Consider the following 144,179-nt stretch of genomic DNA (forward strand, 5'->3'; position numbering starts at 1 on the left):
ATTATGGAATCAACTTTAGAGATGTTTTGCTTATAGTTGTTTTGTTTATGCTTTAATTACTTTACCATTGTTTAAAAAGGATATATGAAATCTCATTTTACACACACAAAAATAACACAACACAACAACACGCACCATAACACAACACACCACACACACACTTATATTATACAAACATATACACACACAAGCATACACACATATACACAAGCACACTCATATCATACATACACACACTCATATCATACACACATATACACACACAAGCACACATTCATATCATACACACATATACACACACACACACTCATTTCATACACACATATATACACACATATCATACACAAATAAACATACACAAACACACACTCATATCACAAACACATAAACACACACTCATATCATACACAACACTCATATCATACACACATATACACACAACACGACACTTACATCATACACACATATACATACACACACAAGCACACAAACACACATATACATAAATACATACTTACACACACACTCATTTCATACACACACCCTTTTACTTGAATTAGCTGGTATAAAATAATGATTAGTTTTGTCAGCAAAATTATAAATTTATTTATTCATTGGGAAGTATGTGCAGTTGCTCTGTAGTTTGTTGCTGTGTTTTACTTGTGTTGACTGTTAGGCAGATATTGCATTTTTCATTATAGGAATGTTTTCTTGATGTACAGTAAAATACAGCAGCATTGTTAATATTGTTGATCATGATATTCATTTTCACTGCTTGGCTTATTAGAAAAAGTGAAAAACAAAATATATTAGTAACTAATTATGTGTGTGTTTATGTGTGTTTGAGTCTGTGTGTGTGCTGTCTTGTGTGTGCTGTCTGTGTGTTTCTGTGTGTGTGTGCTGTCTGTGTGTTTCTGTGTGTGTGGGCTATCTGTGTGTGTGTGGGCTATCCTGTGTGTGGGCTGTATGTGTGGGGGGGGGGGCTGTTTGTGTGGGGGGTTGTCTGTGTGTGTGGGCTATCTGTGTGTGTGTGTTGGGGCTGTCTGTGTGTGTAGGCTATCTGTGTGTGGGGGGGGGGGCTATCTGTGTGTGTGGGCTATCTGTGATTGTGTGTGTGGGCTATCTGTGTATGTGTGTGTGGGGGGCTAACTGTGCGTGTGTGGGTTATCTGTGTGTGTGGGGCTATCTGTGTGTGTGGGGGGGCTGTGTGTGTGTGTGGGGGGGAGGGGGGGTCTATCTGTGTGTGTGTGGGGGGGGCTATTTGTGTGTGGGGGGGCTGTGTGTGTGTGGGGGGGGGCTATCTGTGTGTGTGGGGGCTATCTGTGTGTGTTTGGGGGCTGCTTGTGTGGGCTATCTGTGTGGTGTGTGGGGGGGCTATCTGTGTGTGTGTGGGGGGGATATCTGTGTGTGTGTGGGCTATCTATGTGTGTGTGGGCTATCTGTGTGTGTGCTATCTGTGTATGTGTGTGTGGGCTGTCTGTGTGTATGTGGGCAATCTGTGTGTGTGGGCTATCTGCGTGTGTGTGTGGGGGGCTATCTGTGTGTGTGTGCGGGGGGGGTGGTTTTTTGTGCGGTGGGGCTGTGTGTGTGTGGGGGGGGGCTATCTGTGTGGGGGGGACGACTATCTGTGTGTGTGGGCTATCTTTGTGTGTGTGGGGGGGCTATCTGTGTGTGTGGGGGGGAGGGCTAACTGTGTGTGTGTGTGGGGGGCTATCTGTGTGTGTGGGGGGGGCTATCTGTGTGTGTGTGGGGGGGGGCTATTTGTGTGTGGGGGGGGCTGTGTGTGTGTGGGGGGGCTATCTGTGTGTGTGTGTGGGCTATCTGTGTGTGGGGGGGGGGTATCTGTGTATGTGTGTGTGGGCTGACTGTGTGTATGTGGGCTATCTGTATGTGTGTGTCCTATTTGCATGTGTTTGGGGGGGCTATCTCTGTGTGTGTGGGTGGGGGGCAATCTGTGTGTGTGTGGGGGGCTATCTGTGTTTGTGTGTGTGGGCTATGTGTGTGTGGGGGTGGTGGTTTTTGTGTGGGGGGGCTGTGTGTGGGGGGGGGCTATCTGTGTGTGTGGGACTATCTGTGTGTGTGGGCTATCTTTGTGTGTGTGGGGGGCTATCTGTGTGTGTGTGTGGTGGGGGGCTGTGTGTGTGTGGGCTATCTGTGTGTGTGTGTGGGGGGGGCTATCTGTGTGTGTGTGGGGGCTATCTGTGTGTGTGTGGGGGGCTATCTGTGTTTGTGTGTGTGGGCTATTGGTGTGTGGGGGGGTATCTGTGTGTATGTGTGGGCTATCTGTGTTTGTGTGTGTATGTGGGGGCTGTGTGTGTGTACACCTGTGTATGTATATATCTGTGTACCTGTGTATGTGGCTGAGTGTGTGGATGTATGTGTATATAAGTATCTCTGTGTGTGTGTATTATATCTGTGTGTTTGTGTGGTTCAGTGCATTGCCTCATTTCTTTTAAGTATTTTTTGTTCTGGGTAGAGGCCCCGCGCTGTCAATCTGCCTAGGGACCTGCACTTGCTAGGGCCGACCCCTGGTGTCTCTGTAATGTTTCTAGTGCTCCACATTAGTGGATTTATGTTTATATATATATATATATATATATTATATAATATAAAATGTTGTGCATTACCTTAAATGATTTTTCTTCTATTTTTTTTTTTTCATTTTAAAAGCTGTGGGAGTTGGGGGCGGAGATTGGGCGGGGTTGGGTGCGGAGATTGGGCGTGGTTGGGGGCGGAGATTGGGGACGGGTGAAAGGGACCCCATTTTGTCATCCTGCCCTTGGGTCCCGCAATGGCTAGAGCCGGCCCTGATGCTGATCGTCACCAACCGAAGAGTTTCATGTCTGGCCCTCCCAGTAGTTCTTATGATGAACAGCCTATTGAATGCTGATAGTCACCATCCGCAGAGTTTGATGTCTGGCATCCCAGTAGTTCTTATGATTAAAAATATACTGATCTAGTGAGTCAGAATTTGAATTACAGGCAAAAGAAATAGCACAAAGATTTTTGGGAAAGGGGGGTTCTCTAAAGGAAAATAAGAAGGGCTTGGGTGAGGGCCAGACAAAGCCCTAGGAGAGATTTACTATATAAACAGAGGCAGGAGTCTATGGAGAGTGGGAGGAGCCGCCTAATCACTAAATACAATTCACAAGGAAATTCTGAGAAATACCGGCATATCAGATGAGGTGCTTAGTGAGAGTGTGGGAGATTAAAATTGTTTTTATATTAATTTATTTTATACCAGCTGCAGAGTATAACATGTACGCAAAATTGCATTTTCAGGTTTATTTGCCTATATGAAATAGCTGGTTTTGTGCTTTTAAACCCCAGCCTATACAATGGGTTGAGTTTCTGGTAATATCAGTTCTCATTATGTTATCACTTTGTGTAAACACACTTGCTTCCTTATCTTATATTTTTCTGTAAACCAAAGCTCAATACTTAGAGAGAACAATGTAAAATGATCATTTCTTAACTATCCTACACCCCATCGAGAGTGTAATTTCTTCTGCTGGCTGTGTTTACTTAGAGTCATTCAATAGATTAGACTCCAGTATACAAACTTTCAATATAGGTGGGGATACCACAGGCTAAATCTGCAATGTCAAATGCTTGAAATAAAGGTAAAGGAGCTTTTAAACAATTTAATACACTCCAGCAAGGTAAAATGGATCATTGGGAACAATTTAAAAGGGAAAAAAAGTTTGGGTGAACTGTCCCTTTAACAGCACAATGTGCACCCAGTTTAAGACATAATTGGTGTGAAGTGAGTTTGTTAGAACAAAAAAACAAACATACTCCATGGCTAGGATTCCAGTGGGCAAGTGGTTAGGGAGTAACCCGTGTGGAAATTGTGTTTATTCAGAAGGACTAACAAATTTGGCACTAGCCCTGATAGAGAATATGATATTAGACAGTGGATTACATGCAAAAACAACTGGATTTATTATTTACTACACTATTCATATCTGTAGGAAAACGAAAAGGGATCTCAACGACAGGGTAAAAGAACATAAGGACATAAAAAATAAAAGACAGTCGCGAGGCATTTTGAAACACATCACAATTCAGATTATTCAATTCTCAATATAACTGGGATAGAGCACATGGAAAAAAAACACCACTGTGGTGGAGATGTGAATACATTGTTGTCACAACATGAGTCACGATGGATATACAAGTGGAATACAAAGGAACTAAGGAGTCTGAAGAAAAGGACAGATGTTTTGATTTTTTTCTGTGTAAACGATTGTGCATGTAATTTATAAAGCCTAACAACAGTTCATTTTTAAGTTTTTGTCATAATAATGGGAAAGTGTTTGTAAAGTTGAGGGTAGGAATATGGACCTCGATTTTGTATAGAAGTATTGAATTGCCTATTAGCACTGGTAGTTTTAATGTCAGAGGTTCAATCAGGGGACAAGTCCTACAAAAAAAAAGTGTGGGAACTCACCAAGACTTCCACCCCCTCACAATTAAAGGGACATAATACTCATATGCTAAATCACTTTGAAACTGATGCAGTATAACTGTAAAAAGCTGACAGGAAAATATCACCTGATCATCTCTATGTAAAAATGAAGATATTTTTACCTCACAATCTCCTCAGCTCAGCAGAGTAAGTTCTGTGTAAAATGTATACTCACCTGCTCCCTGCTGCAGGTAAAAAAAATAATAATGAAGAAATGAACAGCAGCCAATCAGCATCAGCAGTGCTGAGGTCATGAACTCTTTTTCTGTGATCTCATGAGATTTGACTTAACTCTCATGAGATTTCATAGTAAGCTGAATAGGGAAATAATATGAGAGTGCACAAGGCTCATCCCCTAAGCTGTCCTAGGACAGACATACTAATATGCTGCTTAGAAATCCTTTACAATGGGATGTGGCTACTGAGGAACTTTTGAGGTAAAATATCCTTTCTTTTTTACATAGAGATGTTCAGGAGATATTTTCTAGTCAGCTTTTTACAGCTATGCGGCATCACTTCAAGTGTTTAAACATTTGGGTATTATGGCCCTTTAATTTTTGTCTAGATAACGAGTTTTGCGCTATAGAGGGTGCGAAACAAATGTAACAAAAGTTGTGTTATTTCACCCTTCATAGCGCTGCCATTACGAGTTACTGAAAAGCCTCCTTGTGCGTGCGATATGGTAGCGTTAAGTTCCATAGCGCACAAAATGCAAGGGCTGCTTTGACGTGCTTGTGCATGCTTTCCCCCATTGACATCAATGGGAAAAGAGTGTTAGAAAAAAACAACAACACCTGAAGTGCGGAATGAAAAGCTCCATAACGCAGCCCCATTGATGTCTATGGGGAAAAAAGTTACGTTTAAACCTATCACACTACATTAACCCCAAGTCTAAACACCCCTAATCTGCCGTCCCCGACATTGCCGACACAGAAATAAAGTTATTAAACCCCTAATCTGCGGCCCCTACATCGCCACCACCTAAATAACGTTATTAACCCATAATCTTGCCGCTCCCGACATTGCCCCCACTAAATAAATCTATTAACCCCTAAACCACCAGCCCCCCACATCGCCAAAAACTAAATTAAACTATTAACCCCTAAACCTAACAACCCTCTTACTTTATATAAGAATTACAATATCCCTAACTTAAAATAAATAAAATCTTACCTGTGAAATTAAAAAAAACTTAAATTGACATGACACCCACATTTTTTTCTTTTATGATTTAGAAAGAGAATGCATTTTTAAACATCTTTCTAATTTTACTTCTATTATCTAATTTGTGTTATTCTCTTGATATTCTTTGCTGAAAAAGCATATCTAGATATGCTCAGTAGCTGCTGATCGGTTGCTGCACATAGAAGCCTCATGTGGGGCGCGATCCGATATAGATCGTAGTTTTGCGGCGCAATGCGAGGGAACCCGCGTCGCCCGCAGTTTCAGCTCGCAACTCGAGCTATCCCATATACGGCGCCGGTCAGATGCTAAAAGTGCCGTAAGTTCTGACAAACCAGCGATGTCCAGAAAATCTGCGCAAGTACAAATTTCTGGCGTCGCCAGTGACTTACGGGCACGTTAGAAACTGCCGGCGCCTACAAAACCTAACTAGTGACTAAAGTCTAAATCACCCGCACTGTCTAAACACGCCTCACTAATATAGCCGCGACACGTCTACCCTCTATCCGCTATCCCCCCTCACTATCCTAACAATAAAATATGTATTAACCCCTAAACCGCCGCTCCCAAACCCCGCCGCAACCTAATAAAGTTATTAACCCCTAAACCGCCGCCAGGCTATATTAAATCTATAACCCCTAAAGTGAGCCCCTACCCCGCCGCTAATCTATTTTAAATTATTAACCCTAATCTAATCCCCCTACACCTTAGGGTTAATATAGTTTAATATAATTATTATATTATATATATTAACTATATTAACCCTAATTATAATTAGGGTTAATATAGTTTAATATCGTTATTATAATATATCATTATATTATATAGAAAAATCTTATTGGCTGATTGAATCAGCCAATCAGATTCAAGTTCAATCCGATTGGCTGATTGGTTCAATCAGCCAATCAAATTTTTCTAGCTTAATTCCGATTGGCTGATAGAATCCTATCAGCCAATCAGAATTCGACTTCGACGGACGCCATCTTGGATGACATCATTTAAAGGAACCTCATTCGTCGGGAAGTCGTCGTGCCGGATGGATGCTCCGCGGCGGAGGAGCGAAGAAAGAAGATTGAAGATGCCGATTTGCTTGAAGACATCGCCGATGGAAGAAGACTCTCTGCCGCTTGCTTGAAGACATCCCGCGGATGGGAAGAAGACTTCACTGCCGCTTGCTGGAAGACATCGCCCGGATCGGATGAGGAGTTCGGCCCGGCTGGGTGAATACAAGGTAGGGAGATCTTCAGGGGGGTAGTGTTAGGTTTATTTAAGGGGGGTTTGGGTTAGATAGGGGTATGTGGGTGGTGGGTTGTAATGTTGGGGGGTGGTATTGTGTTTTTTTTTTTCAGGCAAAAGAGCAGTTTTCTTTGGGGCATGCCCCCACAAAGGCCCTTTTAAGGGCTGGGTAAGGTAAAAGAGCTTTGAACTTTTTTTAATTTAGAATAGGGTAGGGAATTTTTTTATTTTGGGGGGCTTTATTATTTATTAGGGGGCTTAGAATAGGTGTAATTAGCTTAAAAATCTTGTAATCTTTTTTTTATTTTTTGGTAATTTAGTGGGTTTTTTTTTTTAATTTAGTTTAGTTTATTTAATTGTATTATTAGATAGATATTTGTAGTTTATTTAATTTATTGATAGTGTAGGTGTATTTGTAACTTAGGTTAGGATTTATTTTACAGGTAATTGGGTAATTATTTTAACTAGGTAGCTATTAAATAGTTAATAACTATTTAATAGCTTATTATACCTAGTTAAAATAATTAACAATTTACCTGTAAAATAAATATAAACCCTAACATAGCTACAATGTAATTATTAATTACATTGTAGCTATCTTAGAGTTATTTTATAGGTAAGTATTTAGATTTAAATAGGAATATTTTAGTTTATAATATGAATTAGATTTATTTAATAAGAATTTAGTTAGGGGTGTTAGGGTTAGATAGAGTTAATATAGTTTATATAAATACTATAGGTAACTATATTAACCCTAATATAATTAGGGTTTAATATAGTTTAATATATATAATGTAATAACTATATTAACTATAATATACTTAGGGTTAATATAGATATATAGCTGGGCGGCAGGGTAGGTAGATTAAATAGGGGGTTAATAATTTTAATATAGATGGCGGGCGGTGTGTAAGGGGTTCACATTAGGGGATAGATCAGTTAGATGGTGGCGGTTTTAGGGGTTCACATTAGGGGATAGATTAGTTAGATGGTGGCGGTTTTAGGAGGCTCACAGTAGGGGGTTAGTTTATGTAGATGGCGGGCGGTTTAGGGGTTAAATACTTTATTAGGGATTGCGGCGGGGGATCGTGGTTGACAGGGAGATAGACATTGCGCATGTGTTAGGTGTTAGGTTTTATTTAGCAGATCGCGGTTGACAGGGAGATAGACATTGCGCATGCGTTAGGTGTTAGGTTTATTTAGCAGCCAGTTTAGGGAGTTAAGGGGGTCCAATAGTCAGCGTAAGGCTTCTTACGGCTGCTTTTTGTGGCGAGGTGAAAATGGAATTAGAACAAAAAAAGGAAAAACTGGCACTACACCATAGACTAGGTGAGACTGGAATATAGAATAAATTCCGGTGCTACCCCTTGTAATATAACTAATAGGACTAAAAAGAATTAGGCAGCTAAGGGGTTACTATAGCACTCACTCTCACTCATATCGGTCAAAAGAATAACTAAAAATACATACTTTATTATTTGTGTTTAAAAATCTGGGATAAAAATCCTAGGAACCTTTAAATTTACCCACAACCATGTATTAAACTAAAACTAAAATATGGCCGCCAAACACTCCTCTGTTTCCTGGCCGAGAGCTGGATACATCGGCTTCAGGTGGCTGGAGGTGAGTGGTCGACCTATAATCAGAAGTGCGGAACAAACGCGTTTCGGCTCTAATATCGCCTTTCTCAATGTTACACTTTCTTTAGAAAAATGAGTAAGCAGAGGCTTCGGAGTGCAGGACTTAAATATTCATAGAACAATTTCTCTCTACCAATCCAGTACACTTCCGGGACCTCCACCTCCGCAACAACCAATCAGCTCGTTTTTCGGCACACGCCTATCAAAAGTAGTGATGTGATTGGAGGAATATCGAGTGGTATTGAGCTTATCCATGAAATGCCTGCACTTTGAATTGAATAATATAATGTAAGCTTGTTAGAAACATAAAGGATTCTACACTGATGTGATAACATATATTTATGCTCAAATACTGTAAACGTAGTGGATACAAGTATCGTATGGAAAATATTCTTAGAAGACTTACACACGCCTATAGTAAATATACAATTAGATTATTATGGAGCGCAAAATAACTATAAGATGCCTTTTATGGTACTATAAGGTGCTGGTTTAGTGGTAAATAGTTATGTCCTCATTATGTTTGTGTATGTAGTAATAATTCCAAATCCAAACTTGTACATATTTTCAATTTACAGACCAGGAATTTCCACCACTTTTTTGCCATTAAATACAACATCAGGGAATAATCATCTACCTTTTTACCTAAGGCAGTGATCAATCTCCCTGATGTCAAATCACGGGTACCACGGTGGACTCTATATGTTTAATTCAGTTCATGGATTATGTTTCAATGCTCACAAATTATTTAGATATACACCCAGTAATTGTTAAATTCATTCATACCATTGGGTATAACCGAGTTCAGATTGAAAATCCATTTGGTTTCCATTTTTAACAATCTTTGCTCGGTGTCCCCACCTCTTATCCCAGGTTTAAGTTTTTCAAGCCCCCAACATTTCATTGCATTGGTGTTCCCCTTATGAGACATTAAGGAAATGTTTGGCTACACTAGTGATTTGTTTCTTCTTTTCTATATCTTTCTGGGCTGTCCTGATATTGCTAAGATGTTCAGTCATACGTGTGCCCAGGCATCGTGTGGTCTTGCCAACATAGAGTAAATCACAGCTGCAGGATATGCAATAAATCACATTAGTGCTTTGACAATTAATATGTTCTTTTATTGCCCATTTTTTACCAAACCTATCCATTGTATATTCTTTTTTAACCATATGTTGGCACACTTTGCAGTGTCCACATGCGACTGAGCCTTTGTGAATAGGATCCCTTTTAGCATTCCTATCGTAATGACTAGTTACTAATTTGTCATTAAGGTTGCTAGCTCTCCTATAAGTCACCAGTGGTCTATCTGTTAACAATGGTTTCAATAATGTATCCTGGGTCAGAACATGCCCAGTGTGTTTTCAGAATGTTGGTGATCTTATCACTCTGGGGTGAGTATGTCGTTATAAACCTGATAGGGTTATTACTTTCTCTTGATCTTGGAGTGAGTAACTCCTTTCTAGTCTTTCAGCAATGCATTATTGTATGCCTTAGCTAGTATCTTTCTTGAATAGCCTCGTCTAGTAATCTTATGTCTCAAAATCCCTAGCTGATTCTTTATACTTCTCATAGTGCTGCAGTTTCGTCTTAGGCGAATGTATTCCCCCATTGGTAACCCTTTAATTAGTATTGGGGTGGTGGTAGCTGCTTGCATGTAGGATATTGTTGTAGATGTAGGTTTTCCTATATGCATTTGTTGCAATGGATTATCGACCTTCTGCAATATAGAGGTCTAAAAATTCAACCTTAGACTTTTCTACAGTGGATGTGAGATATAATCCAAAGGGATTATTGTTGAGACTGCTGATGAATTCAGACAAAAGGTGTTCAGGTCCATCCCATACAAAGAATATATCATCTAATATACCTGGACCAGTGGGGATTACATGTTGGGTTAAGGATGTTTAAGATCCTCGTGGAAAACCACAGTTTCCTCCCACCAGCCCAGGTATATATTCGCGTATGTAGGGGCACACGACGTGCCCATGGCCGTACCACATACTTGCAAGAAGAACTTGTCGTCAAAAACAAAAAAGTATGTGTCAAAACAAATTCCAACAAATTGAGCAGAAACTCTTTCCACCTCTTGACTTATATGGTGTTTTTTGGATAAGTAATAAGTAATCGCTCTACACCCCCACTGGGTCTTAATGCTTGTGTAGAGCGATTCTACATCACAAGTAACCAATAACAACGAATTCATATCAAGCTTCAGATCATTCACTTTATTTAATAGGTGCATGGTGTCCCCTGGTATAAGATGGAAGAGATTCCACAATATATCTCAGCCTTGCATCTATATATTTACTTGCCTTCTCGGTCAAAGATCCAATCCCAGAGACTATAGGTCTCCCGGGTGGTTTTGACATGTTTTTATGGACCTTAGGCATAAATAAAGTGTGGCTATTTTGGGTGATTTTACTTCAAGAAAGTTTATACTCCTTTTGGTCAATTATGCCATTAGTGAAAGCTGATTTAATTAGTTTGTTGTAACTGTTCAAAAACTATCCATAGGGTTACATAATAGTGGTTTGTAATTTGTTGGATTGTTTAATTGGCGAAATGCCTCTTCACGATACATGTCGTCAGGCCAGATAACTATGTTCCCACCCTTATCACTACATTTAATCTGAATATTCTTCATTTCAGATAATTGTTTCAACGCTACATTCTCTTCCTTACTCAGATTATAGTTAGATGTTCCAATATGACCTTGGATATCGAGGACATCCTGGCACACTAAGTTTAGGAAAGTTAATGCATTGAATGATGTGTTGTTAGGGGGAACAAATTTTGATTTTTACTTTTAGATCTGGCGCCAACTATTGTTATCTTCAGTTTCAACATTACTAATAGATTCCTCTAGTAGAGAAATTAGATCACTGATGGCCCGCCTGGATCAGAGGCATTATGCTGGTCCTGATCAGGATTGCTGAAATATTTTTTCAAAAGGATTTTACGAATGAATAAATGTATATCTTTATCGCCTCAAACTTATTGAATTGTGGTGTGGGTATGAATGATAGGCCTTTTTTCAGGACAGATATTTGGTCAGGTGTCAGAATTATATTGGAGAGATTAATAATGTTTAACTCAGTGGTGTTTACTTCTTGTGGATGTAGGGATTTCTGTGTGAATCTCACTTGTCGCCTGGTTCTGGGTTTTGCTTTTGCGCCCCCTTCTGGTTCTCCGCCTAAAGGGATGTTAGCGTTATTGGACTTTATGAGGCTGAATTCTATTTTAATTTTAAGTATGGTTTTTTGGTATAGACTCCCCATCAGATGCATCCGCATCAGTGCTGTCTCCTTCTCTGTCTGAGGTGTCTATATCTGAATTTGCACTCATATTTTTTCCCCATGCGTATATGGTATCAGAGGAATAATCTTTAAGGTCTCTGTCGATTTTACGTTCTTTTTTCTCAGATATGAAACGTGCAAACTTCTCGACTTCTCCCTTAATCCTTTTTGTATGATTTCTGAAATTCCTCATTAATCTCATATTGTTTAAGTTCATCACAGATTATAGCAATATCTGCATTAATTTCTGTAAGTTTGTCTAGTTCATACTCAGTTAAATATCCCATTAATTTTATTGAGCACTCAGTTAGTGCACTTTCCCACTTTAATTTGAATTCAGGTTTAAAATCTTTGAAGGAAGGAAACAATTTCAAACGCAAGCCTCTGGGAATGACATTATTTTCTTTATAGAAATTGTACATGCCAATGTTCCATGCTTTTTAATTTGTTTCCTTCTTATCTTTTTAGTTGTTTCAGAGATTCAAAACCATTCCAAAGTATTATTAATTTCCACAGTGTTTTTGTTTTTTAATTCTGCTGTTAGACTAGTTATATCATTAGTCCACTGGAGCATTTCTGCTCCTAATCAAAAACGGCCATTATATAAAACAAACCAGGTTATATAGAGTGTGTGCTCAAGTTTAAGGGAAAAATGCGAGTACAATTCTCACATTAAATGTAACAGTATTAGAACAAAAAAAGGAAAAACTGGCACTACACCTTAGACTAGGTGAGACTGGAATATAGAAATAAATTCCGGTGCTACCCCTTGTAATATAACTATAGGACTAAAAAGAATTAGGCAGCTAAGGGGTTACTATAGCACTCACTCTCACTCATATCGGTCAAAAGAATATACTAAAATACATACTTTATTATTTGTGTTTAAAATCTGGGATAAAATCCCTAGGAACCTTTAAATTACCCACAACCATGTATTAAACTAAAACTAAAATATGGCCGCCAACACTCCTCTGTTTCCTGGCCGAGAGCTGGATACATCGGCTTCAGGTGGCTGGAGTGAGTGGTCGACCTATAATCAGAAGTGCGGAACAAACGCGTTTCGGCTCTAATATCGCTCTTTCTCAATGTTACACTTCTTTAGAAAAATGAGTAAGCAGAGGCTTCGGAGTGCAGGACTTAAATATTCATAGAACAATTTCTCTCTACCATCCAGTACACTTCCGGGACCTCCACCTCCGCAACAACCAATCAGCTCGTTTTTCGGCACACGCCTATCAAAAGTATGATGTGATTGGAGGAATATCGAGTGGTATTGAGCTTATCCATGAAATGCCTGCACTTTGAATTGAATAATATAATGTAAGCTTGTTAGAAACATAAAGGATTCTACACTGATGTGATAACATATATTTATGCTCAAATACTGTAAACGTAGTGAGTACAAGTATCGTATGGAAAATATTCTTAGAAGACTTACACACGCTATAGTAAATATACAATTAGATTATTTATGGAGCGCAAAATAAACTATAAGATGCCTTTTATGGTACTATAAGGTGCTGGTTTAGTGGATATAGTTATGTCTCATTATGTTTGTGTATGTAGTAATAATTCCAAATCCAAACTTGTACATATTTTCAATTTACAGACCAGGACTTTCCACCACTTTTTGCCATTAAATACAAACATCAGGGAATTATCATCTACCTTTTTACCTAAGGCAGTGATCAATCTCCCTGATGTCAAATCACGGGTACACGGTGGACTCTATATGTTAATTCAGTTCATGGATTATGTTTCAATGCTCACAAATTATTTAGATATACACCCAGTAATTGTTAAATTCATTCATACCATTGGGTATAACCGAGTTCAGATTGAAAATCCATTTGGTTTCCATTTTTAACAATCTTTGCTCGGTGTCCCCCACCTCTTATCCAGGTTTAAGTTTTTCAAGCCCCCAACATTTCATTGCATTGGTGTTCCCCTTATGAGACATTAGGAAATGTTTGGCTACACTAGTGATTTGTTTCTTATTTTCTATATCTTTCTGGGCTGTCCTGATATTGCTAAGATGTTCAGTCATACGTGTGCCCAGGCATCGTGTGGTCATGCCAACATAGAGTAAATCACAGCTGCAGGATATGCAATAAATCACATTAGTGCTTTGACAATTAATATTGTTCTTTTATTGCCCATTTTTTACCAAACCTATCCATTGTATATCTTTTTTTAACCATATGTTGGCACACTTTGCAGTGTCCACATGCGACTGAGCCGTTGTGTATAGGATCCCTTTTAGCATTCCTATCGTATTGACTAGTTACTAATTTGTCATTAAGGTTGCTAGCTCTCCTATAAGTCACCAGTGGTCTATCTGTTAACAATGGTTTCAATAATGTATCCTGGGTCAGAACATGCCAGTGTGTTTTCAGAATGTTGGTGATCTTATCACTCTGGGGTGAGTATGTCGTTATAAACCTGATAGGGTTATTACTTTCTCTTGATCTTGGAGTGAGTAACTCCTTTCTATCTTTCAGCAATGCATTATTGTTATGCCTTAGCTAGTATCTTCTTGAATAGCCTCGTTCTAGTAATCTTTGTCTCAAATCCCTAGCTGATTCTTATACTTCTCAATAGTGCTGCAGTTTCGTCTTAGGCGAATGTATTCCCCCATTGGTAACCCTTTAATAGTATTGGGGTGGTGGTAGCTGCTTGCATGTAGGATATTGTTGGTAGATGTAGGTTTCCTATATGCATTTGTTGCAATGGAGTTATCGACCTTCTCAATATAGAGGTCTAAAAATTCAACCTTAGACTTTTCTACAGTGGATGTGAGATATAATCCAAAGGGATTATTGTTGAGACTGCTGATGAATTCAGACAAAAGGTGTTCAGGTCCATCCCATACAAAGAATATATCATCTATATACCTGGACCAGTGGGATACATGTTGGGTAAGATGTTTAAGAATCCTCGTGGAAAACCACAGTTTCCTCCCACCAGCCCAGGTATATATTCGCGTATGTAGGGGCACACGACGTGCCCATGGCCGTACCACATACTTGCAAGAAGAACTTGTCGTCAAAAACAAAAAAGTTATGTGTCAAAACAAATTCCAACAAATTGAGCAGAAACTCTTTCACCTCTTGACTTATATTGGTGTTTTTGGATAAGTAATAAGTAATCGCTCTACACCCCCACTGGGTCTTAATGCTTGTGTAGAGCGATTCTACATCACAAGTAACCAATAACGACGAATTCATATCAAGCTTCAGATCATTCACTTTATTTAATAGGTGCATGGTGTCCCTGGTATATGATGGAAGAGATTCCACAATATATCTCAGTCCTTGCATCTATATATTTACTTGCCTTCTCGGTCAAAGATCCAATCCCAGAGACTATAGGTCTCCCGGGTGGTTTTGACATGTTTTTATGGACCTTAGGCAATAAATAAAGTGTGGCTATTTTGGGTGATTTTACTTCAAGAAAGTTATACTCCTTTTGGTCCAATTATGCCATTAGTGGAAAGCTGATTTAATTAGTTTGTTGTAACTGTTCAAAAACATATCCATAGGGTTACATAATAGTGGTTTGTAATTTGTTGGATTGTTTAATTGGCGAAATGCCTCTTCACGATACATGTCGTCAGGCCAGATAACTATGTTCCCAACCCTTATCACTACATTTAATCTGAATATTCTTCATTTCAGATAATTGTTTCAACGCTACATTCTCTTCCTTACTCAGATTATAGTTAGATGTTCCAATATGACCTTGGATATCGAGGACATCCTGGCACACTAAGTTTAGGAAAGTTAATGCATTGAATGATGTGTTGTTAGGGGGAACAAATTTTGATTTTACTTTTAAGATCTGGCGCCAACTATTGTTATCTTCAGTTTCAACATTACTAATAGATTCCTCTAGTAGAGAAATTAGATCACTGATGGCCGCCTGATCAGAGGCATTTAGCTGGTCCTGATCAGGATTGCTGAAATATTTTTTCAAAAGGATTTTACGAATGAATAAATGTATATCTTTAATCGCCTCAAACTTATTGAATTGTGGTGTGGGTATGAATGATAGGCCTTTTTTCAGGACAGATATTTGGTCAGGTGTCAGAATTATATTGGAGAGATTAATAATGTTTAACTCAGTGGTGTTTACTTCTTGTGATGTAGGGATTTTCTGTGTGAATCTCACTTGTCGCCTGGTTCTGGGTTTTGCTTTTGCGCCCCCTTCTGGGTCTCCGCCTAAAGGGATGTTAGCGTTATTGACTTTATGAGGCTGAATTCTATTTTTATTTTTAAGTATGGTTTTTGGTATAGACTCCCCATCAGATGCATCCGCATCAGTGCTGTCTCCTTCTCTGTCTGAGGTGTCTATATCTGAATTTGCACTCATATTTTTTCCCCATGCGTATATGGTATCAGAGGAATAATCTTTAAGGTCTCTGTCGATTTTACGTTCTTTTTTCTCAGATATGAAACGTGCAAACTTCTCGACTTCTCCCTTAATCTTTTTGTATGATTTCTGAAATTCCTCATTAATCTCATATTGTTTAAGTTCATCACAGATTATAGCAATATCTGCATTAATTCTGTAAGTTTGTCTAGTTCATACTCAGTTAAATATCCCATTAATTTTATTGAGCACTCAGTTAGTGCACTTTCCCACTTTAATTTGAATTCAGGTTTAAAATCTTTGAAGGAAGGAAACAATTTCAAACGCAAGCCTCTGGAATGACATTATTTTCTTTATAGAAATTGTACATGCCAATGTTCCATTGCTTTTTAATTTGTTTCCTTCTTATCTTTTTTAGTTGTTTCAGAGATTCAAACCATTCCAAAGTATTATTAATTTCCACAGTGTTTTTGTTTTTTAATTCTGCTGTTAGACCTAGTTATATCATTAGTCCACTGGAGCATTTCTGCTCCTAAATCAAAAACGGCCATTATATAAACAAAACCAGGTTATATAGAGTGTGTGCTCAAGGTTTAAGGGAAAAATGCGAGTACAATTCTCACATTAAATGTAACAGTATTAGAACAAAAAAAGGAAAAACTGGCACTACACCATAGACTAGGTGAGACTGGAATATAGAATAAATTCCGGTGCTACCCCTTGTAATATAACTATAGGACTAAAAGAATTAGGCAGCTAAGGGGTTACTATAGCACTCACTCTCACTCATATCGGTCAAAAGAATATACTAAAATACATACTTTATTATTTGTGTTTAAAATCTGGGATAAAAATCCCTAGGAACCTTTAAATTACCCACAACCATGTATTAAACTAAAACTAAAATATGGCCGCCAAACACTCCTCTGTTTCCTGGCCGAGAGCTGGATACATCGGCTTCAGGTGTGCTGGAGTGAGTGGTCGACCTATAATCAGAAGTGCGGAACAAACGCGTTTCGGCTCTAATATCGCCTTTCTCAATGTTCACACTTTCTTTAGAAAATGAGTAAGCAGAGGCTTCGGAGTGCAGGACTTAAATATTCATAGAACAATTTCTCTCTACCAATCCAGTACACTCCGGGACCTCCACCTCCGCAACAACCAATCAGCTCGTTTTTTCGGCACACGCCTATCAAAAGTAGTGATGTGATTGGAGGAATATCGAGTGGTATTGAGCTTATCCATGAAATGCCTGCACTTTGAATTGAATAATATAATGTAAGCTTGTTAGAAACATAAAGGATTCTACACTGATGTGATAACATATATTTATGCTCAAATACTGTAAACGTAGTGAGTACAAGTATCGTATGGAAAATATTCTTAGAAGACTTACACACGCTATAGTAAATATACAATTAGATTATTATGGAGCGCAAAATAACTATAAGATGCCTTTTATGGTACTATAAGGTGCTGGTTTAGTGGTATATAGTTATGTCCTCATTATGTTTGTGTATGTAGTAATAATTCCAAATCCAAACTTGTACATATTTTCAATTTACAGACCAGGACTTTCCACCGTTTGAAATTGTTTCCTTCCTTCAAAGATTTTAAACCTGAATTCAAATTAAAGTGGGAAAGTGCACTAACTGAGGTGCTCAATAAAATTAATGGGATATTTAACTGAGTATGAACTAGACAAACTTACAGAAATTAATGCAGATATTGCTATAATCTGTGATGAACTTAAACAATATGAGATTAATGAGGAATTTCAGAAATCATACAAAAAGATTAAGGGAGAAGTCGAGAAGTTTGCACGTTTCATATCTGAGAAAAAAGAACGTAAAATCGACAGAGACCTTAAAGATTATTCCTCTGATACCATATACGCATGGGGAAAAAATATGAGTGCAAATTCAGATATAGACACCTCAGACAGAGAAGGAGACAGCACTGATGCGGATGCATCTGATGGGGAGTCTATACCAAAAACCATACTTAAAAATAAAAATAGAATTCAGCCTCATAAAGTCAATAACGCTAACATCCCTTTAGGCGGAGAACCAGAAGGGGGCGCAAAAGCAAAACCCAGAACCAGGCGACAAGTGAGATTCACACAGAAATCCCTACATCACAAGAAGTAAACACCACTGAGTTAAACATTATTAATCTCTCCAATATAATTCTGACACCTGACCAAATATCTGTCCTGAAAAAAGGCCTATCATTCATACCCACACCACAAATTCAATAAGTTTGAGGCGATTAAAGATATACATTTATTCATTCGTAAAATCCTTTTGAAAAAATATTTCAGCAATCCTGATCAGGACCAGCTAAATGCCTCTGATCAGGCGGCCATCAGTGATCTAATTTCTCTACTAGAGGAATCTATTAGTAATGTTGAAACTGAAGATAACAATAGTTGGCGCCAGATCTTAAAAGTAAAATCAAAATTTGTTCCCCCTAACAACACATCATTCAATGCATTAACTTTCCTAAACTTAGTGTGCCAGGATGTCCTCGATATCCAAGGTCATATTGGAACATCTAACTATAATCTGAGTAAGGAAGAGAATGTAGCGTTGAAAACAATTATCTGAAATGAAGAATATTCAGATTAAATGTAGTGATAAGGGTGGGAACATAGTTATCTGGCCTGACGACATGTATCGTGAAGAGGCATTTCGCCAATTAAACAATCCAACAAATTACAAACCACTATTATGTAACCCTATGGATATGTTTTGAACAGTTACAACAAACTAATTAAATCAGCTTTCACTAATGGCATAATTGACCAAAAGGAGTATAACTTTCTTGAAGTAAAATCACCCAAAATAGCCACACTTTATTTATTGCCTAAGGTCCATAAAAACATGTCAAAACCACCCGGGAGACCTATAGTCTCTGGGATTGGATCTTTGACCGAGAAGGCAAGTAAATATATAGATGCAAGGCTGAGATATATTGTGGAATCTCTTCCATCTTATACCAGGGACACCATGCACCTATTAAATAAAGTGAATGATCTGAAGCTTGATATGAATTCGTTGTTATTGGTTACTTGTGATGTAGAATCGCTCTACACAAGCATTAAGACCCAGTGGGGGTGTAGAGCGATTACTTATTACTTATCCAAAAACACCAATATAAGTCAAGAGGTGAAAGAGTTTCTGCTCAATTTGTTGGAATTTTGTTTTGACACATAACTTTTTTGTTTTTGACGACAAGTTCTTCTTGCAAGTATGTGGTAGCGGCCATGGGCACGTCGTGTGCCCCTACATACGCGAATATATACCTGGGCTGGTGGGAGGAAACTGTGGTTTTCCACGAGGATCTTAAACATCTTACCCAACATGTATCCCACTGGTCCAGGTATATAGATGATATATTCTTTGTATGGGATGGACCTGAACACCTTTTGTCTGAATTCATCAGCAGTCTCAACAATAATCCCTTTGGATTATATCTCACATCCACTGTAGAAAAGTCTAAGGTTGAATTTTTAGACCTCTATATTGAGAAGGTCGATAACTCCATTGCAACAAATGCATATAGGAAACCTACATCTACCAACAATATCCTACATGCAAGCAGCTACCACCACCCCAATACTATTAAAGGGTTACCAATGGGGGAATACATTCGCCTAAGACGAAACTGCAGCACTATTGAGAAGTATAAAGAATCAGCTAGGGATTTGAGACAAAGATTACTAGAACGAGGCTATTCAAGAAAGATACTAGCTAAGGCATACAATAATGCATTGCTGAAAGATAGAAAGGAGTTACTCACTCCAAGATCAAGAGAAAGTAATAACCCTATCAGGTTTATAACGACATACTCACCCCAGAGTGATAAGATCACCAACATTCTGAAAACACACTGGCATGTTTCTGACCCAGGATACATTATTGAAACCATTGTTAACAGATAGACCACTGGTGACTTATAGGAGAGCTAGCAACCTTATGACAAATTAGTAACTAGTCATTACGATAGGAATGCTAAAAGGGATCCTATACACAAAGGCTCAGTCGCATGTGGACACTGCAAAGTGTGCAACATATGGTTAAAAAGAATATACAATGGATAGGTTTGGTAAAAAATGGGCAATAAAAGAACATATTAATTGTCAAAGCACTAATGTGATTTATTGCATATCCTGCAGCTGTGATTTACTCTATGTTGGCATGACCACACGATGCCTGGGCACACGTATGACTGAACATCTTAGCAATATCAGGACAGCCCAGAAAGATATAGAAAAGAAGAAACAAATCACTAGTGTAGCCAAACATTTCCTAATGTCTCATAAGGGGAAACACCAATGCAATGAAATGTTGGGGGCTTGAAAAACTTAAACCTGGGATAAGAGGTGGGGACACCGAGCAAAGATTGTTAAAAATGGAAACCAAATGGATTTTCAATCTGAACTCGGTTATACCCAATGGTATGAATGAATTTAACAATTACTGGGTGTATATCTAAATAATTTGTGAGCATTGAAACATAATCCATGAACTGAATTAACATATAGAGTCCACCGTGTACCCGTGATTTGACATCAGGGAGATTGATCACTGCCTTAGGTAAAAAGGTAGATGATTATTCCCTGATGTTGTATTTAATGGCAAAAAGTGGTGGAAAGTCCTGGTCTGTAAATTGAAAATATGTACAAGTTTGGATTTGAATTATTACTACATACACAAACATAATGAGGACATAACTATATACCACTAAACCAGCACCTTATAGTACCATAAAAGGCATCTTATAGTTATTTTGCGCTCCATAATAATCTAATTGTATATTTACTATAGCGTGTGTAAGTCTTCTAAGAATATTTTCCATACGATACTTGTACTCACTACGTTTAACAGTATTTGAGCATAAATATATGTTATCACATCAGTGTAGAATCCTTTATGTTTCTAACAAGCTTACATTATATTATTCAATTTCAAAGTGCAGGCATTTCATGGATAAGCTCAATACCACTCGATATTCCTCCAATCACATCACTACTTTTGATAGGCGTGTGCCGAAAAACGAGCTGATTGGTTGTTGCGGAGGTGGAGGTCCCGGAAGTGTACTGGATTGGTAGAGAGAAATTGTTCTATGAATATTTAAGTCCTGCACTCCGAAGCCTCTGCTTACTCATTTTTCTAAGAAAGTGTAACATTGAGAAAGGCGATATTAGAGCCCGAAACGCGTTTGTTCCGCACTTCTGATTATAGGTCGACCACTCACTCCAGCCACCTGAAGCCGATGTATCCAGCTCTCGGCCAGGAAACAGAGGAGTGTTTGGCGGCCATATTTTAGTTTTAGTTTAATACATGGTTGTGGGTAATTTAAAGGTTCCTAGGGATTTTTATCCCAGATTTTAAACACAAATAATAAAGTATGTATTTTAGTATATTCTTTTGACCGATATGAGTGAGAGTGGAGTGCTATAGTAACCCCTTAGCTGCCTAATTCTTTTTAGTCCTATAGTTATATTACAAGGGGTAGCACCGGAATTTATTCTATATTCCAGTCTCACCTAGTCTATGGTGTAGTGCCAGTTTTTCCTTTTTTTGTTCTAATACTGTTACATTTAATGTGAGAATTGTACTCGCATTTTTCCCTTAAACTTGAGCACACACTCTATATAACCTGGTTTGTTTATATAATGGCCGTTTTTGATTTAGGAGCAGAAATGCTCCAGTGGACTAATGATATAACTAGTCTAACAGCAGAATTAAAAAACAAAAACACTGTGGAAATTAATAATACTTTGGAATGGTTTGAATCTCTGAAACAACTAAAAAAGATAAGAAGGAAACAAATTAAAAAGCAATGGAACATTGGCATGTACAATTTCTATAAAGAAAATAATGTCATTCCCAGAGGCTTGCGTTTGAAATTGTTTCCTTCCTTCAAAGATTTTAAACCTGAATTCAAATTAAAGTGGGAAAGTGCACTAACTGAGTGCTCAATAAAATTAATGGGATATTTAACTGAGTATGAACTAGACAAACTTACAGAAATTAATGCAGATATTGCTATAATCTGTGATGAACTTAAACAATATGAGATTAATGAGGAATTTCAGAAATCATACAAAAAGATTAAGGGAGAAGTCGAGAAGTTTGCACGTTTCATATCTGAGAAAAAAGAACGTAAAATCGACAGAGACCTTAAAGATTATTCCTCTGATACCATATACGCATGGGGAAAAAATATGAGTGCAAATTCAGATATAGACACCTCAGACAGAGAAGGAGACAGCACTGATGCGGGATGCATCTGATGGGGAGTCTATACCAAAAACCATACTTAAAAATAAAAATAGAATTCAGCCTCATAAAGTCAATAACGCTAACATCCCTTTAGGCGGAGAACCAGAAGGGGGGCGCAAAAGCAAAACCCAGAACCAGGCGACAAGTGAGATTCACACAGAAATCCCTACATCACAAGAAGTAAACACCACTGAGTTAAACATTATTAATCTCTCCAATATAATTCTGACACCTGACCAAATATCTGTCCTGAAAAAAGGCATATCATTCATACCCACACCACAATTCAATAAGTTTGAGGCGATTAAAGATATACATTTATTCATTCGTAAAATCCTTTTGAAAAAATATTTCAGCAATCCTGATCAGGACCAGCTAAATGCCTCTGATCAGGCGGCCATCAGTGATCTAATTTCTCTACTAGAGGAATCTATTAGTAATGTTGAAACTGAAGATAACAATAGTTGGCGCCAGATCTTAAAAGTAAAATCAAAATTTGTTCCCCCTAACAACACATCATTCAATGCATTAACTTTCCTAAACTTAGTGTGCCAGGATGTCCTCGATATCCAAGGTCATATTGGAACATCTAACTATAATCTGAGTAAGGAAGAGAATGTAGCGTTGAAACAATTATCTGAAATGAAGAATATTCAGATTAAATGTAGTGATAAGGGTGGGAACATAGTTATCTGGCCTGACGACATGTATCGTGAAGAGGCATTTCGCCAATTAAACAATCCAACAAATTACAAACCACTATTATGTAACCCTATGGATATGTTTTTGAACAGTTACAACAAACTAATTAAATCAGCTTTCACTAATGGCATAATTGACCAAAAGGAGTATAACTTTCTTGAAGTAAAATCACCCAAAATAGCCACACTTTATTTATTGCCTAAGGTCCATAAAAACATGTCAAAACCACCCGGGAGACCTATAGTCTCTGGGATTGGATCTTTGACCGAGAAGGCAAGTAAATATATAGATGCAAGGCTGAGATATATTGTGGAATCTCTTCCATCTTATACCAGGGACACCATGCACCTATTAAATAAAGTGAATGATCTGAAGCTTGATATGAATTCGTCGTTATTGGTTACTTGTGATGTAGAATCGCTCTACACAAGCATTAAGACCCAGTGGGGGTGTAGAGCGATTACTTATTACTTATCCAAAAACACCAATATAAGTCAAGAGGTGAAAGAGTTTCTGCTCAATTTGTTGGAATTTGTTTTGACACATAACTTTTTTGTTTTTGACGACAAGTTCTTCTTGCAAGTATGTGGTACGGCCATGGGCACGTCGTGTGCCCCTACATACGCGAATATATACCTGGGCTGGTGGGAGGAAACTGTGGTTTTCCACGAGGATCTTAAACATCTTACCCAACATGTATCCCACTGGTCCAGGTATATAGATGATATATTCTTTGTATGGGATGGACCTGAACACCTTTTGTCTGAATTCATCAGCAGTCTCAACAATAATCCCTTTGGATTATATCTCACATCCCACTGTAGAAAAGTCTAAGGTTGAATTTTTAGACCTCTATATTGAGAAGGTCGATAACTCCATTGCAACAAATGCATATAGGAAACCTACATCTACCAACAATATCCTACATGCAAGCAGCTACCACCACCCCATACTATTAAAGGGTTACCAATGGGGGAATACATTCGCCTAAGACGAAACTGCAGCACTATTGAGAAGTATAAAGAATCAGCTAGGGATTTGAGACAAAGATTACTAGAACGAGGCTATTCAAGAAAGATACTAGCTAAGGCATACAATAATGCATTGCTGAAAGATAGAAAGGAGTTACTCACTCCAAGATCAAGAGAAAGTAATAACCCTATCAGGTTTATAACGACATACTCACCCCAGAGTGATAAGATCACCAACATTCTGAAAACACACTGGCATGTTCTGACCCAGGATACATTATTGAAACCATTGTTAACAGATAGACCACTGGTGACTTATAGGAGAGCTAGCAACCTTAATGACAAATTAGTAACTAGTCATTACGATAGGAATGCTAAAAGGGATCCTATACACAAAGGCTCAGTCGCATGTGGACACTGCAAAGTGTGCCAACATATGGTTAAAAAAGAATATACAATGGATAGGTTTGGTAAAAAATGGGCAATAAAAGAACATATTAATTGTCAAAGCACTAATGTGATTTATTGCATATCCTGCAGCTGTGATTTACTCTATGTTGGCATGACCACACGATGCCTGGGCACACGTATGACTGAACATCTTAGCAATATCAGGACAGCCCAGAAAGATATAGAAAAGAAGAAACAAATCACTAGTGTAGCCAAACATTTCCTAATGTCTCATAAGGGGAACACCAATGCAATGAAATGTTGGGGGCTTGAAAAACTTAAACCTGGGATAAGAGGTGGGGACACCGAGCAAAGATTGTTAAAAATGGAAACCAAATGGATTTTCAATCTGAACTCGGTTATACCCAATGGTATGAATGAATTTAACAATTACTGGGTGTATATCTAAATAATTTGTGAGCATTGAAACATAATCCATGAACTGAATTAACATATAGAGTCCACCGTGTACCCGTGATTTGACATCAGGGAGATTGATCACTGCCTTAGGTAAAAAGGTAGATGATTATTCCCTGATGTTGTATTTAATGGCAAAAAGTGGTGGAAAGTCCTGGTCTGTAAATTGAAAATATGTACAAGTTTGGATTTGGAATTATTACTACATACACAAACATAATGAGGACATAACTATATACCACTAAACCAGCACCTTATAGTACCATAAAAGGCATCTTATAGTTATTTTGCGCTCCATAATAATCTAATTGTATATTTACTATAGCGTGTGTAAGTCTTCTAAGAATATTTTCCATACGATACTTGTACTCACTACGTTTACAGTATTTGAGCATAAATATATGTTATCACATCAGTGTAGAATCCTTTATGTTTCTAACAAGCTTACATTATATTATTCAATTCAAAGTGCAGGCATTTCATGGATAAGCTCAATACCACTAGATATTCCTCCAATCACATCACTACTTTTGATAGGCGTGTGCCGAAAAACGAGCTGATTGGTTGTTGCGGAGGTGGAGGTCCCAGAAGTGTACTGGATTGGTAGAGAGAAATTGTTCTATGAATATTTAAGTCCTGCACTCCGAAGCCTCTGCTTACTCATTTTTCTAAAGAAAGTGTAACATTGAGAAAGGCGATATTAGAGCCGAAACGCGTTTGTTCCGCACTTCTGATTATAGGTCGACCACTCACTCCAGCCACCTGAAGCCGATGTATCCAGCTCTCGGCCAGGAAACAGAGGAGTGTTTGGCGGCCATATTTTAGTTTTAGTTTAATACATGGTTGTGGGTAATTTAAAGGTTCCTAGGGATTTTTATCCCAGATTTTAAACACAAATAATAAAGTATGTATTTTAGTATATTCTTTTGACCGATATGAGTGAGAGTGAGTGCTATAGTAACCCCTTAGCTGCCTAATTCTTTTTAGTCCTAGAGGTGAAAATGGAGTAAGATTTCTCCATTTTCGCCACGTTAGTCCTTACGCTGTATATTGGATACCAAACTGCGCGGGTTTGGTATACCTGCCTATGGCCCAAAAAACTATGGGCAACGGCAGAAATATACGCGCGTAACTTCTAGGTTACGCCGTATATAGGATACCAAACCCGCGCAAATATTGGCGTCGCCGACTTTTGCGGGCGACGATTTTTATCGGATCGACCCCCTGATTGGCTCACCCATGTGCATTGCTTTTTCTTCAAATAAGGATATCTAAAAAATGAAGCAAAATAAATAATAGAAGTAAATTGTAATGTTGTTTAAATTTGTATGTTCTATCTGAATCATGAAAGAAAGATTTTGGGTTTAGTGGCCCTTTAAGTTTAAACTATAAATCAACCTAACATAACTATTATACTAAACTATTATACCTAAATTAAAACAACTACCAATTAAAAAAACTAAATTACACATTAAAAAACCTAACACTACTAAAAAAATGTAAGTCTAAAATTACAAAAAATAAAAAATACTAAACTACGAAAAATAGCAAACGAAATGATCAAAAATAAAAATTCTATTGGCTGATTTGCATAGTCAATAGAATTTCAGTAGCTCTCATCCTATTGGCTGATTTGAATTTCAAGAATTAAATCAGTCAAAAGGAATGCAAGGGACTTTTTTTAGATTAGGGTTTTGGGCTTTAGGTAAAAGAGCTGAATGCTCTTTTAAGGGCAATGTCCATACAAATGCCCTTTTCAGGGCAATTGGTACCTTAGGTTTTTCTTAGAGTTAGGTTTTTTATTTTGGGGGGGTTGGTTGGGTGGTGGGTTTTACTGTTGGCGGGGTCTTTGTTTTTTTCCAGGTAAAAGAGCTGATTTCTTTAGGGCAATGACCTACAAAAGGCCCTTTTAAGGGATATTGGTACTTTACTGGGTTTTTTTTATTTTGGGGGGATTATTTTTCTAGGGTTATTAGATTAGGTGTAATTTTTTTTATTTTTGATCATTTTGTTTATTTTTCATAATTATTCTTTGTTATTTTTCGTAATTTACTATTTTTTTGTAATTTTAGACTTACATTTTAGTAGTGTTAGGTTTTTTTAATGTGTAATTTAGATTTTTTTAATTGGTAGTTATTTTAATTTTAGTATAATAGTTTAGTATAATAGTTATGTTAGGTTAATTTATAGTTTAAACTTAGGTTTTTTTAATTTCACAGGTAAGTTTTTATGTATTTTAAGATAGGGATATTGTAATTTTAATTCAAAGTTAGGGGGTGATAGGTTTAGGGGTTAATAGTTTAATTTATTAGTGGCAATGTGGGGGGGCTGGTGGTTTAGGGGTTGATAGGTTTATTTAGTAGTGGCGATGTGAGGGGCTGGCGATTTAGGGTTTCATAGGTTTAGTTAGTGGCGGGGTGTCAGGGAGTGGGGGAATAGGGGTTAATTACTATTATAGTGGCGGGGATGTGGGTGGGCGGGCAGCAGATTAGGGGTTAAGTTTTAAATAGTGTTTGCGATGTGGGAGGGCGGCAGTTTAGGGGTTAATAGGTAGTTTATGGGTGTTAGTGTACTTTGTAACATTTTAGTTATGAGTTTTGTGAAACATTTTTGTTACACAAAATCCATAACTACTGGTCTCAAATGGCGGATGGATCGTGAAGGTACAGGCTGTAGCGCAAACATTTTAGTCGGACCGCACAACCTGTAATACCAACGCTATGGAAATCCCACACAAAAACGTCATTCTTTTGAGTACGGGATTGATGTTACAGGCTAAAATGCTTGTGGTATAGCTATACCGGCACGACTCTTAAAGGCTCCATTACTGTTTTTACACACACACACACACTGTATTTACATAATCTATGCACTCTGGTTAACCCCTTAATGACCGCAGCAATTTTCCATTTTCTGTCAGTTTGGGACCAAGGCTATTTTTACATTTTTGAGGTGTTTGTGTTTAGCTGTAATTTTCCTCTTAGTCATTTACTGTACCCACACATATACCGTTTTTCTTGCCATTAAATGGACTTTCTAAAGATACCATTATTATCATCATATCTTATAATTTACTATAATTTTTTTATAAAATATGGGAAAAAATGGAAAAAAACCACACTTTTTCTAACTTTGACCCCCAAAATCTGTTACATATCTATAACCACCAAAAAACACCCATGCTAAATAGTTTCTAAATTTTGTCCTGAGTTTAGAAATACCCAATGTTTACATGTTCTTTGCTTTTTTTGTAAACTATAGGGCAATAAGTACAAGTAGCACTTTGCTATTTCCAAACCATTTCTTTTCAAAATTAGAGCTAGTTACATTAGAACACTGATATCTTTCAGGAATCTCTGAATATCCATTGACATGTATATATTTTTTTTTAGTAGACAACCCAAAGTATTGATCTAGGCCCATTTTGGTATATTTCATGCCACCATTTCACCGCCAAATGCAATCAAATACAAAAAATCGTTCACTTTTTCACAAATGTTTTCACAAACTTTTGGTTTCTAACTTAAATTATTTACAAACAGCTTGTGCAATTATGGCATAAATGGTTGTAAATTCTTCTCTGGGATCCCCTTTGTTCAGAAATAACATATATATATATGACTTTGGCCTTGCTTTTTGGTAATTAGAAGGCTGCTAAATGCCACTACGCACCACACGTGTATTATGCCCAGCAGTGAAGGGGTTAATTAGGGAGCATGTAGGGAGCTTTTTGGGGTAGTTTTAGCTTTAGTGTAGTGTAGTAGACAACCCCAAGTATTGATCTAGGCCAATTTTGGTATATTTCATGCCACCATTTCACCACCAAATGCGATCAAATTAAAAAAAAAACGTTAATTTTTTTTCTCAATTTTAGGTTTCTCACTGAAATTATTTACAAACAGCTTGTGCAATTATGGCACAAATGGTTGTAAATGCTTCGCTGGGATCCCCTTTGTTCAGAAATAGCAGACATATATGGCTTTGGCATTGCTTTTTGGTAATTAGAAGGCCTCTAAATGACGCTGCACATCACACGTGTATTATGGCTAGCAGTGAAGGGGTTAATTATGTAGCTTGTAGGGAGCTTGCAGGGTTAATTTTATCTTTAGTGTAGAGCTCAGCCTCCCACCTGAAACATCAGACCCCCTGATCCCTCCCAAACAACTCTCTTCCCTCCCCCACCCCACAATTGTCCCCGCCATCTTAAGTACTGGCAGAAACTCTGCCAGTACTAAAATAAAAGGTATTTGGCCTTTTTTTTTTTAAAAGCATATTTACATATGCTGATGTGTAGGATCCCCCCTTAGACCCCAACCTCACTGATCCCCCACCAAACAGCTCTCTAACCCTTCCCCTCTGCCTTAATGGGCGCCATCTTGGGTACTGGCAGCTGTCTGCCAGTACCCAGTTTAGTAAAAAATTTGCCTTTTTTTTAAAAAAATGCCCTTTTCTGTAGTGTAGCTTCCCCCCCCCCCACCAAGACCAACCCCCAACCCCTTCCAGATCCCTTAGATTCAATTTGTAATGCTTGAAAAATGATTCGTTTTTTTACTTTTAACTTTATTTTTTTTCTGTAGTGTAGCGGTTCCCACCCGCTCCCGCCCCGTGCAGGCGCCCGCCCCCCCCCCCCCCATGCACACACGCGCTCCCGTGCACGCCCCCGTAGGTCCCGCCCACAATCCCGCCCCCCTCCACTCCACACAGATCATCGATGGCCGCCCACCCGCCTCCCACGTAAGCTCCCACCCACCAACGATACCGGCCATCGATGTCCGGTGCAGAGAGGGCCACAGAGTGGCTCTCTCTGCATCGGATGGCCAAGAGGGGTTATTGCAGGATGCTTCCATATTGAGGCATCACTGCAATAACCGAAAAGCAGCTGGAAGCGAGCAGGATCACTTCCAGCTGCTTTCCAGACCAAGGACGTACGCCACACGTCCTCGGTCATTAACTGTATTTTTTTTGAGGACGTGTGGCGTACGTCCTTGGTCGTTAAGGGGTTAAAGGGACACTGAACCCAATTTTTTTTTCTTTCGTGATTCAGATAGAGCATGCAATTTTAAGCAACTTTCTAATTTATGCCTATTATCAAATTTGCTTCATTCTCTTGGTATCTTTATTTGAAAAGCAAGAATGGAAGTTTAGATGCCGGCCCATTTTTGGTGAACAACCTGTGTTGTTTTTGCTGATTGGTGGATAAATTCACCCACTAATAAACAAGTGTTGTCCAGAGGTCTGAACCAAATATTGGCTGGATCTTTACATTAGATGCCTTCTTTTTCAAATAAAGATAGCAAGAGTACAAAGAAAAATGATAATAGGAATAAATTAGAAAGTTGCTTAAAATTGCATGCTCTATCTAAATCATGAAAGAAAACAATTTGGGTTCAGCGTCCCTTTAATGATAGCAAATTAAAACAAATGAAATGCTGAATGGTTGCCTATGGGCCTGAGGATGGACACCCATGGTTATATTTTTACATGGCCAGGGGGAGGAGGGGGCAGGGGATTTTTATTTGTGTGGAATAGAACAATGTTCTTTCTGCACTTCCATTTCTAACAGGAATTGAAAAGCTCACAATTTCAGGATGGAATTACAGTAAAAAGGGACAAAATAAATAATGAAAGTATATTGCAGATTATATATATATATATATATATATATACATACACATACACACACACAATTTATTTTATATTACCATCTCAAAGTGTTTAATGTCCCTTTAAGTAACATGTTTTATTTCTATGCATGTTATACGGTGTAGAGGAATGGGTTTAAATTAACTTTTTTGTGAATTTGAATGCAGCCTGGTCATTCTTTGACTTCTAAGGATACTGTTAGAAGTATTTTTTTCGGGTTAAACACATAGAGGTGAGAGCTTTTGGATTGCTGGATTGGAATGTACATTCAGGGACTTCAGGTTAGGGGGCGTAACTGACGGCCGCAAGGTGTATGGCGGCGGCTAGTTTGTTTGTCTGAAAACGCTATCCCCCCTCTGTTCGCCCTATAGCCCGGGTGCTTGTGGTTTGGTGGGGCTGTGGCAAGTGAGATTTGCCGGAGTTGGAAGTCCTGAAGGCCAATTGGCCAGCGGAGTACCCGCACAACCTGTCACAAACTAAACTTTGCTGTGGAGCATATGAGGTATACTCGAATGGGAGAAGGTGAATTCACACAAGATGTCGATTAAAGGACTTCCTGGATAAAGATTTTTATTACCACGGTGTGTCAACAAACTGTGCTAATTCAAAAAAGCACAGAAAATCCAAGTGGAAGTAACATCACAAGTACAGACCTACCAGTGCTGGGAGTTTGATGCGCTGTGTTGCCGTGGGCTGATTGGAGGTTCACCTATACGAGGGCTGGTGACGTGCCGCGGAGGGATCCGCAGACAGTGCAACGCGCCGAAGGCCCGGAAAGCGCTGCGCACCTGGTTGCGAGAGCATGGTCCGGCGTTTGAGTTGATCGAATTTCCCGGAAGGTGCTGATACTGGGTCCCCTGGAGGATTCGCAGTGGCAGAGATTTAAAGCGTGGAGGCTTTGAAGGGTGTCCGGGACGGTGTTGTGGAGTACGCAAGTATATGTGACAGCCATGCTTGATAAATTGTGAAAGCGGTATTCCTCTGTATCTGATAAAATAACATTGCGAGAGGATAAAAGAAAACAAGGGATATCTAGAGCCCGGTGGTGGTGGTTTATACAGTGCGTTGGTTTAAAATATGTGGTGAATATATTTAATCTAACCATCTTTACCGATACAACTTGTGGTTAATATAACTGACTACCATACAGGATTACAACTATTGACAGCTATATTTAATCCTGGAACATTCTGTCCCTGCTTTAATGGATTGAAAAATACAACAGAGACTCCTGCCTTTATTTCTAAAGAAGGATTTTCTAACAATTTTGTTTCAGTAGATCTATGCTATGTATTGTAGTTCAGCTGTTTAAATTTTAATAGTACAAGATCTAGATATAACTGTATGTTATATTAGCATAAGATAGATAGATCTAACCTGATATAATTCCTTATCAAAGTTTATTAAAGAGGGCATAATGGATAATAATTGAATACAATAAAGAAATAATTAGAGTTTAAATAGAACGATTTCAAACGATAGTAAAATTGTTAATTGTAGACACTACTGAGGAGAAAAAGTCTGTAATATTTAAAGGGTGTTTTTTTTTCCCTATAACACAAATATTGATTGTTTTTTCTTTTTTTCACTAAAAAGGAAGGGAAAAGAAAAGGAAAAAAAGAGAAAGAAAAAAGAAAGAAAAAAAAAATTAAAAAAAATATAATAATAATATGTAAGACAGGCCACTCACAAGCCTGCAATCACAGGGTTTAGTTCACCTTATTAAAAGGTCAAAGAGGACAAGGAGGAGAGTAGAGTGGGAGTCAGGCCACTCACAAGCCTGCAATCACAGGGTTTAGTTCACTTTATTAAAAGATTAAAGAAGACAAGGAGGAGAGGTGGTAGAGTACTGGGTGAATTTTGTTAGTGCAATTTCGATAGCCACATCTAGAACAGCACATCACTGTTATTTTTTGTTTCATCACAAGTTTTTTTTTTTTTTTGTGTGTTTTGTTTTTTTTTTGTTAGGCACACTTAATGGAAAAATTTATTAGTCAAACCAAAACCAACTCTCCAAAAATGCCGGCCAAATCTAAAGACTAAAATGGCAGACAACAGTATTGACAACATAACAGATGTAGCTCCCCTAGTAATAGATACCTAGTCTTTAATTGGCCAGTTATCAGCTATCTTTACACCCCAGTTTGATGCTATTAAACGAGAATTAGGAGTTATTGCTGTTGAGATAGGGACACTCTCTCAGGAAATTAAGCAGTTTGCCATTAGATTAACAGAGGCAGAAGAAAGGATCTCCACATTGGAAGATCAGGTAAATACACAGTTATCGATCACACAGAAACAAGAAGATAAAATAAATAACATGCAATTGCGTCTGGAGGACCTCGAGGATCGCTCCAGGCGCAATAACATTAGGATTATTGGTCTTCCCGAACTTCCGGAGTTTGAGGATCTCATGACCTTCACCTCTACAACCCTACCCCAGGCCCTAGGCGTGCCAACCTATCTGTTACCGTTAATTGTGGAGAGGGCACATAGGGTTGGCCCCAGAAGGGTCATGGGCAATGGGGTTGTGAGGGCAAGGATGATTGTCTTCAAGCTCCTGAGGTTCCAGGATAAAATAGAATTATTAAATTCATTCAAAAAGAAAAAAAGCGACCCGGTGATATTTGGTAACAACAAGATCTTGTTATTCCAGGATTTTTCTTCTGCCAAGAGAAAAGTTATGGCACCATATTGAACGCAATTAATTAATAAAGGTATAGAGGCCTGGTTGGTATACCCGGCTAAGATTGTAATCCGGGATAAGCAAAATAGGCAGACATTCAATACGGTTGCAGAGGTTACTGAATTTTTAAAGAACATAGGATAAAGATGTAATGTAATACCAGGGGTCGATTATTGATAAAATAATATGTTAGTTGTGAACCGCAGCTTTTTTATTTTGAATCAAGGATGTTTTTGGTTGACAGTTTTCGATGGGGTTATTTATTTATTATTTTTTTTTTGCTTCTCTCCTCCCTTTTCTCTCTTCTCCCTCCAAGGCCTCCATTTAAAAAATAATGACAATATTAGGTTGTTGTCTTGGAATGTGGGAGGTGTATCTTCTCCAGCAAAACGTAAATTGGTGATTAGAACTTTGGGTAAATTACAACCCGATATAGTATGTCTTCAGGAGACGCACCTTAATGAGGCAGAGGCAATAAAACTAAAGACTAATTGGGTTGGGGAAGTAATCTTTAATAAAGCTAGAAATAAGAAATGCGGGGTAGCAATTTTATTACATAAAAACTTAGACTATAAGATAAGCAAGGTAGAGTTGGATAAGCAAGCTAGATTCACGATACCTCAAATATTCGTTAAAGGTGTAAAACTCATAATCTGTAATATATATGCTCCTAATAGATTTTCAATAGAATTCTGGGAAAGAATCCAAAATAGAGTATATCCATTCAAAAGCCAAAATCTAATCATTTGAGGAGATTTTAATGTAACACTAGACCCATTAATAGATCGATTTTCACACAAAAATATACTAGCTAATAAATATAGTGCAAAACACTTTCAGAAATGTTGTTATAAATTAAAATTGACAGATATTTGGCGAATCCAAAACCCAGATAGTTTAAAATACACTTGCGAATCTAGAGCCCATAGAACATTTTCCAGGATTGATATGTTTTTAGTTGCTGAATCTTTATCTATATGGCAGATGAAGACAGAAATTTGTGAGATTATGATATCAGACCACGCAATAATTTCATTAAATCTCTCCCTGGGGAAGAAGGGTGTACCACAGAAGGCTGTGTTTTGTTTCCCTCGTTTTTTATGTGCTGATCCTAGATTTCAAGCTTGGTTGCGAATAAAGTGGCAAGAGTATAGATTGAATAATGTAGAATATAGAAATAAAATTGAAATTTTTTGGGAAGCCGCTAAGGTCGTCCTTAGGGGCGAGATAATGGCCTTTTTAAATATACGAGGGAAGAAGATTAAAGCTAGAGAGGTCTTGTTGGCAGAAAATGTAAAAACGGCATTTACACAGATACAAAGTGTATCATCACAGCAGAATTGGGATAATTATATGGTTGCTAGAAAAGAGAGAGATCTGTATTTGAAACAAAAATCCCAGTTAGAGGAAATTAGAATAAATAGGCACTATAAAGGTATTCATGGATGTTCGGCGAAATATCTAGCTAACCTTATTAAATGCAGAAAGAAAAATAATTTTATATCAGTCATTAAAGATAAAGAGACTAGATATTCTGATGCTGCAGATATTTGTAGAATATTTGTTTCATATTATCAACAGTTGTACTCTGCTGTCGAGACCAACTTAGAGGAACAAGATAGATTTTGGTCAAATATTGTGACCCGCAGATTAAGACTGAAGACCTTTCTATGTTAAATGAACCTATAACAAGGGAGGAAATTGGTATTGCCATCGATAGATTAAAACCAAATAAAGCTCCTGGCCCAGATGGCTTTCCGTCGGAATTTTATAAATGTCTAAAAGATGATTTGTTACCAGTACTAGAGAAGCTTTTCAATATATATTATACGATAGATAGCCCAATTTCAACTTATTTTTCACTGGCTAACATCTCTCTCATACTGAAGAAGGGAAAAGAGGTAGAGGATCCAGCATCATATAGACCGATTTCGGTCCTAAACTCGGATTACAAGATTCTTACCAGTATCTTAGCTAATAAATTGTCGAATTGTATACAAGAACTTATCCATCCAGATCAGGTTGGATTCATGAGTAATAGGAATTCATGTAAGAATATAAGGAAATTAACAACTTTTCTTGATTATGCTTGGAACAATGAACATGAACTTGGAAGAAAGAGAGGACACGATATGGCGGTTTTAACCCTAGATGCGGCCAAAGCATTTGACTCTATAGTTTGGGAGCATTTATTTGTATCAATGGGAAAATTTGGTATTAGGGGGAATTTTGTGCAATTTATACATAAAATATATTCAAAACCAGCATCACATATATTGATTAATGGAACTGTTTCCCCTAAGGTAACACTACAGCGAGGTACAAGGCAAGGTTGCCCATTGTCACTGCTATTGTTTAACTTAGCGTTAGAGCCATTTGCGATTCGGGTCAGGAATGGTCTATTGGGGATATTAGTAGGTCCATTTCGCTTAAATATATTATTATATGCAGATGATATCTTGCTTTTTTTAGAAAATTTACAGCAATCTATCCCTAATTTGATCTATTTACTGGAAGAATTTGGCTCATTCTCAGGTTATCGAGTTAATGCTGATAAAAGTGAATTGATGATTATTGGAAAGACAGTCCCTGGAACTTATATTAATACTTTTAAAGAAGTAGATACTATTAAATACCTGGGATTGATGCTACATAAAAATCCTGGGCGTTGGTATGCTGATAATTATAGGCCTTTATTTCAAAAAATTAAGATAGACTTACAATTATGGACCTCTTTCCCTTTGTCATTAACGGCAAGGGTTAAATTAATTAAAACTATTATCTTCCCACGCTTATTATATCCATTACAGAATCTACCCCTATTTATATCTAGTAGTGATTTAAAGAAAGTATATCAGTATTTTTCATTATTTATCTGGCAAAATAAAAAACCTTGTATTTCTCTGGTAAGGTTAATGCAGAAACCAGAGGTGGGGGTCTAGCGCTCCCAGATGTTAAGTTATACAATATTGCAGCATTGGTGAAAATTGCAATTGATTGGATAGCTAGAACTAATATATATTCTACTATTGAAGAAGAGGTTTTCTTGATACATCCTTTTGAATTAATAGCAATTTTACATTGTAAACCGCGCCAGCTACCTGGCAATGTTGTGTCTCTCTTGTCATTTAAGAATGTAGTTTTGGCCTGGCATAAATTTTGTACAAAAGTAGGGTTAGATTTTACTTTTTCAGAATTTTTCCTATACAGGGTAACCCATTATTTTCTCCAGGTATTAATCAGAAAGATTTTCAGTCTTGGGCAGAGAAAGGTTTAAGGTTAATTTACCAAGCGTTAGATGCCATTTTGTCAATGCCCAGAAATGGATATTTGCTTTGGCTATTGCGTGGTCTGATGTTAAGATCTTAATACAAAGATTTACTGCAGGGCTTACATCAATCTCATTAATATATGATATTATGCTCTCAAAACAATCACAAGGATATATTGATAGGATCTGTAATTTTTGGATTCCGACTATTCCAGATCTAGATCAGGATCAAATTACTCAGAGCTTTAATACTTTAGACAAAAGTAAAATCCCATCGAACTGGAGGGAATCTCACATGAAGCTTTTGAATAATTATTATTTATACCCAGCTAAATTGGCCAGATTCTATGGAACTAGGTCTGCGGGATGCCCAAGATGTTCTTATTTTAAAGCCGATTTATTTCATATGTTTTGGGCATGCCCAAAGATTAGTCAGTTGTGGTCAAAGATTAGATATTGGTTTAATATTACTCATAAGGTGACTATCCCTCTCACATTCCAAGATATTATTCTATTAGTAAACTCTAGTGATCAAAACAATAGCTGGTTATACTCCCTCAATATAACGATAATGGCAGTAAGACAGTGTATATTGAAGAATTGGAAATCAAGTAGAGGATCTTCGGTTACTGAGGTTCTACAGATTATTCAGGAACAGATAAGTTTTGAAGCTCATCATCTTCAAGATTCCTCAGAAAAAAAAAATCAAGACATTTTTATGTAATTGGTATAGTATTATAAAGTGCTATCCTCTATCTATACAAAAACAGATAATACGGCCCTTTTTATCATCTAATAGTTTTGCTGAGATGGTCATACTAGAACTGTTCCCTTATTCATGGATAACCCATGCTGCTGACGTACAAATTTAGAGACTACTACGAACAGTGAATTAAGGTAATATTTAAGTAGGGTGGAGAGAGAGGAGGGAGGGAGGAAAAGTGCAATGTTTGTTCTCTATTCTTTTTTTTTTTTGGATCATTTTTGTCCAGTTACAGTTTGAAAAATATGAAAATCCCAACTCTGTGTACAAACATGTCTTGAGTGAAAGTTACTGACTATTTAAGTAACATAAGAGGAAAGTATAATAATATGATTTAGGTTTATTGGTTTATTTGTCAGAAAGTATTCAATTTTCACTTAATGTATGATATTATGCCCTGCGTGGCGTATTTATATGTATTTTTCGTTTTTCCGTGATTTTGTATACAGTGCTGGATATAAATAAAATATATATATAAAAAAAAGAAGTATTTTTTTCATATATAATTTATTGTGACTGCTAGCACCATGGCAAAAATTTCCTGTACATTTTTCTTATTGAGATTGAGTGCCCCTAACTAGCGTTCTTCTATAACCATCATTACTTACCTGCTGCCTTTCACCCATTACCTAAGGATCAGAATTTAAACACCATGCAGAGCTGTGGGTGTTGTGTACTGCGTCAGTGAAGACTTAGTTTGTGCCACACAAGCCACTGGTGACTCTAAATTTGTGATGTTACTATTATATATTTTGCTAGAAACATTTTTGCTAATAGAAGTTTATTGCAAAATTGCTCAACTAATAGTTCTATATATAAAGCACAAACAAATGTATGCAGCGCTATACATGAAAGCATTGTAGATATGGTATAATGACAATACAAAATCATAAAAGGTAGCAGGATTCTGGCCTTAAAGAGACATAAAACTGATGCAAAAATGTTGTAGTGAGCTAAGTCATTTTATCATTGTGGTATTGCTTGCCAAGAGGTTAAAAACAGAACAGCAATGTTCTGCTGGGAGCTAGCTGAACACATCTAGAAACCCAATGACAAAAGGGATATGTGTGCAGCCACAAATCACCAGCTAGCTCTTAGCAGTGAGCTGATCTAGTTTGTTTTCTTGGTATCCTTTGTTAAAAAACATGTTACTGATTATAGAAGTAAATAGAAAAGTCCCTTAAATTTATGTGTCTAATACATCAATGTTTCATTTTGACTTTTATGCATCAATTATAGTAGGTACTACACCTTTATACAATGTGCATCACAAAGGGAGGCACTCAAGCTTATAAAGTAGTGGTCATAAGTTTCAAATAGAACTGAGGAAAGTAAAATGATTAATATAAATGAATTGGACAAGGACTGATATATTGAACAAGGTCTTTTACGTGATAGTAAATGATTAATATGAAATCAGAGGAGAAAGTTAGCCTTTAAAAGATAACTCTGAGGCATAAAAGGGTTAAAAAGTATTGTAATTCCATTAAGGTGGTTGGTATTTTAGGTTGTAATAAAGTATGCTAATTAGGGGTGGGAGGAGTGCTGTAAGGCAGTGTTTCCCAACCGCGGTCCTCAAGTACCACAACGGGCCTGGTTTTCATTATAGCTGAACCAGTGCACAGGTGAAGTAATCAGCTGATCAGTAACCAACCTGCTCTCATCCACCAGCCGATTACTTCACCTGTGCTCTAGTTCATCTATAATGAAAACCAGAACTGTTGGGGGTACTTGAGGACCGCGGTTGGGAAACACTGGTGCTGTAGGAAATGGTCAATTCTGGATGGAGAAATGCAGGTAAGGGGTGAAAGTAGAAATTATGTTATAAATACCCTGTCCCTTAATTGTTGCATCTACACAATTCTTACAGCGTATTATATTCACTGTATTAATCTACTAGAAATTGGTTCTCAAATTTTTGTACTTTGCCAGAATTCTTTACCAAAGTGTCATCCATTCTCAATTCATCGTCAAGAAAGTTACATTCTCAGGCACCTATGGATCATTACATATGGCATTTTGGCACTTTGGGTCACATTTATCACTATTTAACTGTAATAGAAGATTCTAAGGGGTAGATTTACTAAAGGTCGAGCCGACATGATTTTAGCAAATCAAGTTCGCTCGACCTCGCTAAATGCCAACAACATACTCTGTCGGCATTTATCATTGCACAAGCGTTTCTAGTGAAATGCTTGTGCAATGCAACCCCCTGCTCACCGGCGGGCCAATCGGCAGCTAGCAGGGGGTGTCAATCATCCGGATCGGGCTGATTTCAGTCCGCCACCTTTTGACTTGACTTTCATGGATTAGTGACAGAGAGTAACATGGGAATAATATAATAACGTACAAAACTGGGGAGATCTGTGCATTGATCCTAACTTTGGGCTAGATTACAAGTGGAGCGCTAACTGCACTAGAAGTACGCTTTTTGAACGTGTCAGGTTGTGCTCATATTAGGATTTGAAAGTAAACTGTTTTTGCTCAGGTGCTAACCCGACATAAGTAAAAAGCCGAACTTACAATAATCACACACGCGATAATGTATTCCCCTATAGAAGTCAATGGAGCAAAAAAAGTGTGGGAAAAACACCCTACTCGCGTACAAACCTGATTGCATATTCTCATGTGCGCTAACCCAACATGAAAATTTCACATTCCAATGTTTTTCCACATAGAATAATATGTTCTATTTATTCATAAATAGAAATGTCTTCATATATCGGATTTTTTTTGGTATGTATATATATATATATGTGTGTGTGTGTGTGTGTGTGTGTATGTGTGTGTGAATATCTATTTATAAAATACTTAACATATTCTGCTATGTGCAAAACATTAGAATGTGAAATATTGACAGTAAATACATAGTTAAAACCTTTATTAAATATGAATATTGCATAAATATCCTTTTTCATGTTTTTATCTACTTAACTACAAATGGCTTTAATATATGTTAAAGCCCTGTGGCTGATTTTTTTAGCCCTTATAAAACTTTTTTGTGCAATATTTTTTTTAAAAATAATTATTACATGGTGTTATTATCAGTGTAACTGCACTTTGTAATGTATTTTGTGACTTTTTTGTTTTGCAAAACAGTTAACCAGAGCTCTTAGGATGCACTAAACCATCTTGCGCTAACTTGAATTACGCTCAAGAGATTGCGTTTATTTACTTTTAACTTGTAATACGAGCAAAAAATCCAACACACGCAAACACCCGCTATAAACCCCTTATTGCTCCCGCGTAACTGTTAGCGATCCACTTGTAATCTGTCCCTTTGACAGATAAGTTACTGGGTGATGGAGAATTACAGTCTGGGTGGTTCAGGTGTGACTGGGCAACTTAAGGGTGGAGTTTGGCATTCCAGGGGCAGGTTTTAGGAGTTCCCCAACTTCTTTTGGGGAAACTGGAACATTAATACATTTAAGAACATGGCTGGGCGGACAGAAACAATACTTCTATACAAAAATATAAAACATATAATTAGTGGAACATTATAAAATGCAAGTCAATTTTTATTACAAAAAAAAAAAAAAGAGAAAGAAATTGAGGGGAGACATCATAAAAATATACATATATTTAATGATTTTGAACCAAATTCATTTACTAATGTTCTAAAAACAGGTTGATCAAAATTTACAATTGTTGAACCAAAGATGTTATAATCTATACATAAAAATATTGACATGTTCAAATAAAAAAAACAAATAATAAAAAAAAAAAACCTTTGTTAATATCAATTTTACATTTATAATAGCCCATTGCACAAATGTTTTATCCATGTGTAGAAATGATTTGCTATTTGTTACAGTATTCCATATTGTCCTCTTGTGAGTCCTGCTACAGGTATATTTACAGTGTGGTCAAGAGGCTAACAAGTATCGCAAAACTACAGCATATCCAATGGCTCCACAGTATTTTCAAACATGTCCAGAACTAGTAAAGATGTTTTTCAGTTGTTTTCTTGTGACTGGACAGCAGCCTACAGAGATAAAAATGTGTACAATGAGTAAGAAAAACTGAAAGGCTAAATAATATACAGTATCTCACAGAAAAAAGTACACCCCTTACATTTTTGTTATATCTTTTCATGTGACAACACTGTGCGGCATCTTGTTAAAAATTACATTTCCAATATCCAATATTGCAGAATATACATTTTCAGTACAGGTAGTGACAAAATTAAGGTAAACAAGCTATTTGTAAGCAATTTAATACAATTTACCAGGTAAAATGGATCATTAGGAATCCTGAACATATATTTTACAGTACAGTGTCCCTTAATTATATTGTTAAGTTTTCCTATCCATTCAGAAACAATAAGACAACTCCATCATGTAGTAGTTTACTCTGACTAAATGGGAATTATTCCAAAATCAGATTAGACACATTATCATTATATAAACATTGTTATATCTTTATTCTTGATTAATGCATAAATTCCATTGACCACTCCTAGCCAATCAGAATCAGTGACTAATTTCCTTATTTCTGGATGGAAATTTATTTGCAGGTACATATAACTATTTTTATACTTGAAAACGTTTTTATTTTAATGTATAATAAATTTATATCATTTTTCTAACATATAAGCGTTACATTTGCATATACAGTATCTCACAAAAGTGAGTACACCCCTTACATTTTTGTAAATATTTTATTATATCTTTTCATGTGAAAACACTGAAGAAATGACACTTTGCTACAATGTAAAGTAGTGAGTGTACAGCCTGTATAACAGTGTAAAATGTGCTGTCCCCTCAAAATAACTCAACTCTCAGCCATTAATGTCTAAACCATTGGCAACAAAAGTGAGTACACCCCTAAGTGGAAATGTCCAAATTGGGCCCAATTAGCCATTTTTCCTCTCCATGTGACTCGTTAGTGCTACAAGGTCTCAGGTGTAAATGGGGAGCAGGTGTGTTAAATTTGGTGGGAAACACACTAATATGATGTTAGGTAATCACTGGCTTCTCCTTGTACCATTGGTAAAAAAAAACACAACCCATTATTCATTAAATATATACATATAGTCAGAGCTTCAATTGTAACTATGGTGCGTATAGTTTATATGGTGCAGAAGCAGAGTTAAAAAACACCCCAGATCCGGGGCACTGTGCACTCGGTATCACCGTTATGCTGTTATATATTAGCTACCGCATACTGCACATCACCACACATTAAATTGACTCACGTTTCGCCTACTGCTTTGTTGGCCTTAATTGGCTTATTAGATATTCTCAAGAGTAGAACTTTAATATATCAGGGGCTTATCGATACAACAAATTTGTAATGAGTGGTGATGGGCAGTAAGCGGGAGCTAATATAGAACAGCATAGTGGTGATGCCGAGTGCACAGTGCCCCGGATCTGGGGTGTTTTTTTTAACTCCACTTTTGCACCACAAACTATACACACCATATAGAGTTACAATTGAAGCTCTGACTATATGTATATATTTCATGGATAATGTGTTTTTGTTCCCAATGGTAGAAGAAGCCAGGGATTACCCAACATCATATTAGTGTGCTCTTTTAATACACTGTTTTAACACTTGTTTTTTCAGTAGAGTTTAGATGGTTCTATGCCATCCACTTTATAAACAGGCACTCACACTTGCCCTACCTAACTCTTTTGCTTCTTGATTATTGGTTATACAAGGACATTCAAGAGGGCTTGCTAAATGTAATCAGATTTAAGAGCTTTAATTAATAGGCTTTATATTTGGTTAGGACATATGGTGCTTTGTGTTTCTATATTTATAGAATAAACGCTTACAATAAAATATAAAGGATATAGAGACAATGTTCTGATGTTTAGTAAGTCTCAGATTTTATACCTGTGATCTCACATTTTTAGATTATATCAATAAAAGTTACATTTTATTTCGAATGTGTCCTCTATCTCAACCATATATGTTATCTAGGCTCTTATCCAAAGTGTGCCACATAATACCTCTGTCCCTACTTCTCTCCCATTTTTTATAAACTTGTATTTCGGTATTAGGCACTGCCCCTCTAAGGATACATAGGTTTAACCTAAGGGGACTCCCAATTTAGAGGTCTAGTCCTTGTCTTCCCTTCCTTTATTTTAGGGGTTAATTTATGATGTAGTATTATGAAAGGCTAATGCAGTTTTTATTTTGTTTGTTATAAGCCCTGCCATAACATGGACCTACGAGTCCCTTTAATGAAGTCATGTTAATGTATTACAAATAAAGGGACAGTCTACTCCAGAATTGTTATTATTTAGAAAAATAGATAATCCATTTACTAACCTTTCCCCAGTTTTGCAAAACCAACCCTTATAATAATATACTTTTTTACCCCTGAGATTACCTTTTATCTAAGTCTCTGCAGACTGCCCCTTTATTTTAGTTCTTTTGACAGACTTGCATTTTAGCCAATCGGTGCAGATTCATAGTTAAATCCACAGGAGATATATATATATATATATATATCACACATGAAATGAATGGGTACAATTATATGATATGGGATAAGGTGAAGTTTGGTAGTCTAGTTATGCGAAGTTGGGTGGGGTGTGTGTGTAAGAGGGATATTTTCATCTTCCGCCTTTTTTTTCCCCACTAGACCCTTATTATGGTTTTTGCTCCCATGTAGTCAAGAAATGTTTTTGTTCAGAAAAAGTTTGTATTTTTTGTACTTGGTTTTTTACAATTAATAAAAAACTAAAGCTAAAACTTAAGATGCATTAGATAAGGTTCTAGTTTTATAGTGATCTGCGTATATCTCTGTTTTGACACTGCCTTTATGATCTGCGTATCACTTTTCTTTCCCTGTATTTGAAATGGGAGACACTCCTGAATGTATTCTTCTTGTCATAACTGATCCGGCAATCTCTCAATTAAACAAACATGTTTTAAAAAAAGGTTTATTTTTATCCCTTTAAGAGAGGAACTATGGGATGAATTATTTAAATATTGGAAGATCAAAGCGTTATATTTTTCAGAAATACATTTTAGGTTATTCTGGGGAAATTAATGGAAGTATAATATAGCTCTACAAAATTAAAATTAATTATTTTGTAAAAGTTGGATGTAGATTTTCATGACAGAAATCAGACCTCTTAACGTTTTAAAAATGTGGTCATGTAGCTTTAATGCGACAAAATGTTAATATTTTAAATATCACCTGATATTGTTCACTTTCCTTGAGCAAATAATTGTGTATACTTTAAAATCTGTAACCTTTATTTGCTTTTTTACATTGCAAAAGATAGTAATGCTTAGCTGGACACAGCACACATTAATTATTAATAGAGGAGCGAGGTCATGAAAAATGTCTGTTTTATTTAGCTATACCAGTCAGTGGCAGACAGAACTAGATTTTGCATCATGCCTAACATTCTATAAGATATCTTTATAGTGAAAAGAAATTGCCTATAATTTAGCTACCACAAATACTGCAACTCTATACACAAAATAATTTCAGTCCAGAATTTACTACCTGAATATCAGCTTTACAGAAACATTAAAATATATTAAATGGACACGAATCCCAACATTTTTCTTTAATGATTCAGGTAGATTGTGCAATTGTATACAACCATTCAAATGTATTTATTTTATCAAATGTATTTCTCTTGATAACAATTGATGAAGTAGAAGCAATGCACTAATAGGAACAAGTTAAATACATTGGGTTAACCAATGGCAAGAAGCATATATATGCAGCCATCAATCAGCAGCTAGCTACCAAGCCTACCTAGGTATATTTTTCAACAAAGGATTCCAAGAGTACAAAGCAAACTAGATAATAGAAGTAAATTGAAAAGTTGTTTAAATTGCATTAAGTTTCATTTTGACTTAACTGTCCCTTGAAGTTAAATAATTTTGAACTAACTAGCAGTGCATGTTTGCACATAAGTCTGGCTATTCTCTGGCTGATAATGACAACTCCCTCAGATCTTTTGGTGGGCTGTGATGTGCCTTAAACATTTCTTTTTTGAGCATGGAAGAATCCTCCCCCCCCCCACTAAAAATAAACCGATACATTCTAAAAATGCTTTTTAAAACCAGCAGTGTTTAGCTGAGGATAAGTATTGTATTGATTCTCTGTGGCAGACATTAACCATGTGGTAAACTCCCTTGGATTCCCTTTGCCTGGCTCCTTACAAAAATAAATAAAATACCTGGCTCCTTGAATTTCCGCATAACTCATAGATAAAGGTTATATAAATGACAATACTTAATTATTAATACTTACAATTGGTGTCCTTTCCCCATATTTGCTCCAAAATGTCATTTTAACTGTATTTTTATGCCCCGTCCTTTGATCAAAAGTGTGGCACTGATCAAATGGTGGGCTGTACAAGTGGAGGCTTACAGCGGTCTCTGTATGACTTGGGTTCTCCACACGATGAAGACCAATACTGTCTGAAGAAGAAAGACAAACAGTGGCTTGTTAGGGAGGGAAAAAAAAGAAAAAAAGTATAAACTTGTAAATAATTCCCTTGAAATAGAAAATAAGTGGTATATATGATAGGGGTAACTGCATGGATGTGAGATGGTATATGGGATCACATGAGCATTATTTCAGATTCTAGGTAGGAAAAGGGAGGCTGAAGGATTACAGCGATGGCAAATTTAGGAGGATACAATCAATGCAATTATCAAGATGTTTAATAGGACGTGCGCTTACAAAGCAGCCCCATTTCTTACGTATGGAGGGCTAAATGGTGATATAATAAATAAGAGGTTCGGTTGGTAATGACATAAATGATTATCTAGGCTATTGTATCAATTTATTTATGTTTAATAATCGTACATTACAGCCCTCCCATGCTGATAATATTGTGACATTTTTTGTTAAATAAAGAACATCTAAACGTGTACATAATAAAGCATTAACCACAATAGGAACCAGAACATAACACTCAGCTAATGTATAAATCGTACTTATAACAAAGTACATAAAACCTACACCAGAATGAATTAAAACTGCCAACTATAATAGTTTTCTGATAGAACCAATAGTGATTCACCCACAAAATATTATAACAGATTAAAAAAGCCGTCATGTTTTCCACATATGAAGGAGGGAGGAATTGTAATGTGAGAACTGTGTGGTGGTTAATCAATCTTGTAATTAGAAGAGAGGATGATCACATGACAATGAAAATGTGTGCGTGTCACTGTATTTGTCCCCGAGACATATTGTTTTAGTAGACGGTGACACTTTTTAATGAAGCAGCATATTCATAGATCTACGTGATGCATTCTGTAAGCTTTCAAAATCTCAAGGCCTGTGAGGTCTTAAAACTTAAAGGGACAGTCAAGTCCAAAAAAACTCTCATTTTTCAAATAGGGCATGTAATTTAAAACAACTTTCCAATTTACTTTTATCAATAATTTTGCTTTGTTCTCTTGGTATTCTAGTTGAAAGCAAACCTAGGAAGGCTCATATGATAATTTCTAAGCCCTTGAAGGCTGCCTCTATTTTATTTACTTTTCACAGCAGGGGAGAGCAAGCTCATGTAGGCCATATAGATAGTATTGTGATCACACCCGTGGCTAGTGGCAGACACTGCACTAATTGGGTAAAATGCAAGTCAATAGATATTAATTAAAAGTCATGTGATTAGGGGCGGTCAGAAGATGCTTAGATACAAGTTAGTCACAGAAGTATAAAGTGTATTAATATAACAGTGTTGGTTTTGCAAAAACTGGGGAATGGGTAATAAAGGGATTATCTATCTTTTTAAACAAAAATTCTGGTGTTGACTGTCCCTTTAAAGGCATATTAAAGACAAACAAAGCTTTCATAGTTCAGATAGAAAATTCTATTTTAATGAGACTTTAAGATATATTTCTATTACCAAATTTATTTTACTCTCTTGGTATCCTTTGTTTTAAAAGCATACTTAGATAGGCTCAGGAGCTGCAATGCACTACTGGAAACTAGATGGTGATTGATGCTTACACACATATGCATCTAGTCTTTGGCTCTCCATGTGTTCAGTTAGCTACCAGTAGTGCATTAGAGTTTACTTTATATGTTAACCCCTTTGTAGAGGTTAAACACAAAACTATATGCAACAGTGAAAACTCTAACACATTAAAGCATTTTATTTTTGCACAGCTCCGACTCCAATTAATACAATGTGACATTATTTATGATTATTAGCAACTATACATAGAAACTATACATTTGTGATGTAGAAAAATCTACCACAAGTCCAGCTGCTATCATATTTTTATAACATTAAAAAATAAAAAAAATCAGCAGCTAGTTCAACACCTTAGAAAAACTAAGTTTAAAGAAAGCCTGTGCATAATAAGAGAACTAAGCAGTAACTGATAGCCTTATAGGCAACAGAGAATACACAATCATTTATTGATTAAAAAGCTTGGGATCAGCAATTTAGAGATAGAGTGGTTTTCAAATGGTATTAAAATGCTGAGAAATAGTTTCAAGGAAAGATTGAAAAGCAAGATATAGGTACAGAGGTATAAAGATGATGCATCCTGGGGCAGGGCGTATGGGCAATGAGAGATAAGATTAGATACCTGCACGTTGCAGAAAACATTCTAGTCAATAACAGTGCAAGTACTGGGTTTGAACCTCAGACTCAAAACCAAATATCAATAATAGTCATTTACAATGATACAATTTAACTGCAATATAAAAAAAAAAGTTACTAAAACAAAAGGGACATTGTAGTAAAAAAACTAAACTTCTTAAATTGTTAGAGCCCTACCGACCCATCAAGTCTATGTATGTAACCCTCTGCAAATGGATTAAACACATAGTTTCATGTACTGTTTTGGAGCCACAGATAACTGCTGGTTCCAAGCAGACACGGCTGGTGAGCCAGTCACAAAGTGTTCCGTGGTCCACATTGATACTTTATACTTTGTGGGGGTTAAGCACAGACGTGCAGGGTCAGCAGTGCTAAAATGACATGCTGTAACAAATAAGAACATAGTTTTACACTACAATGCCCTTTCTATTGGGCTGGATCATGTGAGGAACTCGTTTTGTGCACACAGAATTTATTGTGATTTAGTAAAATTATAGCTAAAAGTGAATAATATTTTCCAGTGAGCCCTTCTTGTTCCCAACATTTGTTCTGACAGCTGTGGCAAATGCATTCTCTTGTGTGCCAAACTGCAGCACTCATAAGCAGTAAAGAAGGTTCCCTCACTGCTTAACATGCAAATAAAACCAAGAGTAGCTAAACAGAATAAGTTACCATTCATATAAGCACACTGGTCAAGCTTCAGCACTCCTTCAGATTTCTTAACCATCTCGCCATTATTCTTTTTCTGTGGCCATTCGTACAATGTCTCTTTGAGACTTCCCTGAAGTATCTTCAAGAAGCAGTGGGAATTTGTGTGGTCATGGATACTACTGTATATCAAGACAAAATAAACCAAATTATACACCAGAATCCATTATACTGGATTTTCATTATACGACATATTCATGGCATTAAGTTTAAAACTGAATGAGAAAATTATTTAGGAAAAAAAAAAAAAAGAAAAGAAAAATCACAGCCTTTATAAAATCAAGGAGCACTTTTATAAAGTAGTTCTGTTTAGTTAAAGTGCGCAAATACAAAGCTAAATGTGTGCATAGGATGGAAATTTGACATCTGTCAAACCGAACAGAACAGGAATAAATTTGCCTCTTACCCGATAGTTATAAATGTTTAAATTAATTTAAAATAACAAGATAAGTGAAAATGTTCTTATGATAAAAAATGTCTTGCATCAGTTCTGTAATCTGATCTACAAATACATATCAGACACAATGACCGAGGTAATAATGTGTTATATGAGCACCAGATTATAAAGTGATGCAAAGCAGTACAGGGAGTGCAGAATTATTAGGCAAGTTGTATTTTTGAGGATTAATTTTATTATTGAACAACAACCATGTTCTCAATGAACCCAAAAAACTCATTAATATCAAAGCTGAATAGTTTTGGAAGTAGTTTTTAGTTTGTTTTTAGTTATAGCTATTTTAAGGGGATATCTGTGTGTGCAGGTGACTATTACTGTGCATAATTATTAGGCAACTTAACAAAAAACAAATATATACACATTTCAATTATTTATTTTTACCAGTGAAACCAATATAACATCTCAACATTCACAAATATACATTTCTGACATTCAAAAACAAAATAAAAACAAATCAGTGACCAATATAGCCACCTTTCTTTGCAAGGACACTCAAAAGCCTGCCATCCATGGATTCTGTCAGTGTTTTGATCTGTTCACCATCAACATTGTGTACAGCAGCAACCACAGCCTCCCAGACACTGTTCAGAGAGGTGTACTGTTTTCCCTCCTTGTAAATCTCACATTTGATGATGGACCACAGGTTCTCAATGGGGTTCAGATCAGGTGAACAAGGAGGCCATGTCATTAGATTTTCTTCTTTTATACCCTTTCTTGCCAGCCACGCTGTGGAGTACTTGAACGCATGTGATGGAGCATTGTCCTGCATGAAAATCATGTTTTTCTTGAAGGATGCAGACTTCTTCCTGTACCACTGCTTGAAGAAGGTGTCTTCCAGAAACTGGCAGTAGGACTGGGAGTTGAGCTTGACTCCATCCTCAACCCGAAAAGGCCCCAGAAGCTCATCTTTGATGATACCAGCCCAAACCAGTACTCCACCTCCACCTTGCTGGCGTCTGAGTCGGACTGGAGCTCTCTGCCCTTTACCAATCCAGCCACGGGCCCATCCATCTGGCCCATCAAGACTCACTCTCATTTCATCAGTCCATAAAACCTTAGAAAAATCAGTCTTGAGATATTTCTTGGCCCAGTCTTGACGTTTCAGCTTGTGTGTCTTGTTCAGTGGTGGTTGTCTTTCAGCCTTTCTTACCTTGGCCATGTCTCTGAGTATTGCACACCTTGTGCTTTTGGGCACTCCAGTGATGTTGCAGCTCTGAAATATGGCCAAACTGGTGAAAAGTGGCATCTTGGCAGCTGCACGCTTGACTTTTCTCAGTTCATGGGCAGTTATTTTGCGCCTTGGTTTTTCCACACGCTTCTTGTGACCCTGTTGACTATTTTGAATGAAACGCTTGATTGTTCGATGATCACGCTTCAGAAGCTTTGCAATTTTGAGAGTGCTGCATCCCTCTGCAAGATATCTCACTATTTTTTACTTTTCTGAGCCTGTCAAGTCCTTCTTTTGACCCATTTTGCCAAAGGAAAGGAAGTTGCCTAATAATTATGCACACCTGATATAGGGTGTTGATGTCAATAGACCACACCCCTTCTCATTACAGAGATGCACATCACCTAATATGCTTAATTGGTAGTAGGCTTTCGAGCCTATACAGCTTGGAGTAAGAAAACATGCATAAAGAGGATGGTGTGGTCAAAATACTCATTTGCCTAATAATTCTGCACTCCCTGTATAAACAGACTATTAACTTTTTTTAATATGATATCATAATGCTTTTCCCAAAGCATGTCCCTATCCACACAAATACATTTATTAATAAAAAAAATTCTGGTAATTGAATTCAGGCAAGTAGCTAATCTATGAATCCTCAAAAAGAAAAAAATATTAACCTGTTAAAAACACAAACAATAATAAATTAAACAAAAAACAATGTGTTAGTGCAAAAGGGATATGTCCAAAAGTCAATTGGAGACTAAATCCCAACTCCAAATGTGCATAAGTGATCCCAGGGATTACTTATCAGTGGAAATAAATGCTGCAGTCGAACTCCAAGGGTTAACTTCAAATAAAAGAGATCAATGCTGCCAATGGTGAAGTCCTGTGAGACTACAGGGTTAATTCTAATGTAAGTTGGATATTCACATACTGCAGATCTTCACATCAAGCTCTAGATATAAAAGCTATGGGAGACTCCAGCAGGAGCAGATAGAAGTGAACTCAGATGAATGTTAAAACAATTTATTAAAACCTGTAATAAAATCACAAGGGTTTACAGAGAACAAACCACAGCTAGAACATCCATATATTGTAAACAATGTCTATGATTACGGTTTGCCGTTCAGAAGGTTGGTCTCCGCCCACAACGTGATATCACACGTTTAAAATCCAACGACCGTTTCACCAAATAGTCGCTTGGCTTTTTCAAGGATCTTCAAGACCTACCTCTGATGAAGAAGTTATAAAAGTTTGAAACGCGTCAGGTACATAAGGTGTTGTCCTGGCTGCTAACAAATAGACTTTTTATCGACGGCTAGTGTTTAACACTCGCAGTTATTTTACAACGATATTGTTTATGAACTTTTAACCGGACTGGACCTTATAGAATTCGTAAGGATTATTTTATGTGCATTTCTGATACCTCACATCTAATTGAGGTTATCTTTGTGAGTGATATTTTTTTACTTTTGTTGGAGCAATTCCCATTAAAAACAATATTATGCTAGGTTTGCATTGTTTTTATAATCTCTTCCTATGCGAGAATCTGAACATCCAGCGGAGGAATTGGGAGAGTGATATAAATCGTGTATGCAGATTCCGGACAGTAAAAGAGACAAGATCGCCTGCTGAGCCATTACTACACTGATCTTTGGTGACTGTCGGCTCAATACAGGGGGATGAGAGGCTGTTTGATTTAATTAGATTGATTGCCCTTTTTGGAATATCTAACATTCATTATTCACTTTGGAATTTGTTTTTACATTAATTGGACTTATTGCTACTTATAGCTGTGGACCTTAGAGTATTTGGGTCTCGCTACATTCACAATCCATGGCTTTTAATTCTTTTTAACAATATGATCTGTTTTCTGTGATATTATTTCCACTGTGACTATTTTGTATCTATTTTGCATTATAAACTGTGTGCTTTTTATTTACACTTGTGGACTAACCGTATAATAATATCAATATTACATAGAATTATAATAACCTATGTTTCAGTTTAGCGCTGTGAAGGTTTCTAATACTTGCTTATAAAAATTCTCAAGAGGAGCCAGCAGTGAAGGTTCACTAGCTCCTCTTTTTGTTACCACCAGCAGCTTAATTGTCTTTTACACTACATTTGTAAGCGCCTCCCAGGTTGTCCCTCTGCCATTCCTAGACAGAGTTACAGCCTTAAAATCTCTTGTTTAATATATATATATTTATACATACATACACACACACACACACACACACATATACACACACACATATACACACAGTAGTGAGTGTACAGCCTGTATAACAGTGTAAATTTTCTGCCCCCTCAAAATAACTCAACACACAGCCATTAATGTCTAAACCGTTGGCAACAAAAGTGAGTACACCCCAAAGTGGAAATGTCCAAATTGTGCCCAAAGTGTCAATATTTTGTGTGCCCACCATTATTTTCCATCACTGCCTTAACCCTCTTGGGCATGGAGTTCACCAGAGCTTCACAGGTTGCCACTGAAGTCCTCTTCCACTCCTCCATGATGACATCATGGAGCTGGTGGATGTTAGAGACCTTGTGATCTCCCACCTTCCATATGAGGATGCCCCACAGATGCTCAATAGGGTTTAGGTCTGGAGACATGCTTGGCCGTCCATCACCTTTACCCTCAGCTTCTTTAGCAAGGCAGTAGTCTTGGAGGTGTGTTTGGGGTCATTATGTTGGAATACTGCCCTGCGGCTCAGTCTCCGAAGGGAGGGGGGTCATGCTCTGCTTCATTATGTCATAGTACATGTTGGCATTCATGGTTCCCTCAATTAACTGTAGCTCCCCAGTGCTGGCAGCACTCATGCAGACCCAGACCATGACACTCCCCCCACCATGCTTGACTGTAGCATTGTCTTTGTACTCCTCACCTGGTTGCCACCACACATGCTTGACACCATCTGAACCAAATAAGTTTATCTTGGTCTCATTGGACCACAGGACATGGTTACAGTAATTCATGTCCTTAGTCTGCTTGTCTTCAGCAAACTGTTTGCAGGCTTTCTTGTGCATCATCTTTAAAAGAGGCTTCCTTCTGGGACGACTGCCATGCAGACCAATTTGATGCAGTGTGCGGCTAATGGTCTGAGCACTGACAGGATGACCCCCCCACCCGTTCAACCTCTGCAGCAATGCAGGCAGCACTCATACATGTATTTCCCAAAGACAACGTCTGGATATGACGCGGAGCACATGCACTCAACTTTTTTGGTAGACCATGGCAAGGCCAGTTCTGAGTGGAACCTGTCCTGTGAAACCGCTGTATGGTCTTGCCCACCGTGCTGCAGCTCAGTTTCAGGGTTTCTGCAATCTTCTTATAGCCTACACCATATTTATGTAGAGCAATAATTCTTTTTTTCAAATCCTCAGAGAGTTCTTTGCCATGAGGTGCCATGTTGAACTTCCAGTGACCAGTATGAGAGAGTGTGAGAGCGATAACACCAAATTTAACACACCTGCTCCCCATTCAGACCTTGTAACACTAACAAGTCACATGACACAGGGATGGAAAATGGCTAATTGGGCACAATTTGGACATTTCCACTTAGGGGTGTACTCACTTTTGTTGCCAACGGTTTAGAAATTAATGGCTATGTGTTGAGTTATTTTGAGGGGACAGCACATTTACACTGTTATATAGGCTGTACACTCACTACTTTACATTGTAGCAAAGTGTAATTTCTTCAGTGTTGTCACATGAAAAGATATAACATATTTACAAAAATGTGAGGAGTGTACTCACTTTTGTGAGATTATATTCTCTCTCTCTCCCTCTACACTGGGGAATCGTAAGCGGGGTACTTGCCTAGATGTGCTAATTTTTTATGCAAAGATTTATATTTATTTACTTTTGAGACATGGAGGATTTTAATCTCAGATTTTTATCTCCCCCATAATTTTAATGAATTTTGATTATATACACACACACATATATATATATATATATATATATATATATATATATATTTTAACAGGAGAAGGGGGCACTCAGCATTATATGAAATAAGTGTATACTCCGTGCTAGCAGTCCAAAATAATATATATCATACTTAAAAAGAAGGATCCCAAGAATATATATGGGACCAAAGAAGGACAAGGCTGCACTGGAAACAAAGCGAAAAACAGTATATAATGTGTGGGTACAGTAAATGAGTAAGATGAAAATTACAGCTAAACACAAACACTGCAGAAATGTAAAAATATCCCTGGTCCTTAAGGGTAAGACAATTGAAAAATGGTTTAAAAAAAAAAAAAAAGAAGGACTGAAAAATAAATATGAATGGTCATTAAAACTGCTAAAACAGCAAATCTAATGGCGGCCTAAGACTTTTGCGAGATAGAGATAGATGTATTCAAAGACATCAACCTAGTCCTACAAACACAATTGACACCTAATCTTGAAACAATTTTATTAAATCACCTCTCCCAGATAAGTTGCAAACTAAGGAAGCACCTTTTCCAAATATTAATCAATTCAGCAAAGCAATTAATACCTAGACACTGGAAGTCTCCGAAGATTCCCTCAGTTTCAGATTGGAGAGTTCAAGTCAATAAAAACCTATTGCTAGAAAGATTCTACTACCTTAAACTTGGTCAGTTAACCTTCTACCACGATATGCAATTCCTTTGGGAATCCTACATATATAGTAACGACTAATTACACTTTTAAAGATATTTATGTAATTTGATGCAAGAGAAGAAAAATTACTTTTAAGGTAAAAACGCACCAGCCAGTACAGACAATGTAGTTTTCAATCCAAGTACGCAGGAAGTTTTGTTATATGTTTTTGTTTCATGTTAGTTTTGCTTAAAGGGACAGTCAAGTATAAATTAAACTTTCATTATTCAGATAGGACTTTTAATTTTAATTGACTTTCCAATTTACTTTTATCATCAAATTTGCTTTTTCTCTTGGTATTCTTAGTTGAAACTAAACATAGGTAGGCTCATATGCTAATTTCTAAGCCTTTGAGGGCTGCCTCTTATCACATGCTTTTTAAATCTCTTTTCAACACAAAGAGACAGAAAGTACATGTGGGCTATATAGATAACACTGTGTTCAGGCACAGAAAGTTATTTAAGATCTAGCACAATACAATGCTAAATTTAAGACAATAGATAATAAACAGTCACAGTCATGTGATCAGGGGGCTGGAAGAAGGTTCCTAGATACAAGGTAATCACAAAGGTAAAAAGTACATTAATATAACTGTGTTGGTTATGCAAAACTGGGGAATTGGTAATAAAGGGATTATCTATCTTTTAAAACAATAACAATTCTATGGTTGACTGTCCCTTTAACTACGTTAGCATGTATGTAACTTGATTTGTATTCATAATACGATGTACTTTGATCAAGGTACACAAACGTATATTGTAAAGGCTTAACTAGATGTCAGGAAGAGGCAATCTTCAGAAACTATTTTATCTCAGTCCTTTTCAGATGCAAAATGGCAATGGTTTGCATCCTTATATTATTACTGGTCATCCCTAAACTAGTAAACTGCCAAGAACTAAGCTTTGATGTAAAGACTTTGCACAACTTGGACTGGTAATAGCATTAACAGAAGAAGATTTGCAGATGATTGGTTGAGCTCTGAAAGGACAATCGTTTATAGAAATGCAATGTAATTATTACATTTTTGTCATATGTGCAAAAACTCAATAAAAAAGGGAAAAAAAATACTTCCTCACTGTATACGTGAAGGAATGCAGGTGATGGACAAGCTACGTGAAGAGTACAGGATAGCTTGAAGGTATAATTTAGGTAAAAGCCTCACACAGACAGTTGTATACTGAACCAAAGGCTGAAGAAAACAGATCAGATTTTATTCAGTACGTTTATGCAACACAAGTGATGTAGAACATAACATCAATAAGTACAATAGATCAGCAAGTCAAAGGTTTCTATCCCCAGGCAGAACGCTTTACTTGCCACATAATAGCAGGAGCTGAATGTGTCAATACTGCTGATTTAGCAAAAACATCAACTGATAGGACGCAAGAGTTTGCTTTTGTGCCGTCACTCACTTTTTCTACTTCCTAGTAACTATGGAAAGCCAGCATTAAGTTCTCAGAGTTCCATAACAGGTTATGTTTTAGAGACCATCATAAAATAGTAAACCAAGTTTGGGGAGAATGTTTTTTCTTTCTGTAAGCTTCTCTGCATTTATTAAACTTTAGGTTGTTTTTTAATTGCTATGTTCTCCCCAGGACCTGTTTAATGGTCACACCACCTGGCTGATTTTACAGACCACCCAACTGCAATTAAACCCATATTAAGTTAAAATTAGCTAATATTTTTTATGTTTGTTGCACAAATTATCATTAAATAAATTTATGTTAAACTAGGCGATAAGCCTGCCCAGAGGGCAGTTTATGTTGAAAAAATACACCACCACCCCACCTAAATGTATATATATAAAAAAAAAAAAAAGTAAAAATGACAGAAAAATAAACAAAGCTATCCAAAAAATAAATAAAAAAATTTAAACCTAAACTAATACCCCTATAAAAATAAAAAATCCCCCCAAAATAAAAACACCCCCTAATCTAAAACTAAACTACCAATAGCCCTTAAAAGGGCCTTTTGCATGGCATTGCCCTAAGTTAAACAGCTCTTTTCCTTTAAAAATTTTTTTTTACTAAGTCTCCCCCTAACAGTAAAAATCCCAACCCACCAAACCGCCCAAAATAAAAAACCTAACATTTATATGGGCATTGCCCTAAAAAAGGGCATTTAGCTCTTTTGCTAGCCCAAAAAAACCCTAATAAAAATAAAAAAAACACATCAAAAATTAAAATAAAAAAAGCCTAAACCTGAGTCCCAAATAGGTACTCACTGTTCCTGAAGTCCGGCGGATCCATCATCTTCGATATTCATCCGGAGTGAAGGCAGCGTTGAGCGGAGGTGCAGAGTTGTGTTCCCGATGCCTGGATCCTCAGCAGCGGTCCTCAATGGTGGCGGTCCTTGGCAGCGTTGCTCGGCGGCATGAAGGCTCCTCTTCATCTGATGTCCGTCGTAAACTGAAGATTGAGTGCAAGGTACCACAATCAATTTGGGGTACCTTGCATTCCTATTGGCTGAAATTTTGAAATCAGCCAATAGGATTAGAGCTACTGAAATCCTATTGGCTGTTCAAATCAGCCAACAAGATTTCAGTAGCTCTTATCCTATTGGCTGATTTAAAAAATTTCAGCCAATAGGAATGCAAGATACCCCCATAAATACGGGGTACCTTGCATTCAATCTTCAGTGTGCGGTAGACGATCGCATGAAGAGGAGCCTCCACGCTGCCAAGGAACCAGGCATCAGGAACAAAGCTCTACACCTCCACTCCGCCTTCACTCCGGATGAAGATAGAAGATGATGGATCCGTCTGGAAGAAGACCTTCTCCGTCAGACTTCAGTAACCATGAGTACCTATTTGGGGCTTTAGTGTTAAGCTTTTTTTTTTAGGTGGGGTGGTTTAGATTAGGGTTTTTGAGCAATTTGTATGGGCAATGCCCATACAAAAGCCCCTTTTGGGGCAATGGGTAGTTTAAGTTTTTTAGTGTTAGTTTTTTTTATTTTAGGAGGCTTGGTGGGTGGTTTTACTGTTAGAGGGGGGACTTAGTATTTTTTCAAGGAAAAGAGCTGTTTAACTTAGCACTAAAAAAGCCCTTTTAAGGGCTATTGGTAGTTTATTCTAAGATTAGGGGGTGTTTTATTTTGGGGTGGGGCTTTTTTATGTTCATAGAGATTAGATTTTTTTTTTAATTTTGGATAATGTGGTTATTATTTTCTGTAATGTTAGCCTTTTTTATTTTGTGTAATTTTAGATTAATTTAATGTAATCTTAGTCTTTTTTTTATTTTTTTTATTATTTTATGTAATTCAGGGGTTAATTTAGAGGGTGTTGGGTTAGGGGGCTTAGTCATTAAATTTATTTTCGTTGTAGGGGTTGGCGGTTTAGGAGTTAATAGATAAATTAGGTTTAATGCATTGTGGGGGGGTTTGCAGATTAGGGGTTAATATGTTAATTAAGTGTATTGGGTTGGTGGTGGATAGCGGTTTAGGGGTTAATAAATTAATTATTTAATTTGCGATGTGGGGGAATGGCGGATTAGGGGTTAATAGATGTATTAGGTAGTTTGCGATGTTAGGGTTGGCGGATTTAGGGGTTAATAATTTTATTATGTAGGTTTTTGTTTTTTTTCTTAATACTTTGTGCGGGCGTTAGTTTTTTTTTTGTAATGCTCCGCTTGCCTTCGCTGCATCCCGATGGTGAAAGAATCCACCTGCGGTGAATTCTTTCACCACCTTGCCATTTTCGGAATCCACTGGGATAGGTGAATTATTTTGGCTGAGCATACAACTGGTGACATCGGACGCATTACAAACATGATTATAGTATAGATTATGCAATAATTGTGTGCTTTGGATAGCTTAAGTAATATTTAAAAATAGAAGAAAATGTTACATTACAGAAGTATTATGCTGCCCACACCCGGCTACTTAATGCCACCCAGCTGGCAAACAGTGGAGAACACTGAAATAGAAACATAGAATTTGACGAAAAAAGAATTTTGACGACCAAAAAGGCCCATCAAGTCTACACATGTTACTTTTTCCTTAGGATAGCCTTATGCATGTCCCAGACATTTTTGAATTCCTTTACAGTCTTTGTTTTTACCACCTCAAATGGAAGTTTATTCCATGAATCCACCACCCTTTCTGTAAAAAAATGTTTCCTCAAATTTCTCCTGAATCTGCTACCCTCTAACTTTAGATTGCGACCCCTTGTTTTGGCATTTCTTTTTTTGTGAAAAATGCTTTCAGCTTCTATTTTATTAAAGGGACAGTCTAGGCCAAAATAAACTTTCATGATTCAGATAGAGCATGTAATTTTAAACAATTTTCCAATTTACTTTTATCACCAATTTTGCTTTGTTCTCTTGGTATTCTTAGTTGAAAGCTTAACCTAGGAGGTTCATATGCTAATTTCTTAAACCTTGAAGCCCACCTATTTCAGATTCCATTTTAACAGTTTTTCACCACTAGAGGGTGTTAGTTCACGTATTTCATATAGATAACACTGTGCTCGTGCACGTGAAGTTATCTGGGAGCAGGCACTGATTGGGTAGACTGCAAGTCTGTCAAAAGAACTGAAAAAAGGGGCAGTTTGCAGAGGCTTAGATACAAGATAATCACAGAGGTTAAAAGTATATTAATATAACTGTGTGGGTTATGCAAAACTGGGGAATGGGTAATAAAGGGATTACCTATCTTTTAAAACAATAACAATTCTGGTGTAGACTGTCCCTTTAAGTCCCTTCATATATTTGAAGGTTTCTATCATGTCACCTCTTTCCCTTCTATATATATATATATATATATATATTAGACCATTGACCATTTTAGTAGCCCTCCTTTGGACAGCTTCTAGTTTATTTATATCTTTCTGAAGATATGGTCTCCAGAACTGTAAACAGTATTCCAGATTTGGTCTAACTAATCATACGTAAAGTGGCATAAGAACCTTGCTATTTCTGCTACTAATACCTCTTCCAATGCAACCAAGTATTTGACTGGCCTTACTGGCTGCACTGTGTACCAAATTTTAAATCATCTAAAATAATAATTCCTAAGTCCCTTTCTTCTTTAGTTACAGTCAGTAATGTACCATTGAGACTATAATTGGCCTTTGGGTTTTTGGATCCTATATGCATAATTTTGCTCTTGGTAATATTAAAATTTCAGATTCCATTTATTTGACCAGTCCTCTAGTTTTTTTTTTTTTTTTTTTTTTTTTAATATCACAGTTCATTTGATCAACCCCTCCTGGAACATCTACCCGGTTACAAATTTTTGTATCATCAGCAAACAAGCAAACCTTCCCCTTAAGCCCACTTCCAATATCACTTATGAACATGTTAAACAAAAAAGGCCCAAGAACTGACCCGTGGGGAACACCACAAGTAACTGATGCCTCATTTGAATGTACTCCATTAATTGAAACCCTCTGTCATCTATTTTTAAGCCAGCATTCTACCCACTTAACAATCTTAGCATCAATTCCAAGGCAATACATTTTGTGAAAGAGTTTGTTGTGTGGGACGGTGTCAAATGCTTTGCTAAAGTCTACGGCTCCTCCATGGTCTATTATTTTAGTTACATGGTCAAAGAAATCAATTAGATTAGTCTGACATGATCTTCCAGCAGTGAAACCATGCTGTCCTTTGTCTTCTAAGTTGTTTGTCTGAAGGAAAGATACAAGTCTTTCCTTTAAAAGAGTTTCCATTAATTTCCCTGCCATTGAGGTCAAACAGACTGGGCTATAGTTAGCAGACTCTTCCCTACTACCCTTTTTAAGAAGCGTGACTACATTGGAAATTTTTCAGTCGTTTGGAACAACTCCTGTTAGAAGTGACTGATTAAATAAATCAGCTAATGCAGTAGCTATTACGGATCAAAGTTCTCTTAGAATCCTTGGATGAATATTATCTGGACCTACAGACTTATTTACTTTTATTTTTGATAAAGCCCTTGAAACCTCTTGCTCTGTAAAAAGAAATGTACTTCTCACATTATTATTTATAGTAACATCCCTTAATAGAATCTCACTATCTTTACCATCTGTTGTAAAGACTGAACAAAAAGTATTCATTTAAACAGTTTGCTATTAGTTTATGTTCTTCCGCTACTCTATCATCATTCTTGAGTCTAACTATTCCTCTGTTAGTTTTTCTCTTTTCAATGATATATCTAAAGAAGGTTTTGTCACCGTTTTTTTACAGATTGTGCTATTTTATCTTCTGCATCAGTTTTAGCCTTTCTGATTAACTATTTTGTCATCTTTTGACGAGTTCTCCATTTTTCCTTATCCTCTTCTAAGCCAGTGAGTTTGATTTTTTTATAGACTGTCTTTTTTGTCTTAACTGCATGTGCTACTTCTCTTGAAAACCATATTGGTTTTCCTTTTTCTTTTACAAACAAGCCTAATACAGTTTTTAGTTGCATCTAGAATAGCATTTTAAAGGGTTTGCTATTAGCTCTGCTAATATTAGTTCAGTGGATCTCACTACAATAAGGATCTCATCTAACTAAGGATTGCATTAAAGGGACAGTATACACTGTGCATGTAATAGACACTACTATAAAGAATAAGATGCAGATACTGATATAAAAATCCAGTATAAAACTGTTTAAAAACGTAATTAGAAGCTCTCTGTTTAGGTCTGTTGCAAAGGTAGCTGGAAAGCCCACTGCAAGTGGGAAATAAGACACTCCCCCCTCTTTTGCATATGAAAAGACCCTTTACACAAACAGGAGCAAGCTGGAGTAGGTAGCTGACTGTATTCTCATAAAACTTTGGGGCTTGGTTAGGAGTCTGAAAATTAGAGCAATGTTATTTCATTACGTATATTGCATATTCAATTGACTTTGTTGATTGTTTTAATAGTTTAATTTAACAGACTACTTTTTTAAGCAATTTATTTCATTCTGTTTACTGTTTATTTTTATCTACAGGAAGCAGAATATTTACAAGTATTCAGCTTGTGAATTAGATTTTAATTTTGCAACTGTATAGTTCTAATGTAAATTCACTTAGTATTTTCTACAATAGGGGCTTTTGTATTGGGACAACAATGGTGTTTTCAATTGGTAGGCAATTATAGAGCCCCACCCTAAGTTTCTAGATCTAGAAATGTATAATATCTGCTCACAGCCCTGTCCTCTCTAAGTTTAATATGTTATTCTGTACAGAGGTATTTGGAGAAACCTATTTAGTTTCAAAAAGTGAGACTGGTTGTTCACAGCCCTAAAAAGACAAATCCATGCAGTTGAAGAACTTGAAAGTATACCAGGGTTAATTTTTTTAAAATAATGGATATAATGTTTAAAGGAATATTCCAATGCAAAAATGGGACACTCTAAATTAATACAGGTCCTACTTAGGAGCTGTAATTGTGTTACTGTGGGTTTAACCTTACAGGGGTTACACATAGTAAGCTCAAGTCACCAATTTACAATTACATTTTTGCACTACAATGCCCCTTTTATACATGCTATGTTAAAGTGAAGGTAAAGTTTCTTCCGTTTCAATACATATTTCCATTATTTACTGCAAACATAAGTTAATCGTTACTTTTAAAAAAAATATTTTCTTTTATAGCTGATTTAATCAATATATAAAAGACCCACCGTTATGATGCCTGACTCCTCCCAACTACTATTCCCTGCTTTCCTTGTCTGACGTATAGATATACGTCGGTATAAGCGCATTCACGAGGCTCAGTGAAACTGCGCATGCGTCAATCGGCGATTTGCCGTTTGGACAAATTGTGCAAAGACTTTAAAATAAATATTACCCATTACGCATATAAGAGACGGACATACAATTAGGAGACATACAATTAGGAGACATTACTTATTACCCATTACGCATATAAGGGACGGACATACAACATTTCTAAATAACATTAGAGGCGGCCGTAAGAACTCTCGTAATAGGAATACAGATGTAAAAGGAGCACGCATGCGCGAAACAGGAGCGTGCATTACTCAGAAATGAAAAAAAAAATAAAGAGTAGCGCATGCGCATATCATCAAGTCACCGATCACATGGAGTGACGGCCGCCTAACGGCCAGAATTTCAAGTGGCTGATAGAAAAACGTGATCAAGAGGAAAAACAAAACAAAAAAAACAGGTTGATTTTGCGTAGTTGAAAACTGAGTTAAAACAGATATTACTTTTTTTACAGTCATTTTTAAAATAAATCATGAATGAAAGTCATATTAATTTTGATCTAAGATTAAGATTTGAGATAGACATCAAGGTAACTTTACTTTCACTTTAATTGTATTTAATGCATGTTAGGCTTCAGGGTGAATTCATAGCTCTTTCTAAAGCATAGAGGTTACCTGCCGTGTCCTTCACCCCAGCAGAGAATCATCAAGTTAAATTTCCCATTTCCTTCATCCACAAGATTCCGGGTGTATCTGTAAAGAATAAAAAGCATTAAATGCATTCAATGTAGAAGCAAATATATTATAGCACCTATATAAAGATGACTTTAGTGTCCCTTTAAAAAGGTACCCAGTTTTTAGTTACACAAGCTCTAGGTTTTGCTTCAGTTGTAACCATGCAGCATTAAAAGGGATAGTAAATCAGAAAATGTTATTTTATGATTCAGATAGAACATACAATTTTAAACAAATTTTCAATTTACTTCTATGATCAAATTTGCTTTATTCTGGTTATCCATTGCTGAGGGGACAGCATTGCACTACTGGCAGGAAGCTGAACACATCTAGTTAGCCAATCACAAGAGACAAATGTGTGCAGGCACCAATTAGCAGCAGCTCCCACTAGTGTACGATATGTGCCTATTTTTTTTTTTAACAAGGGGTACTAAGAGAACGAAGCACATTTTGAAAATAGAAGTGAATTTAAAAGGGTCTTAAAATTACATGCTCTATCTGAATCATGCAAGTTTAATTTTGACTTTCCTATTCCTTTAAAGGGATATGAAACTCAAATTATCTTTTGTAATTCAGACAGAGCATGCCATTTAAAAAATAAAAAATTGTATATATATCATTTCCAGTTTACTTCTATTATCAACTTTGCTTTATTCTCACGATATTCTTCATTTGGAGCACTACATGGCAGGAAATAGTGCTGCCATCTACTGCTCTTGCAAATAGATAACATTCTTGCAAAACCGCTGCCAGATAGTGCTCTTGAAGTGCGCTGCCTCCTAAGCATTACATACCTGCTCTTCAACAAAAGATACCAAGAAAAATTAATAGAAGTAAATTAGAAAGTTATTTAAAAGTGCATGCTCTGAATCATTTGGTTTTCATATCCCTTTAACGTTTCTTGCTTTTACCAAAATGTCACTAAATCTACAGGTTGTATTACTTTCATTAGATTCCTGACACTGAAATGCTCAGAGCACATAAATGACCTATACTTGTTTATTAAACCTGGGAAGGAAATACAAACTCTTGAGAGACTCATTCTCTCTCAAACCGAACAGTCAACAAGCCAGTGTTGCTAGAGCTCATTATCTAGGGAAAGGGATTATGGGTAAGTTTGGACATAAATGGGCTGTATAAGAGGGGTTCTCAGTCCTTCAGGGATTTATGTGAGACTTCTCATTTCATGTGTTGATCTAGTGACTGTTTCCTTCTCTTTTTTTTATTTTTCTTCTTTATCAGTCTGGATAACTGAGCAGATTAAAAGAGAGAAATAAACAGATGACCACATTTTAGTTTCATAAATAGAAAAAAAAAAAAAAAAAAAAAAAAAACTTGTCTTGAGGTGTATTGAGGGGCAACAATGTGATTTATTTTTTCCATTGATTTTTCTTCATATACAACTGAAAATCTTCATGGCACTGGTTATAATGCAGAAGGAGAAGCAGAGGAGAAAATATTGTTACAAAATAAACAGGCAGCAGTAATATCACTCTCAGGAAAACGTATTAGAAGGAAGAAGATGATCCTTTCATAATCATTTTGTACTTAAATTTGTTGTATTCATCTTTGCTGTAACAATCACTTCTGTTTTGTTGAAAGCATTTTGTTCACAATGTGGCATTTTAAATTCAAGTCCTTCAGTTGTGCATTATTAAAAAAAAATGAATAAACACAGAATTTCTGACCAGATATAAATATACTAAAAGTTCCTAAAAATAAAATAAAATAATACTGTCTACTTCCTTAAAACAGATTACAAGTGCGTGGTAAACTGCTTTTTTTGTGATTGCGAAAACTTCACTAGAGGTTAGCTTGTTGGGCTAGTTGAGTTGCGCTTGTATTATAAGTAAAAAATAAAAGTTGTTTTGCGCAAGCGGAAATCCTAACTAAAATTACCGCGTGTGTGTATTCCCCCATAGAAATCAATAGAGAAAAAAAAAAAAAAATTGTGAGAAAAAAACAAACAAAAAAACACAACAACTAACACCCGACTATCGTGCAAACACGACTGCATTTTCTCATTCCCCATAGAACTCAATGGAAAAAAAAAATTGTTGAAAATAACCCTAACACCCATCGCCGAAACATGGCATATTCGCATTAGCAAATGTAAAATATTTACAGTAAATACATGGTTAATCTTTAATATTAATATTGCATAAATATGTTTAATATTTTCATCTACTTAAAGGGACATTAAACCCAAAACATTTCTTTCACGATTCAGATAGAGGATACAATTTTTTTAAAAGTTTCCAATTTACTTCTATTATCAATTTTTTTACATTCTTATGTTATTCTTTGTTGAAGAGATACCTAGGTAGGCAGCGTGCACATGCCTCAAGCACTACAGGACAGGAAATAGTGCTGCCATCTAGTGTCCCTGCTAATGTATAACATTGTTGCAAAACTGCTGCTATATAGTGCTGCAGACACCTGCACTCTTGAGCTTACATTTCTGCTTTTCCACAAAAGATAAGAAAACTAAGAATATTTGATAATAGAAGTAAATTAGAAAGTTGTTTAAAATGTTATGTTCTATCTAAATCATGAAAGAAAAAAATAGGTTTTATTTCCTTTTAATGGCAAAGGGCTCTAATGCACTATATAAATTATTCTTTTTTTTTTTAATACACTATATATATATATATATATATATAAAAAATAACCTAGAAATATATATATATATATTAATATATATGTACACATACAGTATATAGACATAGCTATATAAATACAAATACATCTTTAGTAATGTATCTGTATGCATCTCTATGTAAAAAGTACTTTGGCAGCTTTTTTTTCTTCTTCTAACACCTGAGATCTCATATGTTTGTGTCCTTATAACTTTTTTGGGAAATAATTTTTTTTATTTTTTCCCCCCCAACTGTACTTTGTAATGTATTTTTATTTTATGTGTTTTGTGATACTTTAGTTTCGGAAAACAGTTAAAGGGATACTGAACCCACATTTTTTCTTTAATTATTCAGATAGAGCAGGCAATTTAAAGCAACTTTTTAATTTACTCCTACTATCAATTTTTCTTTGTTCTCTTGGAATCTTTATTTAAAAAAGCAGGAATGTAAGCTTACGAGCCGGCCCATCTTTGGTTCAGCACCTAAGTTGTACTTGCTGATTGGTCGCTAAATGGTATTCACCAATCAGCAAGCACTATCCAGGGTCTGAACCAAAAATGGGCCGGCTCGTAAGCTTACATTCCTGCTTTTTCAAATAAAGATAGCAAGAAAACTAAGAAAAATTGATAATAGGAGTAAATTAGAAAGTGGTTTAAAATTGCATGCTCTATCTGAATCGTGAAAGAAAAAATTTGTGTTCAATATCCCTTTAACCACAGCTCTGAGATCACTGTAAGGATTGAAGCGTAAATTGCGATTGCTCTAGCGCAATTGCGCTCAACTTGTAATAGTGCAATTAAAAAATGCTTGTGAAAAGACTTGCTTGTGCAAAACAGTTTGCGTCTCACTTGTAATTCGGCCCTATATATGAAGTCTATTCTGCGTTTAGTTAAGCTATTCTATTACTTTTAAGTGTATTTCAAGACTAGTATACAAACAAATAAAAATACATAGCTTTTTCTTGCATAAAAAAAAAAAAAAAAGGCGCAACTTTTAGCCTCCTGTCTCTGACATTTTAAAAGTTGTCTGCATGCTTAAAATATCACCCCAAGCAATGATTCTGAATTGAAACACTCCTGGCAGTTCAGCTGCAAAAGGGAAATACTGAGTTAAGTTCTGTGCAGCTCACATTCTCTTATCCCTCTATGGTATGGGGAGGGCTACAGGTTTACAGCCTCTAATTAGGCAGCAGGAGATACAGCTTTAAAAATAGTCTGTGCAGTGAGGCTGGTCAGAACCTGCAAACACTGGAAGATTCATTTCATTTATCAAAAGGGACAACATTTTACAACAAGAGTTGTAAGAGAATTATAAAATGTCCTTTATAACCAACATTCAATTATGTGCAGATTAGATTTATGTGGTAGGGTATTGCTGTAGAAAGAAAAAAGGCACAGTAAATATATACATTTTTTTTGGGGGGGGGGGGTACTCACTGGTACTGTGTACCCCCACCTCTGATAACTCATTAGGAGGCAATATTTGTAATCATGTAAATACTCTTGTTTTCACAAGAGGGGGCTGCAAAATACATCCAAGATTCTAAATAATATTGTCCCTTCGTTTTTCTCAAAGTTACTGGGCAGAATATATAAATAGAAAAATCAGTGAGTACATAATTTAATGTTGCACCTTTTTTTCTTAGTACTGGCACCTTTATAGATATATATCTCATGTGACATTATAGGCAGTAGACTCAAATTATATATATATATCACAATGTATAAGAACTATGAGAAATAATTTGAATACTGCAACAGGGGTCTCCCAACTGATTGGAGTGGGTGAGAGGTTCCGCTCGAGAGGGTACAAGGCATTTGTGATTCAAGAATCCGTGGAAGCTGTATCCACCTTGACACAAGCGGAACTGATACAACCAAAACCTAAACGGGACACTGCAGACAAATTGATTATGTCCACCACCTTTACTCCTGCAACGAAGGGCACTGGCCGGATTCTACGCCAACATTGGCCTATTATGTCTTCAGACCCAAAGCTTACGTTCACCAATAATTTAAGTCCCATGGTGGGTTTCAAGAGAGGCACTAACCTCAAAGATCTGTTAATGAGAACAGACCCTAAAGCAAGTTACAACACCGGCACTAAAAGAAACATCAGGGGATCATACCGATGTTTAGGTTGCACTACATGCAGTGGCCTAATTGGCACAAAGGTTTTCCACCATCCACATACTAACCGGTCTTTCAAGATTAGACACTCTATAACATGCACTACGACGCACGTAGTGTATCTTCTGTTTTGCCCATGCTCAAGGTTCTATGTTGGCAAGACGTCAGGAACATTACGTGAAAGGATGGCTAATCATCGACATGCCATAAGGACGGCCATTAAGGAAGGAACTTCTGAGCAGCCAGTGGCGCGACATTGCGCGAATGAGGGACATTCGGTCTCCTCGATACGCTATATATTGATAGATCATATACCTCCATTGGAACGAGGTGGAGACCGCAACAAGCAGCTTCTGAAATGTGAAGCACAGTGGATGTTCCGCCTAGGGACTATTATACCTGGTGGCCTGAATACTATGCCAGACTTTAAAAATCTACTGTAGTGTGCTACCTACTTGGGGTACTGCCAGGGTGGCATGGTGGCTCTGAGTTGCATTTTGCGGTGTCCCCTCTTTTGGTAGGGGGTTCCCCGCATTGTTCTCTCAACACTGTGGGTTGGGATCATTTTTGATTCCAATACATAATGTGGAAGCCTGGCCTACCCGTGTTAGTTACTCACATCTGCACCTAAGTCTTAATAGTCTAGGCAATATGGAACTCTGTGTGAATATATGACAATAATTGTCGCATGTAGTCTTTATCTCAAATTCACAATCTATCGTTGTGTTTGAAAAATATTTATCAATTGATATCAAGTATTAAGTGCGATTAACATAATCTATCATAGGAATGTGATCCTGATGTTTTTGAGATATGTCCTCAAATGAACCCCACAGTGTATATCTGTATGGTAGCTACCTAACACCTATTAGATGTATTGTACAGGTAATATGTCTATCTTCGATCTAACTAATATATTTACTGATCGATATAACCTGTCTAGTAGGTTTTTTAGGTGGCTTATCTATCGTTGAGTCTATGAATACATTTATCTATTGATACTGTATATATTTATCGTCTATCTTACAAAGTATTTATCTTCGGATACAATGTATTTATCTATTGATACAATGGACGGACGGCGGTATCACATTTGGTCTCAAGGTAGACAGAGATGTGAACTGTACATATATGTTCAGATCAACTACACTGATCCACCAGTTCCCCCATTTATCTTAGTGTTTGTAGTTGGTTCAGCCTTATCCCAGTTCATATTTATCACACGTAATTCTGTAATGAAGTTTGGATCAATCAATTATAAATATTGGGGATGGGTTATCAGTGGCACAACAACGTAACCCAATTTGATTTTGATTTTATTTTTTGATATGTTCAACCTTAGGGATTATGTATTCATCGTATCCCGTTTTAAATTTCTAAGTATATATAAGTTGTTTATTTATATGGTCTGTGTTATTCACTTTAAATATATGCATGCACTTGAGCCGCTGTTTATTATTGTCTCTATGGCAACGGTTGTCATAACAATGTACACATACACTCACACAGTTTGACACGAGAAATCGAGTGTATTAATAATGCTAATTGTTTAGGCACTGATCACTCTACACCAACACAATGTGTGTACAACCTGGAAGCTAATCAGGTTTTTTCTGATATTTGTTGTTTGAGTATATAAAATCCGTAATTTGGGCATAAACCGGAAGTGACGTTTCAAACTTCCGGTATTAGCCATGACGGTGGAACGCATTATGCGTTCCACTGCCGATAATTTTACCGCGAAAGCTGGGGGAGATGTGAGGTTTGTGATTGGTACACTTTGTTTGTAAAACACTATAAAATGTTTGATTATTATCACTGTTGTATGCTGATGATGGGGTTATAATACCCTGAAAACGTTCCACATTAAAAGTTTTAAAAAAGACCTGTGAGTGCAAATGTCTGTTCCTGTATTTTGCCATATCTTTGCACCCAGGCTGTCGGCATTTGGTGGGTTAAGCTGGAAGATGTATATTATATATATATATATATAAATATATATATATATATATATATATATATTTACACACACACACACACACATATATATATATATATATATATATATATATATATACATATACATATATATATATATATATACACACATACATACATACACACACAACGGGGAGTGGGTAATAAAGGGATTATCTATCTTTTAAAACTGTAACAATTCTGGTGTAGATTGTCCCTTTAATTATACACATCATGTATTAAACTTGTTCGGAGGCTTTAAAAAAAAAAAAGAAGTGCATTTAAAAAGACATAAATCAGTTTATAAGTATTAATTGTTTGATTAGGTTCTCTTTTCTCCCCCATTGTCTGCTTATTTTTTTTTTCCTTCAGTGTTGGTCAGTGAAAAGCCTATGAAACACCTATTACATATAGGTTTTCAAATGTTTACCCAACAAACTGGGGGGGAGAAACAAAACATTTTAAAAATGATCCCAGCCATAAAACCAGTGGTCAAATTTATTGAATAAAACGGCAGTGATTGGCCGCAAAAGTGCAGGGGGCGGCATTGCACAAGCATTTCACTAGAAATGCTTGTGCAATGATAAATGCCGACAGCATATGCTGTCTGCACTTATCAATGTGCTGCGGACATTGTTAAATTGGCCCCATACTGTGTGGTCCCGAGTACCAGTGTTCAAACTCAGAGTGAGCGGTGGTATAATTTACTTGTGAAGACTTAATTTGTGTCATACAAGCTACTGCTGGCTCTTGAGAAGGCGCAATGTTTAAATACTGGTGCACGAGCCCTCACAGCATATGTGCGTATGCAGCTGAAATAAAAAATAAAAAAGGAGTAATAACTTGTACTACAAGTATTTTTGCTAATAAAAACTAAATTAAAGGGCTATAAAGGTCAAAATTATAATGTGCATTTCAGTCTTAAGACTCTGTCTCCAGTTGTCATGGGGATAAAACAATATTCATTAGAACCACAGCCCCCTATGATCTGTTGTCTTTTATATTTTGATTTTAAAGACAAAATCCTTTTTTTCTCCATCCTTAGTTCCCAGTTTCAGCATTCCGAGTGCTGTACTAATAGAGTAGGAAGTTGTTTATTTCTTAGTGAGGCTAAAGTTATTCATGAGTGAAATAAATATAGTTATAAAAAAACTAAATTACTTGTTTTATTGCACGTTATCCAGTAGGACTATATAAAGCCAGATGAATAGATAAGATTAGCATGAAGCCTTTTAACAACTTAAAAAAAAAAAAAACGTAGATGTAAAAGAACAATAAATTAAAGGGACGATAAGGATTCAGATGAAGCATACAACTTAATAAAATCCAATGTGCATCTTTCTCTTGGGAAGAAACATAGCTCCTTTCCATAAGAGCTGAGGTATGTTCATGTGAGTACTCTACTGAGCACTAGGGGCTCCATTTATCAAATCACAGGCAAACAATGTTCCCAGCTAGGAAGCCTTCTGTTGTGTTCAGAGTGGTTTAACTCCCCCCATGCCTGATACTTAAAGGATATTAGAGTGCAAGAATTACATACAGTTGCAAGAAAAAGAATGTGAACCCTTTGGAATGATATGGATTTCTGCACAAATTGGTCATAAAATGTGATCTGATCATCATCTAAGTCACAACAATAGACAATCACAGTCTGCTTAAACTAATAACACACAAACAATGAAATGTTGCCATGTTTTTATTGAACACACCATGTAAATATTCACAGTGCAGGTGGAAAAAAGTATGTGAACCCTTAGATTTAATAACTGGTTGAACCTCCTTTAGCAGCAATAACTTCAACCAAACGTTAACTGTAGTTGCAGATCAGACGTGCACAACGGTCAGGAGTAATTCTTGACCATTCCTCTTTACAGAACTATTTCAGTTCAGCAATATTCTTGGGATGTCTGGTGTGAATCGCTTTCTTGAGGTCATGCCCCAGCATCTCAATCGGGTTGAGGTCAGGACTCTGACTGGGCCACTTTCGAAGGCGTATTTTCTTCTGATTAAGCCATTCTGTTGTTGATTTACTTCTATGCTTTGGGTCATTGTCCTGTTGCAACACCCATCTTCTGTTGAGCTTCAGCTGGTAGACAGATGGCCTTAAGTTCTCCTGCAAAATGTCTTGATAAACTTGGGAATTCATTTTTCCTTCGATGATAGCAATCCGTCCTGGCCCTGACGCAGCAAAGCAGCCCCAAACCATGATGCCCCCACCACCATACTTCACAGTTGGGATGAGGTTTTGATGTTGGTGTGCTGTGCCTCTTTTTCGCCACACTTAGTGTTGTGCGTTTCTTCCAAACAACTCAACTTTGGTTTCATCTGTCCACAGAATATTTTGCCAGTACTGCTGTGGAACATCCAGGTGCTCTTGTGCAAACTGTAAACGTGCAGCAATGTTTTGTTTGGACAGCAGTGGCTTCCTCTGTGGTATCCTCCCATGAAATCCATTCTTGTTTAGTGTTTTAAGTATTGTAGATTTGCTAACAGGGATGTCAGCATTTGCCAGTGACTTTTGTAAGTCTTTAGCTGACACTCTAGGATTCTTCTTCACCTCATTGAGCAGTCTGCGCTGTGCTCTTGCAGTCATATTTACAGGACGGCCACTTGTAGGGAGAGTAGCAACAGTGCTGAACTTTCTCCATTTATAGACAATTTGTCTTACCGTGGACTGATGAACAGCAAGGCTTTTGGAGATACTTTTATAACCCTTTCCAGCTTTATGCAAGTCAACAATTCTTAATCGTAGGTCTTCTGAGAGCTCTTTTGTGCGAGGCATCATTCACATCAGGCAATGCTTCTTGTGAAAAGCAAACCCAGAACTGGTGTGTGTTTTTATAGGGCAGGGCAGCTGTAACCAACACCTCCAATCTCATATCATTGATTGGACTCCAGTTGGCTGACATCTCACTCCAATTAGCTCTTGGAGATGTCATTAGTCTAGGGGTTCACATACTTTTTCCACCTGCACTGTGAATGTTTACATGGTGTGTTCAATAAAAACATGGCAACATTTCATTCTTTGTGTGTTATTAGTTTAAGCAGACAGATCAGATCACATTTTATGACCAATTTGTGCAGAAATCCATATCATTCCAAAGGGTTCACATACTTTTTCTTGCAACTATATTCTAATTCATTAGAGCATGTGATTATAGCACAAGCAACCCTGCAATATTATGCGTTTAACTCTTGCACAAAGTATTGTTTGAGAGCCACATAGACCTGCTGGTCCTGAGCAGATATAGCTGGTGAGCCAATCAACAGTGTCAGTCGCACAGCTGAGTCATGTGGCTGCAAATGTTGATTGGTTAAGCAGCGATATCTGATTGGCTCCAGAGTGTTTAACAATTTTGCAGGTCTCTTTAAATGTACACTTCTTTTGAATCATAAAAGTTAGGCTTTCATGTCCTTTTAACAATTTTTCCATGATAAGGGCATATTAAAGGGACAGTATACTGTAAAATAGTTTTACCCTTAATGTGTTTACAATTGCTTTTTTTACCAACTGCAGAGTAAAAAATGTATGAAAATTACCTTTTTAAGGCTTATTTGTGTATATTAAAGCTCTGATTTTGTGTTTTGAAGCCACAACCTAATAAAATGGGTTGAGCTTGTAGGTATAATCAGATCTCATTACTGTATCACATTGTGCACATATACCTGCTTCTTTATCTTATATCTGTCCTTAAAACAATCACCAGTACTTTGAGAGAACAATGGAAAATCAACATTGTATTACCTTATCTCTGCTATAACTGACTGGGAGTGTCATTTCTTCTGCTGGCTGTGTTTACAAAGCTTATCTATAGCTGGAACGCGCGGCCACAAACTTTCAGAATAGGTGGGGATACCACATGCTAAATCAACAATTTCAAATGCCAATACAAGGGTAAAGGAGCTACTTGTAAACAATTTAATACACTCCAGCAAGTAAAGTGGATCATTGGGAACAAATTAAAGGGGAGACATTTTTTGAGTAAACTGTCCCTTTAAAGGGACAGTCTAGTCAAAATTAAACTTTTATTATTCAGATTGGACTTGTAATTTTAATCAACTTTCCAATTTACTTTTATCATCAAATTTGCTTTTTTCTCTTGGTATTCTTAGTTGAAACTAAGCCTAGGCAGACTCATATGCTAATTTCTAAGCACTTGAGGGCTGCCTCTTATCACATGCTTTTTAAATTCCTTTTCAACACAGAGACTAAAAGTACAGGTCGGCCATATAGATAACACTGTGTTCAGGCACAGGGAGTTATTTAAGATTTAGCCTAACACAATGCTAAATGCAAGACAATAGATAATAAACAGTCAGTCACGTGATCAGGGGGCTGGAAAAAGGTTCTTAGATACAAGGTAATCACAGAGGTAAAAAGTATATTTATATAATTGTGTTGGTTATGCAAAACTGGGGAATGGGTAATAAAAGGGATTATCTATCTTTTAAAACAATAACAATTCTATTGTAGACTGTCCCTTTAAAACCATTTAAATGTATATTTAAACAAGGATGGTCAATCTGCATGCAACTCATCCCTAAGTATAAAATGCTGGCTGGCATGGACAACTGCAACAGCTCTATCACTGGACAGTGACATGACCCAAAGCTATAGGAACAAAACAAATGACAAATACATCTGGTAAAAAAAAGAAATAAATGTAAGTGCATTTTAAGAATACTCCATTAATGCCACAAAGATGCAAAATGACTAACATCCATTTAACAGAAGTGAGGTGGCTTTGCACACATTGATCTTTGGAATGATACTGTAAATAGTGTTGTTTTGAGCAGAGATATGAAGTCAATATCTAAACCGTTAATCACATGATTCAGTTAATAAAAATCATAGTTTATTGTATGCGATGCAGCTGTATCTTGATTATAAACAACTCAGACACAAACATTTGTTTTCTCAGTTTATCTGGGTATGAGCCGATAAGGTGAAAAATACTCCTCAAAAGTCTCCTATTTTCCATCCTTGGTTATTAATCTATTAAAGGGATACTAAACCCACATTTTTTTCTTTTATGATTTGGATAGAGCATGCGATTTTAAGCAACTTTCCTTCGTTCTCTTGGTATTTTTATTTGAAAAGGCAAAAATGAAAGCTTAGGAGCCAGCCCAATTTTGTTTCAGTACCCTGGATAGTACTTGCTGATTGGTGGTTACATTTAGCCACCAATCAGCAAGCGCTACCCAGGTGCTGAACCTAAAATGGGCTGGCTCCTAAGCTTTCATTCATGCTTTTTAAATAGATTGATAATAGGAGTAATTTTCTACTGTGTGTTTAACCCCATTGAAGGGGTTAAAAACATAGTGATGCAGGGCCGATAGTCTTAAAATGACATTCTCTAATGGTTAAGACCATGTCATTTTTTTTATTTTAATGACCATTTAAAAACACCAAAGATCTTATAAATTTGAGGCAGGGCATGTAATGTACAGATGCAGCATCCTTGTAGATTATAAAGGTTTTTAACAATGTTATACATTGCTGAGCACTATAGGGCAACAGTGTTTGCAACAATTAATATATTAAATTCTCTGCCTGTGAAAGCTTTACAAATAGACTAACACCTTGTTTGCTGCAATCAATTTTCAATGGCCATACTCCATTTACCACTTGACTTATTTGCAATGGACTTGCTACTGGAGTTGACAGGGCTAGCCACAGTCATTTTGTTGGAAAAACCATGCATTGTTATGCAGTATCTTTCTCCCCCTGCTGAGGTCAATAAAGTAAAGAATAAATATGCAGCAGGGGCATTATAATTTTTTTTATTATTTATTTCATCTAAAAGGGGGCATTTCTAATCCAATATGGAAAAAGCATGGATGTCCCAGTTCTATCATTTCACATAAAAGTGATCATTTATAACATTGAATTAGAATCAACAGGATGTGATATTTCTGCTCACATGACAGCAAAGACTTCATTTGTCAATGTCTTTGTTCAATACTTCATATCATGTCAGGTATTTGGTGCCATCAATTCTAGCACACAAATAATAAAAACAGAATTATTAAACTGTAATTTAACCCTGTGAAAATAACAGTCAATTTGTTTAGGATCTCGTATGTCTCAGGATCTGAGTTTTTTCTTCTTCATTCTTTAAAACACATTGAGCAATAGTTATGTGGCAGTTGGCTAATGCACTAGACAACTTTGTATCCAAAAACAAAAACTACTTGGCAGTTTAATATATATATTTATATTAGTTTGTTAATAATATAGTTTTAGGTCTTGTTTATGCTATGGTAAAATGCTTTTTCTAAGAACAAATAAAACATTGTGTGCTGCATGAGATTAGAGACAAGGCACTTTCTAGCTGCTAGTAATCCTTTTTGTTGCCTAGCTTTACTCCGTATTATTTGCCTTCATTCACAATGCTCCTCCTATCTTGCCTCCAGCTAAAAGAATCAGTACATGATAGGAATACAAACTCAATTTCTAGCAGGAGGTGAATGTCTCCCAGGCCTATAAACATGTTTTTAAACATACATATTACATGCTATTTTTTAATCCATGCATCTGCACATAAACAGAGTAGCCGATTTATCACGGCCAAAATGGGGCCATATTCCCCTGTTTCCACGCGAGCATTTAGGAAACAGGAGTTAACAAGCAACCGTCTTAAGACTGCTGTTCCTTAAACCATACGCCTCCTCTGAGGCGGCGGACATCAATCCGTCCGATCTCATACGATCGGGTTGACACCCCCTGCTAGCGGCTGATTGGCCGTGAATCTTCAGGGGGCAGCATTCCACAAGCAGTTCATCAGAACTGCTTGTGCAATGATAAATGCAGACAGTGTATGCTGTCTGCATTTATCGATGTCTGGTGGACATGATTCGCTACAGACACTTGATAAATTCATTGTTTTGAAGTAAATAGGCGCTACAACTTATTTTTTATTTCCTTCATCGTTCCATTACAATATCCCCCACTGCAAAACTAATTTTTTCATGTGGTGACGTTTCCACCTAATATCCAATAGATGTGCTAGCCATACAGCACCCAACCGCTAATCTAAAGAGTTTAATGGGTGATGCATTTCTTTTATATTATACCAGAAACTGCAGTATTGATTTGGCTTGTGAATGAACTTTAAAGAAGTATCAAATTGATGTACTGTATTATGTATAAGGCTTAAAAAAAGAGCTGGTAAATATAAGCTAGGAATGTGTTTGTTTGAACTTGCCATCTGATTATTGCAGACTAATAAAGGGTTTGCAGTTTGTTATTGAAAATAATTTTGTTATAAGTGTTTACAATTAAAGAAAAAACGTAATCCTTTATTTAAATAGCAGCAAGTTAGGGTTTTAGAAAAATATTTTGCTCATCATGCAATGTCAAGTCTGATTTAATTTGCCAGAGAGGAAAATAAACTTGACACAGCTCTCATGCTGTTAGTCATCATGCAACTCTCTGGCACACATTCAAGGCTAAAAGAAAGGATAACTTTATTAATCAGATATCAAGTTATTATCTAGCTAGTTCAAAGCCTCATATACTGTTCTACCTTACTTTTTATGAAAGTGTCAATCTCAGGGGGTGGAGAACATCATAATTTCATTTTATATATATATATATATATATATATATATATATATATATATATATATATATATATATATATATATATAATAAAAAAAAACTCCCAGGAGCAAAAAACTGTAACGTTTCACATTATTAGGATCTTTTCATTTAATTTTAAATAATGCAGTAAAATAGCTAAAGGTAATCAAAAGACTAAACCTTTTTTTTCCCCCAGACATAATTCTAATGTGAATTACACAGAAATGTTTCCTACTAATGATATTATCCATCCAACATATTAAAATAATGCATTGTCAAACATATGTACTCATTTGATACAGTCAGAGTATATTGCTCCCATTACTGATTAAAATGATTGTTTAGCAATGTGTTCTCAATAAAAATTGTTTTTATTTTTTTGAGAACCATAGCTTCCTAACATTTATTTTCTAGAGGTTTATTATAGTTTAATATCATGAGACAATGCACACTGCTCAACTAAATAAAAAGCTGATTTGTGAGTGAATAAAAACAAGTAGTGTACAAGTGCCTCAGACAAAAAGAAATCAGGTCTAATCTGGATGAGTTAAAGCTTACTGCTCAACCAAGCTTTGTACTGAACTTGATTTGCCAAGAACTAGTGGTGTGGCCCACTGTCTGGGTCTTGCAATTGGCTCTTAGAGTCACACCCTCAACACTCCCCCAGAGCATTCTGGAATTCAACAGGTTCTGCGTGGCATTTGCATAGGGAGTTCAGAAAAGCAATGGAACTAGTGTGCAGAGAACAGACACTATTAATACTTACCCACCTTAGTAATAGTGCTACTGCCACTGGCAACAATAATTGCATAAAAAAATACACAATACTATGGCTACTGTAAGGTAAACATTTGCAAATAAAAATTACCAAAATGCATTAAATTTAATCAGCTACAGATACTTTGTTTATGTTATCAGTTCACTATGGGGCAAGTAAATGTCTGAAACACATATTGGAAAGTCATATCTTGGTGTGCAATTTTTATTTTTTTAAATGTTAATGAAAATAGCTTCCAAGAGGGCTTCTATGATCTCTATGGTAGTAATAGTGTAAAACTTTATAGGTTTGTCTAAAAATTATATTTTATTGTAGGGTTAAAAGACCAGGAGTTTCCAACCATCTCTACTGACAATATTTTATTTTTAGGTTCTAAACTACACCCAAGAATTGTAGATAAAATACAAATACTATATAATGGCTACATAACTACAAATACAAAAAAACTACAGCAAAACACATTACTTTGCTTCTTATATAGTTAATCACAAAATAAACAGTGAATTATCTAGGTTTTGTACATATAACAGCAGGTCAGAAAAGCACAGCTTACTTTTCATGTTCCCAACCATATGTTTAAAAATACTGAACCAAATGCTTACCAAACGTCATCATAAATCATATTCGTTTGCACAGATGGAAAACATTTACATTGCAAATATCTAGCTTTTTGCACTATTATATATATGGAAAATAGTTACCTGTACTGGTCAAATTTGGCAAATTTCATCCATTCCTGGGGATTGCTTTCATATGATTCAACTATGTTCTGAACTTCTTCTATATTAACCTTATCGCTGGCAAATATCTCATGCAGGATCTGAATGAGTTCATCTAATGTCTGTGGCTTCAGTACTTCTGTGTGATCCATATTATTTGTCTTTAATGAGTATGGTAAAATGTGCCACGTTCCTGGGACTTTCAGCTGTAAAAACACAGTGAACGACTGATGTCTTGAAGCCTTTCCTTCCTTTTTATGCTCTCAAACTTTTAGAGGGATGTACCAAGTTTCCCAGGGGTGGCAGGAGTGAGACATCCAGTGTTGTTTTGTTTTTTTGCTGTTACCAATCAGTTATTGCTGGCTTTTCATATACATTCTGCAACCTGCAGATGACGTTGTTATGAGATAGATTTGCTCTTTGTTTTGCTATAGATAAAATTAAATTCTGTATTAAACACGTTTTTTCAAAATGCATAAAGCTTTAGCAATTTCATATAGCTGCACAGTTTTCAGGATGTATAAGGTACTGACAATGGTCTGCAGCAGAGTAAGTATTAACTCTCCTTTGTTATGCTAACATGTAAGTTAGGGGGAGGGGGTCAGATAGGCAAAGAGTAAGAAAAAGGCTAGGAGGTGGGAGATGAGCAGTGGTAACATAAAAGTGACAGAGAGGAGGGGGTCAGCAAGTTCTAACCTTTATCTTTTCTTTAACAGGTAACACAGCTGACCCTGGACCTGATTCAAAATCTCGCCGGCACGGAGAGAAATCACACACAATCTATGGGATTTTTTTAAGACTTTGTTATGTAATGTAGGAGTTTCTGCTTCACATAAAGAACACTACATAGCAACATAAACAGTAGTTCTCAAGATAAAATTTGTGTTTATAATTTTTTTTTTAAGGGCCTCGCTGTACAGACGAGACTTCTTAGATCATCTCACCTGATGCTGAACTTCTGCTAGAAAACAGCAGCAACTAATGGGTGAGTAGCATTAATCCGGCCACTGCACCTTTTTCAGTTATGCCCACTCCGCCATCAACAGCTACAAACCCAGTGCCCCCCCCCCACCCACTTTCCTCTGGAGTTGGCAGCACTGTTATTTTGGTCCTTGTTGTTTCAGACAAGTCTTTACTCCACCAGCTCCACCATGCTTACAGGAAGGAAATCCCCACAATATTTTCATACGGCACTTCACTTTGGTTCACATCTTCTGCATCAACAGCCACACATTGCAGCAAAAACTGTATCTGTACTAAGCATAGCAATGCCCAGGCCCCTGCTGCTGGCAGTGATAACCGCAGGAGGTGCAACGAAGTATGGAGTATAATACAGGGTTATAGGACTATATGTCAGGGGTCTGTGTAGTTAAAAGGAGTTTCTTTCATGATTCAGATAGAGAATGCAATTTTAAGCAACGTTTTAAATGATTTCCTATTATCAATTTTTCGTGGTTCTCTTGGTATCTTTATTTAAAAAGGCAGGAATGTAAGCTTAGGAGCCATAACATTTTTGGTCTGACTCCTAAGCTTACATTCCTGCCTTTTCAAATAAAGATACCAAGAGAATGGAAAAAAATTAATAGTAGGAGTAAATGAGAAAGTTGCTTAAAATTGCTTGCTCTATCTGAATCATGAAAGAGACAAATTGGGTTTCTAATTAGCTAATTATAATGAAGCATCAGTAATATGTATGCTTGCTATACACTGAAGCCAAATATTTTGTAAAAATACAAAAAAAAATTAACAGTATTTGTGAACATGATTGTCATTGCCACTGCAAACTGAGAACAGAAAGAACTAGTTTTATTTACTTACACCTAGATTACAAGTTTTGCGTTCGTGTTTTAAACGCTGAAAACAATTTCAGAGTTAATACAGCAGCAATTATGAGTCTTGTCGGTATAACTGTACCGCAAGCCTTTAAGCCTGTAACGCAACGTCAGTCCCGCACTTGAAAAAATTAAGTTTTTTCATGGGATTCCCAAGTTTTGTGGTGAGGCTAAAAAGCTTGCGTTACACCCTATAACGACAAGTTCCGTAACCGCCATCTGAGAGCAGTAGTTATGAGTTTTACGCAACAAAACTGTTACATAAAACTCATAACTAAAGTGTTACAAAGTACACTAACACCCATAAACTACCTATTAACCCCTAAACCGAGGTCTTCCCGCATCGCAAATACTATATTAAAGTTATTAACCCCTAATCTGTCGCTCCCAACATCGCTGCCACTAATAAAATTTATTAACCTCTATTCCCCCACACCCCAACATTGCCCACACTATAATAAATATATTAACCCCTATTCTGCAGCTCCCCGACATTGCCGCCACTAAATAAAGTTATTAACCCCTAAACCTCTGGCCTCCCACATCACTACCACTAAATAAACCTACTAACCCCTAAACCGCCAGCCCCCCACATCTCAAAAAAATCAATTAAACTATTAACCTCTAAACCTAACAACCCCCTAACTTTAAATCAAAATTACAAGATCCCTATCTTAAAATAAATAAAAAGTTTAAAGTATAAATTAAACTAACATTAGTATTAGACTAAAATTAAAATAACTATCAATTAAATTAATTAAATTACACATTAAAAAAATGTAACCCTACTAAAAAAAATTAAATCTACAATTACAAATATAAAAAAATACTAAAGTACAAAAAATAACACACTAAATTACGAAAAATAAACGAAATTATCCAAAATATTTTTTTTACCCCTAATCTAATAGCCCTATCAAAATAAAAAAGCCCCCCAAAATAAAAACACCCACTAGCCTACAATAAACTACCAATAGCCCTTAAAAGGGCCTTTTGTAGGTCATTGCCCTAAAGAAATCAGCTCTTTTTCCTGATAAAAATACAGGCCCCCCCAACATTAAAACCCACCACCCAACCACCCCAAAATAAAAAGCCTAACTCTAAAAAAAAATAATTAATCTACCCATTGCCCTTTTAAGGGCATTGCCCTTAAAAGGGCATTCAGCTCTTTTTCTTGCTCTTAAACGGGTATTAAGCTCTTTTAAGAAATGCCCAAACCCTAATCTAAAAAAAAACACCCCAAAAAACCTAACACTAACCCCTCTTTAGCTACTCACAGTTGCTGAAATCCCGCTTGAACGATCTTCATCCATCGCGGGACCGGCATCTTCTTCATCCCCGCGGAGGCGGAGCAGTCGATGCCCGGAGGTCCAAGGCAAGAGTCCATCGATCCGATGTGGAGGTCCTCTTCATGCGATCGTCCATCGCACACTGAGGATTCAAATGCAGGGTACACCTTTTATACTGGGGGTACCATTGCATTCCTATTGGCTGAAAAATTTAAATCAGCCAATAAGAAATTAGGGCTGCTAAAATCCTATTGGCTGTTCAAATCAGCCAATAGGATTTAAGCAGCTCTCATTCCTCTTGGCTGATTGATTTTTTTTGTGTATTTTTACAAAATATTTGGCTTCAGTGTATAGCAAGCATACATATTACTGATGCTTCATTATAATTAGCTAATTGTTTTGCTACAATCTCATAGGGATATGAAACCCAATTTGTCTATTTCATGATTTAGAAAGCGCATGCAATTTTAAGCAACTTTCTCATTTACTCCTCCTATCAATTTTTTCTGTTCTCTTGGTACCTTTGAAAAGGCAGGGATGTAAGCTTAGGAGCCAGACCAAAAATGTTAAGCTTACATTCCTGCCATTTTAAATAAAGATACCAAGAGAATGAAGAAAAATTGATAACAGTAAAACATTTAAAAAGTTGGACCTCCGCCTCCGCAGGGATGAAGAAGATGCCGGTCCCGCGATGGATGAAGATGGAGCGGTTTTTTGTAAGTTTTTTTTGGGTGTTTTTTCTTTTTAAGATTAGGGTTTGGGCATTTCTTAAAAGAGCTGGATGCCCTTTTAAGGGCAAGAAAAAGCACTCAATGCCCTTTTAATGGCAATGCCCCTACAAATGCCCTTTTCAGGGAAATGGGTAGCTTAGGTTTTTTTAGTTAGGTTTTTTTTATTTTGCGGGTTGGGGGGGTTGTAATGTTAGGGGGTGTTTGTTTTTATTTTTAGAAAAAGAGCTGATTTCTTTAGGGCAATGCCCTACAAAAGGCCCTTTTAAGGACTATTGGTAGTTTATTATAGATTAGGGATCTTTTATTTTGGGGTGTTTTTTTTTAAAAACGGGGTATTAGAATAGGAATACATTTTTATTATTTTGGATAATTTGTTTGTTATTTTGTGTAATGTTTTTTCTCTTTTTGGGGTGTTTTTTTTTAGAATAGCCATTTTTTTATTTTTAATGGGCAGCAAAAGAGCTAAATGCCCTTTTAAGGGAAATGCCCATACAAATGCCCTTTTCAGGGCAATGGGTAGATTAGGTTTTACTTTATTTTTATTTTGTGGGTTTGGGGGGGTGGGTTTTTGTAGAAAAACAGCTGATTTCTTTAGGGCAATGCCCTACAAAGGCCCTTTTAAGGGTCCTTGGTAGTTTATTATAGATTAGGGTTTTTTATTTTGCTGTGTTTTTTTTTTTTTTTAAACAGGGTATTAGAATAGGAATATTTTTTATTGTTTTGGATAATTTAGTTTGTTATTTTGTAATGGTAGTTTTTTTTTGTAATGGTAGGTTTTTTTTATTTGTGTAATATTAGGTTTTAGTGAAAGGCATCTTAGGTTTTACTTTTATTTCCCAGGTAAGTTTGTATTTATTTTAACTAGGTAGTTAGTAAATAGTTAATAACTATTTACTAACTAGTCTACCTAGTTAAAATAAATACAAACTTACCTGTGAAATAAAAATAAAACCTAAGCTAGCTACAATATCACTATTAGTTATATTGTAGCTAGTTTAAGGATAAGTTTCTAGCGCTGGACTTAAAATACTAAGCCCTCTTTTATAATAACCTCCTCCTGGTTATAAAAAATGTGATAAGTAATAAATTTATAAAAGTGGCGCTACAGTAGCTTTAAGTATTAAAAACTACGGGTGGTGTATACTAATATTGTTTAATAACAGGGAATGTTGCCTTTAGAAGATATAAATATATAATTCTAAAACACTAAATTAAATGTGTGTAATATAAACAAGCAATTTTTTTTAAAAAGTCATTAAGAAAACAACCCAAAATGATTTGATATAATGAGATGATAAACAAATGTCACTTAAAAAAGGTGCAGCAACAAATTAAGATATATATATAAAAAAATTTGCAAATTTAGCTTATTTTAATAGTGCATAAATAAACATCATAGAACAAACAAAACAAAGATTATGTACATCAAGCTATCTTCAAACTCAACTAAAGTTTTGAAGATAGCTTGATGTACATAATCTTTGTTTTGTTTGGTCTATGATGTTTATTTATGCACTATTAAAATAAGCTAAATTTGCAAAATTTGTTATATATATATCTTAATTTGTTGCTGCACCTTTTTTAAGTGACATTTGTTTATCATCTCATTATATCAAATCATTTTGGGTTGTTTTCTTAATGACTTTTTAAAAAAATTGCTTGTTTATATTACACACATTTAATTTAGAGTTTTAGAATTATATATTTATATCTTCTAAAGGCAACATTCCCTGTTATTAAACAATATTAGTATACACCACCCGTAGTTTTTAATACTTAAAGCTACTGTAGCGCCACTTTTATAAATGTATTACTTATTATATTGTAGCTAGCTTAGGTTTTATTTCACAGGTAAGTTTGTTTTTAGTTTTAAATAGGTGATATTTAGTTAATAATTGTAACTTTAATTTAGCTCTATTTCAATTATGTTAACGTTAGGGGGTGTTAGGTTAGGGTTAGGTTTAGGGGTTAATATAGTTTAATTTAGGTTGTTGCAATGTGGGGTGCTGGTGGTTTAGGGGTTAATAGGTTTATTTATTGGTAGTGATGTGAGAGGCCAGAGGTTTAGGGGTTAATAACTTTATATAGTGTCAGCGATGTTGGGGAGCAGCGGAATAGGGGTTAATAGATTTATTATATAGTGTGGGCGATGTTTGGGTGCGGGGGAATAGGGGTTAATAACTTTAGTATAGTGGCAGCAATATCGGGAGCGGCAGATTAGGGGTTATTACATTTATTTCGGTAGAAGCAATATCGGGAGCAGCAGATTAGGGGTGTTTAGACTTAAGGTTTATGTTAGGGTGTTAGGTTTAAACGTAACTTTTTTTTCCCCATAGACATCAATGGGGTTGCATTACGGAGCTATTCATTCCGCGCTTCAGGTGTTTTTCTAGCACTCTCTCCCCACTAATGTCTATGAGGAAAGTGTGCACGAGCACATCAAAACAGTACTTGTATTTTGTGCAGTATAGAGCTCAACGCAACCATCTCGCATGCACAAGGTGGCTTTTCAAAAACTTGTAATGGCAGCGCAAAACTTGTAATCTAGGTGTTATTTATTTAATTTTGGAGTAGAATTGAAGAAAGTAATAATCCAACATACTTAGAGTGAAGCTAGATAAAGATACTTGTGATTACTGCAATGTTAAACACCTTATCCTCTAGAATACTGAAAGATCTGTTTTTCCAATATTAACGTTATTTCATCCATTCTTTTCTACAAATGCAAAAAGAAAGATCCTTTAGTAATTCTGTTATTTGCACTATGTTCAATAAGTGCCTTCCTGATAGAGAAAAGCTCTATTTATTACTATATTTAACCCCTTGTTCAGTGAACGTCTGAGTGCCTTCTGCTATATCTAAGTGGGGTGAGAGGGTGGAACAGCTCCTAAATATCTTACCTTCTACCCAAACTTAAAGTGAAGGTCCATTTTGATGAATTAGTGCCCGTTTTTTTAATAAACCTATTAAAAACAAGGGCACTTTAAAAGGGACAGTAAACACCAGAAATGTTGCTGTTTAAAAAGGTAGATAATCCCTTTATTACCCATTCCCCAATTTTGCATAACCAACACAGTTATATTAATATACTTTTTACCTCTGTGATTACCTTGTATCTATGCCTCTGCAAACTGTCCCCTTATTTCAGTTCTTTTGACAGACTTGCATTTTTAGCCAATCAGTGCTGGCTCCTATGAGCTTCAGGTGCCTGAGCTCAATGTTATCTATATGAAACACATGAACTAACGCCCTCTAGTGGTAAAAACTGTCAAAATGCTTTCAAATTAGAGGCAGTTTTCAAGGTCTAAGACATTAGCACATGAACCTCCTAGATTTAGCTTTTAACTAAGAATACCAAGAGAATAAAGCAAATTTGATAATAAAAGTAAATTGGAAAGTTGTTTAAAATTACATACCCTATTTAAATCATGAATGATTTTTTTTTACTTTACTGTCCCTTTAACCCCTTAATGACAAGTGACGTACCAGGTACGTCCTGCAAAAACTTGCAGTTAGTGACAATGGACGTACCTGGTACGTCACTTGTCTAAGAGAGTGCTGGAAGCGATCGCAATCGCTTCCAGCAGCTCTCAGGGTATTGCAGTGATGCCTCCATATGGAGGCATCCTGCAATACCATTTAGAAGACTCCGATGCAGAGAGAGCCACTCTGTGGCCCTCTCTGCACCGGTAGCGATGGTGCCGGTTCGTTGGTGGGTGGGAGCACATCAGGGAGGCGGGTGGGCGGCCCATCGCTACCCGGCATCCGGTTCCTGTAAGTGCTATGTGCACGCCGGGTGCCGGGAGCGTGCGGGGGCGCGCGTGCGCGTGCGCGCGCGGGGGTGCGCGTGCGCGCCCGATTACATGCCCACTGCCACCAATGAGAAAGGAAGGGGGGACAAAAGTAAAATATAAATAAATATATAAGGATCTGGGAGGGGGAGGGGGTTGGGGTATTGTGGGGGGCTGCTACACTACAGAAAAATGTAAACTGGCAATAAATTGCAAAAAAAAACACTTGTTTTGGGGGCAAATTGGGTACTGGCAGACAGCTGCCAGTACCCAAGATGGCGGCAATTAGGTAGGGGAGAGGGTTAGAGAGCTGGGGGGGGGGATCATGGAGGTTGGGGCTAAGGCAGGAGTCCATCACAGCTAAAACATTTTAATTTTTTTTATTAAAAAAAAGAAAAACTCCTTTTATTTAGTACTGGCAGACTTTCTGCCAGTACTTAAGATGGCGGGGACAATTGTGGGGTGGGGGCGGGAAGAGAACTGTTTGGGAGGGATCAGGGGGTGGGATGTGTCAGGTGGGAGGCTGATCTCTACCCTAAAGCTAAAATTAACCCTGCAAGCTCCCTACAACCTACCTAATTAACCCCTTCACTGCTGGGCATAATTTACGTGTGGTGCGCAGCAGCATTTAGTGGCCTTCTAATTACCAAAAAGCAATGCCAAAGCCATATAAGTCTGCTATTTCTGAACAAAGGGGATCCCAAAGAAGCATTTACAACCATTTGTGCCTTAATTGCACAAGCTGTTTGTAAATAATTTCAGTGGGAAACCTAAAGTTTGTGACAAAATTTGTGAAAAAGTGAACTTATTTTTTTATTTGATGACATTTGGCGGTGAAATGGTGGCATGAAATATACCAAAATGGGCCTAGATCAATACTTTGGGTTGTCTTCTAAAAAAAAATATATACATGTCAAGGGATATTCAGGTATTCCTGACAGATATCAGGGTTCCAATGTAACTAGCGCTAATTTTGAAAAAAAGTTGTTTGGAAATAGCAAAGTGCTACTTGTATTTATGGCCCTATAACTTGCAAAAAAAGTAAAGAACATGTAAACATTGGGTATTTCTAAACTCAGGACAAAATTTAGAAACTATTTAGCATAGGTGTTTTTTGGTGATTGTAGATGTGTAACAGATTTTGGGGGTCAAAGTTAGAAAAAGTGTGTTTTTTTCAATTTTTTCCTCATATTTTATATTTTTTTTATAGTAAATTATAAGATATGATGAAAATAATGGTATCTTTAGAAAGTCCATTTAATGGCGAGAAAAACGGTATATAATATGTGTGGGTACAGTAAACGAGTAAGAGGAAAATTACAGCTAAACACAAACACCGCAGAAATGTAAAAATAGCCATTGTCATTAAGGGTAAGAAAATTGAAAAATGGTCCGGTCATTAAGGGGTTAATTCATCAAAATTGACATATCACTGTTTTCTTCAAAAACGTACCTTTTAATCCTAGCAGCCGCTCCAGCACTTCATCCACCCATCGCAAGCCGTCTTTGCGGGTCAAAAAATGGTGAATCCGGCTTCCTCCGATCACAGCGTTGCATCAGGCCAAGATTCCCCCAGGGGGTTGGAGCTGTGATTGGAGGAAGCCTGATTCGTCATTTCTGACGTCTGCAGAGGCTTCTGACAGCCGGTGGAATCGCTGGAGCGGCATTCAGAATTAAAAGGTAAGTTTTTGAAGAAAACAGTACAATGTCAATTTTGATGAATTAAAGTGCCCTTGTTTTTAATAGGTTTATTAAAAACCGGGCACTAATTCATCAAAATGGACCTTCACTTTAAGAGGAAAAAACAGACTAAGGTTTTGGGTGGTCACTGACCAAGATAAATAAGTGACCGCAGGAGGTTAAATTATAGGAACACTGAGCGAAATTATCTGTCAGGGAAGGGCAAACATACTGCAATGTTTAAAGTATATTGCAGTAAGGTCTGCAGTTTTGTGTCTATAACAATGGACACTTTCATCAAACAAGATATGGCTGTACTTCTGTGTCTGTACAAGGCAGAATATTTCACTATACTAATAATACTTATCTTTCTATCTCTTTTTACTTTATGATATGGGGAATATATACGGTTTCCTCAAAGGATTGCTGACATCTAAAAAAGTGCCCTAAATTAAAGGATTATTAAATATAATAAAACTGGATAATCAACAAATGCATAATAAAAATATCTGTGACAGTGCCCAGTAAAAACCTTTCATTGATAAACATCAGCAACCAAGTAATATGGCAAAAATGTCAATTCAAATCAAGATACTATTTGGCAGTACAAATAAGAGACACTAAAAGAAACAGAATGTTTTGTTCTAGATAAACACAAGAACCATCCGTAAAAAGAAAACATTTATAATATTGCTCTTAACCAGTGAATCATTAATCATCATCATTTGATTACATGCAATGTTTGTAACCGGTTATCTGTAAATACATTTATAAATACCTTTGTGAGCACTATGCCTTCTGTACAAGTTCTATTGTATCATGTCAGGGAACATATACCACCTGTCCTTAAAGGGACACTAAAGTCAAAATTAAACTTACATGATTCAGATAGAGCATGCAATGTTAAACAACTTTTTAATTTACTTCCATTAACAAAATGTGCACAGTCATTTTATATTTACACTTTTTGAGTAACCAGCTCCTACTGAGCATGTGCAAAAAACAGAATCTACCTATCTGCATTTGTGATTGGCTGATGGCTGTCACCTGATACAGTGGGAGTGGAAAAAGACATAGCTTATACATTTGTCAGAAAAAATCTACTACTCATTTGAAATTTAGACTACGTGCTATTGCGTTGTCTTTTTATCATGCATTTGTTGTATTATGAAAATCTACTGTATTTATTGGTCCTATAATAATTTGTGAAAAACAAAAGCCTCCCTTTAAATAATATATGAGCGTGAAGAAAAGTAATTGAAAGTAACTTGCACTTATAGGGATATTAAACATCTTTCATTTTTGTGTAAAATTTTGCTTTGCTCCACACTCCCTAGAGAAGCAATTTTATTTATTTATTTATAAAATATTTTACCAGGAAGGATTTCTCTTGTTTTCAAGTATGTCCTGGGTCCACAAAACATTGCATTGATACAATAGGGTACACAGGTAGAAATATATAATCAACTATGACAGGTGCATTCTGTTTTGAGATATGCAGAGAGGGATCTCTTAAAGGATTCTAGGCTTGGGGAAGGTTTGAAAGTGTGCGGGAGGTCGTTCCATAATTGTGGTGATCTGTAGGAAAAGGAGGATCGAGCTGCTTTCTTTTTGTATGGAGGCAGACTAAATAATGTGCTGGTACTGGATCGGAGGTTATGGGAGGTGGGAAAAGCTGGGGAGAGCATTCTGCTCAGGTAGGGTGGGAGCTTCCCAGAAAAGCTCTTAAACACAAGGCTGAAAAGATGGAGGGTGCATCTGGATTCCAGTTTAGTTCTTTTAGCATATTACAATGGTTGGTCCTGTAGTTACATTGTAGCACAAAGTGGCAGAACGAGTTATACAATGTATTAAGTTTATTAAGGTGAGTTTGCAGTGCAGGTGCATTAACTACATCCCCATAATCCATGATTGGCATCAGCATTTGCTGTAAAATCTTTTCCTTTACTGTAGGGCAGGATTTGTTTCTGTACAGGGCACCTAGTTTTGGATAGAGTTTAGAGGCAAGTTTTTCTATGTGGAGGCCAAAAGATAGATTGGGGTCTAACAACATACCCAAGTATTTGAAAGAGTGGACTGCGGTCAGTGTGCAATTTGATTTTGTTTTGATGCGTAGATGGGAATTTTGTAGTTTGTGTAATTTAGGTACCGTTCCAAAAGATCATTGTGACAGTTTTGTCAGTGTTTAGGAAGAGTTTGTTTTTTGAGATCCACTTTTCTACCTCTGTGAACTGGTCTTGGAGAACTGCCTCAAGCTGCGGCAGATCGTTTTTGCATTCATAGATTACCGTGTCGTCTGCGTACATGTGTACAGTTGAGGATTTGCAGACATTTGGCAGATCATTTATAAATAATGGGAATAGTAGGGGGCCGAGAATAGAACCTTGGGAACACCACACGTGACTGGGAGAGGGAGGGAGTTGCTGTCAGAAATGGCGACATACTGTGATCGATTCGATACATATGATCGAAACAAGGTTAGTGGACGATCACTGATACCCAAGTTTTTTTAGTTTGAGCAGTAGTATGTCGTGGTCTACTGTGTCAAAGGCCTTTCCAAAATCAAGGAAAATTGCTCTAGTTAGGTCTCCTTGTTCCATGCCAGTTGGGATGTTGTTGCAAACTTTAAGGAGGGCAGTTGTAGTGGAGTGATTCAGGCGAAAACTTGATTGAACAGGGGTCAGATAGTTAGATTTTTGGTAATACTCAATTAGTTGCGTATGGACGCATTTTTCTAAGATTTTTGAGAAATGATATTGGGCGATAGTTAGTAGCCAAGGTTAACTCACCACTTTTATAGATAGGCACTACTCTTGCAGTCTTCCAAAGTTTGGGTATGTATCCAGACACCAAGGATTCGCTAATTAGGGTTGTGACAGGTTTAGCAATTTCTGGCGCACTGAGCTTCAACAGCATTGCTGGGATTTCATCAGCTTCAGACTGGTTTTTCATTTTTAGATTATTAAGGTGTTTCTTAATGACATTGATGGGTACAGGTCTAAAATTGAACTTCTCTATATTGGGTCTTTGCAGATTTTGTGGGGCCTGATCCACGTTTGTAGTTTCAGGATGTGTGTCATTTATTAGTTTGTCAGTCAGGGTGGTGGAGCATCTGACAAAATAATTGTTAAAGGCATTTGCTACTTCTAAGGGAAGTTGCAGGGTTTGGTTGTCCACTTTGACAGTGTAGGGTTGGGAGTGGATTGGGGGAGTGTGTAAGTTATTTATGACATTCCAAAACTTACTAGGGTTTGATATGTTATTGTTCAGATTTTCACAGAAATATTGGGCCTTGGCCAATTTTGTTTGTTTAGTGCATATATTTCACCATTGTCTATATACACAGAGATCGTTCATAGAGCCAGTATGCTTGAACGTTGACCACAGTGAATCCCGAAACTGGTACATTTGAATGAGGTCTACTGTGATCCAAGTCATATGTGCTCCTTTTACTCTCACCTTACGCAGCGGGGCATGCAGATTCCAAACTTGTAGGAGTTCGCACTGAAAGAATTCAACTGCAGAGTCTAAATTTGGAATTAGGTTTAATCTGTGCCAGGGGAGGTTATTGATGTAATTTAGAAATGATTGAAGATAAAAAATGTTGAAGGACCTGGTGATTTTAACCTTAGGAGAGGATTAAGTAGCCTTTATTTTGCGCACGCAGTACACTAAGCAGTGGTCACTGAAACTGTTAGGGAGAACACCTGCCTCCTGACAGTGCTCAGTAAAAACCTTTCATTGATACACATCAGCAACCAAGTAATATGGCAAAAATGTCAATTCAAATCAAGATACTATTTGGCAGTACAAATAAGAGATACTAAAAGAAATAGAATGTTTTGTTCTAGATAAACACAAGAACCATCCGTAAAAAGAAAACATTTATAATATTGCTTTTAACCAGTGAATCATTAATCATCATTATTTGATTACATGCAATGTTTGTAACCTGTTATCTGTAAATACAGGGAGTGCAGAATTATTAGACAAGTTGTATTTTTGAGGATTTTAATGAACCCAAAAAACTCATTAATATCAAAGCTGAATAGTTTTGGAAGTAGTTTTTAGTTTGCTTTTAGTTATAGCTATTTTAGGGGGATATCTGTGTGTGCAGGTGACTATTACTGTGCATAATTATTAGGCAACCTAACAAAAAACAAATATGTACCCATTTCAATTATTTATTTTTACCAGTGAAACCAATATAACATCTCAACATTCACAAATATACATTTCTGACATTCAAAAACAAAACAAAAACAAATCAGTGACCAATATAGCCACCTTTCTTTGCAAGGACACTCAAAAGCCTGCCATCCATGGATTCTGTCAGTGTTTTGATCTGTTCACCATCAACATTGCGTGCAGCAGCAACCACAGCCTCCCAGACACTGTTCAGAGAGGTGTACTGTTTTCCCTCCTTGTAAATCTCACATTTGATGATGGACCACAGGTTCTCAATGGGGTTCAGATCAGGTGAACAAGGAGGCCATGTGATTAGATTTTCTTCTTTTATACCCTTTCTTGCCAGCCACGCTGTGGAGTACTTGGACGCGTGTGATGGAGCATTGTCCTGCATGAAAATCATGTTTTTCTTGAAGGATGCAAACTTCTTCCTGTACCACTGCTTGAAGAAGGTGTCTTCCAGAAACTGGCAGTAGGACTGGGAGTTGAGCTTGACTCCATCCTCAACCCGAAAAGGCCCCACAAGCTCATCTTTGATGATACCAGCCCAAACCAGTACTCCACCTCCACCTTGCTGGCGTCTGAGTCGGACTGGAGCTCTCTGCCCTTTACCAATCCAGCCACGGGCCCATCCATCTGGCCCATCAAGACTCACTCTCATTTCATCAGTCCATAAAACCTTAGAAAAATCAGTCTTGAGATATTTCTTGGCCCAGTCTTGACGTTTCAGCTTGTGTGTCTTGTTCAGTGGTGGTCGTCTTTCAGCCTTTCTTACCTTGGCCATGTCTCTGAGTATTGCACACCTTGTGCTTTTGAGCACTCCAGTGATGTTGCAGCTCTGAAATATGGCCAAACTGGTGGCAAGTGGCATCTTGGCAGCTGCATGCTTGACTTTTCTCAGTTCATGGGCAGTTATTTTGCACCTTGGTTTTTCCACACGCTTCTTGCGACCCTGTTGACTATTTTGAATGAAACGCTTGATTGTTCGATGATCACGCTTCAGAAGCTTTGCAATTTTAAGAGTGCTGCATCCCTCTGCAAGATATCTCACTCTTTTTAACTTTTCTGAGCCTGTCAAGTCCTTCTTTTGACCCATTTTGCCAAAGGAAAGGAAGTTGCCTAATAATTATGCACACCTGATATAGGGTGTTGATGTCATTAGACCACACCCCTTCTCATTACAGAGATGCACATCACCTAATATGCTTAATTGGTAGTAGGCTTTCGAGCCTATACAGCTTGGAGTAAGACAACATGCATAAAGAGGATGATGTGGTCAAAATACTCATTTGCCTAATAATTCTGCACTCCCTGTACATTTATAAATACCTTTGTGAGCACTATGCCTTCTGTACAAGTTCTATTGTATCATGTCAGGGAACATACACCACCTGTACTTAAAGGGGCACTAAAGTCAAAATTAAACTTACATGATTCAGATAGAGCATGCAATGTTAAACAACTTTTTAATTTACTTCCATTAACAAAATGTGCACAGTCATTTTATATTTACACTTTTTGAGTAACCAGCTCCTACTGAGCATGTGCAAAAAACAGAATCTACTTATCTGCATTTGTGATTGGCTGATGGCTGTCACCTGATACAGTGGGAGTGGAAAAAGACATAGCTTATACATTTGTCAAAAAAAATCTACTACTCATTTGAAGTTTAGACTACGTGCTATTGCGTTGTCTTTTTATCATGCATATGTTGATTATGAAAATCTACTGTATTTACTGGTCCTATAATAATTTGTGAAAAACAAAAGCCCCCCTTTAAATAATATATGAGCATGAAGAAAAGTAATTGAAAGTAACTTGCACTTATAGGGATATTAAAGGATTTTAGGCTTGGGGAATGTTTGAAAGTGTGCGGGAGGTCGTTCCATAATTGTGGTGCTCTGTAGGAAAAGGAGGATCGAGCTGCTATCTTTTTGTATGGAGGCAAGCTAAATAATGTGCTGGTACTGGATCAGAGGTTATGGGAGGTGGGAAAAGCTGGGGAGAGCATTCTGCTCAGGTAGGGTGGGAGCTTCCCACAAAAGCTCTTAAACACAAGGCTGAAAAGATGGAGGGTGCATCTGGATTCCAGCGTCAGCCAGTTTAGTTCTTTTAGCATGTCACAATGATGGGTCCTGTAGTTACATTGTAGCACAAAGTGGCATAACGAGTTATACAATGTAGTAAGTTTATTAAGATGAGTTTGCGGTGCAGGTGCATTAACTACATCCCATAATCCATTATTGGCATCAGCATTTGCTGTAAAATCTTTTCCTTTACTGTAGGGCTGAGGCAGGATTTGTTTCTGTACAGGGCACCTAGTTTTGGATAGAGTTTAGATGCAAGTTTTTCTATGTGGAGGCCAAAAGATAGATTGGGGTCTAACAACATACCCAAGTATTTGAAAGAGTGGACTGCGGTCAGTGTTCAATTTGATTTTGTTTTGATGCGTTGATGGGAATTTTGTAGTTTGTGTAATTTAGGTACCGTTCCAAAGATCATTGTGACAGTTTCGTCAGTGTTTAGGAAGAGTTTGTTTTTTGAAATCCACTTTTCTACCTCTGTGAACTGGTCTTGGAGCACTGCCTCAAGCTGCGGCAGATCGTTTTTGCATTCATAGATTACCGTGTCGTCTGCGTACATGTGTACAGTTGAGGATTTGCAGACATTTGGCAGATCATTTATAAATAATGTGAATAGTAGGGGGCCGAGAATAGAACCTTGGGAACACCACACGTGACTGGGAGAGGGAGTTGCTGTAAGAAATGGAGACATACTGTGATCAATTCGATACATATGATCGAAACCAGGTTAGCGGATGTTCACTGATACCTGAGTTTTTTTTAGTTTGAGCAGTAGTATGTCGTGGTCTACTGTGTCAAAGGCCTTTCCAAAATCAAGAAAAATTGCTCCAGTTAGGTCTCCTTGTTCCATGGTAGTTTGGATGTTGTTGCAAACTTTTAGGAGGGCAGTTGTAGTGGAGTGATTCGGGCGAAAACCTGATTGAACAGGGGTCAGATAGTTAGATTGTTGGTAATACTCAATTAGTTGCGTATGGACGCATTTTCTAAGATTTTTGACAATACTGGGAGCAATGATATTGGGCGACAGTTAGTAACCAAGGTTAACTCACAACTTTTATGGATAGGCACTACTCTTGCAGTCTTCCAAAGTTTGGGTATGTATCCAGACACCAAGGATTCGATAATTAGGGTTGTGACAGGTTTAGCAATTTCCGGCGCACTGAGCTTCAACAGCATTGCTGGGATTTGATCAGGTCCAGACTGGTTTTTCATTTTTAAATTATTAAGGTGTTTCTTAATGACATTGATGGGTACAGGTCTAAAATTGAACTTCTCTATATTGGGTCTTTGCAGATTTTGTTGGGCCTGATCCACATTTGTAGTTTCAGGATGTGTGTCATTTATTAGTTTGTCAATCAGGGTGGTGGAGCATCTGACAAAATAATTGTTAAAGGCATTTGCTACTTCTAAGGGAAGTTGCAGGGTTTGGTTGTCCACTTTGATAGTGGAGGATTGGAAGTGGATTTGGGGAGTGTGTAAGTTATTTATGACATTCCAAAACTTTCTAGGGTTTGATATGTTATTGTTCAGATTTTCACAGAAATATTGGGCCTTGGCCAATTTTGTTTGTTTAGTGCATATATTTCACCATTGTCTATATACACAGTGATCGTTCATAGAGCCAGTATGCTTGAACGTTGACCACAGTGAATCCCGAAACTGGTACATTTGAATGAGGTCAGCTGTGATCCAATTCATATGTGCTCCTTTTACTCTCACCTTACGCAGCGGGGCATGCAGATTCCAAACTTGCAGGAGTTCGGACTGAAAGAATTCAACTGCAGAGGCTAAATCTGGAATTAGGTTTAATCTGTGCCAGGGGAGTTTCTTGATGTCATTTAGAAATGATTGAAGATAAAAAATTTATTTTGCGCACGCAGTACACTAAGCAGTGGTCACTGAAACTGGATTCGGTCAGGAGAAGTGGAGAGAATCCAATCGAGCAGGGTGTGGTTATGGCTTTTAATGTTTATGCGAGTTGGGGAGGAGATTAATTGCGTTAGCTGCAAAGTCTTAAATGGCGAGCATGAACTATTGTTTTTAGGATTCAGCCAATCAATAATAAAATCTCCAAAGACCAAAATTTAAATTTTTGGGGTTTCAGCTATGGTTTCACTAAGGAGATGGGCTATGTCAGAAAGGGAATGCACAGGGAGCTAGGTGGGTGGTAGATTCCTGCAACAATGATTGATTTACTGCACAGGATCTCAATTGTGCCAGAAAGGAAATCAAAGGTGGCAGGAGAGCTAAATTTTTGTAAGGGGGTGTACTTTATGGAATTGTCAACATAAATTACAATGCCGCCGCCTCTTTTTGCTCTGTCATTTCTATGGCATGAATACCCATGTATTGCAATGGCAGAGTCAGGAATTTTTGTGGTTGGCCACGATTCAGAGATCACAATGATTTTGGGCTTGTAATGTGAACACCAAGCTTGCAGTGCATCGATTTTTGGTAGTAAGCTGCGGGTATTACAGTGCACAAAGGAGAGGCCTTTTTTAGCTGGAAGGCTAGGAATGGAATTTGTTGGGGGACCAGGGTTAGACTCTACATCATTTGCAAGAGCAAGTAACATAAGGAATAGGAATTTGGACATCATTTTTGTTTGGCCATAAAGTGAATGGGATAATTTATAATTTTGTGAGGTGGGGTAGGGGGAATATTTTTTATAACTCTCTACCAGCACTCAGCAGATAAGTTATGGCAACAGAGCAGGCCATGGTGTATGATAATTTGTTTTCCAGTTCGAGGTGTGTGCTTATGGCAGGAGTGATGTGAAAAAAAAAAAAGGGTTATCACGAATAACAGTATGGTCATATTTGGATTCATGTTAGTGGTATGAGGTGTGTAGATGAAAATAAAACACAAATAATAAAAAATAAATAAAATTAAGAGTTTGATCTCTAGGGAGTGTGGGATAAGCACGTTTTCTACACAAAAGAAATGTGTTATTTTACCTCGTAAGCAAACAGTCGCTAGATTACTGAAATTACTTATAGTTTCAAAATTATATCCTGCTTCTTCAATGGCTTATACATCTAAATGACTTCTCTTGAGACCACACGTTTTTAATCCAGCCTAAACTAAGGGCTGTAGAGAGTTGAACTGCTTGAATCGAGCCTCTGCACTGCATCTTCTCTATACACTAGCTAAATACCTTTTTTTTATCAGCCTCTAGGTTGTGTCAAGATTAATGGACAAAAGTTGGTCAAGATGTGGAAAGAGCATTGCAAAAACACTAGAAACTGCCATCGATGTTCACAAAAATAAAATGCTCAGAACATATGTCAGCAGCAACATATTCTGTAGAAGAGAGTTGCATGCTGTAAACATGAGCTGCATATTTTAAAATGGTGGCTCAAAAGAGTGACTCAAGTGGGTGATTATGCTTAGATATAATGAAAAAGATTCGGGAGGTAATTCCCCCCTTGTCTTCAGGACACCTATAGAAGGAACATGAATTAAAAAGGGACATTAAACACTATGGTGTTGGCCACAATCTATCGGCTTTCAAAAATGCTTTTTGCTTGCCGGCAAAATTTTGAGCAGAGTTTCTTGGGTGATCACAATGCTATATCGTATCATTTGCTAAAAACCCACTGCCGCAAACGCGTTTTCAACAGAAAAGCTCCCAAAAAGGATTTTTCAAGTGTTAACTACCTGTTTTCAAAATAGAAACTGGGAGGTCCCGCTAAACAGTGGTGCGGATGGAAACGGATTGCAATAGCTAACTCTGAAAGAGAATCACCTTTACAAACATTTCATAAAGCCCAGTACTATTTGTGACAATCGCATAATCAAAATTGAAAAATATAAAATCACACCATTTGTAGTTGTCCTGAAGTAAGTTTTTCTACAGATTCCTGTAGCTGTACATGATATCACAGTCTTCACATTTAGATATGTATATGCACCCATAAGTAAATGTGTTTCCTGTTGACTGTATACAGCCTCTCCAATAAGGATGAATGGAGCTTTCGTGAATAAATATCACATATGTTAAACCTCTAGAATGTCAGTGGTCATTTCAGAGTGTTTAACATAGTTTAAGCTATAAGACTGTTTGGAAAAAGCTATGAAAAAATGCTGAAAAGTGATCTGCAAACGTATTTTGATTGCCAAGCAGTTTTATAGCAACCAAAAAAAACATTGTGCTGGATCAAAAAGTAGCCTTTATGTCCTAAAAAACAGCCGAGAATATGGTTCCGGATATAGGGCTAGATGACGAGTGGAGCGCGAATATTATGGCGCAAGCGAGCAAAATATTTTTTCCGCATTTTTTTGTGCAATAGAAATATTTTGCACGTATTATGAGTTGAAAGTAAATGCATTTGCTTGAGCGCAATCGCGATTTTTGTGTGTCAGGTGCATAAAGGCTAGGGTAAGAAAAAAATTGCCCTAAACACAACATAAATGCATAGAAAAGTACAGTTACACTCATATTAACGCTGTCTGATTATTTTAATTAATAAAAAAAAAGTTATAAGGGCTCAAAGATATATGGGGCACGATCCGATATACGGCGTAGTTTTCGTTGCAAGCGAGGGAACCCGCGCCGCCCATAATTTCACCTTGCACATCGTGGTATCCAATATATGACGCCGTCAGATGCTAAAGTGGCATAAGTAGGACAAACTGGCGTTGTTCCAAAAAGTGCGCAAATACTTATTTTAGTCGTCGCAAGTACTTACGCCAGTAGTTTGTTCACATAAAGTCTCAATAAAGTGTAGTTTCATGCAAATTTGACTAAAACTCGTAAAAATTACCCGCGACTCCATCTAAAAATGCGCAACGTAATTATGCTATTCGAAAGTCATATATAAACCCATGTGCAGCCGCCATTTCTTCAGTGTGTTTGGATGGTTCGTTGAGCTACAGCACACTACAGTGAGTTTAGGATTAGTAAGAGTAGTGAGAGAGGCGCAGCATAATAGTTGTCGGATTTTTGTTTGGGTAAGCTTGTACATTTACTTACACTTATTTTTACATATTGCACACATATTGCACACATATTGCATACATACATATACAAAATACACAACACTTTTTTTTCCTAACACCTCACACATTTTATTTCAATTTTACAGTGTGATAGGCTGAGTGTTTGGTTGTGATTGTGTGTGATTGAACTGGGAGTGAGTGTGAGTGTGTGTAGTTTGAGGATGGCAGGGTGAGGTAGGGCGGAGGGGAGCGGAGTTGCAGGGAGAGGAGTTTTGTAGCGGACAGGAGGAGCAGCGGGGTCCTCGTCAGGGAGTTAGTGGAGTGGGGAGAGGGAGAGTTAGAAGGGATGATGGGAGGGGAGATGCCCAGAGACCAGGCACACTTAGAAGAGGGACAGAAGGGGGGAGGAGTGAGAGGATAGGGAGAAACCCACACCAGGGACATCCCAGGGAGGAAGCCAGGTGGCCACAGAGGAGGAGCGCATGAGATGCCCAAACTTCTCATTTGATGAGAATGTTGCGCTAGTCCAGGCCATCATGGACAACCACAGTGCCCTCTTTGGCCAGGAGAAGGGCAAAGGCGTTGCCCGAAGGCGTAAGACAGCATGGTTGGCGGTAGAGGATGCTGTATACAGTGTGGCCCCGCAGAGGAGGACTGTCGAGGGACTTAAAAAAAAGGTGGAACAATTCCAAGAGGCGGGTGAAAGAGAAGATGGGGCAGGAAGCCATGCACCAGAAGGGAACAGGCGGTGGTCCACCCCTGGAAACCGAATACAACACCTGGCAGGAGATGATACGCAGGTCCCTGAGTATCACAGCAGTCCGTGGACTTCCAGGGGCTCGTGACTCAGGGGCTGCAACCACAGCACCTCATGCTGATGAGTAACATCCCACACACCAGTATTATATGTATTTGAGATATAACATCCTTTAATGTCACACATTCAAGTACACAATGAGGAGCATGGTATTTGGCCAACTAACAAAAACATCTACAATTATATTTCACATTAATGCTACTTAACACAATGCAATTCATGATATGAGGTGGAATAGTGCAATACTAACATTTCTCAGAGTAACACAGGCCACAAGCCACATGTAGAGTTTTCAGTAAATGGACACTATGGCCATCACAATACTTTTAGCTCCGAAAGCAGGTTCTGTGCCTACATCAGGCTAAAGTAAATTGTGTGACCATAGTGTCACTTGAACACATTTTCTCCATCACTGACATGTACACATAACTATTGTATGAAACACATACCTGTATACTGTGCAGATTAAAATCCCTCATATCACAAATCACATTGTGCACATGCATATTATACAGTTTGACATGAGAATGAGCATGTATCAATGTACATTGTATGCCCACATGGACATATATATGACTGTACTAATCCCTATCATCATTTAACTCCTCCACAGAACCTCCTGTCACCAGGCTGCAAACAGGCATGCCGCCACCTCCACCACCAACAGTCACAGGCATGCAGCCACCTCCACCACCAGTCACAGCCATGCAGCCACCTCCACCACCAGTCTTCAGGCAGCAACATGAACAGTATCCTCCCAGGCATGAGCAGGGTTGGATTGCCTCCGTTGAGGACCCAGAAGTTATGCCACCACCATTGGCATACGACCCCTGGCAAGATACCTGGCCTGATGAATATCCTGGATTGAGGGGGAGCCAAGTCAGCTACGAAGGGTCCATGTCTTTACCCCCCCCCCAACACAATATCAGACCAGTCATGCTTTTCCACACAGGGGATGTCGCAAGAAATGCAAACTGGACAGACTGAGTGGTCACACACTAGTCGTCAATTGGACTACCAATCCAGCCTGAGAGCTCCACCATCCTCTTCTCTTGGGAGAGCTCCACCATCCACTTCCCTTGGGAGAGCTCCACCATCCTCAGATGAGCATATAGCTGAAGTTGTCTCTGAGGCACCAGCAGCTGAAGTTGTCCCTGAAGCACCAGCAGATAGAGCTGAACCTGCACCTAGAATCACTGCTGCTCAAGAGCCTGTAGATCCACTGTATTCTCCCCTGGGCGAGGTTACTCCAGCGTAGCATAGAGCTGCAGAGGGACATGGCAGCATCATTAACTGCAATTGTACAAAATCAGTCGCAGATGCTGAGAGTTATTTCTGATATGCAGATTGACAACAGATGGCGGGAACAAAACCAACTCTTGGGTGTGTTGGTTGAGCACTTCACACACTAGCAGGACACTGCCTCCAGCCTATCATCTGTGGCCAGCACTCCAGTAGAATCATCTGAATCTTCCCAAACCAGGAAATCCACTTGTCACCTCAGCCCCCTCATCCAAGAAGCCTAAAATAAAAAAATATTCTTAAAGTTCACCATAAATCTTGTCCTCTGTTATTTACCATATAATTGTCATCCACATCCATGTGAGGGGTGTTTAAGTACACTAATATTGTTTAAACATATAATAAGGCCTGTGTTGAAATGGCCCAAAAAAGGTAATATTATCCTGTTTATGACATATTCTTGTACTATAACTCACATCCACAATAGTTGTTTCTGAAGGGTACATATAGTAATATTCATTTGTAAGATGTAAATCAATGTATCTCCAATATAAATTGACACATTGGTATATATAGTAGTGATGTTACTGATAGGGTAGGCATTATCAGGTGTTTTAAGTCTGCAGGTGAGAGGTTGTGGTGTCTATGATTGTTTTGACACAATTGCAAAGAGGCCGCCTTCAAGAAGGTGTTAGAAATGATCATATGAGCCATCCTAGGTTTTGCTTTCAACTAAGAATACCAAGAGAACAAAGCAAGTGTTCTAATTAAATCTGAAAGTAGTTTGAAATAACATGCCCTATTTAAAAGAAGAAGGTTTTCTTTGGACTTGACTGTCCCTTTATATATTTTGGCATCAGTGCCAAGCTGTGTTAGCATTAGAATGAATTACACTCCAGTGGGTTCTAAAGAGATGAAGGTAATCCAATTGAAAGTAAATAAGCAAGTATATGTCCACAATGTGATAAAGTACCTACAAGCTCAATCCATTTGATTATGTTGTGGCTTCAAACTATTTCAAATACACAAATAAACCTTAAAAAAGAAATATCATAGTATACTGTCCCTTTAACCTTGAGATGCTGCTGAAATGTATGTGTTTGTTAAGGCTTCCAGGGAGTTACATTGTTTTTTTAGTCAGTGCAAGGGTTTCTGCGCCTGCAATTTGTGGCGAGATGAGAATGGAGTAGTTTTTCTGAAATCTGTGCGCGTAAGTCCTTATGCTGTATATTGGATACCAAACTGCGTGTGTTTTGTATGTCAGTCTATGGGTAAAAATAATACGGGCGAAAGCAGAAATATACGCGCGTAAGTTGTATGCTATGCCGTATATGGGATACCGAACCAGCGCAAAATTTGGCGTCGCCGGCTTTTGCGGGCGACGCTGCATGTCGGATCGGGCCCTTTGTGTTTGAAAAAAATGGGCGGCAAAGGGCTTTACCATATGTATATATATATATATATATATATATACACATATACATACATACACATTTCTAAATATCTTCACTTACAGGTTAATGTACTTTTTATTGTAAATACATATTTCTATATATACCTATACCTGTAAATATATTCCTATATATATTTATTTTACATTAGCAGTATTAGATACAGTATACAGTTGTATGCAACAGTTTAGGCACCCCTGAAAATTTCCATGATTTTCATTTATAAATAATTCATTTATAAATAATTGGGTGTTTGGATCAGCAGTTTCATTTTGATCTATCAAATAACTGAAAGACACAGTAATATTTCAGTAGTAAAAACAGAATTTATGTTTACCTGATAAATTTCTTTCTCCAACGGTGTGTCCGGTCCACGGCGTCATCCTTACTTGTGGGATATTCTCTTCCCCAACAGGAAATGGCAAAGAGCCCAGCAAAGCTGGTCACATGATCCCTCCTAGGCTCCGCCTACCCCAGTCATTCGACCGACGTTAAGGAGGAATATTTGCATAGGAGAAACCATATGGTACCGTGGTGACTGTAGTTAAAGAAAATAAATTATCAGACCTGATTAAAAAACCAGGGCGGGCCGTGGACTGGACACACCGTTGGAGAAAGAAATTTATCAGGTAAACATAAATTCTGTTTTCTCCAACATAGGTGTGTCCGGTCCACGGCGTCATCCTTACTTGTGGGAACCAATACCAAAGCTTTAGGACACGGATGAAGGGAGGGAGCAAATCAGGTCACCTAAATGGAAGGCACCACGGCTTGCAAAACCTTTCTCCCAAAAATAGCCTCAGAAGAAGCAAAAGTATCAAACTTGTAAAATTTGGTAAAAGTGTGCAGTGAAGACCAAGTCGCTGCCCTACATATCTGATCAACAGAAGCCTCGTTCTTGAAGGCCCATGTGGAAGCCACAGCCCTAGTGGAATGAGCTGTGATTCTTTCGGGAGGCTGCCGTCCGGCAGTCTCGTAAGCCAATCTGATGATGCTTTTAATCCAAAAAGAGAGAGAGGTAGAAGTTGCTTTTTGACCTCTCCTTTTACCTGAATAAACAACAAACAAGGAAGATGTTTGTCTAAAATCCTTTGTAGCATCTAAATAGAATTTTAGAGCGCGAACAACATCCAAATTGTGCAACAAACGTTCCTTCTTTGAAACTGGTTTTGGACACAGAGAAGGTACGATAATCTCCTGGTTAATGTTTTTGTTAGAAACAACTTTTGGAAGAAAACCAGGTTTAGTACGTAAAACCACCTTATCTGCATGAAACACCAGATAAGGAGGAGAACACTGCAGAGCAGATAATTCTGAGACTCTTCTAGCAGAAGAAATCGCAACTAAAAACAAAACTTTCCAAGATAATAACTTAATATCAACGGAATGTAAGGGTTCAAACGGAACCCCCTGAAGAACCGAAAGAACTAAATTGAGACTCCAAGGAGGAGTCAAAGGTTTGTAAACAGGCTTGATTCTAACCAGAGCCTGAACAAAGGCTTGAACATCTGGCACAGCTGCCAGCTTTTTGTGAAGTAATACCGACAAGGCAGAAATCTGTCCCTTCAGGGAACTAGCAGATAATCCTTTTTCCAATCCTTCTTGAAGGAAGGATAGAATCCTAGGAATCTTAACCTTGTCCCAAGGGAATCCTTTAGATTCACACCAACAGATATATTTTTTCCAAATTTTGTGGTAAATCTTTCTAGTTACAGGCTTTCTGGCCTGAACAAGAGTATCGATAACAGAATCTGAGAATCCTCGCTTCGATAAAATCAAGCGTTCAATCTCCAAGCAGTCAGCTGGAGTGAAACCAGATTCGGATGTTCGAACGGACCCTGAATAAGAAGGTCTCGTCTCAAAGGTAGCTTCCAAGGTGGAGCCGATGACATATTCACCAGATCTGCATACCAAGTCCTGCGTGGCCACGCAGGAGCTATCAAGATCACCGACGCCCTCTCCTGATTGATCCTGGCTACCAGCCTGGGGATGAGAGGAAATGGCGGGAACACATAAGCTAGTTTGAAGGTCCAAGGTGCTACTAGTGCATCCACTAGAGCCGCCTTGGGATCCCTGGATCTGGCCCCGTAGCAAGGAACTTTGAAGTTCTGACGAGAGGCCATCAGATCCATGTCTGGAATGCCCCACAGGTGAGTGACTTGGGCAAAGATTTCCGGATGGAGTTCCCACTCCCCCGGATGCAATGTCTGACGACTCAGAAAATCCGCTTCCCAATTTTCCACTCCTGGGATGTGGATAGCAGACAGGTGGCAGGAGTGAGACTCCGCCCATAGAATGATTTTGGTCACTTCTTCCATCGCTAGGGAACTCCTTGTTCCCCCCTGATGGTTGATGTACGCAACAGTTGTCATGTTGTCTGATTGAAACCGTATGAACTTGGTCCTCGCTAGCCGAGGCCAGGCCTTGAGAGCATTGAATATCGCTCTCAGTTCCAGAATATTTATCGGTAGAAGAGATTCTTCCCGAGACCAAAGACCCTGAGCTTTCAGGGATCCCCAGACCGCGCCCCAGCCCATCAGACTGGCGTCGGTCGTGACAATGACCCACTCTGGTCTGCGGAACGTCATCCCTTGAGACAGATTGTCCAGGGACAGCCACCAACGGAGTGAGTCTCTGGTCCTCTGATTTACTTGTATCTTCGGAGACAAGTCTGTATAGTCCCCATTCCACTGACTGAGCATGCACAGTTGTAATGGTCTTAGATGAATGCGCGCAAAAGGAACTATGTCCATCGCCGCTACCATCAACCCGATCACTTCCATGCACTGAGCTATGGAAGGAAGAGGAACGGAATGAAGTATCCGACAAGAGTCTAGAAGTTTTGTTTTTCTGGCCTCTGTTAGAAAGATCCTCATTTCTAAAGAGTCTATAATTGTTCCCAAGAAGGGAACCCTTGTTGACGGGGATAGAGAACTCTTTTCCACGTTCACTTTCCAGCCGTGAGATCTGAGAAAGGCCAGGACAATGTCCGTGTGAGCCTTTGCTTGAGGAAGGGACGACGCTTGAATCAGAATGTCGTCCAGGTAAGGTACTACTGCAATGCCCCTTGGTCTTAGCACCGCTAGAAGGGAGCCTAGTACCTTTGTGAAAATCCTTGGAGCAGTGGCTAATCCGAAAGGAAGCGCCACGAACTGGTAATGTTTGTCCAGGAATGCAAACCTTAGGAACCGATGATGTTCCTTGTGGATAGGAATATGTAGATACGCATCCTTTAAATCCACCGTGGTCATGAATTGACCCTCCTGGATGGAAGGAAGAATAGTTCGAATGGTTTCCATCTTGAAAGATGGAACCTTGAGAAACTTGTTTAAGATCTTGAGATCTAAGATTGGTCTGAACGTTCCCTCTTTTTTGGGAACTATGAACAGATTGGAGTAGAACCCCATCCCTTGTTCTCTTAGTGGAACAGGATGAATCACTCCCATTTTTAACAGGTCTTCTACACAATGTAAGAACGCCTGTCTTTTTATGTGGTCTGAAGACAACTGAGACCTGTGGAACCTCCCCCTTGGGGGAAGTCCCTTGAATTCCAGAAGATAACCCTGGGAGACTATTTCTAGCGCCCAAGGATCCAGAACATCTCTTGCCCAAGCCTGAGCGAAGAGAGAGAGTCTGCCCCCCACCAGATCCGGTCCCGGATCGGGGGCCAATATTTCATGCTGTCTTGGTAGCAGTGGCAGGCTTCTTGGCCTGCTTTCCCTTGTTCCAGCCTTGCATTGGTCTCCAAGCTGGCTTGGCTTGAGAAGTATTACCCTCTTGCTTAGAGGACGTAGCACTTTGGGCTGGTCCGTTTTTACGAAAGGGACGAAAATTGGGTCTATTTTTTGCCTTGAAAGGCCGATCCTGAGGAAGGGCGTGGCCCTTACCCCCAGTGATATCCGAGATAATCTCTTTCAAGTCAGGGCCAAACAGCGTTTTCCCCTTGAAAGGAATGTTTAGTAGCTTGTTCTTGGAAGACGCGTCAGCCGACCAAGATTTCAACCAAAGCGCTCTGCGCGCCACAATAGCAAACCCAGAATTCTTAGCCGCTAACCTAGCCAATTGCAAAGTGGCGTCTAGGGTGAAAGAATTTGCCAATTTGAGAGCATTGATTCTGTCCATAATCTCCTCATAAGGAGGAGAATCACTATCGAGCGCCTTTATCAGTTCATCAAACCAGAAACATGCGGCTGTAGTGACAGGGACAATGCATGAAATTGGTTGTAGAAGGTAACCCTGCTGAACAAACATCTTTTTAAGCAAACCTTCTAATTTTTTATCCATAGGATCTTTGAAAGCACAACTATCCTCTATGGGTATAGTGGTGCGTTTGTTTAAAGTAGAAACCGCTCCCTCGACCTTGGGGACTGTCTGCCATAAGTCCTTTCTGGGGTCGACCATAGGAAACAATTTTTTAAATATGGGGGGAGGGACGAAAGGAATACCGGGCCTTTCCCATTCTTTATTAACAATGTCCGCCACCCGCTTGGGTATAGGAAAAGCTTCTGGGAGCTCCGGCACCTCTAGGAACTTGTCCATTTTACATAGTTTCTCTGGGATGACCAACTTTTCACAATCATCCAGAGTGGATAATACCTCCTTAAGCAGAATGCGGAGATGTTCCAACTTAAATTTAAATGCAATTACATCAGGTTCAGCCTGTTGAGAAATGTTCCCTGAATCAGTAATTTCTCCCTCAGACAAAACCTCCCTGGCCCCCTCAGATTGGGTTAGGGGCCCTTCAGAGATATTAATATCAGCGTCGTCATGCTCTTCAGTAACTAAAACAGAGCAGCCACGCTTACGCTGACAAGGGTTCATTTTGGCTAAAATGTTTTTGACAGAATTATCCATTACAGCCGTTAATTGTTGCATAGTAAGCAGTATTGGCGCGCTAGATGTACTAGGGGCCTCCTGAGTGGGCAAGACTCGTGTAGACGAAGGAGGGAATGATGCAGTACCATGCTTACTCCCCTCACTTGAGGAATCATCTTGGGCATCATTGTCATTATCACATAAATCACATTTATTTAAATGAACAGGAATTCTGGCTTCCCCACATTCAGAACACAGTCTATCTGGTAGTTCAGACATGTTAAACAGGCATAAACTTGATAATAAAGTACAAAAAACGTTTTAAAATAAAACCGTTACTGTCACTTTAAATTTTAAACTGAACACACTTTATTACTGCAATTGCGAAAAAACATGAAGGAATTGTACAAAATTCACCAAATTTTCACCACAGTGTCTTAAAGCCTTAAAAGTATTGCACACCAAATTTGGAAGCTTTAACCCTTAAAATAACGGAACCGGAGCCGTTTTAACACTTTAACCCCTTTACAGTCCCTGGTATCTGCTTTGCTGAGACCCAACCAAGCCCAAAGGGGAATACGATACCAAATGACGCCTTCAGAAAGTCTTTTCTAAGTATCAGAGCTCCTCTCACATGCGACTGCATGCCATGCCTCTCAAAAACAAGTGCGCCACACCGGCGCGAAAATGAGGCTCTGCTTATGCTTTGGGAAAGCCCCAGAGAAATAAGGTGTCTAATACAGTGCCTGCCGATATTATAATATCAATAAACCCAGATAAAATGATTCCTCAAAGCTAAATATGTTTTAAAACTTAATCGATTTAGCCCAGAAAAAGTCTACAATCTTAATAAGCCCTTGTGAAGCCCTTATTTACCATCGTAATAAACATGGCTTACCGGATCCCATAGGGAAAAATGACAGCTTCCAGCATTACATCGTCTTGTTAGAATGTGTCATACCTCAAGCAGCAAGAGACTGCACACTGTTCCCCCAACTGAAGTTAATTGCTCTCAACAGTCCTGTGTGGAACAGCCATGGATTTTAGTTACGGTGCTAAAATCATTTTCCTCATACAAACAGAAATCTTCATCTCTTTTCTGTTTCTGAGTAAATAGTACATACCAGCACTATTTTAAAATAACAAACTCTTGATTGAATAATAAAAACTACAGTTAAACACTAAAAAACTCTAAGCCATCTCCGTGGAGATGTTGCCTGTACAACGGCAAAGAGAATGACTGGGGTAGGCGGAGCCTAGGAGGGATCATGTGACCAGCTTTGCTGGGCTCTTTGCCATTTCCTGTTGGGGAAGAGAATATCCCACAAGTAAGGATGACGCCGTGGACCGGACACACCTATGTTGGAGAAATGAGGTTTATTGGATTAACAGAAAATGTGCCATATGCATCAAAACAAAATTAGACAGGTGCATACATTTGGGCACCCTTGTCATTTTGTTGATTTGAATACCTGTAACTACCTAGCACTTATTAATTGGAACACACAATTGGTTTGGTGAGGCCATTAAGCCTTGAACTTCATAGACAGGTGCATCCAATCATGAGAAAAGGTATTTAAGGTGGCCAATTGCAACTTGTTGTTCTCTTTGACTCTCCTCTGAAGAGTGGCAACATGAGGGCCTCAAAACAACTCTCAAATGACCTGAAAACAAAGATTGTTCAACATTATGGTTTAGGGGAAGGCTACAAAAAGCTATCGCAGAGATTTAAGCTGTCAGTGTCCACTGTGAGGAACATAGTGAGGAAATGGAAGACCACAGGCACAGTTCTTGTTGAAGTGGCAGGCCAACTAAAATATCGGAGAGGCAAAAGATGGTGAGAACGGTCATAAACAGCCCACCTCCAAAGACCTACAACATAATCTTGCTGCAGATGGTGTCACTGTGCATTGTTCAACAATTCAGCGCACTTTGCACAAGGAGAAGCTGTATGGGAGGGTGATGTGGAAGAAGCCTTTTCTGCACACACGCCACAAACAGTCGCTTGAGGTATGCAAACGCACATTTGGACAAGCCAGCTCCATTTTGGAAGAAGGTGCTGTGGACTGATAAAACAAAGATTGAGTTATTTGGTCATAACAAGGGGCTTTATGCATGGTGGCAAAAGAACACAGCGTTCCAAGACAAACACTTGCTACCCACAGTAAAATTTGGTGGATGTTCCATCATGCTGTTAGAATGTGTGGCCAGTGCCGGTACTGGGAATCTTGTTAAAGTTGAGGGTCGCATGGATTCCACTTAATATCAGCAGATACTTGAGAATAATGTTGAGGAATCAATCACAAAGTTACGCCAGGTCTGGATATTTCAACAAGAAAACGACCCAAAACATTGCTCAAAATCTACTCTGGCATTTATGCAGAGGAACAAGTACAATGTTCTGGAATGGCCATCCCAGTCCCCAGACCTGAATATCATTGAAAATCTGTGGGGTGATTTGAAGTGGGCTTTCCATGCTCGGCAACCATCAAACCTAACTGAACTGGAGATGTTTTGAAAGGAGAAATAGTCCAAAATACCTTCATCCAGAATCCAGACACTCATTACAAGCTATAGGAAGTGTCTAGAGGCTGTTATTTCTGCTAAAGGAGGCTCTACTAAATATTGATGTAATATTTCTGTTGGGGTGCCCAAACTTATGCATCTGTCTAATTTCGTTTGGATGCATATTGCACATTTTCTGTTAATCCAATAAACCTCATTTCACTACTGAAATATTACTGTGTCCTTCAGTTATTTAATAGATCAAAATGAAGTTGCTGATCCAAACACCCAATTATTTATAAATGAAAATCATGGAAATTGTCAGTGGTGCCACAACTTTTACATACAACTCTATATAGAAATATATATTTAATAATAAGAGTACATTTTCTATGAGAAGAACATCGGAATGTTAAATATGTATAACAGGTATCGGGTTTAACAACTTAGGACTAATGCGGTCAGGTTAGCGCACATGAATAATTGATACCTTTAATGCACGACTTTATATATCACATATCCCTATCCCAAACTGGCTTTAATAGCGATGATAAGGTAATGAAATATAAAACAATGGAGAGTTTGTGAATAAAATGACAGTGGCTAGCCTTGTCTACTCCAGTAACAAGTCCAGTTTGGCTCCTGCAAGCAATGGAAGTGGTGAGTGGAGTTTGGCTACTGAAAATCAACAGCAGCAAACAGGGTGTTAATGCATTCAAAACATTGCAAACTCAACTATTATGTTAAAATAATGTAATAATAATAATAACTGCAGAAACATCTTGTACTTACAAGCACCTAGATTTAGAGTTTTGTCGGTAAAGACCCGCGGTGTTAACAAGGCTTTTTTTTCCAGCGCACCCTTAAGACCACGCTGGTATTTAGAGTTGTCTGAATGGCTGCGTTAGCCTCAGAAAAGGGAGCGTTGAGCAACATTTAGCTCCACTTCAACCCTCAATACCAGCGTTGCCTACGGTAGCAGTAAACTGGAAAAACGTGCTTGTGCACGATATCCCCATAGGAAACAATGGGGCTAAGCTGGCTGAAAAAAAAAAGCAGCGTTCAGCTCCTAACGCAGCCCCATTGTTTCCTATGGGGAAACACTTTCTAAATCTACACCTAACACCCTAACATGAACCCCGAGTCTAAACACCCCTAACCTTACACTTATTAACCCCTAATCTGCTGCCCCCGCTATCGCTGACACCTGCATTATATTATTAACCCCTAATCTGCCACTCCGGACACCGCCGCAACCTACATTATAGCTATGAACCCCTAATCTACTGCCCCTAACATCGCCGACACCTATATTATATTTATTACCCCCTAATCTGCCCCCCCCCCAACGTCAACGCCACCTACCTACACTTATTAACCCCTAATCTGCCGACCGGACCCCACCGCCACTATAATAAATGTATTAACTACTAAACCGCCACACTTCCGCCTCGCAAACCCTATAATAAATTTTATTAACCCTAATCTGCCCTCCCTAACATCGCCGCCACCTACCTACAATTATTAACCCCTAATCTGCTGCCCCCAACGTCGCCGCTACTATAATAATGTTATTAACCCCTAAACCTAAGTCTAACCCTAACCATAACACCCCCTAACTTAAATATAATTTAAATTAATCTAAATAAATTTACTATAATTAACTAAATTATTCCTATTTAAAACTAAATACTTACCTATAAAATAAACCCTAACATAGCTACAATATAACTAATAGTTACATTGTAGCTATTTTAGGATTTATATTTATTTTACAGGCAACTTTGTATTTATTTTAACTAGGTACAATAGCTATTAAATAGTTAATAACTATTTAATAGCTACCTAGTTAAAATAATTACAAAATTACCTGTAAAATAATTCCTAACCTAAGTTACAAATACACCTAACACTACACTATCAATAAATCAATTAAATAAATTAACTTCAATTATCTAAACTAAAATACAATTAAATAAACTAATCTATAATACAAAAAAAAACAAACACTAAATTACAGAAAATAATTTTTTTTTACAAGAAGTTTAAACTAATTACACCAAATCTAAGCACCCTAATAAAATAAAAAAGCCCCCCAAAATAATAAAATGCCCTACCCTATTCTAAATTACAAAGTAATCAGCTCTTTTACCAGCCCTTAAAAGGGCTTTTTGCAGGGCATTGCCCCAAAGTAATCAACTCTTTTACCTTAAATAAAAATACAACCCCCCCACATTAAAACCCACCACCCACATACCCCTACTCTAACCCACCCAAACCCCCCTTAAATAAACCTAACACTAACCCCCTGAAGATCTCCCTACCTTGAGTCGTCTTCACCCAGCCGAGCCGAATTCTTCATCCAAGTGGAGCAACAAGAGGTCCTCCATCCGGTAGAAGTCTTTATCCAAGTGGGGCAAGAAGATGTCCTCCATCCGGTAGAAGTCTTCATCCAAGCGGGGTCTTCTATCTTCATCCATCCGGAGCGCAGCCATCTTCCATACAGCCAACCCGGAGCCATCCTCTTCAACCGACGAACTAACGACGAATGACGGTTCCTTTAAGGGACGTCATCCAAGATGGCGTCCCTCGAATTCCGATTGGCTGATAGGATTCTATCAGCCAATCGGAATTAAGGTAAGAAAAATCTGATTGGCTGATTGAATCAGCCAATCAGATTGAAGATCAATCCGATTGGCTGATCCAATCAGCCAATCGGATTGACCTTGCATTCTATTGGCTGATCGGAACAATGTCATCCAGGCGAATCACACTGCAAAGCCGAGAGTTCTGAAACTCTCCAAGCAGAAGAGATGGCAAAAAGAAATAAAAACTTCCAAAGATAAAAACTTAATATCTATGGAATGCAACGGCTCAAACGGAACCTGCTGCAAAACTTAAAGTGAAGGTCCATTTTGATGAATTAGTGCCCGGTTTTTAATAAACCTATTAAAAACAAGGGCATTTTAATTAATTAAAATTGACATTTCACTGTTTTCTTCAAAAAAGCCTTCCCTGGCAGCCGCTCCAGCACTTCCTCCACCCGTCGCAAGCCTTCTTCGCGGGTCCAAAATTATGAATCCGGCTTCCTCCAATCACAGCGTTGCATCAGGCCAAGATTCCCCAAGGGGGGAAGCTGTGATTGGAGGAAGCCTGATAAGTCATTTCTGATGTCTGCAGAGGCTTCCGATGGCCGGGGGAAATCGCTGGAGCGGCATTCAGGATTAAAAGGTACATTTTTAAAGAAAACAGTGAAATGTCAATTTTGATGAATTAAAGTGCCCATGTTTTTAATAGGTTTATTAAAAACTGGGCACTAATTCATCAAAATGAACCTTCACTTTAAAGAACAAGGTTAAGGCTCCGAGGAGCAACAGGCTTTAACACAGGCCGCATTCTGACCAGGGCCTGACAAAACGATAGAAACCTGACAATCCCTTCTCCAGATCCTAGGAATCCTAACCCTACTCCAAGAGTAGCCCTTGGATTTACACCAATAAAGGTAATCACTCCATATCTTATGGTAAATCTTCTAGAAAACAAGCTTACGAGCCTGAATCATGGTCTCAATGACCAACTCAGAAAACCATGCTTAGACAGAACTAAGCATTCAATCTCCAAGCAGTCAGCTTCAGAGAAATGAGATTTGGATAAAGGAAAGGACCCCGAGATAGAAGGTCCTTCCTCAGAGGAAACCTCCAAGGTGGAAGAGATGACATCTTTACTAGGTCTGCACACCAGATCCTGCAAGGCCATGCTGGAGCTATAAGAATTACCAATGCTCTCTCCTGAATGATACAATGTTTCGTAGAAGGAGAGCAAATGGAGAAAACAGATATGCGGGACTGAAATCACAAGGAATCGCCAGATAAACTATCAGGGCGACCTGCGGATCTCTAAACCCAGAACCGTACTTTGGAAGCTTGGCGATCTGCCAAGATACCATTAGATCCAACTCCAGCACCCCCCCATTGAGGGTTAACCTGGAGAACACCTCCGGATGGAGAGTCTACTCCCCAGGGTGAAATTTTTGTCTCCTCAGGAAGTCCGCTTCCCAGTTGTCTACACCTAGAATGAGGATGACAGATAGACAGCAATTCTGAGCTTCCATCCACTGAACAATCCGAGCCACCTCCTTCATGGCTAAGGAACTCCGAGTTCCTCCCTGGAGGTTAAGGTAAGACACTGAGGAGATATTGTCTGACTGAAACCTGATAAACCAGACTAAGGACAACTGAGGCCAAGCCATCAGAGCATTAAAAATCACTCTCAACTCCAAGATGTCTATAGGGAGAGCAGACTCCTCTCGAGTCCATAGACTCTGCACCTTAAGGAGTCCTAGACTGCTCCTCAGACCAGCAGGCTGGCGTCCGTGGACACAATCACACAGGAAGGTCTCTGGAAGCATGTGCCCTGAGACAGATGTTCCCAAGAAGCCAACACGGGAAAGAATCTCTTGTCAACTGATCCAGAATTAGCTCTAAGACAGATTCAAATGGACTCCGTTCCATTGTTTGAGCATATATTACTGCAGAAACCTCAGACAGAATTGAGCAAAGGGAAAGAATGTTTGATTTTCTGACCTCTGTCAAAAATATTTTCATAGATAGAGAAATTATTGTGGTCCTTAAAAAAAAAAACTACCCCTGTAGCTGAAACAAGGGAACTCTTTCCCAGATTCAACTTCCGTCCAATGAATGTAGAAAAAACAACAAGATCTCTGAATGAGAGTTTGCTTGCTGAAAGGATGGCACCTGAACCCAAATGTCATCTAGGAAGGGCGCCACTGCAATTCCCCGAAACCTAAGCACTGCCAAGAGGGTCCCAAGAGCATCTAAGAAAAATCTGGGAGCTGTGGTAAGGCCAAAGGGAAAAGCCACAAACTGAAAGTGTCTGTCCAGAAAGGCAAATCTTTGGAACTTGAAGATACGTGTCCTTCAGGTCTAGGGTAGTCAGGAACTGACCCTCTTGGACCAAAGGAAGAATGTAACAAATATTTCCATCTTGAAGGATGAAAACTAGTAGAGACACTTACAGGAACAGGTACCATCACTCTCAGAGAGAAAAGTCTAAACAGCTTGCGAGCACTCATTCAAAGTGCAAGTAGCTGCAGTCGGATTCAAACTGCAAACTTTTCACTTGCTAGGCAGCTAAGCTAACCATCAGGCTACTACAGCTGGCTCCAAACACAATTAAAAAATGCCTCTCTAATCTGGACTGCAGATACACTGAGAGGAGACTCCTTCTATAACTGCAGAACTCTTATGGTAGAAAAGACACTTTTCCACCCTTAATATCAAAAATATTTCTGCCACACCAGGACCAAACAAGGTCTTACCCTTGTAAGGAAGCACCAGAATTCAGTGAAAAAATCCACTGACAAAGAATTTTACCACAACACTCTGCGGCTAACACAGCAAAGCCAGATATCTTGGCTCCTAGCAAAACAACTTGTAGGGTAGCATCAGAAATAAAAGAACTGGCTCGCTTAACAGCCTTAATTCTGACCTGGATCTCCCAAAGGAGTCTCTACCAAAATTTAATCAGACAAGGCGTCACACCCAAAAGATGCCACACTTGACACAGTGGCAATACAAAAGATCAAATAAGCCTCCAGCTTAGCCCGTTGACCCTTAAAAGAGCAGCTATCCTCTATAGGGATCGTAGTACTCTTAGCCAGAGTAGAAATAGCCCCTTCTACTCTAGGCACTGTGCACCATGAATCTTTAATGGAGTCAGCGACAGGAAACATTTAAAGACAGGAGACGGGGAAAGGTATCCCTGGCTTCTCCTATACCTGCAAAATAATGCACAGTCTGGAACAGAGAACACTTCCACAGATGAAGGAACATCATAGTAACTATTAAGTTTACTAGATTTCTTAGGGTTGACAACGACAGATGTATCGGAGTCGTCCAAAGTAGCCAATACCTCCTGTAACAATACACAAGGTGTTCAAGCTTAAATCTGAATGATACAACTTCAGCATCACATAAAGGAATTGTACTGTCCGAATCTGAGATCAGACCTATGAGGAAGGGCAACCTGTTTAGCAACAGGTGGAACAGAAACCTTACCATCTGAATCTCTAATTTTCCTCTTGCGATTTCCCATACGTATATGAAAAGCAGATTATGCCACAGATACCGCAGAGGATACTTGGGCAGCAAATTCTGCAGGCAAATAACTCCTCCAGTAGATAAGAGGAGTCACAGGGCACTGCATGTGACACCATTGAGGCTTGGGACGTATAAGGAGAAAGCTGTGGCATTGCCTGAACAGCATCAAACTGAGAGACATTGGGTTCCACTACAACAATCGTTCTCTACCTGAGAAAGATGCTAGCTAAGCAAACAGCACAGAATTGCATAAGAGAACAATTAGTGCCTCAATACATAACAAACACAAAAAGCAAAACACAGAATCTACCGTGTCCTTAGTTCAAAATAAAATGAGAAAAATAAAATTCCTTTATTTTAAAATTTTAATATGTTATGTACTGTAACTTTAAGTCAGAACACTGAAAAGGGCTTCTCATTCTACACCTCAGAGACTGAAGTGTTAAAACCTGATCATGATTGATCTTATTTGAAACTGATTAGAGAAATGCCCTCATCTTAAGTTTCAGCTCACTTAATATCACTACAAAAATTATTTATTGACATAAATTTCTCCATGAAAGACAAAGCAACACGGCAGAGCTCTCCTGACGATCACGTGCTGTTATACAGGGAAGATGCCACTCCGCTGGCTAAGACTAAAGAGGAGAAAAAGGTCACATGACCTGCCAACGAGAAACTGTGCTGCCACATAAGCGTGCGCTTTTAAGAAAATACTGCAAATATAGCAGCATCCTTCCCGCCACACTATATGCAATGGCAGAGACCGTTAGCCCATAACACACAGGAACATCTCTTAGAGGGCATGGTACCAAACTGCTAACCTCAGCAGAGCAGTACCATAAAAACATTGTCCAGCCCATCGCTACGAAAATGAGCACAAAAAACCCATCAACAACAGAGAACTAACAGAATCTCCACAACATACAGCGCACCGCTATAACTTGTGAAGGATTAGTCTGACACCATAAACACGATTGTGCTTGGGTTACAACAAATAGCTTGCTTAACTTAACCCAGAATAAGGAAAAGGGATATACTTTAATTGCCAATAAAAGTATTAACCCCAGTCTCTATGTCACATGCCAATTGTGCCTGCCTACTGCCAGAATAATTTATTGGTACATGTACTTAATTGATTACCACTATTATCCTGTTATGATATGGAATAAATATTCTATAACTTGCTTTTAAAGTGAATGTCAATTTTGATGCTAAACTGCCTAGTTTTTAAACATTTGATTACAAACAGGGGCACTTAAATTCATCAAAATTTACATTTCACTCCTGTTGAGAGAAAAAAAAACAACTTACCTTTTAATCTTCACAGCAGCTCTAACTTCCTCCACCCGTCGCAAAGCCTCTTCCTGGGTCTAAAATGAGGAATCCGTCTTCCTCCAATCAATGTTGAATCAGACACTGATTCCCCCAGGGGGGAAGCCATGATTGGAGGATGACCTATCCATCATTTCTGACATCAGAAATGGCTTGCAACAACCAAAGGAAGCTGGAGCTGCTGTGAAGATTAAAAGGTAAGTTTTTTTTAACAACAAGAGTGAAATGTAAATTTTGATGAATTAAAGTGCCCCTGTTTTTAATCAAATTTTTAAAAACTGGACACTTTAGCATTAAAATTGACATTCACTTTAATATATTATCTTTATTTGTTTACCTATTTCGTAGGCATACAGTTAACTCTATCTGAATATATTGTTTTTTTTATTATCTGAATCAGGGGCATATTTAGGTTTTGTGCTGCCCTAGGCACTCAAAATTCTGTTGCCCACCCCACCCCAAGTTTAAGGCCTTTTTTTAGATATAATATTTTTGGGGCAGGGTGTAAAAAATTAAAAAAATAATGTCTTTTTAAGTAGATGTTCACTAGGGCTTGCATTCACTCTGGTCACACACACACACACACACACATATATATATATATATATATATATATATATATATATATATATATATATATATATATATAAAGACATTATTTTGCAAGTCAAATGATTAAAGTGTTTATATCAGAAAAAATATCCTTCACTGTATGATAGTTTGTCAGCAGGTAGTTGTTTAACCTTAAACATCTTCTTTGATGATTGACAGTTATTTAAGCAAAATATCTGCTTGGATAAATATGTAATGCATATACAAACTGGCCTTTAAAAGTACTTAAAAAATACAACAGTAGTTATGATAGGTTTAAGAATTGTCACATGATACAATCATAATAAAGTATATACTTGTATTGTTTCTGAATGTATTAAATGCATACAACATATTTCAGTTGTGTTTTAAGTCACATAGTTGTATAGATTCAGCAATAAATACTTATTCTTTGCATGTATGACAGATAGACGATAGACAAACAGTAAATGTACAAGTATTTAGTGACTAATCCGTTTAAGTATTTTAATGCCTAATGAAGATGTATTGAAGGGAGAAAGGCATATGCTGTTTCACAGTGGTCACGTTGTAGTGCACACTGCACTGTGTAGTCTGTGTGAGTCTCAATCACGCGGTGGAGCCAGGAAGATTACCGCATTCCCTCTAAGTCCAGGCCAGGCTGCGCAAGTGAGCTCCACCTCCACTGTCACCACGTCATGCGCACCCACATGCAATCCCATAGGATAGCAATAGCCAGGCCAGCCATTTAAGTCATTACTAATTGGTTGATTTAGCCACCCAGCCCTGAGTTCAGTAGAGTGGCCCTAGGGACTCAAAATTCTGCTGCCCCTTAAAAATCTGTTGCCCTAGGCACCGGCTTTGTTGGCCTATGCCTTAATACGCCCCTGATCTGAATACATTGTTTTCACTTGCTTCTATTAGATATACGTTATACACAATACTCCAGAGGCAGATAGTTAGCTCTATCTGGAGCGCATCCCTGGAGGCAGATAGTTAGCTCTATCTGGAGCGCATCCCTGGAGGCAGATAGTTAGCTCTATCTGGAGCGCATCCCTGGAGGCAGATAGTTAGCTCTATCTGGAGCGCATCCCCATTTTTTCCATTTTAACATTTTACATTTGTGTTTCACATTTCTTGAGATTTGTGTCTAGACATTTTTTTTTTTGCTTTTAACTCAATTAGGGTGGCTCTCGCACCAATTATACACTCAATTCAGTGAAAGGCTTTTCTGAGTTTTACCAACACAAAAATGGTTACAAGGACAATGTAATCTCTTTTTGTGTCTTGGATGTTGGAAGAACCTCCCTGATACTTTATTTAAATGCCATAAACTTACAATTAGATTCCAGTTTAATTATAACATTATTTGTAACATTTTAAGTGAGACATAAGTCGATATATAGAAACATTAATACTTGGCTGAACAGTAGCATCATGCAATTCTCCTAAGGAAAATATATAAATACTGCAAATCTCCTTGTTCTTATTTAACATTTGAAAGGAAATGCTTTAATTATGTATTTATACTTCTTCACTAATTAAGAGGTTGATCACAATCTATTGGCAAAATGGATCTGTACATTAAAAGCCCACAGCCATGAACTTCCTTTCAACAGAAAATTTAATGGAAAGGCATTTTCATGTGTTCATTTTTTTTGGGGGGAGGGGGGGTTGAAACTGGGAGGTCACCTGAAAAAGACATAAAAAATCATTAAAAAGTTGGTTAACTGTTTAAGATGAACATATTGTAATCCAATTCCATCCTAACCACTTGCCTAAAGTGCCATAAAACATGTTGAGATTTGTGCATATTCTAAAAGGGCTAATTAAGTAAAAATAGTTTGCATAAAAAATTGTTTAAAAATTGCTGGCAAGGGGGGCGTGTCCTAGCAGCCGCCATGTCCAGACGCATATCTCAAATGCTCCAGGCCTTATAATAGTAATATACTGATTATCTCTTTTCCACTATAAAATCCAGATTCCTTTCTACTGGAACTGACTTTATGAAGTACAGTGGAACAGACCGATATCTACCATATGGAGATTATATCTACAGATCGACTATTCAAGACGTTTGGGAAGGCATGGCGGAGGCCTTTCTTACATCAGCTTATTCCCCCCCCCTCGTCTGCTGGGTAAAGCAGATACCTTACAAAGCCACTACTAGGGGGTGTAACTACGTGTCATTATGGATGGAACTATGCATGATGAAATTCAAGCCTTCTTGGTTGCCGTAGCTCAGAAAATGGACAATAACTTCATTCATCTTATATCCCTCACGAAAGCCCGCCCTCAAGAGCAAATGTACCCGGAGAAGCAAATGGCGACCATGTTTGAGCAAGACATGCAGCAATGCTGCTCACAGTCTCCTCTCAGTTTAGCAGAGATCCCTAGGGGCTCACTGAATCCTGAGGCCTTGTCAGCCCTTTTAATGGTTAGCCTGTAGCTGATCATGTAAATGGTATATAAACTATGTGCGCTCTTATTGTTTCTCATGCAGCAGGCTCCCCTGTTTAGGAATCTCATACAGAGAATATAATAGTTCATGCAAGTATGGTAATTAACCCCCAGCTACACAAGGGAGTACACCCTCTCTCTAAAACCATTCTCATTAATTTGGGAAAAGCCATATTTCAGCTTAAGGGAGTTCTGGGGTATTGTATTTAATTATGTTTATATATTTAATTTTCTGAGCAAGGCTCTCAAACTGAAATCTAAAAGAGATGTTGGCTGCCACGGGGTGGGAGCGACTAAAGAAGGGGTCATATGCTTTAACCATCCAAAATGCTGCAAATTAGCACCTCCTCTCCCAGCTCAAATCCTTTATTTTCTATATATATTGCAATGGGGGGAGTTAGAGCTTTACAATTCGGAAACTTAAAAGAAAGTGTTACTGGCGAGGCACTGCAGTATAAATTTGCAAAGTACATATTATTATATTTTGTTTCTATCCCAACTTGTTTTATGTCCCTTAAACCATCTGAATAGAATTTTAGTATTTTACAAGTATTGTTTTTTAAAAAAAAAAAAAGGGCAAGATTACAAGTCACGCAGCAAACCAGTTGCTAAAACACTGCACACGTTTTGGCTTTTTCACATTTGGGATTGCGCAGCTATTACAAGTTGCAAAATAATGTATTTTGCATGTGCATTAAGATGCGTAATCCAAACAGCCAAATTGCGTCAATAGAGAAGACAAATAGAAAAAAAACACACACAAAAACCCTAATATGTTGCGCAAATCCTATGATGTATTCTCCTTGAAAAGTGTACATGAAAATGCGAATATTTTATATTGTGAAAATGTTTTCGCAACAGAATATGTTCTTTTTATTTCTAAATAAATATTTCTCTTTATTTGTGATGATTTTTGGACTTATATATCTATTTATAGCGAGATATGTATATGAATATATATATATATATTATAATGTGTAATATAACAGAAGAACTCATCCTGGAAAATAGCCAGGTTGAAAAAAGACAGGGAAACAGCACTCTTTTGAAAAAACAATATTTTTACTAGCACGATTTATATACATAAGTGGTAAAGGGGATGGCAATCGGGAGTCCTGCCTCCACCCTTGAACCGCAAGGATAGGCAAAGTACACTGTGTGTAAGGTACAAAATAGTTTGCAACAACAATATTTATCAAAAAAACAAATATTTATTATTGGACTCGGAAGGTCCCATAATAAATATTTGTTTTTTTGATAAACAATAAATATTGTTGTTGCAAACTATTTTGTACCTTACACACAGTGTACTTTGCCTATCCTTGCGGTTCAAGGGTGGAGGCAGGACTCCCGATTGCCATCCCCTTTACCACTTATGTATATAAATCGTGCTAGTAAAAATATTGTTTTTTCAAAAGAGTGCTGTTTCCCTGTCTTTTTTCAACCTGGCTATTTTCCAGGATGAGTTCTTCTGTTATATTACACATTATAATACTATTTAAGGGCCTGCACCATATGTACTTATAATATCAACAAGGACCGATTGGAGGTTACCCTTGTTCACTAGCTTATATATAAATTTTAAAGCATTTGCTTCTCTCCCGTATCTATTTCTCGATATATATATATATATGTCTAGAAATCTCGAAATCTATATGTGAATATCTCTGAAATTCCTATGAGATATTATTTAATGTGCATAACATTGTGATGTAAAATCTTTTCATTATCTCCATAGTTAAACATACCTCTATACATATAAATCCATGTTTCTCTTTGTATGTATGTCAATGTAAATTCCCTGCATCAGCTTCTTTTTCTAACCCCCGAGATCACCTATATTTGCTCCCTTATAACTTTTGTGTGCAATATTATTTTCAAATACAAACTGAGAAAGTGAACAAGATCACAAAACAAAGGCGCCTCCTAGTGTGATACAGTGGATGTAAATGGATGAATAAGATGCTAAATGGATACTCACAAGTGGAGAGGCACCCAATTGTGCTAAATAAGGCAGACTGGGAGCTTGCAGTGTCCCAGTTCACTGTCTCAGCGTTAGTACCGGTATCCCCGATGTCCTCAGTGGATAAAAATAGGCTCAGACTCTCAGTGATAGTATTAAAAATAACCACAGTTTAATGGCAAAAAAATAAGGTGTCAACCATATGACTCATATGATACATAAAAAAAGAACAGAATGCAACACGTTTCTCAGACTAACTGTCTGTTTCATCAGGCTTCTGTTCACTAAATGAGAGCTCTGGCTTAAATATAGCAAGGGACCAATCCCTGTCTACTATTGGCAAACACACCCATCGGGTGTGAGTGAGCTAAATTGGTCCCACTCAAACTGATAGGGGTGTGGTCAACCTATTTCTAAAATTCGGACTAATACAAAACCATTACTAATACCTATGTAGGCATTATAAAATTACAACTTTAAATATTAACCACATGGGAGTATCATGTCAGAACAGTATATTTTAAATTACATATATGACCCATATAGCTACTTCTGTTTATATCCAAATTAGATGTTCTGTGTTTATATGTAATTCTAAGATTTCCTATTTGATGTTAATTATTCAACTTATATCAGATCGCCTTTTCTTACATTTTAATTAGAGCTGCAACAACTAATCGGCATAATTGATAATAATCGATTATGAAAATAGTTGTCAACTAATCTCATAATCGATTAGTTGGTTTGCAATTAGTTGGTTTGTGCACAGCACCAGCTGCTTCACTCCGATGAGCTCCTGCACATGGTATTGTGTTTTATACTTATGCACTTAGCCTAAAGAACGTCTACAGACATTTTACTTTTCCAGGACATTATAAGTTTATTTTTAAGTTTAAAACTACTACTCGTCTTATGTGCAACCCAGAAATAAAATAGGATTCATAATTTGTATTGTTTATATTAAATCAGGTGATTTGGGACTGTGCTTTGCATGATATAATGCTAAGCTTGTTATTTACACCTAGCCCTAGTTTGATGGCATTTGTTTTATGAATTTATGTCACTATTACCTGTTTGCACAATTTTTAGCGGATTGTTTGCTATTGCTAATTATATGCACTCTATAGATAAATGTGTAAAGCTGTGTCCTGTTACTGATATATAGTCTTTAGCCCTTTTGCCTTTTTTTTATTTTTTTTATACGTTTAATTAATTGGAATATGTACCAAATTCAACCTCTATAAGTATATATCTGTTATTTTAAGAGCAGACTAGATATTTATACCCCTAACCTTATAGCTGGTTGTTTACCATTGTATATAGATATTCAAGATATTTTATGTCAGAAGACCAGGCTTACTTTGTTAAGAGGCCCCTTGCATTGGTGGAGCTAACAAAGATAAATAGCCCACCTTGGTGAAATTGGCAAAACCCTTCTTATGCATCTCAGGCACCTCAACACCATCTGAGTGCCTCTTCTCTGCTGCAGGCAAAATAGCTGCAAAAAAGAGAGCCAGCCTCAGCCAGGAGCATGTGAACATGTTGACAGTTTTGCATTTAAATGCAAAGTTTCTGATAGAGTGAATAACAGAATGTTATAAACAGTGGTAGCCTACCTATTGCTAGTTCTGCCTCTTTTCAAACAGTTTGTTTTGCTTAATTACATAAATTTGTTCTGCTGCTTAAAAAAATTGGGACAACAGTTGTGTTAAAGGGACACTCAGGTCAAATAAAATTTTCATGATTCAGATACAGCATGTAATTTTAAATAACTTTCCAATTTACTTCCATTAAAAAAAATGTGTACATTCTTTTATATTTACACTTTTTAAGTCACCAGCTCCTACTGAGCATGTGCAAGAATTCACTAACTATACGTATATGCATTTGTGATTGGCTGATTGCTATCACATGGTACAGGGGGAGTGGAAATATACATAACTTTGAAATTTGTTAGAAAAAAATCTACTACTTATTTGAAATTCAGAGTAAATGCTATTGTATTGTCTTGTTATCTTACATTTGTTGATTATGCAAATCTACTGTGTTGACTGGTCCTTTAATGTAAAGTTTTAGTCTAAAGTTTATATTTATTACACTCATTATATGGATTTTATTTTAAATATAGGAAAAAATTATTTATTTATTTTTTATCCGATTAATCGAAAAAACAATCGGCCGATTAATCGATTATGGAAATAATTGTTAGTTGCAGCCCTAATTTTAATTGTGATAAACATTGTCTATCCCAGAATGCTGGCTAAATAATCCAAATGTATAGATATGCCACTTGATAAACCCCAAATTTGTGAAATAGTAGGGATTTTATACCTACCAGTGCGTTTATTTAGACCAGATTGGAAGCAGATCCACTTGTCACGGATTTATAAGTTGCAATGTATAACTATCAGTTTTTCAAAATGTAACCATAGTGATACTTTGTACAAGATGTTTAATATAAAACACAATAAAATGGAGTTTATTATTTCAAATATTTTTTATTAGACAGTGTTAATATGAGTGTAACTGTACTTTGTAATGTATTTTTAAAGTGTTTTGTGAAACTTTTCTGTTGCGCAAAACTGTTAACTTCAGCTCTTCGAGCGCGTAAAAGGCAAATGCACGCGCACAATCGTGATTTTTTAAGACTTGTAATAGCTGCACAATGGAAATTGATTGCGAAAAGACGATATGATGCGCTCAAAACTCATAACACACGACTTGTAATCTTGCCCTAAAAGTGACAATATAGCCATTGAGCAACCATGACTTGTATGCCCATCATGCCAAGATACAAATGGCATTCAGATGGTTAAGCGGTAGTAAAGATGGAATCGGATTACAATAGGTTCCTTTAGTCCAATCCAGTTTTAAAGGCACGTAATGAAGATGCCTGTACTGTTAGTGACAATCATGCCAGTTCGAGTGTGAATCAAACATTAAATAAATACTAAACCCAAATTTTTTCTTTCATGATTCAGATAGATCATGCAATTTTAAGCAACTTTCTAATTTACTCCTATTATCAATTTTTATTTGTTCTCTTGCTATCTTTATTTGAAAAATAAAGCATCTAAGCTAAGGAGCCAGCCAATTTTTGGTTCAGACCCTGGACAGCACTTGTTTAATGGTGCGTGCATTTAGCCACCAATCAGAAGAACAACCCAGGTTGTGAACCAAAAATGGGCCGGCTTCTAAACTTACATTTTTTATTTTTAAATAAAAATAGCAAGAGAATGAAGAAAAATTAATAATAGGAGTAAATTAGAAAGTTGCTTAAAATTGCCTGCTCTATCTGAACCATGAAAGAAAAAAATTTGGGTTCAGTGTCCCTTTAAAGTGATTGTAAACTTTAATCAATTACTGTCCAGTATATAAATTTAATCTTAAAAACAGGGGCACTTTAATTCATTAAATTTTTTAAAGACGCTTCATTTTTAAAATATTTATAATTGAGTGATGGTAAACATCATGCCATTCGTCCGCCTGCATCTCATACTTTATTTAGCAGATCGATGACGAATCCGACTTCATCCAATCGTTGCATGTCCCATGGGCGTGATGCCAAGTGGGGCACTCAACGATTGGATGAAGCTGGATTTATCATTGATCTACTAAATAAAGTATGAGATGCGGCCGGAGGAATGGCACGATGCTTACCATCACTCACTGGTAAATATTTTAAAAATTAAACGTGTTTAAAATTTTTAATGAATTAAAGATTAATAATTTACTGCCCAGTATATAAAATTAAAGTTTACAATCACTTTAACGGAAAGAGATACATGTCACTTGTAGATGTTGGGTTCTTGATGTAAATGTGTGTCCTGTCACCTGCAAACGGCCTATACAATAGTGATGAATAGAGCTTTAATGAATTTAATGAATCAATTCCATGTATGTTAATACACCTCTAAAATCTCTCCTGTGGATATTTCAGAAGATTTAGCACATGTGCAATATAATAGAATGTTCCAGTTCCAGTCTTAGAAAAGTTGTAAAGACGTCCAAATTTCCATTCCGAAGAAAAGAGTTAAAACTGATCTCAAAAAGTTGGTGTTTTGAGGTGCAATAAAAGATAATTTTTGTAAGAACTTACCTGATGAATTAATTTCTTTCATATTAGCAAGAGTCCATGAGCTAGTGACGTATGGGATATACATTCCTACCAGGAGGGGCAAAGTTTCCCAAACCTCAAAATGCCTATAAATACACCCCTCACCACACCCACAATTCAGTTTAACGAATAGCCAAAAAGTGGGGTGATAAGAAAGGAGCGAAAGCATCAAAATAAGGAATTGGAATAATTGTGCTTTATACAAAAAAATCATAACCACCACAAAAAAGGGTGGGCCTCATGGACTCTTGCTAATATGAAAGAAATGAATTTATCAGGTAAGTTCTTACATAAATTATGTTTTCTTTCATGTAATTAGGAAGAGTCCATGAGCTAGTGACGTATGGGATAATAAATACCCAAGATGTGGAACTTCCACGCAAGAGTTACTAGAGAGGGAGGGATAAAATAAAGACAGCCAATTCCGCTGAAAAATAATCCACAACCCAAAACAAAAGTTTTAATCTTAATAATGAAAAAAACTGAAAATATAAGCAGAATAATCAAACTGAAACAGCTGCCTGAAGTACTTTTCTACCAAAAAACTGCTTCAGAAGAAGAGAAAACATCAAAATGGTAGAATTTAGTATGCAAAGAAGACCAAGTTGCTGCTTTGCAAATCTGATCAACAGAAGCTTCATTCTTAAAAGCCCAGGAAGTAGAAACTTACCTAGTAGAATGAGACGGGAATCAACCCGACTCCAAATAAGCATGATGAATCAAAAGTTTAACCAAGATGCCAAAGAAATGGCAAAAGCCTTTTGACTTTCCTAAAACCAGAAAAGATAACAAATAGACTAGAAGTCTGTGTGAAATCTGAATAGCTTCAACATAGGATTTCAAAACTCTTACCATATCCAAAGAATGTAAGAATCTTACCAAAGAAGTCTTAGGAAAAGACAATAATTCCTCCCTAATGTTGATAGAAATCACAACTTTAGGTAAGAATTGAAATGAGGATAGCAAAAACCACCTTATCCTGATGAAAAAATCAGAAAAAGGAGACTCACAAGAAAGAACAGATAATTCAAAAACTGTTCTAGCTGAAGAGATGTCTAAAAAGAACAATACTTTCCATGAATGTAAATAATGTCTAGAGAAAGCATATGCTCAAATAGAAGAGCCTGTAAAGCCTTCAGAACCAAATTAACACTGCAAGGAGGAGAAATTGGCTTAATGACAGGTTAGATAAGAACCAAAGCATGAACAAAATAATGAATAACAGGAAGGAACACTGCCTTATCCTGATGAAAAATCAGAAAAGGAGATCCACAAAAAAGAGCAGAAAACTCAGAAACTCTTCTAGCAGAAGATATAGCCAAAAGGAACAATACTTTCCAAGAAAGTAATTTTAATGTCCAGAGAACGCAAAGGTTCAAACGGAGGAGCCTGTAAAGCCCTCAGTACCAAATTGAGACTCCAAGGAGGAGAGATTGACTTAATGACAGGCTTGATACAAACCAAAGCCTGTACAAAACAATGAATATCAGAATGAATAGCAATCTTTCTGTGAATCTAAACCAACCTGAAAAATACCAAGAAATGTAAGTCTTCCAAACTCGATAATAAATCTTTCTAGAGACAGATTTACAAACCTGTAACATAGTATTAATCACTGAGTCAGAGAAACCTCTATGACTAAGAATCAAACGTTCAATCTCCATACCTTCAAATTGAATGATTTGAGATCCTGATGGAAAAAAATGGGCCTTGAGATAGAAGGTCTGGTCTTAACGGAAGTGTCCAAGGTTGGCAACTGGCCATCCGAATGAGATCCGCATACCAAAACCTGTGAGGCCATGCTGGAACCACCAGCAGTACAAACGAACGCTCCATTAGAATTTTGGAAGAACTAGAGGCGGAAGATATAGGCAGAATGATAATTCCAAGGAAGTGTCAATGCATACGCTAATTCCGCCTGAGGATCCCCGGACCTGAAATAGGCCCCTGGGAAGTTCCTTGTTAAGACGAGATGCCAACAGATCTATTTCTGGAAGCCCTCACATCTGAAAAATTGAAAAACATATCTGGGTAAAGAGACCATTCTCCCGGATGTAAAGCTTGATTAACAGAGATAATCTGCTTCCCAAATGTCTATACCTGGGAAAAGGACCACAGAATTTAGATAGGAGCTGGATTTAGCCCAAGCAAATATCCGAGATACTTTTGTCACAGTCTAAGGACTGATAGTCCCACCCTGATGATTGACATACACCACAGATGTGATATTGTCTGAAAAAAACAATAAACGTCTCTTCTTCAAAAGAAACCAACTGAAGAACTCTGGGAATGCACGGAGTTCCAAAATATCAAATGGTAATCTCGCCTCCTGAGATTTCCAAACCTCTTGTGCTGACAGGAAACCTCATACAGCCTCCCAACCTAAAAGACTCGCATCTGTAGAGATCATGGTCCAGGTTGAAAGAATCGAAGAGACCTGTAGAACTAAATGATGGTGATCTTAACCACCGAATCAAAGATAGATAAACATAGAATTCGAAGATTTAAAAAGTGAAATCCTAGAATCCCTGCACCATTATTCAGCATAAAAAACTGGAAAGGTTTTCTATGAAAATGAGCAAAGGGCATTGAATCCAATGCTGCAGCCATAAGACCTAAATTTCCATGCATATATAGCAACTGAAGGAAATAATAGAGACTGAAGGTACCGACAGACGGAACCCAATAAAAATGTCACTTGTCTGTTAGAGACAAAGACAGTGACACAATCTATCTGGAAACCTAAAAAAGGTGACCCTTGTGTGAGGAATCAAGAGCTTTTGATAAAAAGATCCTCTAACCATGTCTTGAACAAAGTTGAATCATATGAGATTCCGTAGTCTCAGAAAATAAAAATAATCTGAATGAAAACAGAAAATGAAGATATGCATCTATTGTATCTAATGAAAACAAATAATGCTATCACTGACCAAAAAAAGGCAGAATAGACCATATAAATACCAATCTAAAAGATGGTACATTTATATAATAAAAAGATTTTCTATTTTTGGAACAATGAATAGTTTTGAATAAAACCCCAAAACCCAGTTCCTAAAAATGGAACTGGAATAAATACCCCAGAAGATTCCAGATCTGAGCAGCGCTTGAGCCCCAACAGGTGATCAGCCGCACTTCAACATTACCCAAAATATATAGGACTGAAACACATTAAGGAAAGTGTTAGCCTTACTGGAATAGCTGGAATATAATAGAGAAAAAAAGACTTCTCATAGACGGTTTTACTCTAAATTTTATTCTGTACCTAAAATCTAAGAAATTTGGACCGAATAGAACCAAACAAATTTCAAAAAAATCTTAACCTGCCCCTTACCAGCCAAGCTGGAATACGGCACATACATGCAAATTTAAGGAGCTGATGTTGAACTAAAAAACTTCCAATTAAAAACATGTTACTTGGGTAAGAATTTAGAATTTTGTTCCTTAGTAAGAACAACCAAACTAAAATAAGCTTAAAGTTTTAGTCTTAGAACTCAATCTTGAAGCCCAGAGTAACAGTTAAGAATTGAATCCAATATGAACCAAATAATTGATTATCTTGGAAAAAAAGAAATAAGGATTTTTAGAAATCACAAAATTCTTCTAGCTAAAAACAGCTAAAGACATAGATTAAACCTCATTTGTGAAAATATTCAATAAAATGAAGATACAAATGAAATTATTAGCATGTTAATCCAGTTAAAGGACCAGTCAACACACCGGACTTGCATAAACAAATGCAAGACAACAAGACAAATGCAACAGCACCCAGTCTGAACCTCAAATGAGCAGTAGACTTTGTCCCTTAACAATGCTAAATAAAATATAATCTGATACTTGATCTTAAAGTAAACAGAAAAATGAAGCAAATGCAACATCATCCAAATAAATCACAGGTCCAAGAAAAGTACCTGAAAATAAATAATTTTCCTTAAATAAGATACAACCATCTAAAAGGAAAATAAATACTATTTTGCTATAGAAACAATAGCATATTTTAGCAGGAGTAGAGATAGCCCCATTACATTGGAGAACCCTCAAAATTGAAATTAACTGCCGGCAAAGAATATAATTTAAAACCTTTGAAGAAGGAAGAAAATTCTCAGCCTATTCCATTCCCTAGTATGAAGAACTGGAAAAAAACCTCTGAAAATACAGAAGATAAAATAAGCAGAAATAAAATGTTAGCTAGTCTTGAAAAAGAACTAGTTACCTCAATATCCAAAATAAGCAACACCTTTTCAACAAAAAACAAATGTACTCTAATAAAAAAAAAAAAAGTAGATTTGTTAGTGTCAATATCTGATGATGAAAATTCTGAATGAGAAAAAACATCAGAGAAGGATAATTCAGTATGTTGTTGGTCATTTGAAACTTCATCAATTAAAAAAAGAAGTTTGAAAAAGACCTAAAAATTTTAATAGAAGGTGCAAAGTCAGAAAAAGCGCGCGATCCGATAAACAGCGTAGTTTGCGGCGCAAGCGAGGGAACCCGCGTCGCCCGCAGTTTCAGCTCGCAACTCGAGCTATCCCATATACGGCGCCGTCAGATGCTAAAGTGCCGTAAGTCGGATAAACCAGCGATGTCCAGAAATCTGCGCAAGTACAAATTTCTGGTGTCGCCAGTGACTTATGGCATGTTAGAAACTGCCGGCGCCTACAAAACCTGACTAAAGTCTAAATCACCCGCACTGTCTAACACGCCTCCCTAACATAGCCCGACACGTCTAACCCTCTATCCGCTATCCCCCCTCACTATCCTAACAATAAAATATGTATTAACCCCTAAACCGCCGCTCCCAAACCCCGCCGCAACATAATAAAGTTATTAACCCCTAAACCGCCGCCAGCTATATTAAATCTATAACCCCCTAAAGTGAGCCCCTAACACCGCCGCCATCTACCTTACCTACCCCCTAAAGTGAGCCCCTACCCCGCCGCTATCTATTTTAAAATTATTAACCCCTAATCTAATCCCCCTACCCCGCCGCCATCTATATTAAATTATTTAACCCCTAAAATACTAAACTATCCCCACCACTAAACCTAAGTCTAACCCTACAAATAGCCCTGAAAAGGGCTTTTTGCGTGGCATTGCCCCAAAGTAACAGCTCTTTTGCCAGCCCTTAAAAGGGCTTTTTGCGGGGCATGCCCCAAAGTAACAGCTCTTTTGCCAGCCCTTAAAAGGGCTTTTGGCGGGGCTTTGTCACAAAGTAAACTGCTCTTTTGCCTACAATCTACATCCCCCTACACCGCGGCCACCTATAATAAATGTATTAACCCCTAATCTAATCCCCCTACACCGCCGCCAGCTATATTAACTATATTAACCCTAATTATATTAGGGTTAATATAGTTAATATAGTTATTATATTATATATATTAACTATATATATATATATATAGTTAATATCGTTATAATATATATATATATATATATATATTAAGTATAATAACCCTATCTAACTCTAACATCCTAACTAAACTCTTATTAAAATAAATCTAATATTAATATTATTAATTAAAATATTCCTATTTAAATCTAAATACTTACCTATAAAATAAACCCTAAGATAGCTACAATATAATTAATAATTACATTGTAGCTATGTTAGGGTTTATATTTATTTTACAGGTAAATTGTTAATTATTTTAAACTAGGTATAATAGCTATTAAATAGTTATGAACTATTTAATAGCTACCTAGTTAAAATAATTACCCAATTACCTGTAAAATAAATCCTAACCTAAGTTACAAATACACCTACACTATCAATAAATTAAATAAACTACAAATATCTATCTAAAAATACAATTAAATAAACTAAACTAAATTACAAAAACAAACAAACACTAAATTACAAAAAATAAACAGAACGCGAGCTCAATCTGATTGGCTGATTGGTTCAGCCAATCGGATTGAACTTGAATCTGATTGGCTGATTCAATCAGCCAATCAGATTGAGCTTGCGTTCTATTGGCTGATCGGAACAGCCAATAGAACGCGAGCTCAATCTGATTGGCTGATTGGTTCAGCCAATCGGATTGAACTTGAATCTGATTGGCTGATTCAATCAGCCAATCAGATTTTTCTACCTTAATTCCGATTGGCTGATAGAACCCTATCAGCCAATCGGAATTCGACGGACGCCATCTTGGATGACGTCATTTAAAGGTACCTCATTCTTCGTTCAGTCGTCGGCCGGGATGGATGCTCCGCGTTGGTGGAGAGAAGATTGAAGATGCCGCTTGATGGAAGATGCTGGCGGATGGAAGAAGACTTTGCTGCCGCTTGGATAAAAACATCGCCGGGATGAAGATTTCTTCTTTACCGCTTGGATAGACATCGCCCGGATCGGATGAGGAGTTCTGCCCGGCGTGATGAAGATAAGGTAGGGAGATCTTCAGGGGGGTAGTGTTAGGTTTATTTAAGGGGGGTTTGGGTTAGATTAGGGGTATGTGGGTGGTGGGTTGTAATGTTGGGGGGTGGTATTGTGTTTTTTTTTCAGGCAAAAGAGCAGTTTTCTTTGGGGCATGCCCCCACAAAAGGCCCTTTTAAGGGCTGGTAAGGTAAAAGAGCTTTGAACTTTTTTTAATTTAGAATAGGGTAGGGAATTTTTTTTATTTTGGGGGGCTTTATTATTTTATTAGGGGGCTTAGAATAGGTGTAATTAGCTTAAAAATCTTGTAATCTTTTTTTTATTTTTTGTAATTTAGTGTTTGTTTTTTTTGTAATTTAGTTTAGTTTATTTAATTGTATTTTTAGATAGATATTTGTAGTTTATTTAATTTATTGATAGTGTAGGTGTATTTGTAACTTAGGTTAGGATTTATTTTACAGGTAATTGGGTAATTATTTTAACTAGGTAGCTATTAAATAGTTCATAACTATTTAATAGCTATTATACCTAGTTAAAATAATTAACAATTTACCTGTAAAATAAATATAAACCCTAACATAGCTACAATGTAATTATTAATTATATTGTAGCTATCTTAGGGTTTATTTTATAGGTAAGTATTTAGATTTTAATAGGAATATTTTAGTTTATAATATGAATTAGATTTATTTAATAAGAATTTAGTTAGGGATGTTAGGGTTAGATAGAGTTAATATAGTTAATATAAATACTATAGTAACTATATTAACCCTAATATAATTAGGGTTAATATAGTTAATATATATAATGTAATAACTATATTAACTATAATATACTTAGGGTTAATATAGATAATATAGCTGGTGGCGGGGTAGGTAGATTAAATTAGGGGTTAATAATTTTAATATAGATGGCGGCGGTGTAAGGGGCTTACATTAGGGGTTAATACCATTAATATAGGTGGCGGCGGTGTAGGGAGGGCAGGTTATAGGGCAAAAGAGCTGTTTACTTTGGGGCAAAGCCCCGCAAAAGGCCCTTTTAAGGGCTGGTAATAGAGATAATTATTTTAGGGGGATTAGATTAGGGGTTAATAATATTAATATAGCTGGCAGCGGTATAGGGGGATTCGATTAGGGGTTAATAATTTTTATATAGGTGGCGGAGGTGTAAGGGGTCAGATTAGGGGATAGATAAGGTAGATGGCGGCGGTTTTAGGGGCTCACAGTAGGGGGTTAGTTTATGTAGATGGCGGCGGTTTAGGGGTAAATATTTTATTAGGGATTGCGGCAGGGGATCGCGGTTGACAGGGAGAAAGACATTGCGCATGCGTTAGGTGTTAGGTTTTATTTAGCAGATCGCGGTTGACAGCTAGATAGACATTGCGCATGCGTTAGGTGTTAGGTTTTATTTAGCAGCTAGTTTAGAGAGTTACGGGGCTCCAATACTCAGCGTAAGGCTTCTTATGGCTGCTTTTTGTGGCGAGGTGAAAATGGAGTAAGATTTCTCAATTTTCGCCACGTAAGTCCTTACGCTGTATATTGGATACCAAACTGCGCTGGTTTGGTATACCTGCCTATGGCCCAAAAAACTACGGGCGACGGCAGAAATATACGGGCGTAACTTCTAGGTTACGCCGTATATGTGATACCAAACCCGCGCAAATATTGGCGTCGCCGACTTTTGCGGGCGACGATTTTTATCGGATCGACCCCAAAGCCTTTAACATAGAATCAAAAAAATATTCTTATAAATTTTCTAAGTATATCTTGTACATAAGATGTAAAAAGAATAGCAATACTTAAAGCATAAATACTAATGGATTCTGCATGTAAAAGTTTATCATGATAACTTATTACAAACCATAGCTAAAGATAAACATTCATAACATTTAAAATAAATGAACTTAGCTTTGGTAGGACTTATCTCAGTCAACAGGAATCCCTCAGTATGTTCTGATCCAGGAACAGTTTATGGAAAATATTGCAATATGTAATAGAAAAACAACCAAAAAAAACAACATATAAAGCAAAATTATCAAATTCCTTAAATGACAGTTTCAGGAATGGGAAAAAATGCAAAACAAACAAGCTTCTAGCAACCAAAAGCAACAAAAAAGTGAATGTATGTGAGAAAAAGTGGAACAAGAATGGCGCCAAGTATGAAGCCCACATTATTGGCGCCAAGTACAACGGCCATATTTTTTGGCGTCAAGTATGACGCCACATCCTCTGACGCCGAAAACGACGCCCACATTTTTGGCGCAAAAAAACGTCTGAACACACATACGTCAAAAAATGACGTAACAACGAACAACTTCCGGCGACAACTACGGCGCCGGAAATGACAAAACTTTGCGCCAAAAAAGTTCGCGCCAAGAATGACGCAATAAATTTAAGCATTTTCTGCCCCCGCGAGCCTAACAGCCCGCAGGGAAAAATTGAATTGAAAATTTTCAAGGTAAGAAAAAAATATTTATTCATATGCATTATCCCAAATAATGAAACTGACAGTCTGAATGAAGGAATACTGATTATCCTGAATCATGGCAAATATAAGTTTAAAGACATATATTTAGAACTTTACATATAAAGTGCCCAACCATAGCTTAGAGTGTCATAATAAAATAAGACTTACTTACCCCAGGACACTCATCTACATATAGTAGATAGCCAAACCAGTACTGAAACGAGAATCAGTAGAGGTAATGGTATATAAGAGTATATCGTCGATCTGAAAAGGGAGGTAAGAGATGAATCTCTACGACCGATAACAGAGAACCTATGAAATAGATCCCCTAGAAGGAGACCATTGAATTCAAATAGGCAATACTCTCTTCACATCCCTCTGACATTCACTGCACTCTGAGAGGAAAACTGGGCTCCAGCCTGCTGCGAAGCGCATATCAACGTAGAATCTAGCACAAACTTACTTCACCACCTCCCTGGGAGGCAAAGTTTGTAAAACTGAATTGTGGGTGTGGTGAGGGGTGTATTTATAGGCATTTTGAGGTTTGGGAAACTTTGCCCCTCCTGGTAGGAATGTATATCCCATACGTCACTAGCTCATGGACTCTTGCTAATTACATGAAAGAAATCCATATGTTTGCATACTTATGGTGTATGTATGTATCTATGTATATAAATATATACATGTGGCCCTCGGTTTACGCCGGTTCAATTTGCGCCGTTTCAGAATAACAACCTTTGTTTTCAGTCATGGGACTGCTATTGAAATGCATTGAAAAGCAGTGCACTAATTAAAATAGCCAGTAGGTGGAATTATCCGCTTGTGTTTCAACAAAGTTAAGCAAGTTTAACAGCCTGAAATGGATCTGTGTACACAGATCAGACAAGAGCTATCGAGCAAGATCTTGCAGCCACTTCCCTATTATCTTCCTGTCCAGCTGCTTGAGGTGAGGGTGCCTAACTGCCTATTAATCACTGCAGCTTGAAATGCATAGAATAGGTGCACACCCAATATTATCTAACATGCTAACAATGCAGAGAACTGATTGCAGAAAATGCAAGTAAAAAAAACGTTTTTGTCCATTAAACTTAGTTTGATGATGATGCAATCTGTTGTGTAATTATTTTATTAGGTGATGTTTAGCAAATGTTTTTGTTCATTAAACTTAGTTTGATGATGATACAATCTATATTATTAGGTTTATAATGCTGTTTAGCATTTAAAGTCTTCATTTCAAAGCTTTAAAAATAATGTATTAGGTGTTACTTATGACAATTTTGAGAGGGACCTGTACCCTAACCCCCTCACTTCCCATTGACTTACATTATAAACTGGGTTTCAATTTACAATGGTTTCAATTTACAACCATTCCTCCTGGAACCTAACCCCGGCGTAAACTGAGGGCTACCTGTATTTATATAATTTATTTTTTTAAGGGTTCAATACAAAGCAAAGTACACAGGTACAATAAAAACAAGATATATAACTACATATCTAAGGTGAAAGAAGGCCACTCTTGGATCTCTGACAAAACAACACTGCAAAATAGCTGGAGGGCGTTAATAAAAAGAGGGCCACTCATGGACCTTCGTAAAATAAGAAACATTAATAAGAAAATAACTAACAAATCTAACTTATAAAATAAAGTAGGATATCTGTTTACTGGAGCAACTGTTGACTAGACTAGAGTGGCTTTCTGTTAAATAGAAATACAGATGTAAAAACCTCCTCATTTGCTGAAGTCATTTGAAACTCCCCAAGTACTGCCTAGCAAGAGAGAGGGGACAAATGCAAAAACAAAATCTCTTGCAGACACATATGGGCTAGATTGTGAGTGGCGAGCTAACTGTTGTGCATAAATATAAGGGGTTCATCATGGCTGTTTGCGCACGTTGGAATTGCGGTATTATGAGTTGAAAGTAAACGCGTATGCTTGAGCGCAACTAAATTTAACATGCGTCGGTATAGCACGACCTCAGAGCTCTGGTTAATTGTTACGTGAGAAAAAAAAGTGCCACAAAACACATTCAAAATACATTTAAAAGTACAGTTAGACTCATAATAAACATATCTAATAAAAATGATAGAAAAAACAAAATTGCATAAAAAAGTTATAAGATATGAGGTCTCAGGTGTTAGGGGGAAAAAAGGACTGCAAAGGGTTTTAACATAGAGATACCTACATACATACATGCATGAACATGTACAAATATGTATATGTATGTGTATATATAAAACAAGGAGAAAGGACAGCACATCCAGACCGGACCGGGTACACATCCCATGACCCACAAACAGGCTCAGCTTTGGTTGCTATCGCACTCACATAAAGCTACACTATTTACAGAGTCACAGGCAGTTAACCTCGGGCCTGCCTGGGTGCAAGTCCATAGGGTGAATTACAGAAACAGACAATGCAGCACACACTTAAAAAAGTCCAGCACATGCTCACAAGCTCTCAGCTAGGATTAAAAGCAAAACTGGAGGAGTTAGTTACCAAATTTGGCCAAATGGGACAAGTCCAGGTACCACGTCAAGGTCTCATCCACATACCCGAGTCCCTAATACAGCCACACAACTGCAGCCAGGCAGGGCCGGGGTTAACTGCCTTTCATTACCTTTCCTTATCCTGCCTGCAGCACTGGGGCTAGACTCTGGATATTGCTTTGCCTGGATCACCTGTGCTTATTTACAACCTGTCAGTCAGGCTTACCTGGGACTTCCTACCAATTAGCAGCTCATTATCTGACTATATAACCCTGCCTTTTCCTGTGCTCAGAGTCAGTTTTTTGTTTCCAGTTTCTAGTTTAGGTGTCTTTGTTCCTGAATCCCCAAGACTGACCCTGGCTTGTGACCCCGGCTCTGTTCATCGTTTACCTGCACCTCTGGCTTCCTTTGATCTCTGTAATACCTTGACTAGTCTCTTGGATTTACCCTTGTTTGTACAGCATACTCGGATCCTTGGTTTTTGCACACAGCCCTGTGCATTTATTCACAGCCTAGGTGGTTTTCTTACCTGATCACTTTGGGCTGTGATACCTGTAAGGGTGAGCACATATCTCTGCTATAGACTCCAATCCAGGTAAGACCTTTGCACCCCCAAACCACTGTTCCCAAACATCGCCATCACTAACTAAACCTATTAACCCCTAAACCGCCACCCCCCACATCGCAACAACATAAATTAACTATATTAATCGCTAAACCTAACAACCCCTAACTTTAACATAATTAAAATAAACCTAAATTTAAGTTACAATTATTAACTAACTACCTAGTTAAAATAAATACAAACTTACCTGTGAAATAAAAATAAAACCTAAGCTTACAGTAATAAAACATAACATTACTAAAAATAAAAATCCTAACATTACTAAAAATAAAAAAACATAACATTACAAAAAAACTTAAAACTACAATTACAAAAAATAAGTAACACTAACATTACAAAAAATAAAAAAAAACTACCATTACAAAAAATACACAAAATGATCCAAAACAATAAAATTATTCCTATTCTAATACCCTGTTTAAAAAAAAAAAAAACCCTAATCTATAATAAACTACCAAGGGCCCTTAAAAAGGGCCTTTTGTTGGGAATTGCCCTAAAGTTAACAGCTCTTTTGCAAAAACTAAAAACAAACACCCGCTAACATTACAAACCCCCACCCCCCCAAACCCACAAAATAAAAATAAACCTAATCTTCCCATTGCCCCGAAAAGGGCACTTGTATGGGCATTGCCCTTAAAAGGGCAATCAGCTCTTTTTTGGCCCATTTGAATCAGCCAATAAGAATGAGAGCTGCTTAAATCCTATTGGCTGTTCAAAGCAGCCAATAGGATTTAAGCAGCTCTAATTTCTATTGGCTGATTTTAATTTTCCTCGCAATAGGAATTTAACGGTAGCCTAATATAAAAGGGGTACCTTGCATTGAATCCTCAGTGTGTGGCGGACAATCGCATGAAAGGACCTCCACATCGGACCAATGGACCTCCGTCTGGACCTCCGCCTCGGCGCATCGACCGCTCCGCCTCCGCAGGGATGAAGAAGATGCCGGTCCCACGATGGATGAAGATGGAGCCGCCTGGATGAATATGCTTCGCCGCTGGGATGAAGATCTTTCGCCGGACTTCAGCAACTGTGAGTACCGATTTTGGGTTTAGTGTTAGTGGGTTTTTTTTGAGCGTTTTTTTTTTTTAGAGATTTGGGCTTTTAATGGGCCAAAAAAGAGCGGAATGCATTTTAAAGGGCAGTAAAAGAGCTAAATGTCCTTTTAAGGGCAATGCCCATACAAATGCCCTTTTCAGGGCAATGGGTAGATTATTTTTTTTTTTAGTTAGGTTTTTTTTTATTTTGGGGGGGTGGGGGGTTGCAATGTTAGGGGGTGTTTGTTTTTATTTTTTTGCAAATGAGCTGTTCATTGATCTACAAAAGGCACTTTTAAGGGCCCTTGGTAGTTTATTATAGATTAGGTTATTTTTATTTTGGGGTGTTTTTTTCGCTCTTTTTTAAACAGGTATTAGAATAGAAATATTTTATATTATTTTGGATAATTTCATTTGTTATTTTTTGTAATGGTAGTTTTTTATTTTTGTAATGTTAGGTCTTATTAGTTTAAGTTTAGGGTTTATTTTTATTTCACAGGTAAGTTTGTATTTATTTTAACTAGGTAGTTAGTAAATAGTTATATTGTAGCTAGCTTAGGTTTAATTTTTATTTCACAGGTAAGTTTGTATTTATTTTTAAATGGGTAGTTAATAATTAGAACTTTAATTTAGGTATATTTTAATTATGTTAGTTAGGGGTGTTAGGTTTAGGGGTTAATACATTTTAATTTAGGTTGTTGCGATGTGGGGGTCGGCAGTTTAGGGGTTAATAGGTTTAGTAAGTGTTTTAGTTAGTGTTGGCGATGTGGGTGTACGTCGGTTTAGGGGTTAATAGGTTTAGTTAGTGTCGGCGATGTTTGGGAACTGCGGTTTAGGGGTTAATAGGTTTAGTTAGTTAGTGTTGGCGATGTCGGTGAACTGCCGTTTAGGAGTTAATAGGTTTAGTTAGTGTTGGCGATGTCGTTGAACTGCAGTTTAGGAGGTAATAGGTTTAGCTAGTGTCGGCAATGTTTGGGAACTGCAGTTTAGGGTTTAATAGGTTTAGTTAGTGTCGGGGAACTGCGGTTTAGGGATTAATAGTTTTAGTTCCTTTTGGCGATGTTTGGGAATGGCAGTTTAGGGGTTAATAGGTTTAGTTAGTGTCGAGGGATCGGTGGTTTAGGGGTTAATAGCTTTATTTTGTTTTTTACTTAGTGTCGGCGATGTCAGAGAACTGCAGTTTAGATTAGAACAATGACAAATTCTGAATATGAATAAAGAATGGCTCTGAAAATTCGGAAACTGATTTATTCATTTTCGGGATTTTAGTTATGGTGCCGATTTGGAAATTCGGATGCATTCGAATCTCCGAATCGGCCAAAATTAGTCCAAAAACGAAACTCGGCCGAAGCGAAATGCACATATATAATGGATGTGCAGGGGAAACATTTTTTGTTGCATCCAAATTATTCGTTTTGTTAAACAAAAATGTTTTAGTTTATTTTTTCATGGTCATATTTATTTCAGACGAATTTCGGCCGAAATTTTCATTTTAAATCAAATTTTCCTTTTACACTACAGTGTATGTTTTGGCTATTTTGAGGCTTTATTGCAAGGTTCCCCTTTTGAGCTTTATTGCCTCTAGTTTTTCATTCTATACTTTTTTAACTTATTTTTTTTATTTATATATAGAATTTTTGTGCACAGCACTTTTGGTAAAACTAAAAATGCATTAGGGACTGCTGCTGGCTGAGGCACTGAAGGTGCAGGAGGAGGCTATGGACATTATGGGCGCCATGTACCAAGGCGTCAATTTTTTCGCACAGACCGTATCGAAATAACCCGCCGGCATTCGCACCATGTGGATGGCACTTCGTTACATGAATGTACTAAAAACCAAGCCGTAAAATTTTGCGTCTATTGTGTGCCGAAGACAATCGGATTATTGATAACTTTGAAGCTTCGTTCGGCGCGAAAGAGCAAAGTTAAGAAGCAGTCTGCGACCTGATTGGTTTAGTTCTTTACCCACGTGACGATCTAGGTGTCATAATCGTCAGACAAGCGGCAACGCCTGGCTGCTGACATGTATAAGAATGTGCATTTTCCCAGAAATCTTAGAATATTGTTTATTTACTTTTCGGTATTCACTTTGACAAGATGGCTTGCTCCGGAGATTCTGCTACTTCTAAGAAGACTCGCAACCCTAACTTCTCGCATCAACAGAATGTTGTACATGTTGATCTAGTACTCGAATATTATGACAATATTTATATATTGTCTCTAGGGATATAAATATTTACTCTAGGGACTCTGATTCTTCTACCTCTCCTTCTTTGCAAGTTGTCAACCGGTGCCTGTATAGCCCTTCTTCCTCGTAATTGAATTAATCGGAAAAGAAACATGTGTAAAAGTGTCTCCATCTTCATTCAGTGATCCAAAAACCAATAATGCTACAATAGTAGTCTAGTCCTTTCACTTAAGTACTTCTACCTGGCGTCAGGTTGAGACGCCCTATAGTTTTCTATTGTATTCGCTACCTAAATGGTCGCGAAGCAAATCACGCAAAGTTACAGTGAAAGTTGGAGCAGACGGATTAGTTGTAACATTCATAATTTCCGATTACAGCGAATTTACGTGCGATCGAACATGTAGTAAGTGAAAAAAGGCTTCGGAACGATCAGTTGCGTAAAATTACGATCGCTGATTAAAATAGTGGTTTTTCGACCAGATCGCAGATTGGTACACACGAGAAGCAGATCGTGAGCGAATTTTGACGCGGAAATACAGACGGACGGTCACTTCGAAGCTTAGTACATGGCGCCCTTAAGGTGGTTTAGTCACAGTAGCAATGCTGGTGGTTCTTGCACTGCTACTTTTTTAAGTTGGTAAGTAATAAATAATTTACATGACACTGGCCGCAGGTCGTGAACCAAACATTCCAAACACTCAGCTGTTACAGTACAAGTTTTTGTCTCAGCTGGAAGCTGTGGCTGAGATTCAAGAAAGGAAGAACTAGCACGCTTTCTGAGTGGTGGGGTGCCACCGCCAATACTACTCATTCTTCTGAAAATTAATGCACATCCCTAGTGTGTGTATCAGAGGTGTAACTAGAAACCAAAGGGCCCAGGTGTAAGAATCTAAGAAGGGCAGTGGCAGGTCAACGTTTTTTATTAAAAAGTCGCAATTGCAGCCTCTACTTCTCCCCTGGTGTGTATATATGTATATATATTTAAATATAGGTACAGGTAGAAAACCCTTTATCCAAACTTGGGACTGGAAAAGGTTTGGATTTAGGAATAGTTTGGATTTTGGAATGCTTGCATCTTTAAAATGGGACAGTTAGGTGAGGACATGGAACCAAGTGTGAACAAAATATCCTTATGTCATTTAGGCAATATTTAAAATTCATAATGCTGCTTATACATGCAACTTAAGGTAGTTTGATATCATTTTTATTACTTTTGTGACTTACAGGCAGGGAAAATAGTATATTTTTGCTAATTTTTTTTCTTCTTCAAATATTAGTGACAAAGTTGGGATTTGGGGATTTTGGAATTCTGGATTTGGGAAAATGTACCTGTATAGATATATATTTTCCACACAAAAAAAAAATCAGATAAATATAGAAATATGTATTTATAAATAAATAGAACATATTCTTCTATGTGAAGATCATTGGAATGTGAAATATTCATATTTTCATGTCGGGTTAGCGCACTTGATAAAATGCGATCGGGTTTGATTGCGAATAAGGGTGTTAGGTTTTTTGTGCATGTCAGGTTAGCGCACAAGCAATTTTTTTTTACTTTCAACTTATAATATGCGAGCAACCCGACGCGCATAAAAACACGAAGTCTAGCGGGGTTAATGCAGGAGCACAAACTACCTCTCTACTCATAATCTAGCCCATATGTAGGTAACATTAAATGATACCAACAGTACTGAACAGAAGGGATCAACAGAAAAAAAAAGTCTTAAAATGGCAAAGGCATCACTGTTCAAATATAATCAAGAGTGAGAAGACGCAAATTATGAGGTTCACATCCAAGGTGTAAATAAAGTTAAGGTAAGTCTTATAAAGCATGACCTATAAGCCAAGAGTGACCAGGTTACTTACTAGCTTTAAATGATAGTACTGCATGTTAAATGTCAGGTGAGTACTATTGGCTTTATAAAAAACAAAAAGGCTCTAAAGGGTCGGCTTGCCAGCAGATGCTTCAGC

At 37.5% G+C, this 144,179-nt stretch overlaps 2 protein-coding genes across 4 annotated transcripts; one reads left to right on the top strand and one right to left on the bottom strand.

Moving 5' to 3' along the window:
• Positions 1-40,963: 40,963 nt before the first annotated feature.
• CDO1 (cysteine dioxygenase type 1) lies at positions 40,964-79,361 on the bottom strand. Its single transcript, XM_053701572.1, has 5 exons — positions 79,082-79,361; positions 63,213-63,290; positions 48,618-48,775; positions 45,629-45,798; positions 40,964-41,383 (listed from the first exon to the last, which is right to left on the bottom strand). Exons 1-5 carry the CDS (start codon positions 79,249-79,251, stop codon positions 41,354-41,356), a joined length of 606 nt encoding a protein of 201 aa, XP_053557547.1. The 5' UTR covers positions 79,252-79,361; the 3' UTR covers positions 40,964-41,353.
• LOC128648741 (splicing factor 3B subunit 4-like) lies at positions 78,351-102,010 on the top strand. 3 transcript variants are annotated; one of them, XR_008400622.1, is made up of 4 exons: positions 78,351-78,445; positions 79,816-79,912; positions 80,005-80,084; positions 101,066-102,010. XR_008400622.1 is itself a non-coding variant. In XM_053701574.1 (3 exons), exons 2-3 carry the CDS (start codon positions 80,081-80,083, stop codon positions 101,437-101,439), a joined length of 378 nt encoding a protein of 125 aa, XP_053557549.1. In that variant the 5' UTR covers positions 79,773-79,907; positions 80,005-80,080; the 3' UTR covers positions 101,440-102,010. The 3 variants fall into 3 exon arrangements, 2 of the variants coding, with proteins under 2 accessions (XP_053557549.1, XP_053557548.1); XM_053701574.1 differs by lacking the exon at positions 78,351-78,445 and having other exon boundaries at positions 79,773-79,907; XM_053701573.1 differs by lacking the exon at positions 78,351-78,445 and having other exon boundaries at positions 79,779-79,912.
• The last annotated feature ends 42,169 nt before the right edge of the window (positions 102,011-144,179 follow it).

The sequence above is a fragment of the Bombina bombina genome, chromosome 2 (genome assembly GCF_027579735.1).
Source record: "Bombina bombina isolate aBomBom1 chromosome 2, aBomBom1.pri, whole genome shotgun sequence".
NCBI lineage: Eukaryota > Metazoa > Chordata > Amphibia > Anura > Bombinatoridae > Bombina > Bombina bombina.

Coding starts and splice junctions, on each gene's coding strand:
- CDO1 (XM_053701572.1), bottom strand. CDS start 79,251: ATGGATCACACAGAAGTACTGAAGCCACAGACATTAGATGAACTCATT. Junction 45,799..48,617: donor CCAGTGTGCTTATATGAATG/GTAACTTATTCT, acceptor TTTCTTCTTCAG/ACAGTATTGGTCTTCATCGT. Junction 41,384..45,628: donor ATGGGGAAAGGACACCAATT/GTAAGTATTAAT, acceptor TTATCTCTGTAG/GCTGCTGTCCAGTCACAAGA.